Raw genomic sequence first — 144,179 nt, 5'->3', positions numbered from 1 at the left:
AGATGAACACCAACAAAAGCAAAATGAGGATGATGGAATGCAGTAGAATTAATCGGGTGATGCTGAGGGAATTAGATTAGCAAATGAGACACTTCAAGGAGTAAGTGAGTTTTGGTATTTGGGGAGCAAAATAACTGATGATGGTCGAAGTAGAGAGGATATAAAATGTAGACTGGCAATGGAAAGGAAAGCGTTTCTGAACAAGATAAATTTGTTAACATCGAGTATTGATTTAAGTGTCAGGAAGTCGTTTCTGAAAGTATTTGCGTGGAGTGTAGCCATGTATGGAAGTGTAACTTGGACGATAAATAGTTTGGACAAGAAGAGAATAGAAGCTTTGGAAATGTGGTGCTACAGAAGAATGCTGAAGATTACCTGGGTAGATCACATAACTAATGAGGAGGTACTGAACAGAATTGGGGAGAAGAGGAGTTTGTGGCACAAGTTGACTAGAAGAAGGGATCGGTTGGTAGGACATGTTCTGAGGCATCAGGGGATCACCAATTTAGTACTGGAGGGCAGCGTGGAGGGTAAAAATCGTAGAGGGAGACCAAGAGATGAATACAGTAAGCAGATTCAGAAGGATGTAGGCTGCAGTAGGTACTGGGAGGTGAAGAAGCTTGCACAGGATAGAGTAGCATGGAGAGCTGCATCAAACCAGTCTCAGGACTGAAGACCACAACAACAACAATTTAAAGTTGGGGCCATAAGGCTGTTTTTCTTTTAAATTTTTTTGAATTATTCTCATTGCTTTTATACAACGTAATAATCAGTGTAGATCACCACACTGTGCAAATGCTAATTAATCAGTGTGTTGTTACCAGTGCTCTGTTTTAATTAACGTGGTGAAAATAAATTTTGGTATCCTCAAATGGGGTCAGCATTTCACTCCAGCAGCCCATGTGCCCTGCTTACCAATTCTATACCTTACCACTGCACTTTGTGGAAAATAAATATGTGTGCACACGTTGTTACTGCTGGTTAATAAAGCGCGCTGCAGAGGTCGTTATAACTTTGTGAAACACCCTGTAGTTGCTTCTTATGATATAGAAGTGTAGTCAGCGTGGAGAATCACGTGCTCGCTCTTCAGTTTGGAAGGAAGGGCACTAATTAATACTCCTTGTCATCCACTGTGGAACGGAGGAAAGTAAGTAAGCTGGTGGAGATGTACAATATCTGTATCTTATCTGTGGCTTGCCATTATCTCAGGCCGAGGTTAGTAGCTGAAGCAATGGTTTCCATTTTTAGAACTCTACGAACATAATTGCTACCCGAGATGAAAGGCGGAAAGCGTATGAGTCATTACAATGTCACATGGCTTGGATCAATAACTGTCTAGCTGCACATGTCGCAAAGCCCTGCGATGATGAATTTCCCTGAAACCTGTAAAACTAATTATGGGCAGATCAACTCTTTAAGAACTTACTTCTATGTGCCCCTCTTAAAGTGGGGATTTGCAAAATAAACATCTCACTCTCACTAAAACTATCTGACTGGAGTAATATGTTGATAATTTTGAACTGATTGCTAATACCTTCCAGGATATAAATTAGAAGCATACAGCTTAACATATGAGACGGGATCGAACAGAAACAATGATTAAACTCGATACTCACATCCATAGAAAAACACATTTATGAGATCAACATATTAATGAATAATCAAAACCAGTGGTAATTAGCTCTGACCAAATTTACTTAAAGACTAAATGAAAAGTAGTATCATCGAGTTAATAAGGAGAAACATGCAAATTACGCAGCGGACCCTGCTGCCAATCACCGCATTTTATGGTGTCAGTAACAATTTACATACCGAATTTCCTTGTCAGCCACATAATGATAAACTGTGAGCGTACAGGCTGGGGGGGGGGGGGGGGGGAGATTAGAGTGGCAGTTTCCCGCGGCAGAGCACGTGGCTGGCGGTTGCTGTGGCGAGCGGCTAGCTTTTACGCTGCCTTGGAAAAAAACCCGAGCGTTAGCTAGGCAGAGGCGCGTATTGCCGTGTTTGTGCGCTTGGAGAAATTTATATGCCAGAGGAAAACTAACAAGGACAGAACTAAGAATGACAGGGAGGTGCGAGTTGGCACTCATGGACAGGAAAATACGTAAAGCTAAATTATCTAGACGCTCCACAAAAATATATAATACTTTAAATGTCAGAGTTGTCTTAAAAGTTGCAAATTTATTAAAGTTCAAAAGCTAATATCTCGGCAATGCTTTGACCGATTAATATGAACAAAGTGTTTACGGATGCGGCTAGTAGAGCTGTATCGAGCAATAATAGCTGACTTAGATGAATATGTACCATTTTTGAATGAGAGGTCGGAATATAGGATTCGACTGAGAGAAACTATGTTTTTGGTAATAAATAAATTTAAAGAGACGAAACTAGCGGTAGAGGTAGATGAGTAATTAAGTACGTTCTTTTATTTGTTTATTTATGTTTGGTATAAAAAATCCGAGAAAACTGAACTTTAAATTTTTATTGCCCAGATATTTTCCTTATCTTTCAATGTATCATATGTGTTTTTGTTTAGTTTCAGAATAATCGTAATTTTTTTGACAAACATTGTTCTGAGTTAGGCAGTCGTTTCGAGGGTGCATGGGGCGGCCATCTTTGAAGACAGCCGAGTTTGAGGGACGCTAAGAGCCGGACTTGCCGCCCATCTGGGTGGGGACAAGTATGTTTGCAGCGACGTTCGAAAACGATCAAGTTGAGCGCAATATAGTGGATTAGGACAGCAGACAAATTGTATTTTGTGAACTGTGAACAGACTGTCGAGTGTTGTGGTCGCGACATATGAACTTTATAGTGAACTGTTATTAACGGCCACTCTTACGTAAAAGCCCCTCGATCGCATTTTAAGTGTTTAGTGAATATATTGAAGACTTTCGTGGAAAAACAGAAAGAAACTACTTGTTCAAATTATAAATCAACGTGAGTGACTCAATATTTTTTAAATTGCGCCGCAAAACCTGACTGCATTGTTTTCTTATATATTTTATTTCAGTTTGAAAACTGCGTTTACGACAGGTGGGTGTGAACTGGCACCCTATGACGAAAAACGAAGACTATTCTGGGAGGACCTTTGTAACCTCCCCACAAAATTTTGAAAAGCCAATAATTAAATGTTAATGGGAATAGAGCCAAGTGTAACCTCCCCGTAAAAATATTAAAGTGAAAAGGATTGAATAGAATTGCAAATAGTGCCAAATGTTAGCTTCCCACAGTAGTAAAACTCAATGATAATAAAAATGTGCAAAAATGTTAAGTCCCCACAAAATTAACGTTAAGGTGAACCTGATAAATTTTATAAGGGCAGCTGCGCTGACCTTAGGCCCTGTGTAATAATTAATCTGTTAAATTGATTCTGGGAGGAAAAGCATAGGAAATATTGTTTCAATTGGAATGATTATTTTCTTAAAACGATTGCTTTGAAAACAAAATTATTATTGGGGCATTTCTTGAACAAATTAATTACAATTAACATACATTACATTATCAGATGTGCGCAATGCTGCTTCATTACCTTATTTAACAATATACGTCGTCCCGAACCTTGACCAGAGACCCATGTCGACGCCGGCCGACTCCTCACACACAACTCCGACTCGCAACTGCTAACTCGCAACTGAACTACATGCTCTCGCGACTCGCTCCGTACAACTACTGCCCTCACGCGCGGTCAATCGCAGACTAGCAACGATAAAAAACTCTCTGGTCAGAGATTCTGTCATGCCTCGCCATCGCTGCTACTGAATACGTACGCGTTTCGTAACCCTCCACTGGGGGGGCAAAAATTTGGCAGCGATGGTGAGTCACTTGGACTTGCCATGAGCAACAAATTTTTTGAGAATTAATTAACTTTACAATTACAGCATAAATACAGATATAGAACATGAAGTAAATATGGTATACATGCACCAAGTACTAAACATATTAGGCAATGACAAAATGTGAGTACAAAACATATTAACAAATGACATAAGTGCACACGCACTGAAAAACTCTTTAGCATTTTCACAACAAATAAACATAATGGCAAAAAATCATGTCGACAAGTGACATAAGTGTACATTCACTGCAGTTCAGAACATATCAGCAAATCAAAATGTACATACAATGAGTAGTAATCATGTTATAAAATGACAAAAGTGCACACGCACTTAAATTCAGAATATATCAGCAAATCACAAAATGTATATACAATAAGTAGAAATCATGTTAGAAAAATGACAAAAGTGCACACGCACTGTAGTTCAGAATATATCAGCAAATCGAAATGTACATACAATGAGTAGTAATCATGTTAGAAAATAACAAAAGTGCACTCGCACTGTAGTTCGAAAAAAAATGTATAGGCCATGAATACAAATGATGTTAGCAAAAAATGATTTTCACTATGTTACAAGAATTAGGATAGGAAAGGGAAGGATTGCATCATGGTTGTAGCACTTTAGGTTGCACGCAGCTGCACTGAAAGTCCATATCTTTCCACAGAAGTACAACACCAAGTCAGACAATCTGAAGTTCTTTTCCATGAAGTATTTATCAGCGTAGCCAAGACACTGAAATGTCGTAGTAATATTCCATGTTATCATTTTGGCAGTACATCAGGTACACCAAACAGTGTGACCATAATAACGTCTCCATCGCTCACGGTGGTGGACAGCATGTCGTGTTAACACCACGCTCTTACAAGGCACACCAACGTAGAATTAGTGCAAAATCCAAATATAGTGCTCCATGATCAGGAGGATGTACAGGACAAATGGATATTGCAGTAATTCAGGGTAGTTAGGTCAGAAGGTGAAGGACATTTAAGTCACATATTAGTCTTCATTGGGAATTAGATTAGTAGTTTGCGACATTCATTGCCCAGTTATTGAACATTTCTGTACCATGTATGTAGTATTACAGAAAATTGTTCATTAATTGATTTACAGACAACATTGTCATTGGTCATTTCAATACCGTAATCAGAAGCGTTCATTTCCGAGTTACAAAGCATAATCAGTAGCATTCATTTCCTTGTTACAAAGCATAATTAGTAGCATTCATTTCCTAGTTACAAAGCATTATTAATCATTGGTCATTTAAATACGAGGTGTGGCTAGAAAAAAACCGGACTAGCACTGGTGAAACAATAAAACGAATGCAATAAGGCTGAAAGTCGCGTGGCTTGTCAAAGAGCAGTGTCTGAGTTAACAGGAGTTAACGGCGATCTTGTCGAACAAGTTTACCGATTTTTCAATGTTTGCATCAGTTTTTGCTGGCAATGGTCTGCCAGTGCGAGTGTCATCACTGGTGTCTTCGCGGCCGTCTTTAAATCGTTTAAACCACTCAAACACTTGTGTTCGCGATAAACAATCATTGCCGTACACTTGTTGTAACATTACAAACGTTTCACTTGCAGATTTTCCTAGTTTGAAACAAAATTTGATGTTAACACGCTGCTCTTTCTGTACACTCAACATTTTCCGATGCACTGACAAAACGTCAACTACTTAAAACAGACGCCACGGGCAGACTGAGTGCAGGAGGCAGATGAAACTCGAGCAGTAGGCGGAGCGAGAGTCGCGTGACAGGCCACGCGACTTTCAGGCATATTGCATTCGTTTTATTGTTTCACCAGTACTAGTCCGGTTTTTTTCTAGCCACACCTCGTACAGTAATCATCTCAATACAGTAATCAGTAGCATTCTTTTCCCAGTTACAAAGCGTAAACAGTAGCATTCATTTTCTTGTTACAAAGCATAATTAGTAGCATTCATTTCCTAGCTACAAAGCATAATTAATTATTGGTCATTTCAATACAGTAATCATCTCAATACAGTAATCAGTAGCATTATTTTCCCAATTACAAAGCATAATCAGTAGCATTCATTTCCTTGTTACAAAGCATAATTAGTAGCATTCATTTCCTAGTTACAAAGCATAATTAATTATTGGTCATTTCAATACCGTAATCAGTAGCATTCATTATTCAAGTGACATATTATTCATAGCTGATCAGCATTACTCAAAACTCTCTTAAACTGGTGTCATTATTTGGGACTGGTAATACTTTTTTTGTTAGCAATGCATTGCTTTGGGTAATTATAGGGGAAAGCAAGAAAAAAAAAAGAATTTGCTTCTGGGTTGTTGTTGTAAATGAAAATGTGTAACGTCATTCGTCATGAGTCCGCTGTTGCAAGATTATGAAACAAGTAGAGTATATGTAATCACATTCATAAATGACATAAATTTAATGAACAACTGCTTATAGCACATTAATTTCATAAATAATTTCTCCTACAAAAATATACAAAAAATGGATTATTAAGCTGAAAGAAGAAATGCATTTTATGCTGAAAAGTAGTGAACTTCGAATTAACAGGTAGTGAAATGTGTATAAAAATGTGTTCCATAGCTGTCCTTTCCGAAACCTTCTGTCATTATACTATGCAATATAACACCTGCTGTCAAAGCAAACTGCAACAAATACTTAAATAACTACATAGCATAAATACGTAACTTCAACAATATCCTCATCTGTAAAGAAAAAACTTCATTATCCATCACTTCATTATCTATATTATCATAACTCCATTATTATCATCACCTGTAAAGAAAAACTTCATTATCCATAGTAGCATATTCTTCATCATTCTTCATCATCATTCATTATCATCTGCAAAAAGTCACTTCATTATTCATTATACAATTATTCCTTATTCCTAACATATTTCATCACTAAAACTAAGATGTATAGTTCTGTCTGACAGCCTGCATCAATCGCCTTGTATTCTGAAAGAAAAATTAGTTAAGACTGCTATTCTACGATGTGTATAGTATATTCTTGTTAATGCTTGTTAATCCTGATCCATTTACTCTTCCTCACGAGGTTTGCATCTTCTTTCGATCATTCCGAAGGTGAAAATCCCATTTCTGTTTAATTTATTTCTTTCACGCATCATTTCTTTCTGAAATTGATGAACAAAGATTAATGTCTTGCATTTACATCATATACTCACTAAATAATGACTGGTTTATGATAACATAATTAAGCATACAGCATACCATGACAGAAAACGTAATATGAAAAAAAATAGACAGTGTTCAAATGCAAAAATGTACACAGAATATCACAATGCAGCAGCAAAAAATGTAAAACAGTCACGATGTTGAGATATCATAGGGCAAAAATGTCAAAGTCAACTGGTGTGTGTTATATCTTAATTATTTCACAGTGCATATAAACAAAATATGAAAACAATCGTACATACATTAAAAAAATGATGACAAGAAACGTGACCTTCTTTGAGTTCACCTTGTATGTTGTGTAGTTAGTAGAGGCGAGAATTAAAGACTTTAATGGAGAGAGAATTTAATAAAATTAATATGTCACTAGACAAAACTGCATAATTATTCACAAGATACGTAAGTTTCTCTGGAAAAAAATGTGCACAGTCTGATATGTAACGACAAGAAGAGCGACCTGCTAACCTTACCTTGCCGGGCAGTTGCCAAGAAAAAATACGATAATCATCAATAAGTAGTCACATAAATATAATTGCAGAAATAGTCATAAATGTGTAAATTCATCTGGAAAAATATGCACGGTCTGATGTGTAACGACAAGAAGAGCGACCTGCTAACCTTACCTTGCCGGGCACTTGCCAAGAAAAAATACGATAATCATCAATAATTAGTCATGTGAATATAATTGCATAAGTGACCATAAAAATTAGTAAATGGCATCATAGTATGTTAAATCATAAAGTGTCTTCATTCAATAAAGGGTTTAATATTGGAGACATGGTGGTTGCCTTTACTTTTTCTGGTTCTCAGAGTTTCGACGTGTACAACATTGGGGTGAGGAATGCTGCGAATCCGATATGGACCTGCTATAGAAGTTCAAATTTACTGCACTTACCTTTTATTCTGCTGGATAAATAGTGTGTACGAACTAATATCTTCTGTCCAATATGAAAGTCACGGCGTATACGAACTTGTTTTTGCTGTCTTCTCCGGCGCTCTGCGGCACGTTTGATGTTGTTCAGCGCAATGTTAATTGTTTCATGGTATCGTAGTCGACGAGATGTAGGAAAGTTTACTAATTCTGTAATTTTGTTAGGTGGTTCAACATTTTTCAGTATAACAGACGGAGATAGCATAGTAGATTCATTTGGTATGGAATTAATTACATCTTGGAATGAGCATATGTGTATGTCCCAATCAATATGTCTTTTGTGGCAGTATATTCTACACAGTTTGCCAATTTCTTTCATTAATCGTTCACAAGGGTTCGAAGAAGCATGGTACCTGGATATATAGATCGGAGAAATGTTTCTAGTTCGTAACATACGTGTCCATATAGCAGAACGAAATTGTGATCCATTGTCAGAAATTACTTTCAACACATGCCCTACATGAAATAGAAAATGCTTTACAAATGCTTTCGAAACGGTTTTAGCAGTAGCTTTGCGTAACAGAGTGAAAGTAACAAATTTTGAAGTGAGTTCAACAGCGACAAAGATGTAGCAGAAACCTCTATTAGTTCTCGAAATTGGACCAAAAATGTCTACAGCGGCCATATGTCTCAATTTAACAGGTACAATTGGATGTAATGGAGGAATATGTGAAGTTGTGTCTGACTTAGCTTTCTGGCAGATTTTACATGACGCTAAAACTCGTCGTATACGTTTCTCCATGTTGGTAAAATAACAGTTCTGTCTCAGTATAAGAAAGCATTTTCTGGCTCCGTAATGTGCGTAACTTAAATGAGTATACCATACTAATTTGTTAACCAGTTCGTCAGGAATGCATAATAACCAATTGTTGCTGTCAGGATGAGAGCGGCGAAACAGAATGTCATTGCGTACAGTGTAATGGTTTCTAATCGTAACATTATTCCTATCTTGCCAAAGGTGCTTTCTTTCCACACGTTGTCTTTATTTTGCTCTCTTCCTATGTCCTGTAATGACGACCAAATAAAATTTTCAAATACAACTTGTTGAATGTACATAACGCTGAAATTTGCTTTGCAGAAGTTGGTTGCGATGTCTTGCTGATTGTTGCTGAGAGAACGAGATAGTGCGTCTGCTATAACATTTTGTGTGCCGGGAATATGAACAATTGTGAAATTAAATTCCTGTAAATAAAGCTTCCATCTGCTTAATCTGTCGTGAGTAAATTTAGCTGAAAGTAAAAATTGTATAGCTCTATGGTCTGTGTAAACGGTGGTGTGTCTTCCATAAAGAAAGTGCCGAAATCTCGTAAAAGCCCATACAACACATAATGTTTCCAGTTCTGTAACAGAATAATTTCGTTCAGCAGGTGACAGAATGCGACTTGCAAATGCGATGTTTTTGATTATTGTAGAGCCATCTTCTTCAATTTCCTGAAAAATATGTACGCCTAAAGCGGTGTTAGAACTATCGGTGGCAATGGAAAAATTTCTGGTAAGATCTGGGTGCGATAAAAGTGGTGCATTCAACAAAGCATGTTTCAGGTTCATAAATTCAGAATGTGCTTGCTTATCCCAGGACCAAATAGTGTTTTTACCTGTCAATTGGCATAATCTAGGTGTGTCTAAAGCAGAATGATGAATAAATTTACGAAAAAAGTTAATTAATCCCAAAAAGCTGCATAGTTGCTTCTTCGTTGTAGGAACAGTAATGTCACGTAGAGCTTGAAGTTTTTCCGAATCAGGCGCAATGTCTTCTGCTGAAATTACGTGTCCAAGAAATTTTATAGAAGTTTTGCCAAAGTGCGATTTACTGAGGTTAACTGTGAGTCCTTGTGTACAAAAAGTTTGTAACAGTTGTTCTAGAATCAGATTGTGTTCAGTCCAGTTAGCTTCTGCAATAAGAATGTCATCTACGTACGTCGTGATTCTGTCTTTAAGTTCTGTCGGAAGTATTGTGTTCAAACCGCGAATAAAAGCAGCAGAAGAAATTATTAAGCCGAACGGTAATTTACGAAATTGATAACAGTCGCCAAAACAGAGAAAAGCTGTATACTTTCTGCAATTCGGATGGAGCTGAATTTGCCAAAATCCCGATTTTAAATCTAATGTAGAATAAATAGCAGTACCATGAAATTTTTGTAGAAGTTCTTCTAGTGTCTGTGGCAGAACTGTTTCATTAATAATAATGTCATTGATGCGACGTGAATCAAGTACGAGGCGAAGTGAGCCATCTTTTTTCTTAACAATATGTACGGACTAACTGCTGGTTCAATAATTCCTTGGTCAAGCATATCCTGCAATTCTTTCTTAACCTGTTCTCTATGAATATACGGAATGGGATAATGCTTGGCTTTAAATGTGTCGTGCTCTTTGACTTGAAATTCATACATAAATCCGGACGTAGTACCAGGAATGTTGTCAAAAACTGGAGCTTGCTGTAAAAGAATTTTGTGTAGTTGCGTGCGTTCGTCGTCTGTATTTGCACTGCTTTGTTTAACTTTGTCAGAAATCATCTGCATTACGTCGTAGTCAGCTTCGTCTGGAGTATTATAGTTATGTACGTACGTATCTGTAAACAATGTGGAATTACAATCTATGTTACGTGTTGCGGAAATGACCTCTGTGCGATTAATTGTTTGTTCTTCCGCAGATAATGAGTGCTGAAATTCTATAGCCAAGTCTACATTTTCATCCTTTAGCATTAAATAGGAATTCTGAAAATCGATAACTGCGTCGTGTTGTACCAGAAAATTCGTACCTAAAATAATGTCTGTCGTCAATAACGGAATAATCCAAAAATTTGAGTGAAATGTGTGACCTGCAATGCAAAATGATAAATGTGTCTGTAATTTAACGTCTACTCCTTTACTCGATACTGCTCCCTTTACTTTCGTTTTGCCTAATGGCAATGTAGGATAGGTATTATCTTTGCTACACTCGTTGAAAGTTTCTTCATTTATTACTGACATAGGTGATCCAGAATCGATTACTGCTGAAAATTTCGATGAACCAATTTTAATTTCGATGACAGAATGTGAAATGGTTTTCTGAACAACTGGTCTTTCCTGTAAAAGAGTGTCTCGGATGTCGTCGAAAATAATAACATTTTCGTGGACAACATTCTGCGTGTCTAAAGTAGTGCTTGTGTTACTGGAAGATGCGATCTGTACACTATCTAGTCAAATTCTATCTGACGTGTCATTATTGTCAGGACGATTCTGTGGCATTTCGACTATTTGAACTGTTCTATTATTTCTTCCAGACGCATTACGCTCTGGATGATACCTACTGTCTGGTTCATTCACTAGAATATGTTGTTGCTGATCACTTTGTTGCTGGTAAGACCGACTGTTATTAAACGTACGCTGAAAATTGTCCTCATTATTTTTACGTCTGTCGTAATAGTCATTCCTATATGGTGCATTGCGATAGGAATTGAAATACTGTGTTTTCTGTACATAGTTGTTCCTTTGCTGCCGTGCGTTACTATTTGTTGTACCAGGGATTATACGTCCACGCGGCGAAACATTAAAGTTAGGTTGACCTTGTGCATTACATTGTTGGTTGGGTATGCTAACTGGCTGGTTTTGTTGCTGTTGTTGTGAAAAACCTCTATTGTTACTAAAATATGGTTCCTGCTGCTGATAATTTTGACGATACTGATAATTAAAATTTTGTCTGCTATTAAAGTTCTGGTGGTTGTCATTCCTAAAGCGTCTGTTACTTTTACTATTGAAATTACGTGGTTGATCGTAATTACTGTAAGTTTGCTGGCCTTGGTTATTATATGAAAATTTTTTGTTTATAAAGGAATAATCCGATTGCTGTACTTCCAGAAGCTGTAACAGATCTCTGAATGCTGAAATGTTTTCCTTTTGCTGACCCGTTAGAAGTGACACTCTTAATGATCGTGGTAATTTAGAGATACATAATTGAATAAGTGCAGATTCACTGTACGGTTCACTTAGGTATTGGTTTTGTTGCAGCATGTGCTCAAAAAATTGCGTCACACTGGGAAAATTTGAGTTCTCATAATTTGGTAAACTAATTAACTGATCTTTAATTCCGCGCTGTGTCGTCTTCGACCAGTACGCTGACAGAAAAGCGTTCTGAAACTCTTCTACCGAGTAACATTGTCTCGCGATTGGTCTCATACGAGTTGCCGGTTCGCCTTCCAAAAAACTGCAAATAAATTCAAGTTTATGTGTTACTGGCCAAGTCGGTGGAAAAGCAAAGCTAAAGTGTTGTATCCAATCCAGTGGGTGAATCTGTGTTCTGTCATTTTTAAATACTTTAAATTTTCTCACTGATAGGAATTGTTTGTAATCGAAATTATCGTCTCTGTATGACGGAACAGGTTCAGGATTGTATGGGAATCTGTTTGACTGTGACTGTTCTAAATCTAACTCACGTACTCTCTGTACTTTACCTAAATTATACGCGCTGCGTGAGTCTGACAAATGTTCGCAAAGTGGCGTCTGCTGTGATGTGTTATTAACTGAAATATTTTTTATCTCAGTTACCTCTTGCTGTAAACTTGACAATTTTCTACGCAATGTGTTATTAGATGAATCGATCTCATTGATTGTCTGTTGTAGATTTTGAAATTCAGGTGTTTGATTAAATGAAACCGGTGAGGTATCGTCTGATTTGCTGTCATTATTACTTTCAATAACGTCAATACGACTGGCCAATTCATCATATTTTTCAGTCAGTATTTTTACCTGATCATCGGTTTTAGTGTCAGAGGCATTAATCTGTTTTTGCATTTTACGTGTGGTTTCGTTCAGTTTTTTAACGTCAGCTTTGATGTCATCGGAATCCTGTGTTAGTTCTAATTGTTCGAGTCTGTCGGTCACTGTTTGAATATCTACTGTGTATGTATCTGTTTTTGATTTAAGATCAGAAATTTCATCACGTAATTCGGTGTTCAACTGTTCGATGGTATTAATTTTGTCCGATACTGTAGCAATATTGTTGTCTACGTATGTTTTTGCCTTCGCAAACATTTTACGTTTATCTTCTTGTCTCTGTGCAGTGATTGTTTCCATGACTTGATGTTTTACTTTATTTTGATCCTGAATAAATTTGCGGAAACGCGTATCACTGTTTTGTATGTGGTGATTAAAACGTTCGTCAATCTGAGTGTTTTGTTGGTCGAATTTCGCGTCTATCTTTGCATCCATTGTACGCGAAAGTTCTGCTGTCATTAGTTTAAACTCGTCGCGTAATTGTGTAGCTTTTTCAGAGCATTGTTTACCGACTGCGCTAATTTCCTCTCTAAGTGTTTCTGTTGTAGCTGTTTGCATATCCCTTAATTCTTGAGCAACAGATCTAATTTCTTCGCTTCTTTTTCTTGAACAAGCCTCAATTTCCTCGCGTAACTGTTCCTTACTGTCATGACACTGCGCGGCAACGGCTGTAATCTGCTCGCTAAGCTGTCTGGAATTGTTGTCTAATTTTGCATTTAACTGTCTGGAATTGTTGTCTAATTTTTCATTAAAGTGTTGTTTGAGATTTTCGTTATCTTGTTTGTTCTGTTCTCTAAGTTGTTTGAAATTTTCATCATTGTTGTCTAGTTTTTCATTAATTTTATTAAGTTGTTTCAAATTTTCACTAAATTGTTGTTGTAGCAATTTTGCCATAATTTGTTCCAAGTCAAAATTAGCATTTCTATTCTCTGTGCTGTTTAGTGCCGTACCTGCGATTGTCGCGTTTTGTGTGACCATTTGGTCATTCTGTAATTTACAAAATTGTTTGCCAGTCGAATGTACACTATCGGTCACTATTTCGAAATTAAATGAATCCGTCGTACTTTCAGTACACTGTCCATTTTCATTAGAAAAATTTGTCTGTACGTTACTTGAACTTTCCAAACCGTGTGTGTTAAGCTGGGCAGCGCTCGTAACAATAGAACGCCCCGCGTCATCAATTGTCGTCAAATTAACAGAGGACACAATTGAATTCGTCTGTTCATCATTAAGACAAAAATCATCATTAGTGGTTGGAACGCACTGACTGTCAGTAAACGCAGGATTGTCATCATTACACTGCGTATCACAAGTACTATCGGTGAAGTTGTTAAAATCGGTTATTTCACTCATTATACCTCGCGACGCACTATTAATAGTCTTTCGCGGCATTTTTCTCAAAACAAATGACAATTATTGAATAATGAAACAAAGACAACACAAAATCCAACAAATACAAATACAACAAAGAGCAACAAATTGCCGATGATCTGAGGAAAGAAAGTCACAAATTAGTAAAAGCGTTGCGCCAAATGCTAATTATATTAAATAAATAAGAGCAGATATCTGGCTACTTTTCAGAAGATTCTCAAAGAAATACGATCCTGGTCCGGATGTCGCCAAGTGTAACCTCCCCACAGAAATGAAAGAAAATAATTAATTACATGTAAATGGACATCGTGCTAAGTGTAACCTCCCCGTAAAAATATTAAAGTGAAAAGGATTGAATAGAATTGCAAATAGTGCCAAATGTTAGCTTCCCACAGTAGTAAAACTCAATGATAATAAAAATGTGCAAAAATGTTAAGTCCCCACAAAATTAACGTTAAGGTGAACCTGATAAATTTTATAAGGGCAGCTGCGCTGACCTTAGGCCCTGTGTAATACTTAATCTGTTAAATTGATTCTGGGAGGAAAAGCATAGGAAATATTGTTTCAATAGGAATGATTATTTTCTTAAAACGATTGCTTTGAAAACAAAATTATTATTGGGGCATTTCTTGAACAAATTAATTACAATTAACATACATTACATTATCAGATGTGCGCAATGCTGCTTCATTACCTTATTTAACAATATACGTCGTCCCGAACCTTGACCAGAGACCCATGTCGACGCCCGCCGACTCCTCACACACAACTCCGACTCGCAACTGCTAACTCGCAACTGAACTACATGCTCTCGCGACTGGCTACGTACAACAACTGCACTCACGCGCGGTCAATCGCAGACTAGCAACGATAAACAACTCTCTGGTCAGAGATTCTGTCATGCCTCGCCATCGCTGCTACTGAATACGTACGCGTTTCACCTTTTCCTTTAAATTAGATTCTACACAGAAGTTTGGGTTGTGTGAGTGCCGTAAGATCAGTTTATCTTCTGATCTGTTATCCATGGCTACTGAAATTAACGGTATTGATCTCTCCCATCTCCCTTCGTCAGAGGGTCAGCAAATATCTGAATTGTTGGCTGAGTTTCCGAGGTTGTTCAGTGAAAGGTTAGGAGTAACCAACGTGCTGACCTACAATATCCGTCTTACGGATAATGTCCCTGTTAGACAATCCCCCTATCGCCTCTCCCCGCAAAAAATTAAGATCTTACGGGAAAAGATTTCCAAGAAGTTAGAGCAAGGGGTGATTAGACCTTACACCTCTCCCTATGCCTCCCCTATATTTTTAGTACCCAAGGATCAGGGTTGGGGTTTCAGGACAGTTGTGGATTATCGTAGGCTCAATGAGAAGGCTATCCTGGAATCCATCCCCCTTCCCGATTTGGATAACTCATTTACTTGGTTCGCGGGGGCTAGTTGGTTTACGGTCTTGGACCTTAATCAGGCCTACTACCAAATATCCCTGTATGAAGAGTGTAAGCATGTCACCGCGTTCTGCACACATTAGAACTTGTACGAATTTACTTTCGTTCCTTTCGGCCTCGCCACCGGTGCAGCTGTTTTGACGCATCTCTTGGAGAGGATTTTGGGGGATTTAAAGTTGGTTTGCGTCTGTAATTACTTAGACGATTTGGTCATCTATAGCCGCTCATTTCAGGATCACATCAGCCATCTCCGTCAGGTTTTGGGCAGATTGCAGGCTGCCGGATTAACCGTGAAACCTGCCAAGGTTACTATTGCCAGGGCAGATTGCAGGCTGCCGGATTAACCGTGAAACCTGCCAAGGTTACTATTGCCAGGAAGGAAATCTCCTTCTTGGGTCATAACGTATCTGGTGGAGCAGTCCGTATTGATCAGGAACGTACGAAAGTCTTGCGTTCACTCCCTCCACCTAAGGACAAGAGGGGGATAGCTAACTTTATTGGCATGGCCAATTATTTCAGACGTTTCGTGCCAAATTTTTTCCTGCTTGCTGCTCCTTTAAATAGTCTGCGTAAGAAGGGCACCCGATTTGTATGGGGTCCTTGACAGCAGTCGGCATTTGAACAAATTAAGCTTGCGATTGCTAATCCTCCGGTCCTGGGCGTTCCCGATTTTAGTAAACCATTTGTCCCTCGGACCGATGCCTCTAATGCGGGTATTTCGGTCGTGTTATTTCAAGAGTGTGACGGCCATAGGCAACCCCTGGCGTATGCCTCGCATCGCCTTAGTGGGGCGGAATCGAAGTACTCGGTCTACGAGTGTGACGCCCTGGCAGTTCTCTCCGCTTTAGAAAAGTTTTGCTTTTACTTGGAACATAGATCTTTCCTTTTAGGCCTTTACATATGTCTGCTTGTGTCTGCATATGTGCGGATGGATATGTGTGTGTGTGTGTGTGTGTGTGTGTGTGTGTGTGTGTGTGTGTGTGTGTGTGTGTGTGTGAGTGTATACTTGTCCCTTTTTCCCCCTAAGGTAAATCTTTCCGCTCCCGGGATTGGAATGACTCCTTACCCTCTCCCTTAAAACCCACATCCTTTCGTCTTTCCCTCTCCTTCCCTCTTTCCTGATGAAGCAACCGTGGGTTGCGAAAGCTTGAATTTTGTGAGTGTGTTTGTGTTTGTTAGTGTCTCTATCAACATACCAACGCTTTCGTTTGTTAAGTTACATCATCTTTGTTTTTAGATATATTTAGTATATTTGGTCCACCTAACAGTATTTTTAGCGATAATGATCCCGGGCTCGTTTCCGGCAGATTCAGAGGGTTCTGCTTTAGCAACGGGATCGAACATATAACAACGACTCCCTACTACCCCCAGGGTTCTTTAGTTGAACGCGTCAACCAGCAACTTAAAATCCGCCCTGATTGCTTACCATCAAGCTAATCCCAGTAAGTGGGACCTTAGCCTTCCATAGATGAGCTTCGCCTTTAATACGGCTGTTCATGAGGCCCTTAAGGGTACTCCGGCGTCTTTGCTCTTAGCGTATCCTGTGAACTCCCCATTATCCAACTTGTGGGGGATTTGGGACTTGCTCCCGGAGCACGTCAGCCCTCGTCTGGGAACAAGCGAGGCGTAACATTGTTGCGGCTCGTAACCGGCAAGCGCGTCGTTATAATCGATATCGCCTCCCCTTTAATGGAAAACCTGGTGATCAGGTGTACATTAGGAACCTGATGGGGAAAGGAAAACGTTCGGGTTGGCTAAGTAAGTTTACTCCCCGTTTTATCGGCCCGTGTACTATCTTACGGATCTTGGGTCCGGTCAATCTTTTGGCTCGCCATAATGGTTCCGGTAAACAGTACCGAGTGAATCTTAGTCAAGTGAAGAGTGTCTGATTGCGCGCCCTTCGTTCGGGTTTGAGGGGTGAAGGTTGAGACGTGCTTCTGTCCGTCTCGTTTAAACACGCGCCCTGGTTACGCCTTGGCTTACCGCCGGCGCTGTTCCGCGTGGCGGTGTCGTCTTTTCTCCCCGTCTCATGCCCCGCCCTCTAGGTCGGTGGAGAGGCGTGACTGAGTCGTGAAGCGTGGCAGTCCGCCATCGACTCCGGAAGTGCTTGTTTGTCTTACTTGCGGTGGTTTGTGTTGTGTCGGCCGGCTCATTCCACCGTGAGGTTCTACGGCATAGCGTGTCTGACTTGGAGAAGCCGTTACCTCCGATTACGCTTGTTCTTGTCGGAAGAGAATTGAAATAGGGAGATGTGATGTTGCTGTTCCGGAGAATACTGGGAGTCGCCGAGGACGGTTGCTCCGGGAATGTTTTGAGCACTGAGGGCGGCAGGTTCTCCTCCGGGACTGAAGATGAGTATATTTCGCTATTGTCGTTGTGCTTTTGACTTGCTATTGCCTTGTATTAGGGTGGTGTTTGCGACTTCCTTTATGTTGCTGCCGCCGACATTGTGTGTTTTCCGTCCACCAGTTTAGCTCGCCGGTTCTGAAGCTATGAAGGAAAAGGTTGAATGTTAGTTCTGCACTGCGTTTGCGGAGTTTGACTTCGAGTGTGTAGGTTGTTGTTGTACTGCTGGGCTGGTTCCTCGACGTGAGCGTGAATTGCTTGGTTAAAATTTGCTGTAGGCACTCCGGGCATGGTCGATGCTGTACAACGAGGATAGTAGAACATGTTGAATCAAAGGCTGTGAATGTGGACTGTTGCTCTGTCATGTCACACTGGGAGACTGTCTAATTAGGTGCTGATGTATTGGTGGCTATCTATTGATTCTTGTGACCAATTTGGTAGTCAGTTCCAAGCCTACGTGTTATATGTATGTGAGAGAAAGAAAAGAAATTTGTGAAGTACGTGGCTGTGCACAACTTAAAAGTTGTTGGTGCATGTGTTTATCTTCAAGATTGTTTTAATACGGTATATTACTATCAGCCACCTTTTAGATTGAAAATTTTACAGGGTTAGAGAGTTTTATTTGTATGTTTGCCTATATGAAGTGTCATTTGAGCTGGTGGTTTTTACGCCAGTTTGTGAAATGTGGCAGCTTTACGCTGCGGTTTAATGATTTGTAATTGAAGGGCGTCGTTTAATTCCTCTTTGGGGTTCGCCTTGTATTTTTCCTGTTTCGTACTACCTGAAGATTGTAAATCATGATATTGGGGCACGATGACTGATTGACAGCCTTGCAGCTGCTTGTATTTCATACTCAGCAACTGTGGTTAAACTTTTGTAAATTTGCTGGCCATGTTGGTGTGCGATTGTTTGCATTTTAAATTTAGATTTAAGTTTACCTTTTAGAAGTATATGCATGTATTGTTGTCCCTAGGTTTTAAGCTGGATAGTATCAATTGAATTATTTAAGGTTGCTAAGATTTAGGGAATTGCTTCGCTGTATGATAGTTCTTAATGCTTAATGTGGATTCTAAATGTACTGTGGCCCTTAAGGCTCGATTACTGATAAATTTGTTGATTTGCCTTCTATTTTTGAGAACTTGCCTAACCTTAACCATCGGCCAGCCCTTCAGGCTAAGCTGTTTATTAAGTACCTTGATGAATTGGCCCTTCAGGCCCCCCTTTTGGAAGGTCTGCAACGTTTAAGGCTTTGAAATCCAGTTTTAACACTTAACCTCCCTTGTTAGTGTACTGGGACCCTTAAGGCCGGCTTACTGATAAATTCCTGGCCGTTACTTACTTATTGCAGAATTTGTTTGACTAATTTCATTTATTACCTGGCCCTTAAGCTCGAGTTGTTAATAATCACTTGTTATTTTCCAGTTGATAATTTTAAGATTTTCTTATCTTGTTAATTTGGTTGGAGCCGGCCGCGGTGGTCTAGCGGTTCTAGGCGCGCAGTCCGGAACCGCGCGACTGCTACGGTCGCAGGTTCAAATCCTGCCTCGGGCATGGATGTGTGTGATGTCCTTAGGTTAGTTAGGTTTAAGTAGTTCTAAGTTCTAGGGGACTGATGACCACAGATGTGAAGTCCCATAGTGCTCAGAGCCATTTGAACCATTTTTTTTTTTTTTTTTGTTAATTTGGTCCTTCAGGCCCCTTACTTGGAAGTTGCACGGCCCTTCAGGCCTTTTTGTTTGACACTGCCTTGCCTAAACAGTTCGAAAATCTGCTCTTTAACTAAAGTCTAGTTAACTGTTTTGGTGCCCCTTCAGGCTCAAACCTTCTGTTAATACGTTTATATCTGATTATTTTCTTTGTCTGTGGTATTGGCCTTTTATATCTTAAATTTTGAGGTGAAGTGAAGTGAATTTTGGTTTGCAAATTTACTAGCCCTTCAGGCTGAATACGTTACATGTATTCTTGCTAAATTGGCCCTTCAGGCTTTCTTTGCGACTGCAGCCCTTAAGGCATAAGCAGTACTACGTTGCGTGGTACAATGTTAAATTGTTGATGAACTAGTTTCTTAAGGTTTGATTCTCCCTATATTCATTATCTTGGCAGATTGTATTTTAGCTAGTTTTAATAAATGCATTAGAAGTAAGGTGTTGTGTTAAATCTACCAGCACTTGGCCCTGTTTCCTCGCCCGATCCTACTGGCTCCTTACTTCCTTGATTGTTAGAATTTTTGCCCGTTAGCCACTATTATCGGTTTCATAACCCTCTTATATTGTTTGCAGATGATGCTGTCATTTACCGTCTTGTAAAGTCATCAGATCATCCAAACGAGTAACAAAATGCTTTAGATAAGATATCTGTACGGTACAAAAAGTGGCAATCGTCTCAAAATCATGAGTACTTAAAGGAATCTGCTGCATTTTGGTTACACAATAAATCACACAATTCTAAAGGTTGTAAACTCAAATAAAAACTTAGGGATTACAATTATAAATAACTTAAACTTGAACGATCACATATATAATTTTGTGGGGAATGAAAACCAAAGATAGCGATTTATTGGAAGAGCACTTAGAAGTTGTAATAGCTCTACAAAAGAGACTGCTTAAACTTCGCTTGTCCGCCCTCTTCTAGAGTACTGCTGTGCGGTGTGGGATCCACATCAGACGGCATTGGCCGACCACATCGAAAAAGGTCCAAGATGGACAGCTCGGTTTGTGTTATCGTGAAATACGGAGACAATGCCACAAATATGAGACACGAATTATGGTGTCAGTCATGTAAACAAAGGCGTCTTTCACTGTTGCAGTACGTTATCATGAAATTTCACTCACCAACTTTCTTCTCAGAGAGTGAAAACTTTTTGTTGGCGCCGACCCACATAGGAAGAAATGATCATCGTAATAAAATCAATCAGACTCGCAAGGAAAGTTTTAAGTATTCGTTTTTCCGGCGCGCTGTTCGAGAGTGGCTCAGAAGAGAAATAGCTTCAATGTGGTCCGATAAACTCTGCCAGGCACTTAATTGTGAATTGCATAAGAATCAAGTAGACGTAGATGTAGGTGTAGATGATTACCTCAGTTTATACGCATGGAAGTTGGCTATGGTGCAAAAATTCAGTTATCGCGATTTTGTTTCTCGGCAGAATTCATGTGAATTTCTTGAAAACATTACATCATGACACATTGGTGTGGGGAGGCATTTCATCAGCCTGGTCGTGAGAATAAGGAAACGATGCGCAAGTGAAATGATAAACAATCCTGGAGAACTTCATGGGACGCCCCGTCAATGATATCATGTAACTGTTACGTATGCATCATAGAGAGAGAGGATCGTTGGCTCCTTACTTTTTTAAGAAAATAAGCAAGCACCAACTGTGAACTCTCAGCGACTTATCATGAGCGAGGATATTGTTTTTGCTCAGTCTCGAACAAATTGATACTAGAGATTTGGAATTTTAATAACATGGGATCATGGCACATACAACGCGAACTGGAATGCGTGTTTCGCGAGAGAAGTTTTATGGGGATATCTAGAATCCATTGTTTGTACTGGTAGTCTAAACATCAGTGCCCTCTTGGTAGAAGATACAAGCCCAGCAATAGCCTGCATAACTCTTGCTACACTCTAAAGCAGGCAACCTTTGGTAACCAAAGGGCCTGATTCACATACTTAAGTTCGCAGGGTGCCTCTTCATGTGACGCGACAGCAGCGCTCCTATTGCACAAAATGAAATCTGCAGCGTCCGTAACTTTAATGTTTATGGTGTAAAGCACTGATGTGCGTGTGTGGAACCCCTTTCGGGACACGCAACGCCACCAATCATCCCTCAAAACACGCGTTTTTGACAGTACATTCATTTTATGTTCACTTGGAATTTCTTCTGTAGGGCAGATTGAGCGTCCCGCCGGTTGTTCACCCGAGCTTTCAAGAGTCGTCCGAATCTTCAGAATTCGAGTAAATCCTTGTACGAGGGGGCATTTGATAACTAACGCAACACATTTTTTATGAAAGCAATTTGGTTTTATACAGGATTCCTATACATTATATTATTATACAAGCTTTTGGCTACAAAACCCTACTTTTCAAGACAATCTCCGTTCAGTTCGACAGCCCTACACCACCTGTATGCCCACATGGTAACACTCATAGGTATCACTCCACCGTTCGTCGGAGCAAACGTCTTGCAGTGTCAACAACATCCACATCATCCACTTACTGCTTCCCGCGGAGTGAAAACCATCATTGAGCCAAACGGATGGAAGTCGGAAGGTGTGAGATCAGGGCTGTAGGGTGGATGAGGAAATCAGTCCAGTGAAGTGTTATGAGCTTTCCTCGGCTGCGCAGACTTACACGAGCCGTTACGTTGTCAAGGAGAAATACACTACGGGCCATTAAAAATGCTACACCAAGAAGAAATGCAGATAATAAACGGGTGTTCATTGGACAAATATATTATACTAGAACTGACATGTGATTACATTTTCACGCAATTTGGGTGCATAGATCCTGAGAGATCAGTACCCAGAACAACCATCTCTGGCCGTAATAACGGCCTCGATTCGCCTGGGCATTGAGTCAAACAGAGCTTGGATGGCGTGTACAGGTACAGCTGCCCATGCAGCTTCAACACAATACCACAGTTCATCAATAGTAGTGACTGGCGTATTGTGACGAGCCAGTTGCTCGGCCACCATTGACCAGACGTTTTCAGTTGGTGAGAGATCTGGAGAATGTGCTGGGCAGGGCAGCAGTCGAACATTTTCTGTATCCAGAAAGGCCCGTACAGGACCTGCAACATGCGGTCGTGCATTATCCTGCTGAAATGTAGGGTTTCGCCGGGATCGAATAAAGGGTGGAGCTACAGGTCGTAACACATTTGAAATGTAACGTCCACTGTTCAAAGTGCCGTCAATGCGAACAAGAGGTGACCGACACGTGTAACCAATGGCACCCTATACCATCACGCCGGGTGATACGCCAGTATGGCGATGACGAATACACGCTTCCAATGTGCGTTCACCGCGATGACGCCAAACACGAATGCGACCATTATTATGCTGTAAACAGAACCTGGATTCATCCGAAAAAATGACGTTTTGCCATTCGTGCACCCCGGTTCTTCGTTGAGTACACCATCGCAGGCGCTCCTGTCTGTGATGCAGCGTCAAGGGTAAACGTACCCATGGTCTCAGAGCTGATAGTCTATACTGCCGCAAACGTCGTCGAACTGTTCGTGCAGATGGTTGTTGTCTTGCAAACGTCCCCATCTGTTGACTCAGGGACCGAGACGTGGCTGCACGATCCGTTACAGCCATTCGGATAAGATGCCTGTCATCTCGACTGCTAGTGATACGAGGCCGTTGGGATCCAGAACGACGTTCTGTATTACCCTCCTGAACCCACCGATTCCATATTCTGCTAACAGTCATTGGATCTCGACCAAAGCGAGCAGCAATTTCGCGATACGATAAACCGCAATCGCGATAGGCTACAATTCGACCTTTATCAAAGTCGGAATCGTGATGGTAGGCATTTGTCCTCCTTACACGAGGCATCACAGCAATGTTTCACCAGGCAACGCTGGTGAAAATGGCAGTTAGCACTATGGGACTTAACATCTGTGGTCATCAGTCCCCTAGAACGTAGAACTACTTAAACCTAACTAACCTAAGGACATCACACACATCCATGTCCGAGGCAGGATTCGAACCTGCGACGCTAGCGGTCACGCGGTTCCAGACTGAAGCGCCTAGAACCGCACGACCACACCGGCTGGCCACGCTGATCAACTGCTGTTTGTGTATGAGAAATCGGTTGGAAAGTTTCCTCATGTCAACACGTTGTAGGTGTCGCCACCGGCGCCAACCTTGTGTGAATGCTCTGAAAAGCTAATCATTTGCATATCACAGCATCTTCTTCCTGTCGGTTAAATTTCGCGTATGTAGCACGTCATCTTCGTGGTGTAGTAATTTTAATGGCCAGTAGCTTTTGTGACGACGAACACGTTGAAGTCGTTCTCCAATTTCTGAGTATAGCCCAATACAGTTTAGAATTGATTCTCGTAGCATAAGAGAGAAGATCAAACAGAATAACCCACTCAGAGCACCAGATAACTATCGCCATAGCTCTATCGGCTGAGGGTGCGGCTTTCGTACCTTCTCTTCGGAGGTGAATTGGCGTGGTGCCACTCCACGGACTGACGTTTCGTTTCTCGTTCGAATTGATGAACCCATGTTTCATCGGCTGTGGCTATGTTCGACAAAAAACCGTCACGATGAGCCTCGTAACGCTCAAGCAGTTCCACACAGGCGGTCCTTCGTTGCTGCTTATGATCTTGTGTTAGACACCGAGGAACCCAGTGGGGCCGGCTGGAGTGTACGAGCTGTTCTAGGCGCTACAGTCTGGAACCGCGTGACCGCTATGGTCGCAGCTTCGAATCCTGCCTCGGGCATGTATGTATGTGATGTCCTTAGGTTAGTTAGCTTTAAATATTTCTAAGTTCTAGGGGACTGATGACCTCAGAAGTTACGTCCCATAAAGCTCACAAGGGAACATCCCCATCGCACCCCCCTCAGATTTAGTTATAAGTTGGCACAGTGGATAGGCCTTGAAAAACTGAACACAGATCAATCGAGAAAACAGGAAGAAGTTGTGTGGAACTATGAAAAAATAAGCAAAATATACAAACTGGGTCGTCCATGCGTAAGATAGGCAACATTAAGGGCAATGTGAGGCGAGGAGCGCCGTGGTCCCGTGGTTAGCGTGAACAGCTGCAGAACGAGAGGTCCTTGGTTCAGATCTGCCCTCGACTGAAAATTTTGCTTTCTTTATTTTCGCAAAGTTATGATCTGTCCGTTCGTTCATTGACGTCTCTGTTCACTGTAATAAGTTTAGTGTCTTGTGTTTTGCGACCGCACCGCAAAACCGTGTGATTAGTTGACGAAAGGACGTGCCTCTCCAATGGGAACCGAAAACATTTGATCGCAAGGTCATAGGTCAAACGATTCCTCCACAGGAAAACACGTCTCGTATTTTGTATACGACACTGGTAACAGCATGTGCGTCACATGACAGGAATATGTTGTCGACCCACCTAACTAGTACACTTGGCGAATGGGTGAAAATTCTTCTACCTTGCCCGATTTAGGTTTTCTTGTGGACGTAATAATCACTCCAAAAAAAGTGATGAAAACATAAGAGTTTTTCACATAAACTGAAAATAAAAAGTTAAGATTTTCGGTCGAGGGAAGATTTGAACTGAAGACCTCTCGTTCTGCAGCTGTTCACGCTAACCACGGGACCACGGCGCTCCTCGCCTCACATTGCCCTTAATGTTGCCTATCATTCGCATGGACGACCCAGTTTGTATATTTTGCTTACTTTTTCATAGTTCCACACAACTTCTTTCTGTTTTCTCGATCGATCTGTGTTCAGTTTTTCAAGGCCTATCCACTGTGCCAACTTATAACTAAATCTGAGGGGGGTGCGATGGGGATGTTCCCTTGTCAGAGCCATTTGAACCGTTTGAACCCAGCGGGCGCCCACCCCAGTTGGTGAACGAGTGTGTCAGCACCACTAACAGAGCTGTCCAGTTGAGCAGCGAGCTGTTTGTCAGCCGTCTATCACCTCGAATGGGCCGGCCGAAGTGGCCGTGCGGTTAAAGGCGCTGCAGTCTGGAACCGCAAGACCGCTACGGTTGCAGGCTCTAATCCTGCCTCGGGCATGGATGTTTGTGATGTCCTTAGGTTGGTTGGGTTTAACTAGTTCTAAGTTCTAGGGGACTAATGACCTCAGCAGTTGAGTCCCATAGTGCTCAGAGCCATTTGAACCTCGAGTGAGAGTGTCCGCACGTTCCAACACTGCAGGAGTCACAGCTGTGTGCGGCCGGCCGGCACGTGGGAGGTCGGACAGGTTTGCGTGACCTTGATGCGATGATCACAGACGCCTCGCACAACTACTCAGCGTGCTTTCGCTCACTGCCACGTCTCCGTAGACATTCCGCAAGAGCCTACGAATCTGCCATGCTCTGATTTTCCGCCAAAAGGAAATGGCTCTCGGCCTGGGACGCACCTCCGTTACGGACGCATTGTGAGGTCTACTATGGCGCCGCCACCTATCGGAACTTCATTAAACTGTTGAGGCTGATGTGAGAATAATCTCCAAAATAAATTCTGCATTTTTTTTCAACCGAAATTGGCTGAAAAAGAAAAGTGGTACATTAGCTATTGAAAGCATTCCGTCTTCAGGCCACAAGTGGCCCATCGGGACCATCCGACCGCCGTGTCATCCTCAGCTGCGGATGCGGATAGGAGGGGCGTGTGGTCAGCACACCGCTCTCCCGGTCGTTATTATGGTTTTATTTGACCGGAGCCGCTACTATTCGGTCCAGTAGCTCCTTAATTGGCATCACGAGGCTGTGTGCACTCCGAAAAATGGCAACAGCGCATGGCGGCTGGATGGTCACCCATCCAAGTGCCGGCCACGCCCAACAGCGCTTAACTTCGATCTATTGAAAGCACCTCGGATATTGACAGTGCGAGGCGTCACCTGCCGAATATCGTATTTGATGCGTGGAATTTTAAATTTATAACATAAAAAGTAATTAAAACGATAAATATGTAACGTTTGTTTTATTGACCTTTCAAATCAGAAAGTTTTTTTGCCGCATCCTGTATAAAAAAAAGCAAAATACAGTAAATAATTTGCAGTGTGCTACTGAAAGATAGTAGCTCGTCGGATTCCGCAAATCCCTAACAGCTCGCGAAGTTAATTGTACGAACTGCTGTGAGTACAGACATTTCAGACGGCTACGGCGGTGCGTTCCAGTAAAACACGTGGAACTAATTTCCTGTCATCGACACGTGGCGTACGGTGTACAAGCTCTTTCCCAGCCATATATGTCGCTGATAGTGGACAGCTGAGAACCGCTGCGTCACGGTGAGCCGGCTTATCAGCACGCACTCTCTGGTACATAGGGCGAGACCTGCGCCTTCAGCAGATACAGTATCTCATCGCTTCAGTGCACAAACTACAGTCGCAGTCAACAACTGTGAGTGTTTGTGCTCCGTTGCCGGCAGGCGATGCTACAGGGGCGCTACATGTCACACTAGGAAGCGACACAGTATAACTGACCTAATCGTCGCGTCCTTGTGTAGCTGTCTACTGCTTCTTGTTTCCTATCTGGCGTTCCAAAGAACTTCTTTTTTTCCATACAGGTCATCGAGTGCCCTTTATGAATTCTAACGCCGAAGTGTCTTATACGCGAAAACATTTCTTAAAACATGCTTGAAATCACTAAAGCATCACACAGAATGCTACCTTAGTTTTAAATCGCCGAACACGATTTCCTCTTTCCATTCCGTTAAATGCCGGCCGCTGTGGCCGAGTGGTTCTAGGCGCTTCAGTCCGGAACCGCGCTGTTGCTACAATCGCAGGTTCGAATCCTGCCTCGGGCATGGATGTGTGTGATGTCCTTAGGTTAGTTAGGTTTAAGTAGTTCTAAGTTCTAGGGGACTGACGACCTCAGATGTTAAGTCCCATAGTGCTTCGAGCCATTTGAACCTTCCGTTAAATGCATTATGAAAATGTCAGATTACGATAACAAAGTCAACTATTTTTAAATATGTTGTTAAGTCTAACGACTTTCACACATCACAGCAATCACAATTTTCTGGTTAAATGTAATAAATTTTTTGTATCATAAAATGTAATACTTCCTTTAGAAACACTGTGTATGTCATAATTTTATGTACTGTTTATCAGTAATGACTGTGTTAGTCGCACGTTAGATGCATCATTCAGCTGTTACCTGACAGTACCCTAAGAACCTGAAAGCCGATTCCTGATCAAACAAATAACAATTTGCGGAACTTTATGAAAGTGTTTGGTATTTAATCGCTACATCCACTCCACCGTCGACTTTTTTTAAGACTCGAACTCCGTTTCACGCGTCTCATTGTTCGCGTCGTATCTCCTAAGTTATGTGATATGGTTCAAATTGCTCTGAGCACTATGGGACTCAACTTCTGAGGTCATCAGTCCCTTAGAACTACTTAAACCTAACTAACCTAAGGACATCACACACATCCATGCCCGAGGCAGGATTCGAACCTGCGACCGTAACGGTCGCGCGGTTCCAGACTGTAGCACCTAGAACCGCTCGGCCACCCCGGCCGACAAAGTGTTGTAAAATTATATAATTTTGCAGGTAAATTCATTGGTATATGTGGATGCTGTCTACAAAATATGTTGCGGTCTGAATTATTGGTAGAGAAGTAATAAATAAAATCGTCGTGCCCGATACTGAGGTTTTGCTGCATGAACAGCGAAAATTTAAGAAGCTAAAAATATTTTTCTTTTCGTTATTTTGTGTGGAACGTCAGTCGCAGTGTTTCGAAATTGTATGTAAAGTTTGTTGGAAGTCGCTAAAGTTCCCATTCCCATATGGTAAATGGGTGACGTCTGGGTAATTTGCGCGCTGTGAGTTACGCTCCCTGAAGACATACACACAGCTTCTAATTGTAATCCTCGACTTCTTGTATTATAGTTTTAACTTTAATCAGTATATTGTGAAATCATTAAAAATCTTTAAATTCGGTCAATAATAATATGAAATACTGAAAATCAAACCTTTGTTGCCCATGGAAGTTATGAGATAGGTAAACTGTAACTATGACAGTACACCATCTTAGCCATTTAGTAATACAGGTCTTACCAGTAAACCTCCGATTCTTTACGGCGTCGAATTCAATGTATAAAACAGCTTCAAACGTCGGATTAGAAATGAGTTAATGTGTTAAAAGCACACTGAGATGACAAGTCACAGGATATCACCTAATATCGTGTCGAACCTTGTAACCTTCCCGTATAAAATAAATAATATTTTTTTTTAATATCTCAACTGATGAAAACTGATAAATCTTGACGTAAGCAGCGCTACGCCATGGTCCTGTGAAATCAATCTGAATCTGTCGGTGAGGAATAAACTGAAATATTCTTACTTCATGTTGGAGTCGCCGGATAACGCTGTCTATATATCTGCTCGTAAATGGCAAAGCTTAGTACAGTGCTGGCCTATCTACTAATACTGAACAACATTTGCCTGAGATCTGAATTATTAGAAAACTGACTTTGCTTATTGACATAGCTGCACAGCTGGGCGTCTGATCACTAAAGAACACATGACTATGATCTGAGAAAATTTCTGAAATATTTAAATAAATGACTGGATCGGGACTGACAATGACTTAAGGCAAAATTATTCCTACCTTCTTTTGTTGACTGGTAAAAATTATGTACTGAAAATCTTTTACATTATTGATAAAGATCTGCAGTCTATTATATGAAAAATTGAATATTACAAATGTGGGTCAACTGATGCTGACGAATCTCAAAACGATTGAAACAAATTCATATTAATATCTCAGACAAGTAACTCCGCGCATGCCAATAAAAATAATAAAATTTACCTAAAATACATGGCTATGAACTGCGCTGTACCAGCGGAGGACCACAACTGTTCTGTAGCAGCGAGTGATTGCAACTGCCAAGACTGCTCTGACCATAGAGTAAATATCTCTGGAGTGAGCATTCACATGCGCAGAACAGATTTTGTGTTGTCAACATACATTGCCGGCCTGGTCACGTGTTCTCGGGACGTCGTGTGTTTGTCCGTATAGCGCGTTGTATAATTAGAATGTCACTACATCCCTAGTACAGACGGATTCTTTTCGCACGTGTCGTGGATTATTTATATATGTTGCGCACACATTTTAACTGTATCCATTTGATACCGGGAATAAACCAGCTTCGTAGCTTTTAACGGCAAGTGATGTTGCATTCTGCTTCTTTGCGATAGGTGTCACAGTTCAGATGGACTCGATTTTTGGTAGTTTTGGGTATGATACGGCACTTTATAGTATTACAGAACCTGACGTACATTTTTGCAGTGATAGTCCTGCAAAACGACTTGACAGCACGCTAGTACTTTTGCAAGTGTCCGAAAAACACCGCATTTACCACACATTAGCTATTATATCCCTGCTAATTCGTCCTTTTTTCTGCTATTTCTGCGTATTTATTTTCTCGTTTTTGCGACCTAAAGCACAATTTTTCTTACTGGTGACACTTTGAAGTATTTATTTAACGCATTTTACGTACTTGCTCCCAGTTTATTAAATATAGTAGACTGAGGATTCTATATACATAATCGACGACTGATAAATGCATTGAGGATACTATTTGCTGAAACAACTAACCATTCCCTTTCCTGTTCCACTAGCAAATTTACAAGAGGAAGCGATTGTTTGTAAGCTTTTGTACGAGCCGTAATATCTATTATATAGTCATAAAATCGTAGAACAATAGGTTTACAGAATCAAGGCTTAATTATAACGCGTCTCGAAATTTTTAACATATACAGTGTCTCTTACTAATATGATAACTATAATTAGAGTTACATGGTGTGTACCCATGAACAGTTACATATTTTTCTTTGCATCCGTAGCAACAACAGTAATTCACCATCGCTATTAAACTGTCAACAAACGGTGAAACACATCAAAAACTCTTCATATTATAAACTTCAAACGCTGCGGAAAGCACACATGCACAGCGAAGTCCCGAAAACACGTGACAATCCTGGGTTAATGTTGACAACATGCGCAGAACACAATGCTCACTCCATAGATTTTTACTCTATGGCTCTGACCTGTGAATCTTTTGCAGCAAAGATATTATCTGTCGCAGGCAGCGCGTGAGCAATACGTCGAAATTACATTTGCTCCAGCAGGGTGGTGAACCCCTTACAACCATCTTTTCCCTGGCATAGTGGCACCTACTCAACAAGTCGTTGGAAGTCCCCTGCAGAAATACTGAACCCTGCTGCCTCTATAGCCGTCCGTAATTGCGAAAGTTTTACCGATGGAGGACTTTGTGCACGAACGTACCTGTCGATTATATCGCATAAACGATGGGATTCATGTCGGGCGATCTGCGTGGCCAAACCAATCGCTCGAACTGTCCAGAATGATCCTCAAACAAATCGCGAACAATTGTGGCCCAGTGGCAAAGCGCATTGTCATCCATAAAGGTTCCAACTTTGTGTCGGAAAATCTACATCTACATCCATACTCCGCAAGCCACCTGACGGTGTGTGGCAGAGGGTACCTGGAGTACCTCTATCGATTCTCCCTTCTATTCCAGTCTCGTATTGTTCGTGGAAAGAAGGATTGTCGGTATGCCTCTGTGTGGGCTCTAATCTCTCTGATTTTATCCTCATGGTCACTTCGCGAGATATACGTAGCAGGGAGCAATATACTGCTTGACTCCTCGGTGAAGGTATGTTCTCGAAATTTTGACAAAAGCCCGTACCGAGCTACTGAGCGTCTCCCCTGCAGAGTCTTCCACTGGAGTTTATCTATCATCTCCGTAACGCTTTCGCGATTACTAAATGATCCTGTAACGAAGCGCGCTGCTCTCCGTTGGATCTTCTCTATATCTTCTATCAACCCTATCTGGTACGGATCTCACACTGCTGAGCAGTATTCAAGCAGTGGGCGAACAAGCGTACTGTAACCTACTTCCTTTGGTTTCGGATTGCATTTCCTTAGGATTCTTCCAATGAATCTGTCTGGCATCTGCTTTACCGACGATCAACATTATATGATCATTCCATTTTAAATCACTCCTAATGCGTACTCCCAGATAATTTATGGTATTAACTGCTTCCAGTTGCTGACCTGCTATTTTGTAGCTAAATGATAAGGGATCTATCTTTCTGTGTATTCGCAGCATATTGCACTTGTCTACATTGAGATTCAATTGCCATTCCCTGCACCATGCGTCAATTCGCTGCAGATCCTCCTGCATTTCAGTACAATTTTCCATTGTTACAACCTCTCGATACACCACAGCATCATCCGCAAAAAGCCTCAGTGAACTTCCGATGTTATCCACAAGGTCATTTATGTATATTGTGAATAGCAACGCTCCTACGACACTCCCCTGCGGCACACCTGAAATCACTCTTACTTCGGAAGACTTCTCTCCATTGTGAATGACATGCTGCGTCCTGTTATCTAGGAACTCCTCAATCCAATCACACAATTGGTCTGATAGTCCATATGCTCTTACTTTGTCCATTAAACGACTGTGGGGAACTGTATCGAACGCCTTGCGGAAGTCAAGAAACACTGCATGTACCTGTGAACCCGTGTCTATGGCCCTCTGAGTCTCGTGGACGAATAGCGCGAGCTGGGTTTCACAGGACCGTCTTTCTCGAAACCCATGCTGATTCCTACAGAGTAGATTTCTAGTCTCCAGAAAAGTCATTATACTCGAACACAATACGTGTTCCAAAATTCTACAACTGATCGACGTTAGAGATATAGGTTCATGAGTGGCTGCAAATGGACTCCAAGTAGCCGATTATCCAGAGGACCCACTCTGTTCCATGTACATACAGCTCACATCGTTATGGAAGCACGATCAGCTTGCACAGTGCCTTGTTGACAACTTAGGCCTGTGGTTTCGTGGGGGCTGCACCACAGTCGAACCCTGCCATCAGCTCTTACCAACTGAAATCGGCACTCATCTGCCCACTCCGAAGTTTCTCAGTCGTCCGGGGTCCAACCGATATGGTCACCAGCCCAGGAGAGGCGCTGCAGGCGATGTCGCGCTCTTGGCAAACGCACTCGCGTCGGTCGTCTGCTGTCACAGCCCATTAACGCCAAATTTCGCTACACTGCCCTAACGGAGACGTTCGTCGTACTTCCCCACACTGATTTCTGCGATTATTTCACGCGTTGTTGCTTGTCTGTTAGCACTGAAATTTCTGCACTAACTTTGCTGGTGTCGGTCGTTAAGTGAATGTCGTTGGCCACTGCGTTGTCCCCGGTGAGAAGTAATGCCAGAAATTTGGTGATCTCGGCGGACTCTTGGCTCTGTGGGTCTCGGGATGTTGAATTCCCAGCGATTTCCGAAATGGAATCTCCCATGCGTCTAGTCCCAACTACTGTTGCGCGTTCAAACTTGCTCATGTTCGTCGAACGGCCACAATCACGTCGGGAAGCTTTACACATGACTCACCTGAGTGCAACCGATACCTCCGCCTGTACACTGCTGTTTTATACCTTGCGGACGCGATGTCCCCATCTGTGTATTAGCATGCCTCTATCCTACGACTTTTGTCACCTCAGCGTATGATGTTAAACGGTATACGCGAGAAAAATTTCACAAAACGTTTGATATTATTTTTATAGTTTGTTGAAGTCCCTACGTGCTCTCAATATGAAACACTGGATGAATAAGGCGTAAAAAACGAACGTCAGATTTGAAAGGAATACTATCGAAGAAGGGGGGAAGGTTTTTGAACAAAATCTTAACTAAAATCATATCAGTAGACCGCACTATAAACGGCAGACTATGCAAAATGAGACGTGGGGGTACAAGATTTTATTCCTCACTTCGCGTCTGAGACGCTCTGCATGACTGTGTCGTGCGCTGCTGATAAAGCTCTCTTACAAGCATGGTGACGGTGCGCCAGTAACTCTACAGATGTTACGGAGACTCAAGGGTAAGAAAAAAGGCGTTGGTCCGATGTCTGCCAAGGATCTGCAGGAAATGACCGGACGTCAGTACAAAACATGGCCACGGCACCGCAGGAGGGGTCAAGTGGCGGTTCGCAAACAGAGAACTTCAAATGGCTCAAATGGCTCTGAGCACTATGGGACTTAACATCTGAGGTCATCAGTCGCCTAGAACTTAGAACCGCTTAAACCTAACTAACCTAAGGACATCACACACATCCATGCCCGAGGCAGGATTCGAACCTGCGACCGTAGCGGTCGCGCGGTTCCAGATTGTAGCGCCTAGAACCGTTCGGCCATTCATTAATTTTTATTTTATTTTTCTTTTTATTTTTTGTTTCCATAACGTTCCCCCTTTCTTCGATGATATTACTTTCAAATTTGACGTCACTCTGGGCAACGGCTCTTTTTTTTTTTTTTTTTTTTTTTTTTTTTTTTTTTTTTTACAGCATTTTGAAACCGGAATTTTAGTTACAATCACCCTGTACATGGATATTGGCTGCAAGACTGTTCCAAATAAAGTTAGTAACAAAGAAGTAATAAATTAAAACGTTACGCCTGATGTTAAACTTTTAGTGCTCCCTATTTTAAGGAGAAGCTAGTTTTTCACGCAACTAAATATCTATGACGTCATCCTCTAAACTAAGTGTCGCACACTGACATAATTTTACAGGTGCCTTCAGTGGTATATGTGGATATGTTCTGGAAACTACAAGGTACGTTTCAGTAAGTAAAGCAACATTTCATTTGATTTTATTCAGGATTCCAACACACCAAATTATTCCCCACTCTTTTGGCTACAAAATCCTATCTTCCAACATAATCTTTGTTCAATGCGACCGCCTCTCGTCAACTTACTGGGAGGGTGTGTATGCCCGCACGGTACCACTTTACTGGTCGACATCGGAGCCAACGTCTTGCTCCATCAGTAACCTGCCCGTCATGTGCGTACTGTTTCCTGTGGAGAGAATCTTTCACCGGGCCAACAGTTGGAATCTCTGTGTGTTCTTGTTAGGTAGCGAGGAACCCAGTTGCCACACATACGTTTGAGAATCCGGACTGGTAGTCAAGTATGTCAGCATTACCAGCAGAGACGTCCAGTTGGGCAGAGAGGTGTTTGATTGTACTCGAACACATCGAATGAGTGTGACCGGAAGTTCCAACCTTGCAGGAGTCACACCTGTGCGAAGACGGTAGGCACGCGTGAGATCGGAGAAGTCTGCGCAACCTTATTGCGATGACGACGTCTCGCCCAGCGACTCACCCTGCTTTTGTTCACTTCCAGGTCTCTGTACACGTTGTGCAAGCGCCTATGAATATCTGCGATGCTCTTGGTTTCCGCCTATACGAACTCAACGACACTTCTGTGCTCGGAATGCACCTCCATTACAGACGCCATTTTGAAGTCTACGTATTGCGCATCCACCTATCGGAGCTTCATGAAACTACGAGGTCTGAAGCTGAAATATTTCACGATGTATCACGACAATTTCCGCATTTTTTTCAACTGACATTGGCCGAGAAAAAAGTGTTGCATTACTTACTGAACGCCCCTCGTATGTTGCAAGTAGGGTCGGTAGTACAGAAAGATTCGCAAAGGTTGAACCTACGTGTAAAGTACTTTGGAAGTCAGTAGGTGCGTTTGGTAGCCATTAGATAGGCAACCTGCCACTAGTACCGGATCCCGAGTATTGTCTCACTGTTTAAGGGCACAAAACGCGTGTGTGTTTTCAGCTCGTTACTAAATTGTAAATAAGTAGGAGGCCGAGTTGATAGGAGCTGAAGGAGTCCAGGTTGCAATAATATGTAGTACGGCACACTGTTAGAGAGAAGGATTATTATGCAAGAAACACATAGTACAATGAAATTACTTCTCTTCAGTAGTTTGTAGGACTGCAGCTGCGGCTATGAACTGACAATCTCGTAACATGGAACACCATGAACTAATACAACATATTCTCAGAGACTAAGCCTGATGGGCCCTCCTCAGAGAATCGATGCAAACATTACAGAAGTGGTTGAGGGCCGATTATGAAAGTGCGTCTGCCTAGGTCGAAATCTAGCTGAGACGTGCACGAGGCACACTCCAGTTCCGTCGAGCTGCACAGCCCGCTACAGTGCGCTGTGCTCGGCACACGACGGGCTGCCAGCCTTGTGTTGGCGCGGCTTGTAATAGTATCTGTGGCAATGATACTACACCGAGATAGTCGCTTAACGACACAAACTGTCACGTCCTTTGAAGCAAAGACAGAAAATTCAGTTAATGTTCATACAGAAGACTGATGTAAGTCTGCGTCGCGACCTCGAAAACGAGCCTTCCCCCCGCCCGTTTGTTGTGAAATCTTTCACTGTCCTGGTGTAATTTTCTCCTTAGCGTTTTATACTGCCGGAGAATCGGAGCTGATAGCCACCTCCTCTCTGTCAACGGGACATCAACGTCTAATCTTCCTTCCTTTCTTATGCTTACATTAGATTAGATTAGACGTTGACGTCCCATTGACAGAGAGGAGGAGGAGCGGATCACAAGCTCAGATTCGGGAAGCTCGGAGAAGGAAATACGCCTTGCCCTTAAAGGAAGCATACCTGCATTCGCCTTAAGCGATTTAGGGAAATCACGGAAAACCTAAGTCTGCTTTCCTGAACAGAGATTTGAACCGCCGTTCTCCCAAATACACGTCCAGTATCTTACCAGTGCGCAAAATATCTCAGTGTGTATAGACTAGGATTTCTTTATATTTTACCTTTTCTATGTCCGTTTCTGTTAAGGAACCCCTGGTTTGTTTTGTGTTATGTTTTAATATAACATTGTGTAAATGAATCATCCTCAACAAAAATCAAAATTTATTTGCTTCAAAAATTAATTTCGAAAGTAACACCAACGTTGCTAAGGTAACTTAAGCTGGAGCCCGCCCGATTAGCCGTGCGGTCTAACGCACTGCTTTCCAGGTGGGAAGGCGTGCCGGTCCCCGGGACGAATCCGCCCGCCGGATTAGTGTCGAGGTCCGGTGTGCCGGCCAGTCTGTGGATGGTTTTTAAGGCGGTTTTCCATCTGCCTCGGCGAATGCGGGCTGGTTCCCCTTATTCCGCCTCAGTTACTTTCTGTCGGCGATTTCTGCGCTAACACTATCTCCTCGTACATGCACACCATAATTACTCTACCGCGCAAACATTAGGGTTACACTCTTCTGATGTGAGACGTTCCGGTGATGAGCGGGGGGGGGGGGGGGGGGGGGGGTCGAGGGAGACCAGGTTCCAGTTCCAGACAGCCACGTGGCAATACCGAGAGGGAAGACGATCGTGTTCAGCTTGTGGCTCTGGCACATCGTAATGCATCTGCAGCAGCAGCAACCTGAGCACCAGTTGGCACCATAGTGACATTTTATGGAACTGTTAGAAATCGGTTACTTAAAGGACAACACCGAGCCGGACGGCCTGTACCGTGCATCCACTGGCTCCAAGCCATTTGAGGCTTCAGCGGTGTCAAGCGAGAGGTCATTAGAGGGCAGGGTGGAGGTCTGTTTTTTTTTTCCTGATGAACGCCGGTTCTGCCTCGGTGCCAGTGATGGCCGCGTATTGGATAGGAGGCCAGTTGAGGGCCAGCAACCAACCTGTCTCAGGGCTAGATACACTATGTGATCAAAAGTATCCGGACAGCTGGCTGAAAATGACTTACAAGTTCATGGCGCCCTCCATCGGAAATGCTGGAATTCAGTATGGTGTTGGCCCATTCTTAGCCTTGATGACAGCTTCCACTCTCGCTGGCATACGTTCAGTCAGGTGCTGGAAAGTTTTTGGGGAATGGCAGCCTAGTATTCACGGTGCTGCACTGAGGAGAGGTATCGATATCGGTCGGTGAGACCTGGCACGAAGTCGGTGTTCCAAAGCAGGTGTTCTATAGGATTCAGGTCAGGACTCTGTACAGGCCAGTCCATTACAGGGATGTTATTGTTGTGAAACCGCTCCGCCACACGCCATGCATTATGAACAGGTGCACAATACTGTTGAAAGATGCAGTCGCCATCCCTAAATTGCTCTTCATCAGTGGGAAGCAAGAAGGTGCTCAAAAGGTCAATGTAGGCTTGTATTTTTATAGTGCCACGGAAAACAACAAGGGGTACAAGCCCTCTCCATGAAAAACACGACCACACCATAACACCACCGCCTCCGAATTTTACTGTTGCCACGACACACGCTGGCAGATGAAGTTCACTGGCCAATAGCCATACCCACACCCTGCCATCAGACTGCCACATCGTGTACCGTGATACGTCACTCCACACAATGTTTTTCCCCTGTTCAATCGTCCAATCGCTCCTTACACCAAGTGAGGCGTCGTTTGGCACTTACTGGAGTGATGTGTGGCTTATAAGCAGCCACTCGACCATGAAATAAACGTTTTCTCATCTCCCGCCTAACTGTCATAGTACTTGGCAGTGGATCTTGATGCAGTTTGGAATTTTTGTGTGATGGTCTGGATAGATGTCTGCGTATTACACATTACGACCCTCTTCAACTGTCGGCGGTCTCTGTCAGTCAACAGACGAAGTCGGCCTGTACGCTTCTGTGCTGTACGTGTTCCTTCATGTTTCCACTTCACTGCCACATCAGAAACAGTGGACCTAGGGATGTTTAAGAGCGTGGAAATCTCGCGTACAATTTGTAGTGACACCCAATCACCTGATCAAGTTCGAAGTCTCTGAGTTCCGCGGAGCGCCCCATTCCGCTCTCTGATGTCTAATGACTGCAGTAGGTGGCAGCACAATGGACCTAACATGAAAAACATATGCTTTGGGGGTGTCCGGATACTTTTGATCACATAGTGTACACTGGGCCTGTGATCTTCACCGTTAATCACTTACATATGTTACATTGACAAATGTATTCCTGAAATTTCAAACTTTACGTTAATCATTTTCTCCTATTGCGAATTTTTTCCGTTAGTGTGTTTACAAAGCGCAGGTCAGTCCTGGGACCAGCCCTCTGGAATCAACTGCAGCCTGTTTAATTCATGATTTGTCGTTAATGAAATCCATGAGTTCGTTCGGTGGCGTCGAAAATTAATTTTTTATTGACCTCAAGATGCCATAGCATCATCTCGTTGTTGAGATTGCCGTCTATTAAGTTTCCGTCGTCTTCCTGATAGGTACAGCCGTATTCGCTTTACGTGTCGCTTCGTGCCGACTACCCAAATTAGTACGTGGTCGTGACAGTTAGTGTCATTCTCTTTTTTCAGTGTTTCAATGTTAATTTTTTGCTTGGCTCTTAGAAAAGACACGTTTCAAGGAACGCTGAAGTGATCACGAATCCCCATAGTCCCGTGGAACACAGTATGAGGAACATTGCTAATAGTACCACATTAGGAAGTAAAATGTTCTGCAACAACTATGGTCTCACACGATGAGAAAAGTTAACCAAAATCACTCTAGTATTATCCATCTCAAGGGCTCGAGATAGCGTTGAGTCAATAACCGTTATCGTTATTGCCATTTAGCATACAATGCAGAATTGCGAAGAATAGTGTCCATGGCCACGTGTTTTGGCAGCCAAACCCCTGTCATTGGGCTCTCTGCATCAATCCTTCATACACACGCACTTGAAAACCACAAACTAGTCATGAAACAAGTAAAGGTATTCAGACATAAAGTCCTTGTCTTGCTTTAAAACCGGTGACACTTGGTTCTCTGTATTGCTTCTTCATACTACCGCCCGTTCGCGAAAGTGCTGCTTTTCTATAGTTGTAACACTGATCGCATTTGCTTAACATCACTACACGGAGCCACCAACCATTTCACTATATTCCAGAGATAGCACAGAGGCTATGAAGAAACAATGTTACCAGCAAATTGCTCAAATACACTGAGGAGCCAAAGAAACTTGTTCACCTACATAATATCGTGTAGGGCCGCCGTGAGCACGCAGAAGTACCGCAACACGACACGGCATGGACTAGAGTAATGTCTGAAGTAGTGTTGGAGTGAACTGACACCATTAATCTTGCAGGAGTGTCCATAAATCCGTAAGCGTACGACAGTGTGGAGATTTCTTCTGAACAGCAAGTTGCATGGCATCCCAGATAAGCCCATTAATGTTCATGTCTGGGGAATCTGGTGGCCAGCGGAAGTGTTTAAACACAGAAAAGTGTTCCTGGGGACATTCTGTAGCAATTCTGGACATGTGGGATGTCGCATTGTCCTGCTGGAATTGACCAAGTCCGTCGGGGTGCACAATGGACATGAATGGACGCAGGTGATCAGACAGGATGCTTACGTACGTGTCATCTATCAGAGTCCTATCTAGACGTATCAGGGGTCCCGTATCACTCCAACTGCACACGCCCCACATCGTTACAGAGCTTGCACCAGCTTGAACAGTCCCATGCTGACATGCAGGGTCCATGGATTCATGAGGTTGTCTCCATACCCGTACACGTCCATCCACTCGGTACAATTTGAAACGAGACTCATCCGATCAGGCAACATATTTCCAGTCGTCAACAGTCTAATGTCGGTGTTAACGGGTCCTGGCGAGGCGTAAAGCTTTGTGTTGTGCAGTCATAAAGGGTACACGAGTGGACCTTCGGCTCCGAAAGCCCATATCGATGATGTTTCGTTGAATGGTTCGCACGCTGACACTTGTTGATGGCCTAGCATCGAAATCTGCAACAATTTACGGAAGAGTTGCGCTTCTGTCACTTTGCACGATTCTCTTTAGTCGTCGTCGGTCCCGTTCGTGTAGGGTCTTTTTTTCCCGCCTCAGCGATGTCGGAGATTTGATGTTTTACCGGGCTCCTGATATTCACGGTACTTTCGTGAAATTGTCATACTAGATAATCCCCACGTTATCGCTATCTCAGAGATGCTGTGTCCCATCGCTCGTGCGCCGACTATAACACCACGTTCAAAATTACTTAAATCTTGATAACCTGCTATTGTAGCAGCAGTAACCGATCTAACAACTGCGCCACACACTTGTCTTATATTGGCGTTGCCGACCGCAGCGCCTGGTTCTGCCTGTTTGAATATCTCTGTACTTAAATACGCAAGCCTATACCAGTTTCTTCGGCGCTTCAGTGTATATTGCATTACTGTTAAGTTCAAAAGATAATCCATGAACCCCTTGAAAAATCCCTTACCACTCTCTTGATTGACATTAAGCAAATAATTAAATCTATCTTGACGAATTGATATTTACGATTTTTCAAGTAGGTCATGCTTCCTTCTTTTCTTCACTGCATGAACCACCTCTGAATACTCTTTAGCGGCTTTTAGCAGGTGGCCTGTCTCACATATGCATTTAGCTACTACAGATTTATCGTAATTATCCAGTCTGGAAGGGTCTGTGTGTCCTACATATTTCGCACCATATGAAGCACATTGCATTTTATATATTCCCGCTTATATCAGTTTATGTCTCACATTCCCAACGTCATGCCTTAAACTATATCAGACTAAGTATTTCGCTTGCAATGCCAACTACATATTGATGATTCAAATATCTCCATCAATTTCTCTGATTTTTCCCAAAATTTGGCATGGTGACGATGTTTCTAGGCTTAACTAATGTCTCTGAAATATTGTTCTAACGGTATAAAATTAATGTTTATCTTTGAAAAGTGGGTTAAAAACAAATATTAAATGTGTATACCTCACCGAAGTTCAGTAGAGCCGTATTAAGAGCTAAATTGCGTCCTGGAATGTAACAAGGTGTAGGAGGGAGATGTGTAATGCAGAAGCGAGAGGAAAGGTTTATGCACAGTGTAAGAGGTCCATGATTAAGGAATTTGTTGCTAGCGCACTCGAGCAGATGTAATTTTGATGGATTGCTCACGCGCTGCATGCGATATGTAAGCTATAAGAGAATCTGACCCAAGTCCCATGTAAATGTGTCTAAAGAATCTCTTAATAATAATCTTTCTTATAAAAAAGTAACTTTTGACAATCTATCATCTCAATTTAAAGAATTTACTAATTTCTCCAATCCATGGTCATCCCGATTATTGCAAAGAAAAATCAGTTGTTCTTTTTATACATGACAAATCTATCGGTCAGCATTGCACTCGGCTGTGCCAGAAAAATTTCTTATAGGAGCAGATATATATGCGTTATCCGGCGACCTTGTTGAGGTAAGAATTTTCTATCTATTCAGAATGATCTTTCAGGGCCATGACGCAGCACTGCTGACGTCCAAAATTTACCGGTTTACATTCACAGTCAATTATTGAAAGGTTATAAGTGAGCCACAATTTTATTGAGAGATTAGTCACATTGTATTATTGGTAAGTTAGGGAATTCATTTATCTGTTAGTAGGCTACGCAGAATGTGAATGATATAAATAATTATATTTTTTCTGTAGGGAGGTTACGGAATATTTTTGTTGAGAGGTTACAACAGACTACAGCTCGCCAGTAGTATTGTGATCATGCACGTCCCTCGTTCATAGGTCTGCAAACTGATGGATAGGACAGGTGATTTTCCACTCTATCTACCCCAGTACGTCTCAAGAAATAACTACAGAGCGTTTCACGAAGTTTTATGGGCGCTTTCTGTACGAAATTCAATCTAGTTTAAATTTGTACCAGGAAACATTTTCGCTAGAAGCCGCGTTTTTCTAGCTATTCAAAAAAAAAACATTAAAAAGTGGTCTTTAAACCATCCCAACACCCACATCGCACCAGTACTTCCTGTCCCGCCAAGCGGTGTTAACCTGAAGTTTATTATCATCCGAGACGGTCCCTGCCAGAAATTCGAGAAGATTCTGTCATGAATTAGAAGCCTGTAACCAGATTTCACAACAGGAGAAAGTGCCTCCTTGTGGACGCCCGATTTCTTTTTCACTGGATAATATTTGATGTGCTACCTTATAATACGTGGATTCAAAATATGTAAGGGGGATGCTTCAATCAATAACCATGGTTTGGTGAAAGCTCGGTTCCCCTTAGAGGTGCTTTACCTCACCTTGATCTACATTCTCTTCAAATCTCTGCTGCATCACTAGCGCAAGCCACGTAAGCAACAAGAAAAGTAGAAGAGATAACAGACAAAAGCTTCCTGTACTGCGAGAGCCGATGATGATGTTTGGTTTGTGGGGCGCTCAACTAAGAGGTTATCAGCGCCCGTACAAATTCCCAACCTTTGCTCAGTCCAATCTCCCCACCTTCAGGAATGAAGATGAAATGATGAGGACAAAATAAACACCCAGTCATCTCGAGGCAAATGAAAAATCCCTAACTCCACTGGGGATCGAACCCGGGACCCCTTGCTCGGGAAGCGAGAATGCGAGACCACGAGCTGCGTGCTGCTAGAGCCGTAACGGATCAAATGCAGACTTCCTTTGGTTGCTCGAAATGCGAACTTCCTTTGGTGGTTCGCTAAAGCCTCCCCCTTCACCCCGCCCCTACAAGCGCATCAACCAACCGACAGATCGACCGACATGTGTAGGCCATGTGTAGGCCGACCAATGAATCCTCTTTTTCGGGTTGTCGGTCGGGCAGAACCACCCACCCAGCAAACTGTGCCGTATGTCGTGATAACCGCCCGACAAAGTTCGTCTTTTGTCACTGTGCGGAATTAAATGCTGCTGTAATATACACGACAAAGTGCGGGGCGGTCGAAACATTAATGACAGAGTTTCTAGAGAAGTATGAAGACTGTAGATGTTTGTGGAACACGTCGTGCGGGGAGTATAGCAATAGAGACACAAGAAAGGAAACACTTGTTTCGTTTTTTAAAGAATCCATATGTGACGCATACAGAAAATAGACCGAGCGGGGTGGCGCAGTGGTTGAACACTGGACTCTCACTCGGGAGGACGACGGTTCAATCCCGCGTCCGGCCATCCTGATTTAGGTTTTCCGTGATTTCCCTAAATCACTCCAGGCAAATGCCGGGATGGTTCCTCTGAAAGGGCACGGTCGACTTCCTTCCCTAATCTGATGAGACCGATGACCACGCTGTCTGGTCTCCTTCCCCAAACCAACCAACCAGAAAATAGAAGATACAGAAGGTTGACGGACTTTCAATCATAAAATATGTATTTCGGTTTTTAGGTTTTATTTACGATAATTATCGGAAATGAGAGCAAAATACAGAGATATTGGATCTTAGATTTCATTTTCGATACGTATCAGGAGTAAAACCTAAAAACTGAAATACAATCAATGGACATCCGTTCATAAAAAATACTTCTGCAGAATATAGATGTAGATGTAGATCAGTGGCTCCTAACCTTTGTGGGATTACCTCTGAATGCAATCAGATATCAGCTAGTACCCCAATCCCCTTCTCCCCCCCCCCCCCCTCCCCATTCTACCCACCACTCAAATATTAACGTCTGAACAAACTTTAGAGCGAAAAAGAATTTTCTTTGCCCGCTTTCAATTTTAATATGGCGAAAGTAAATTATATTTAGATTTTGCAGGTGTTTTGTTAAACCACGAATTAATGAGTCAATGTGACAGGTCTGCTTAGTTCTAACAACCTTTTTTAATTTTTTTTATAGAATGATGAAGCAATTCTAAGTGCATATCGCAATTACTACCTACAACCCCTACTCAGAAAAGGCATCCAATTATTCACAGTGATGGTAGACACTTGTTACGAAACAGCCCCCTCTGCAACCCTCCTCTCCCTGGCAACTGTGGTGTCACTTTTTAGTTATTGTCCATTTTCATGGCACTAAATACACTCCTTAATATAACTACTATGTTACAAAAAGATGGCTCCGAGCACTATGGGACTTAACATCTGAGGTCATCACTCCTCTAGAACTTAGAACTACTTAAACCTAACTAACCTAAGGACATCACACACGTCCATGCCCGAGGCAGGATTCGAACCTGCGACCGTAGCGGTCGCGCGGTTCCAGACTGAAGCGCCTAGAACCGCTCGGCCACACCGGCCGGCGCTACTATGTTACAGACGTATTCGCACTCATCCGGTATTGTATTCAGAAATTCTCTTGCTGGCCGCTTGGCGCGCTGCTATCGCTGTGGGTTACAAAAACGAGCCGGAGTGTCGCGAGTGTTGTGCAAGACTGCGATGTACGCTGCTGCGCTAATGCTCGCCGGCCGGCCTGCAGAGGTGGAGGGGCAAACGGCCTTGAGATGACGCTGCGCATCGTGACGACTTAAGAGAGCTGACTCACTTCAGTGTTCTCTTGTCCGCAGTAGCAGCCGGACCGCAGGACAACCATGGCGCTGGTGACTGGGAGCTGGGTGCTGGACGGCCTGCTCGTGCTGCTGCCGCTGTTCTACTGGTACACGACGCGCCACTACTCTCTCTGGAGGAAGCTCGGGGTGCCCTACGTGAAGCCGACGCTGGTCGTCGGAAACATGGGCGGCGTCGTGACGGGCCGCCAGCACATGGGGGAGCCCATATACGAGTGCTACCTGCGGGCAGGGGACGAGCCCTTCATGGGAATGTTCGCCTTCGATCAGCCGCTCCTGATGGTCAAGGACCCCGAGCTCGTGGGTCGTGTCTTGGCCTCAGATTTTTCTTCCTTCTACCGGCTGAATTTTGCCATACCGGAAACTGACGACTCCGTGGCCGGGCGGTCAATCTTCGCTGTCAACGGTCCAAGGTAAGAGAAACAATTATTTCAGTTACTTTATACTAGGACTACAAAATTGGACTGTTGGTAAAATATCGATATATTGATAATTTTTCCAAAAATTATCGATGTATACGGCAATAAGTTTCACCCAGCATATTTACATTCTAGAATGAAAGGATATTGCAGAGACACGGCTTAGCCACAGCCTAGGGATGTTTCCAGAGTTAGATTTTCACTCTGCAGCGGAGTGTATGCTGATATGAAACTTCTTGGCAGATTAAAACTGTGTGCTAGACCGAGACTCGAACTAGGGACCTTTGCCTTTCGCAGGCAAGTGCTCTACCAACTGAGCTACCCAACTACGACCCACGCCCCGTCCTCAGTTTTAATTCCGACAGTACCTCGCCTCCTACCTTCCAAACTTCACAGAAGCTCTCTGTGAGGTCGGGGTGTGAGTCGTGCTTGGGTAGCTCAGTTGGTAGAGCACTTTCCCGCGAAAGGCGAAGGTCCCGAGTTCGAGTCTCGGTCCGGCACACAGTTTTAATCTGCCAGGAAGTTTCATATCAACGCACACTCCGCTGTAGAGTGAAAATTTCATTCTAGAAACAACCCCCAGGCTGTGGCTAAGCCATGTATGCGCAATATCCTTTCTTCCAGGAGTGCTAGTTCTCCAAGGTTCGCAGGAGAGCTTCTGTGAAGTTTGGAATGTAGGAGGCGAGGTACTGGCGGAATTACAGCTGTGAGGAGGGTGCGTGAGCCGTGCTTGGGTAGCTCAGTTGGTAGAGCACTTGCCCTCGAAAGGCAAAGGTCCTGAGTTCGAGTCTCGGTCTGGCTCGCAGTTTTAATCTGCAGGAAGTTTCATATTTCACATTATATTTTTTGCGCAATTTTCGGTAAATATTTGAAATTGTTCTTTTGAGAATTTAGTAGAACATAATTTTACTTTCACTGCATAAAAGAAGCCTTACTGCTTTTTGAGATTTCATAGCGTCCACTCTTTTTCTGGGACTGCGTGAAACAGCTATAGGTGGCACAAAGAAATGGTCCTGTTGCACTGGGGACTAGCAATGTGAATGGAATAGATTTCCAAGAATGGAGTAAAGAGATTTCCAGCGTGAAGAAATAGCACGCCTGTTGCGTTAAAAAACAAGTTTTGATGCAACAATTGTGATATTCCACATTGGCATTCTTCAAAAACAATTGCTGAAAATGGTAAACAAAAATGTAAATATCGGTCTTTGCAGCGGGCAGAGACGTCTGAGGGGAAATGCTGACGTAATCGGCGGCCAGCGCTACCAACGGAAACTGCAGCGTTTAACTTCATCATGTAATGTCGACACTGTAACTGCTTGGTCGCTGGCTTTTGCAGAAATGAAAAAACAGGGAAGTCGACATGGAGTGTTCCGGACAAATCCGATATGTGACGAAACCGAATGACGATCGCATCAGACACCTTATATTGTGCCACTTACATGCAGATACCATTATTAGCAAAATGGTTACCGCCAAGCGTGAACGTGCATCCTTTTCCTTTCAATTCTTGCTCCAAGGGGGATCAGTAGGTTGGTAGTCTGTTGGTGTACGGAATATCTGATAATAAATCAATTCTTAAATATAAAGCTCTAAAACCGGCAGTATATTTACAATGTGCATCCGATATTTTTATAGGACAAAAATGGTACAAATGGCTCTGAGCACTATTGGACTTAACTTCTGAGGTCATAAGCCCCCTAGAAACTAGAACTACTTAAACCTAACTAACTCAAGGACATTACACACACCCATGCCCGAGGCAGGATTCGAACCTGCGACCGTAGCTTTATAGGACAGTCCGTCGATACGTTTCTCGGCTATGCATCAATGCTATTCTCCGATAAATCGAGGGCCTATGATGATACTTTTTTAAATATCGATATATTGGATTCCTGATATTTTTAAAAGTATCAACAGTCACAGTTTATAAAAGAAGTCGCACGACGTAGAGCAAAAGTATCCTCCATAATGCATGCTGATTTATAAGCGTACTTTACACCCTACTTTAGTACTTTAAATGGAAGACTTACACATGTAGATGAACAGTTAAAAATAAACAAAGATTATTTATTATCATACTAGATACATGCAAGGTGTCCCAGGAAGAATAGCCAATATTCTGAGATGTGACAGGGACGATCATTCGAAGCAAAGAAGCCTATTAACGAGGGTTCTAAAAGTCATACCTCAACAGCTACCATCACTTCTTCATCTTCAGTACTGTGAAAAACATCTCTTCTACTGAAAAAGTGCTCATAGTTCTTCAGGTATGCACTTTATAGAGCCCTTGTTTACTGAACATTTGTTTCTTGCTTTCACCCATACTGCCGCCTCCAAATACAGTACTGGCCTCTGAAATACTACACCACGAAAATGACGTGCTACAGACGCGAAATTTAACCGACAGGAAGAAGATACTGTGATATGCAAATGATTAGCTTTTCAGAGCATTCACACAAGGTTGGCGCCGGTGGCGACACCTACAACGTGCTGACATGAGGAAAGTTTCCAACCAATTTCTCGTACACAAATAGCAGTTGACCGGCGTTGCCTGGTGAAACGTTTTTGTGATGCCTCGTGTAAGGAGGAGAAATGCGTACCACCACGTTTCCGACTTTGATAAAGGTCGGGTTGTAGCCTATCGCGATTGCGGTTTATCCTATCGCGACATTGCTGCTCGCGTTGGTCGAGATCCAATGACTGTTAGCAGAATATGGAATCGGTGAGTTCGGGAGCGTAATACGGAACGCCATGCTGGATCCCAAAGGTCTCTTATCACTAGCAGTCAAGGTGACAGGCATGGCTGTAATGGATCGTGCAGCCACGTCTCGATCCCTGAGTCAACAGATGGAGAAGTTTGCAAGACAACAACCATCTGCACGAACAGTTCGACGACGTTTGCAGCAGCATGGACTACCAGCTCGGAGACCATGGGTGCGGTTTCCCTTGACGTTGCATCACACACAGGAGTGCCTGCGATGGTGTACTCGACGACGAACCTGGGTGCACAAATGGCAAAACTTCATTTCTTTCGGATGACTCTATGTTCGGTTTACGGCATCATCATAGTCGTATACGTGTTTGGGGACATCGCGGTGAACGCACATTGGAAGCGTGTATTCGTCATCGCCACACTGGCGTATCACCCGGCGTGATGGTATGTGTTGCCGTTGGTTACACGTCTCGGTCACCTCTTGTTCGTATTGACGGCACTTTGAACAGTGGACGTTACATTTCAGATGTGTTACGACCCGTGGCTCTACCCTTCATTCGATCCCTGCGAAACCCGTCATTTCAGCATGCACGACCGCATGTTGCAGGTCCTGTACGGGCCTTTCCGGATAAAGAAAATGTTCGACTGCTGCCCTGGCCAGTACATTCTCGAGATCACTCACCAATTGAAAACGTCTGGTCGATGGTGGCCGAGCAACTGGCTCGTCACAATACGCCAGTCACTACTCTTGATGAACTGTGGTATCGTGTTGAAACTACATGGGCAGCTGTACCTGTACACGCCATCCAAGCTCACTTTGACTCGCATGAAAATGTAATCAGATGTGAGTTCTAGTATAATATATTTTTCCAATGAATACGCGTTTATCATCTGCATTTCTTCTTTGTGTAGCAATTTTAATGGTCAGTAGTGTGTAAGGAAACGAAAGAGCTTGCAGTTGAAGAGATGTTTCAAATATTGAAGATGAAAAAGTGCTCTCAGCTGTTAAGGTATGCAGTTCAGAGCCAATGTTTGCTATACTCTTTTTGCTTCGAATGACTGTCATTATATTTGTCCGTTTTGGTTGCTGTTGTATATTTCGTTAAAAAAAATACATCTTAATGTGTTTCAGCCAAAGCCATCCTTAGAATCACATTCTTTGATGGCTGTGGTCGAAACACATTAAATTCTGTTAAAAAAAAATGAAAGAAAGAAATGGCCAGGTCCGAGTAGGACTGGAGCACTGAAGGTATCGTACAAACTTATAATGAAACAATTCACCCATCCCAGGAATTGAGGATCTCGACAATTTTTACATGTTATCAACAGTGATATTGGCAACAGATCGGTCCTGGGAATTCCGAGACTTTTGAGAATGTTTTAATTTTAAGTCAGCAGTCAGATAACAAATGACAAAAGAATTATTTATTGTCATTTGATACAATTGCAAATTAACAATTTTCTGATTTTCCTCCTTTAATTTTGTATTTTTATTTATTTATGTGTCCAGAACATAACATATTAAATAAAATTTATCATTCATAGCATATCATACATAGCATATCACATGTAGTATATCATACATGTATATTACAAGTATTACAGAGAATATGTGCACATTTATATTCCATGTGCTGCCCAAAATTCCACTCCACAGGCTGCCTTATCATTGGCGATAATCAGATCGTCCATGGACACAGGTTCCGACGTTTTCCTGCAGTTGAGTAGGTGCATTTCTTGAGGTTCACCACACTCACATAGTTCGTCCCCTGAGATGTATCTCCATTTCGTCATGTTCTCCTTACACCGAGACACTCCAGTTCTCAGTCTATTGAGTACGTTCCATGTTGTGTATGGGAGATGATGACCTGTAGCAAGTTCTTCCTTGGGGTTGTCCCAATATTTGTCTGATGATGAGCTACGCCAGAGTTGTATACCATAGTCTGTAGGTGATGTCTGGATTGGTTGCGCTGTCCGGAGAAAAATTTTTCTTGACTAGAGTCTTGGTGTTTGATGTTCGCATCCAAACAGGGGGTATCCCTGATCCGTTTCCTACTTCTTTATTTCCACTTCAGCTGCTGTTCTCCTTCGGATGTCTGGAGGTGCTACGCCCATGAGGTGGTAGATTTTGTCAACAGGGGTTGCCCGTAAGCAGCCGTTTACAATTCGTCCTGTTTCATTTAGGGCAATATTTACCTGTTTGGAATGGCTGGAGTTCTGCCATACAGGTGCTGCATGTTCAGCAGCGGAGAAGCACAAAGCGAGGGCAGGTGTGCGGAGGCCCTGTGGGTGTGCTCCCCAGTTGTTGCCGGTCAGTTTCCTCGCACTGACTTTCATTTTTGTATCTGTACAGTGGTTGGTCCTTGAAGGTGAGGGACCGGTCCAACTTCACTCCGAGGTACTTTGGGGTGTCACAGTGGGTCAGCTGTTGACCTCTCCAGGTTATTCTCAGTTTCCTCCGTGCCTCTCTGTTCCATAAGTGGAACGCACACACTTATGTTTTGGAGGGGTTTAGCTTCAGGTAGTTGCTATCGCAGTAGTTACATAATGCCTCAAGGCTTATTGTGAGTTTTTCTTCCACCTCCTCAAAAGTGTTTCTTGCCAAATTTCACGATTCTGAGTCAAAGATAAGTAACCTTTAGGTTTTAATGATTGAGTTTGCGAGAACCAAAATATATGATATAAATGGCTGTATCTTTTTATTGCATTGACTTTGAATCTTACGTTTATTGCACCGCCAAGGAAGCATAGACCTTAGTATGCAACATACATTTCAAAGTTATATGCCCGCCCGTTCCTGAGAAAAAGGGTCTTAACAGACGGGAAGCCAGACAGTCGGACAACAAATGAAAACAAAAGATTTTGTCGTGTGATATACTTACAAATTAATAATATTTTTTTTTTGCTTTAGTTGTACTGTGAAAGCTTAATTCTCGCCATTTCATGATTCTAGGTCAACGATAAGTACACTGTAGGTTTTCACGAAAGAGTTTCCAATTGTCAAAATATGTGACGTAAATGGCCGTATCTTTTTTTGCGTTGACGTAGAAGCTAACGTTTCTTACGTCGCCAAGAGACCATAGACCTCAGTATGTAACACAGATTTCAACTTGATACGTATACATGTTCCTGAGAAAAGGGGTTATTGACAGATAGACAGACTGACTGACTGACTCACAACAAAGTCATCGTATAAGGGTTTTTTTTTCTTTTTTTGCCAATTGAGGTTGTTGTTGTTGTTGTGGTCTTCAGTCATGAGACTGGTTTGATGCAGCTCTCCATGCTACTCTATCCTGTGCAAGCTTTTTCATCTCCCAGTACCTACTGCAACCTACATCCTTCTGAATCTGCTTAGTGTATTCATCTCTTGGTCTCCCCCTACGATTTTTACCCTCCACGCTGCCCTCCAATACTAAATTGGTGATCCCTTGATGCCTCAGAACATGTCCTACCAACCGATCCCTTCTTCTGGTCAAGTTGTGCCACAAACTTCTCTTCTCCCCAATCCTATTCAATACTTCCTCATTAGTTATGTGATCTACCCATCTAATCTTCAGCATTCTTCTGTAGCACCACATTTCGAAAGCTTCTATTCTCTTCTTGTCCAAACTATTTATCGTCCATGTTTCACTTCCATACATGGCTACACTCCATAAGAATACTTTCAGAAATGACTTCCTGACACTTAAATCAATACTGGATGTTAACAAATTTCTCTTCTTCAGAAACGCTTTCCTTGCCATTGCTAGTCTACATTTTATATCCTCTCTACTTCGACCATCATCAGTTATTTTGCTCCCCAAATAGCAAAACTCCTTTACTACTTTAAGTGTCTCATTTCCTAATCTAATTCCCTCAGCATCACCCGACTTAATTAGACTACATTCCATTATCCTTGTTTTGCTTTTGTTGATGTTCATCTTATATCCTCCTTTCAAGACACTGTCCATTCCATTCAACTGCTCTTCCAAGTCCTTTGCTGTCTCTGACAGAATTACAATGTCATCGGCGAACCTCAAAGTTTTTATTTCTTCTCCATGAATTTTAATACCTACTCCGAAATTTTCTTATGTTTCTTTTACTGCTTGCTCAATATACAGATTGAACAACATCGGGGACGGGCTACAACCCTATCTTACTCCCTTCCCAACCACTGCTTCCCTTTCATGTCCCTCGACTCTTATAACTGCCATCTGGTTTCTGTACAAATTGTAAATAGCCTTTCGCTCCCTGTATTTTGCCCCTGCCACCTTTAGAATTTGAAAGAGAGTATTCCAGTCAACATTGTCAAAAGCTTTCTCTAAGTCTACAAATGCTAGAAATTGAGGTATGAAACACTAAAAAATTTAACAGCGATCAAGATGGTCAATTACAATAACTAGTGATAATGACTGCAGACTCCTACAATGATTTTACATAATTTACATACAAAATCGAATCATCGTTCCTGTCATAGCCCTGAATATAGGGCTTTCCTCCTGGGGCACCCTGTATAATCGTGTACCACATAACACTTCCACTTCTAATATCTTTTAGTACGTTAAACGTGGTGATGGAGTGCTTTCACCAGATAAATAGTCACAGGTAACCCGTAAAGTAGTGGCCAACAGGTTTTTATGTTGATAAACACTGACATGAAACATCAAACAATTTTGTAGAGAAAAACACGTAAATTTGTAAGTTCCTGCTCTTGTGCCGAGTTGAACAGTAATAATCCATCACACAAACGCTACTGCTACTGTCGCAGGTTCGAATCCTGTCTCAGGCATGGATGTGTGTGGTTTCCTTAGGTTAGTTAGGTTTAAGTAGTACCAAGTCTAGGGGACTGATGACCTCAGATGTTAAGTCCCATAGTGTTTAGAGCCATTTTTATACAGTGTGCGGAAAGACCTGAGATTACAAAAATAATTGGACGGAAAAGTATTACAGGCACATCCAGGAAAGGTATGTGTCTCGTTCCACTTTTAGAGGTGCACATATTTTAGAAACATTTGTGTATTTTGTGTGGCATACAGTTTAATCAGGTTTTGGTGGAACTAGCGCAGCGAAATAAGTAATTCTGAATAACAAGGAATGCAGGAATAAGGCAAGCTATATTTTAAGATCCGTATATATTAGGCTGGGGCATAAGTTTGTAGCATTTTCGTTTTTCACGTTGGAATTCCGATTTTGCTATGGGTTAATTTATCGATTCATTTTTTATTTGTAGTTCACTGATGTTCTTTGAGTTTACGTATTGTCATTTTGTCGTTTGGATGCAGTGAGTGGAGCTGTGGACGCTAGAAAATGGAGTGACAAATGGAGAAATCGGAACATTTCCAACTCATTTTTCAGTTTGAGTTCAATAGAGGGGTGACATTAGTGGAGGCAGTTAGGAACGGCGTGAATGGGGATAATGCCATTGGATAGAGCACGGCAAGAAAATAGTTGTCTAGTTTTAAAAAGGATAGTTTTGACATTAATGACTCTCCACGCTCAGCAAGCACTTTGGGGTTTGATGAAGATCGCCAAAACGCATTAATCCACAATGATCCATGTTACTGTACTCGAGAACTGGCAAATGTGATGAGCTGTGATCATTCGACCTTTGTGCGACATTTGCATGCAATGAGGAAGATTCAAAACCCGGGTGAATGGGTACCGTAGGCGCTAAGCTAAAATCTCAGAAATCAGTGGGTGCCCATATGTGCATCTCTGCTTGCTCATCATGAGTTGGCTCATGAACACCACCAACCATTCGTATACTGTCTCGTAACTGGTGACGAGAAATGGTGTCTATGTTAACATAAGGCAAAGAAAGGAATGGTTGAGCTCAAAAAGAAAGGAATGGCTGAGCCCAAACAAAGTATAAACTAAGACTTGCGCGCGTGCACAAAAGAGTATGTTACGCATCTGGTGGAACAACGATGGTCTGATGTACTGCGAACTGCTTCCTCGAGGTGCAAACACCACTCTGGCATTCACTGTCAACAACTAAGACGTTTCGCAGGTGCAGTCCAAGAACAACGACTAGGAACATGGCGTGAAGTGATGCTACTCCATATTAACGCCCGCCCGCATTCTGCTAGACTGGCGAAATGCACTATACAGGAGTTGGGTTGGGAAGTCATTCCTCAGCCACCTTGTTCACCTGATCTTGCGCCCTCAGATTTTCATCTTTTCCGCTCTCTGTCGAACAGCCTTCAAGTAACTTCCTTTCCTGATGAAACTGCACTACGAATATGGCTCGACGAGTTGTTCTCCTCATTACATGATTTCTACAGTCGCTGGAAGTGGAAAGTTACCCCAGCGTTGGCAGACTGTTGCAAATAGTGAAAGAGAATACATTATTGATGACTTAAGTCTCTACTGTTTGCATCTGTTGTGTTTACTTCTTCTTCTTCTTCTTCTTCTTCTTCTTCTTAGCTATCACAGGCCCTGTAGACCACGCGCTGCATCAACGATCTGCTTCCAACGCCTTCTATCTCTCGCAGCCTCTCTCCACCTAGCGGAAATTCCTAATGCTGCGAAGTCCTTCTCTACGTCATCTTTCCAACTTGTACGAGGTCGGCCCAATGGTCTTGTTGCCTGGAAAGTTCCTTCAAATGCTTTCTTGGTGGTTGTTGTTTTCCATTCGGGCAACATGTCCAGCCCATTGCAGTCTCCTACATTTTAATTTCTGGATGATAGGGGGTTACTTCATTAACTGATAAATTTCATTGTTCTTTCGAATTCTCCATACGTCGTTCTCCAAAACAGGCCCCCAGATTTTTCTCATTACTTTTCTTTCGAAAACATCCAGTTTTTCTCTTTCATTCTTTGTAAGCGTCCAGCTTTCTGAACCGTACAGTACTATGGGGCAAATGAGAGTGCTGTATATCTTCATCTTTGTGGTGATTGACTAAGCTTTACTTTCTAGGGGGTTGCTTAGTGAGTACAGACATCTTGACCCTGAGGCTATTCTTTCATTTATGTCCATTGTTATGATATTTTTACTGTTAAAATGTGATCCAAGGTATTTAAACTGGAGAACTTTTGTAAATTTAGAATGTTGGTCAATTTCAAAGTAAGGATTTGGGTTTATGACTCGACCTATTTCCATGCATTCGGTTTTCTCTTGGTTAATCAGAAGCCCCGTTTGCTGGCACTGTGCCTGAGAGATCTGTACATGTATGTCAGTTCTTCTTCAGTTTGTCAGCAACACTATATCATCCGCATAAGCCAGGAGTTTTATTTCACTGTGTTCGAATTGGAGATCATTTTATAGATGTAAATTACTCTCCCGAACTTCTTCCTCTAGGACACATGAAAGAGCGTCTCCCTGTCGTTAGCCTGTTCTAATTGGAAAGGTGGGGTACATGGATCCTCTGAACTTCACTGCCGCCAGGGAGCCATCCATGCACAGTTGTATCATCCTAATGATTTTACTGGCTATACTAAATTCTCGTAATGGGTTGTAGAGGCTACTTCTGTGGATGCTGTCGTAGGCTCGCTTGAAGTCAATGAAAAGACAGTGGATGTTTTTGTTAAGTTCCCAGTATTTCTCAAAGATCTGTCGTATAGTAAACAAATTATCAGTCATGGAGCGGTTTGTTCGAAATCCAGCCAGGTAGTCTTGAATAATATTTTCTGCGTAAGATTTAAGTTTTTCCAGAATGATCATTGACAGGATTTTGTATGTTATGTTCAGCAAACTGATTCCTCTGTAATTTCCACATTCCATTCTGTTTCCTTTCTTGTGTATCGAACAAATTATTGCCGTTTTCCAATCTTCAGGCAGTGTTTCAGTTTTCCAGATCATTGTGATAACGTTATAAATTTCTTTGTGTAGTTTGCTCCCGCCCTCTTTTAACATCTCTGCTGATATCTGGTCTTCGCCTGCTGCCTTTTTGTTTTTGAGCTTTTGAATGGTGTGCATCACTTCCTGTTCTGTGATTCCACATTCGTCATTATTAATGCTGTCACTCTCAGACAATGCGTAATTAAGGTTATGTGTGGATCAGAGCAATTTAACATTTCTGAGAAATATTACACTTATCGGAAAACACTATGGACTTATACACAATCCTAATATTTTGGTATCACACACTCAGGATTTTTACGGTAAACGCCCGTCGTGCTTTTATCGGTCTTTTTCCTTTGTGGCATTTCACCACATTTGAAAGTTTCATTTTGATAAGATGACTCCAGCTCTCTTTCCATAAAGTCTCTCCATTGTTAAATATTTAGATCGCTCATAGCCTTTTCAACTGTTGTAGGGTCACATTAAAATGTTCGGCTGCATTGCATAATCATTCTGGTCTTTAGGTTTACGTACAAGAGAGGAAGGCCTGAAAATATTTTCCTCCTCTTCTTCATCCTCTACAACTTCATCTTCATAGAATGCGTCTGTGTGTTCATTGTCATCTTCTTCTTCCTCTCCTTCAATTTCTTTTCCAGAACTAGTTCTCATATATTTAAACCTGAGGACGTTAATGAAGTACTCTCTTGATGATCCTCTTTTATTTCACATTTGTTATTCTCAAGAAATACATCATCTCTACGTATCACTACCTTTATATTCGTAGGTTTCATGAGTCAGTAGTCTTTTGAGTCCTTACAACTGCCTACCAAAATACATTTCCTAGACTTTGGGTCCCGTTTTCCCCTCGATTGTTTCAGGAGCTACACCACAGCCTCACATTCAAAAACTTTTTAAGTGGCCTATATTTGGCTTCTTCTCTGTCCACAATTCGTATGGAGTTCTATTCTTCGCTTTGATAGGTGCTCAATTGATCAAACATACAGCTGCCGACACCGCCTCTGCCCAAAAACATTTACGTAACCCAGCATCAGTTAAGATTCTTCTTTCTTTTCGAGCAATAGTCCAATTTGCTCTCTCAACAACTCCATACTGCGATACACTATTGTCAAAGATTTCTTGAATTTTCGGTTGGTATACTCAGTTCCATTATCACATCTGACAATTTGTACCTTCTTTCCCCATTTCTTTCTACCAGATTGTGAAAGTTCTCAAAGACATCACTGATTTGATTATTAGTAGAAAATTAAAAATTTATTTATCTCGAGTAGTTGTCTATAAAGCTAAAAAATAATGGCTTCCTCCTATATGCTCACACTCCACCTGCCCACAAACATCCGTGTGTATTAACTGCGAGACGTTTGTAGTTCTGCTTTTTCTAAGTTTAAAGGGTAATCTAGTCTGTTTCCATTATATACAGATTTCACAGAATTCGTTGCATTTATCACAATCTTCCATTCCTGTTTCCGTATCCTTCAGTAATGACATGTCTTTTCTGTTTAGGTGCCCAAGCCTTCTATGCCAAAAACAGTGTTTTGCAGAGTACACACAACGGTTTACATCTTCAGCTTTGACTTTAGCAGTATCTAATTTGAAAATTTCCCTTTCATTTGTCGCTGTAGCTATAATTTCCCCATATTGATAACGATTTTTGTTCCATTTTGTCGAATGTAACTCGGTTGCCCTTCTTGACTATTTCACTTACAGATAATACAGATAAATTAGTTCAACATTTTTTACATACTATACATCAGGTGCGGTAATACTTTCTGGTTCTCCATTTACAATTACATTAAGATCAACTTTCCTAGCAAGATTACGTTGTAACTTGGAACCATCCACTGTAGATATATTTTCGTGGCTGTTAACATTCACATGTGGAACGATTTCAATAATATTATACGGTCGATACTGTAGTCATGTAGGATTGGCTCCCATGCACCTAAAAGGAATACCAATAGACCATTTACAATGCCCCAGATATAGACGAAATCTAATATCGTTATGTGCTTTTGCTAGTAATGTCATTGATGTATGATTTTAATATTATATACACTACTGGCCATTAAATTGCTACACCACGAAGATGACGTGCTACAGACGCTAAGTTTAACTGACAGGAAGAAGATGCTGTGATATGCAAATGATTAGCTTTTCATAGCATTCACACAAGGTTGGCGCCAGTGGCGACACCTACAACGTGTTGACATGAGGAAAGTTTCCAACCGATTTTTCATACACAAACGGCAGTTGACCGGCGTTGCCTGGTGAAACGTTGCTGTGATGCCTCGTGTAAGGAGGAGAAATGCGTACCATCACGTTTCCTACTTTGATAACGGTCGGGTTGTAGCCTATCGCGATTGCGGTTTATCGTATCGCGAAATTGCTGCTCGATTTGGTCAAGATCCAATGACTGTTAGCAGAATATGGAATCGGTGGGTTCAGGAGGGTAATACGGAACGCCGTGCTGGATCTCAACGGCCTCGTATCACTAGCAGTCGAGATGACAGGCATCTTATCCGCATGGTTGTAACGGATCGTGCAGCCACGTCTCGATCCCTGAGTCAACAGATGGAGACGTTTGCAAGACAACAACCATCTGTACTAACAGTTCGACGACGTTTGCAGCAGCACAGACTATCAGCTCGGAGACCATGGCTGCGGTTACCCTGGACACTGCATCACAGACAGGAGCGGCTGCGATGGTGTACTCAGCGACGAATCTGGGTGCACGAATGGCAAAACGTCAAATTTTCGGATGAATCCAGGTTCTGTTTACAGCATCATGATGGTCGCATCCGTGTTTGGCGACATCGCGGTGAACGCACATTGGAAGCGTGTATTCGCCATCGCCATACTGGCGTATCACTTGGCGTGATGGTATGGGGTGCCATTCGTTACACGTCTCGGTCACCTCTTGTTCGCATTGACGGCACTTTGAACAGTGGACGTTACATTTCAGATGTGTTAAGACCCGTGGCTCTACCCTTCATTCGATCCCTGCGAAACCCTACATTTCAGCAGGATAATGCACGACCCCATGATGCTGGTGCTGTACAGGCCTTTCTGGATACAGAAAATGTTCGACTGCTGCCCTGGCCAGCACATTCTCCAGACCTCTCACCAATTGAAAACGTCTGGTCAATGGTGGCCGAGCAACTGGCTCGTCACAATACGCCAGTCACTACTCTTGATGAACTGTGGTATCGTGTTGAAGCTGCTTGGGCAGCTGTACCTGTACACGCCATCCAAGCTCTGTTTGACTTAATGCCCAGGCGTATCAAGGCCGTTATTACGGGCAGAGGTGGTTGTTCTGGATACTGATTTCTCAGGCTCTATGCACCCAAACTGCGTGAAAATTTAATCATGTCAGTTCTAGTATAATATATTTGTCCAATGAATACCCGTTTATCATCTGCATTTCTTCTTAGTGTAGCAATTTTAATGGCCAGTAGTGTATTAATAAATAAAATATAGCTTTTCTTCCTCTGAGAACCTAAAGGTTAAAGGGGATACATTTCCTAGAGTACCCCAGAAAACTCAGCACTTGGCAGTGGAAATGTGTGGCCAGGGCCTCTCGTCTGATAGACCGGTCGCCTGGTGCAAGTCTTTTGAGTTGATGCCACTTCGGCGACTTGCGCGTCGATGGGGATGAGATGACGAAGACAACACAACACCCAATTCCTGAGCGGAGAAAATCCTCGACACAGCATGGAATCGAACCCAGGCCCCTTGGCATGACAGTTCGTCGCATTGACCACTCAACTATCGGGACAGAGGTGTACACACATATGCTTCGTTAGTAACATCATAAAGATCTGTGTTGCCTCTAATAACATGCACTGATGCTGCTGAAACTAATATCCATTCTGGTTCTCTATCACTCGTTTCTCCAAAAGAGTAATAAATGGAGAGTGCATTACGTTGATTAAACGTTCTTCTCCCTGAACTATTGGAATTATTCCTTTTTTCCTTTGTACTTAACCTGTGGCGGATTGGCATGCGGTGTGACCCGTTTTCTGGCAGTTGTAGCACTTGACTAGTTGCTCGTTTCTTCTTGCTAATGTGCTGCAGTTGTTTCCTTTTCCGAAGTAAGGGACGCTGACATATTTTTCTGCAGGATCTTCACTTTCACGCTGTCTCCTGTAATCGTTATGCCTGAGCTTTCTAACCCCATACCCATGGGTACATATTTTTCAGGCAGTCCTGTTAGTAATAATGTCTCTCCAGTCATTGGAGTCTCAAACCCAATGTTCTTATTCGATTCGATATAGAAATTACTTTGTTGATGCACCCGTCCACGTTCTTGCACTTACCCAGCACGGTGCTTGTAAGTTTACAGTGTAATCTGACTTTTTTTGTAAGGCCACCATCTTCAAAGGGGCTCCGTAATTTGTCCCAAACTTCTGTGGCCGCCACAACTTCCTCCATGTAAACATAGTTCACTGTATCAATCAATAAAGTCAGCTTTGATCTCGCCTACCGATCCGTATTTGCGTAATTTTGCTCAGTGGGCTTCATTGTGCCATTCACTATGCCCTGTAAATCGTTCAAGTGTAAGTATGCTTCCACTACACATTTCTATGTAGCATAGTTCTCGCGACCTACAAGTCGCTGTATTTGCGGCATTTGTGCCGCACACATTTTCACAGTTAGTTTTACTGGTAGTAAAGACAGTATTAAATTACGCTGCAACGTGCTCGTCCCGATAACTTTCACTGCACACTTTGAGGAAAATTCATATAGTTCTTTCCCTCTGTATATCGGAATGCGAATGGATTTACTGGTACCTGGGCCCTCAACTGTTGGAACTAGTGCAGCAAAATAAGCAGTTCTAAATACGAAAAAGCAAGAATAAGGCGGCCTATGTTTAATACCCGCAGTTACATACAGCAGCACTTTACAATACGTCGTTAACACCACAGAGTATACAGAAAGAACCGCCATACTCGTAGACGTCTGTTGCACGCACGCGCACACACACACACACACACACACACACACACACATTCTAAATACACTCATGTTCAGAAAAAACCGAACATCTTGAACAACTAAAGATAGGATGTTCATATTCACAGGACATGTATATTAGTATGTTCCCAAGAAATGATCAGATTTCAATAACCTCAGTTCAGTATATGTCCTGCTGCCCAGTAGGCACAGGGTCCGCCTTGGGCCCTGATAACTTCTACCATGCGTGATGGCGTCGACACATATAAGGCGCGAATGACGTCCTGTGGTATAGCCATCCACGCTGCATTCACCTGGTCCGAAAGTTCACCGGTGGTGGTAGGCATTAGGTCTCAGCGCTACACCCATCGTTTTACCATATCTCACAGATTTTCTATTGGCGACAAGTCTGGTGTTCTGGCGGGCCAGGGAAAAAGGCTGACAACCTGTGACGCCAAAAAGGAATGTGTTCATGGAGCAACATGTGGTCATGCATTGTCTTGCTGAAAAATGGCATCTGGGGCGTTGTGCAGAAAAGGTATGGCTACGGGTCGCAGGATGTCATTCACGTTGGTCACGCTGGTACCAGCTGTGAATTGTGTGGTTGTGCCCAATAGCAACCCACACTATAAGCTGGTACCAGCTGTGAATTGTGTGGTTGTGCCCTAACTGGCGCTGTACGTCTTGTGCGAATGCAGTCACTGTGACGCCACTCCCCTGTCTGCGGCGAACCAAAATGCGGCAATCATTTTCAAACAAACAGAACCTGGATTCGTCGGAAAACACTATCTGATGCCATTCCTGCCCCCAGTGACGTCGTCCCATACGCCATTGCCGTCTAACATATTTCTGCGCACTCGTCAAAGGTAGACGGAAAAGTGGACGATGCTCACGCATCCCTTGATGTAATAACCGGCGACGGACTGTCATCCCTGATGGTGTACGATGTGCTACACTGTTCCACTGATGCGCCAGAGTCGAGGAGGACGCAGATCTGTCCTGCAATACCATTCTGAAGAGGTCGATCATCTCCGGGGACAGTCTGGGTGGTGCGACTTGACCCATCTCGTCGTGTTCTACGGCCTTCCGTGAACCATTCTTCATGCACCCGTCGCAATGTCGAAACGTATCGTCTCATACGAGCAGCAATTTCCCGGATGGATGCATCACATTCTATCATGCCAATAATGCGCCCTCTTTCAAACTCACTAATATGACAGTACGCTCCGCGCATGCATCTTTGATGCCTCCTGCACGTCTCCTCAAGTAACACTTACCCATTACCTTCGGTTTCATCTACATCTACATCTACGTGATTACTCTGCTATTCACAATAAAGTGCCTGGCAGAGGGTTCAATGAACCACCTTCATGCTGTCTCTCTACCGTTCCACTCTCGAACGGCACCCGGGAAAAACGAGCACTTAAATTTTTCTGTGCGAGCTGTGATTTCTCTTATTTTAGCGTGATGATCATTTCTCCCTATATAGGTGGGTGCCGACAGCATGTTTTCGCAATCGGAGGAGGAAACTGGTGATTGAAATTTCATGAGAAGATCCCGTCGCAACGAAAAACGCCTTTGTTTTAATGATTGCCACTTCAATTCACGTATCATGTCTGTAACACTATCTCCCCTATTTCGCGATAGTTCAGAACGAGCTGCCCTTCTTTGTACTTTTTCGATGTCATCCGTCAGTCCCACCTGATGCGGATCCCACACCGCACAGCAATACTCCAGAATAGGGCGGACAAGCGTGGTGTAAGCAGTCTCTTTAGGAGACCTGTTGCACCTTCCAAGTGTTCTGCCAATGAATCGCAGTATTTGGTTTGCTCTACCCACAATGTTATCTATGTGATCGTTCCAATTTCTGTTATTTGTAATTGTAATCCCTAAGTATTTAGTTGAATTTACAGCCCTCAGATTTGTGTGACTTATCGAGTAATCGAAATTTAGCTGATGTCTTTTAGTAATCATGTGAATAACTTCACACTTTTCTTTATTCAGGGTCAATTGCCACTTTTCGCCCCATACAGATAGATATCTTATCTAAATCATTTTGTAATTTGTTTTGGTCATCTGATGACTTTACAAGACTATAAATGAAGCATCATCTGCAAACAATCTAAGACGGCTACTCAGATTGTCTCCTATGTCGTTAATATAGATCAGGAACAATAGAGGGCCTGTAACATTTCCTTGGGGAACGCTGGATATTACTTCTGTTTTACTCGATGACTTTCCGCCTGTTACTACGAACTGTGACCTTTCTGACAGGAAATCACGAATCCAGTCGCACGACTGAGGCGATAATCTGTAGGCACGCAGTTTGGTTAGAAGACGCTTGAGAGGAACGGTGTCGTAAACCTTCTGGAAATCTAAAAATATAGAATCAATTTGACATCCCCTGTCGATAGCACTTATTACTTCATGAGTATAAAGAGCTAGTTGTGTTTCACAAGAACAATATTTTCCAAATCCGTGCTGACTATATGTCAATAAACCGTTTTCTTCGAGGTGCTTCATGATGTTCGAATACAGTATATGTTCTAAAACCCTACTGAAAATCTACGTTAGCGATATAGGCCTCTAATTCACCGGATTAGTCCTACTTCCCTTTTTGGGTATTGGTGTGACCTGAGCAATTTCCCAGTCTTTAGGTACGGATCTTCCTGTGAGCAAGCTGTTGTATATAATTGGTAACTATGGAACCATTTTATCAGCATACTCTGAGAGGAACCTGACTGGTGTTCAAGCTGGACCGGAGGCCTTGCCTCTTTATTAAGCGATTTAAGCTGCTTTGTTGCACCGAGGATATCTACTTCTATGTTTCTCATCTTGGCAGTTGTTCTTGATTGGAATTCACGAATATTTACTTCGTCTTCTTTGGTGAAGGAGTTTCGGAAAACCGTGTTTAATAACTCTGCTTTAGTGGCACTGTCACCGTTGTTATCGCGCAGTGAAGGTATTGATTGCGTCTTGCCACTGGTGTGCTTCATGTATGACCAGAATCTCTTTGGGTTTATAGCGACAACGAGAGCCGCAGGCACACTTCACCGGTAAAAGTTGTCGCACCGCGATATAGGTGTTGACCTTGAACCCGCAGGCCGACATGTTCCAAATGATAACCATTTCTGCTACGTACATGTCCTATGAATATGAACGTCCTGTCTGTAGCCATCCAAGGTGTTATGATTTTTTCTGAACAAGTGTATTTTATTCATATATCCCCAACAGATTTTTAATTTCATGTGTCGCGTAGGAAACATATATAAATCAGAGCATAATTGTAGCAATAAAATAAACTGTCCGCTGTCTGTTCTTTCGGCCATTGCTAAGATATGCTGTTTTGGTCACTAAGCGTAGAGACAGGATGTTTCGATCGCGACAGAACAGACTGGATCGCATTTTTCAAGGAACTCAGTGACTGTATGTAGCGGACTGAATGAAACATAACTTATCGTAAAAGAACTGGATCGTATTACACAAGGTGTTTCAAAAAGAATGACCAGGTTTCAAAACTCCATACTTACTGATAAAAACATACTATAAACATTGGACAAATCGTAAAATACGCACAAAATCTTATAGTTTTAGCTATGCAATTACAAATGCTCTATGTATCTACTAGCAGCAGCACGAGCAACATCTAGACGATAGTTAAATTCGTCATAAACTTTACACAACGGGTCTCCCTTTACAGGAGTTATGGAAGCTGTTATCCTGTTCTTCACTTCTATGTCATGAAGTAAAGGTGTGGGAGGGGGGACGAACACGCTTTCCTTCACACATCCCGACAAGAAAAAATCGCAATGGGGTCATGTCTGGCGATCTCGGAGGCCAAGAATGCAGGGCAGAGTCTCGGAGTCCCAGCGTTGAGGCAGAGTGCCATTGAGAAACTGACGTACGTTGTTGTGCCTGCGTAGTGGATCTCCACCCTGTTGGAAAATGAAGTTATCGGAGTACTCCTGAAGTTGTGGGAAAAGCCAATTTTGCAGCATTCCAGTCACTATATTTTCCTCAAACAAGAAGGGCCGTACACTTTTTCGCGAGAACTAGCACAAAAAATGCCCACTTTAGGTGAGTCTCTTTCGAGCTCAATGATGTCAAGAGGTTTCTGGAGTCTCTACATGCGCTCGTTATGTAAGTTTACTTTACCGCTAACATAAATGTTGCTTCATCACTGAAAATTAATCATGGTAAAAATGTATCGCCTTCCATGTCCTCTAGCAGAGCAATGCTGAAGTCCTTATATCACCAACCCGAAGAACTTGCACGAATTATAGTCTATACGGTTTACAGACCAAACGACGCCGTAACATACGACAGGCGGTCGTGTGAGGTATTGCCAGTTCTCAGCTTGCGCGGCGAGTAGACTTTCGTGGACTGCGTATCCTGTCTCTTCAAACTGGGCCGGCCGGGGTGGCCGAGCGGTTTTAGGTGCTACAGTCTGGAACCGCGCGACCGCTACGGTCGCAGGTTCGAATCCTGCCTCGGGCATGGATGTGTGTGATGTCCTTAGTTAGGTTTAAGCAGTTCTAAGTTCTAGGGGACTGGTGACCTCAGAAGTTAAGTCCCATAGTGCTCAGAGCCATTTGAACCGTTTTCTTCAAACTGGCTATACCAACGACGATTATTTTTGTGTACAGGCAGATCAGTGCCAAACCGCCAACGAAAAGCACGCTGGACCTAAATAATTGAGTCACTCTTTGCAAACCGCAGCACACAACATGTCTTCTGATGAGTGGACACCATCTTACTTCTGGCTGACTGGAAACTGAGAAGACAGACGCATTGAGTGACATCTAACGATGATTTTCTGAAACTCTAGGCCACGTCCAATCAAACAACACACGTTTCCTTGTCGTCATATTTCGTAATAATTACCGTTCAAAATCAAGTCATTCTTTCTGAAACTCCCTGTACTTCAGGTGCCACATGGCATTTCGTTGTATGCTATCGTTGAGGGCATTATGTACTTGAAAGTAAGGGCTTAAGCCATATGAAAGCGCAAGGGTGTAATAATATAGACTACGTGTCTGTTCTATCAGCAAGGAAGTGACCAAGACCGGAGATTGTAGCTGCAAAATCAACATGTGACTACTCATGTGGGTCATCAGAATGTTGGAAGTCATTAAGGCATGACGAAAACAGAAAGAAATATCAACAGAGTTCAGCTCCATGCAGTAACGACAAAGTAAGACACTTCTCTTACTTCTAAGTTAGAGAGAATCCATCCGGTAGCAAAAACGGCTTATGTAACATGGAGCACCACAACAATTCACGTTGAGATGTCACGAGACGTAAAGGAGAAGGTATCAATACTAGCGATAACCTCTGTGTGCTATTTTACAAGCTACAAGATGTAAGCAGCCTAAGGCATCACTCCCCACAAAAGAAGACTTTGTTCTCTTTGTTACGAACAGTTCTCAAGCCGAAATGCTGAAAAAGAATCGCAGTGACTGTATCCGTGTTGATGGAACCAATGGTTACGGTTTTGAATTACGAGGTGCGTTCAGTAAGTAATGCAACACTTTTTTCTGAAAGCAGGTGGGTTTTATTCGGGATAACAGTACACTATATTATTCCCCACTCTTTTGGCTACAATACCCTATTTTTAAACATAATATCTGTTCAGTGCGACGGCCTTCCGCCACGTTACTGGGAGGGCGTGTATGCCCGCATGGTCCCACTCTACTGGTCGACGTTGGAGCCAATGTCTTACTGCATCATTGTCCTCTCCGCCAACATACTGTTTCCCGCAGAGCGCATCCTTCATTGCGTCAAACAGACGGAAGTCGGAGGTGCGAGATCAGGGCTGCAATGTGGATGAGGAAGAACAAGCACGCGAGCTCCTCTCTGGTCGCAGACTTGTATGAGGCCTTGCGACGTCATGGAGAAGTTCGTTTGCCTCACCTCGAACTAGTTTCCGTACGTCCAAACATTGCAGGAGCCAAGGCTGTGTGCGGCCGGACGGCGCGAAGGGCATGGACAGTTCTGCACGATCTCGTTGCTATGTTGACAGACTCCTCGCCCAACGACTCACCGTGCTTTTGTTTACTGCCAGCTCTCCGTAGACATTCCGCAAGAGCCTATGAATATCTGCGATGGTCTGTTTTTCCGCCAAACGCCATTTTTAAGGCTACGTACATCGTCGCCGCCTATCGCAACTTCATCGAACGGGTATAGTTACTGAAGCGGGAACATTCCACGATGTCCCGCAACAAGATCCTCATTTTTTCCACCCAAATTGGTCGAGGAAAAAAATGTGTTGCATTACTTGCTGAACACCTCTCGCGCGGGATTAGCCGAGCTGCAGCCATGGACTGTGCGGCTGGTCCCGGCGGAGGTTAGAGTCCTCCCTCGGGCATGGGTGTGTCTGTTTGTCCTTAGGATAATTTAGGTTAAGTAGTGTGTAAGCTTAGGGACTGCTGACCTTAGCAGTTAAGTCCCATACGATTTCACACACATTCGAACATTTTTTTGAACACCTCTCATAATTACGATTCATGTGCTTGACAACGCCAGACAACGTTTTTTGTGCGCTTTCTTCGCCGCAAACAGACCTGATCTAGAGATGCCAAAACTGTTTTTCGACGAAATCAGGGCTCGAGTAGGTAAAATAAAGCCTCAGACATATATATATATATATATATATATATATATATATATATATATATATGTGTGTGTGTGTGTGTGTGTGTGTGTGTGTGTGTGTGTGTGTGTGTGTAGGATCTGGCTGAATCGTTTTACAGTGTATGGCTTTCGCAGATGGAAGAAACTTTGAGAAGACTGTATTGTCCATGGCACATTGACAAAGAGTAGAGAACGAAAATACACTACTGGCCATTATAATTGTTACACCAAGAAGAAATGCAGATGATAAACGGGTATTCATTGGAAAAATATATTATACTAAAACTGACATGTGATTAAGTTTTTACGCAATTTGGGTGCACAGATCCTGAGAAATCAGTACCCAGAACAACCACCTCTGGCCGTAATAACAACCTTGATACGCCTGGGCATTGAGTCAAACAGATACAGATGGCATGTACAGGTACAGCTGCCCATGCAGCTTCGACACGATACCACAGTTCATCAAGATAGTGACTGGCGTATTGTGACGAGCCAGTTGCTCGGCCACCATCGACCAGACGTTTTCAGTTGGTGAGAGATCTGGAGAATGTGCTGGCCAGGACAGCAGTCGAACATTTTCTGTATCCAGAGACGTGTAACCAATGGCACCCCATACCATCACGCCGGGTGATACGCCAGTATGGCGATGACGAATACACGCTTCCAATGTGCGTTCACCGCGATGTCGCCAAACACGGATGCGACCATCATGATTCTGTAAACAGAATCTGGATTCATCCAAAAAAATGTCGTTTTGCCATTCGTGCACCCAGGTTCGTCGTCGAGTACACCATCGCAGGCGCTCCTGTGTGTGATGCAGCGTCAAGGGTAACCTCAGCCACGGTCTCCGAGCTGATAGACCATGATGCTGCAAACATCGTCGACCTGTTCGTGCAGATGGTTGTTGTCTTGCTAACGTCCTCATCTGTTGACTCAGGGATCGAGACGTGGCTGCACGATCCGTTACAGCCATGCGGATAAGATGCATGTCATCTCGACTGCTAGTGATCCGAGGCCTTTGGGATCCAGCACGGCGTTCCGTATTACCCTCCTGAACCCACCGATTCCACATTCTGCTAACAGTCATTGGATCTCGACCAACGCCAGCAGCAATGTCGCGATACGATAAACCGCAATTGCGATAGGCTACAACCCGACCTTAATCAAAGTCGGAAACGTGATGGTACGCATTTGTCCTCCTTACACGAGTCATCACAGCAACGTTTCACCACGCAACGCCGGTCAACTGCTGTTTGTGTATGAGAAATCGGTTGCAAACTTTTCTCATGTCAGCACGTTGTAGGTGTCACCACCGGCGCCAACCTTGTGTGGATGCTCTGAAAAGCTAATCATTTGCATATCACAGCATCTTCTTCCTGTCGGTTAAATTTCGCGTGTGTAGCACGTCATCTTCGTGGTGTAGCAATTTTAATGGCCAGAAGTGTATATGTACGAAAATAAAATCAGAGAAACGAGGATCTGAAATGTACATAGGATAGACAAAATAATGTGAACACCTATGCTCACGTGGGAATGATTTATTAAGAAGGAATTGGATCCCCATTTGCCCGTAATACAGATGTGATTCTTCTTGTAATACTGGCATTGTATAGTCTCCAGTGGAACGTTATGCCACTCTTCGATCAGAACCTTTTCAAACTCCTGTAGTGATGAGGGAGGCGGAAATCTGCTCTGGAGTTTGTGTTTCAATGCTGCCAACAAGGGTTCGATGATGTTAAAGTCTGGGGACTGTGCTGGCCTGGGAAGGCGCTGCAGGTCAATTGCATGCTCATCATTCCACGATTTTACTGTTCTGGCTATGTGACTGGGTGCATTACCGACCTTAAATATGGCATCACTGTTGGGGAACAACATTTGAATCATGGGACGCACCTGATCACCTTAAATGTTCGCGTAATCGTTGGTTATAACACGGCCTTTGAGAGTAATGATGAGACCACCAGAATACCATGATATGGCTGCCCACACCGTCACACTTCCACCTCCATGCTTAACCGCTGGAATCAAGCAATCAGGATTGTAGGCTTCTTTTGGCGTTCTCCAGACGTAAATGCGGCCCGGTGTTGGAAATAACGAAAACTTGTTTTCACTGATCAGCCGTCCAGCATTTATGTTCCTGACGCCATGTTTTACGCTTCTTTGCGCTGGTTGTCGTCACTAATGGTTTCGGTATAGCAGCTCGTCCAGGAATATACGCTTCATGGAGTTCTCGGCACACAGTGTCAATAGATACGGGGTCTCAAAGATGGCTATTCAGCTCTGCAGTCACTTTAGCCGCCCTAGTTTTGTATTGTTTTGATACAATTCGTGTTAGCGTACGACCTCCTCTGTCATTTAGTTTTGATTTGCGCCCACTACTACGTTTACAAGATGATGTCTTTCCATGTTTTGGGTAGGCTGTCACGGCTGTTGAAACAGTTGCTCTTGAAACATTCAATAAGTTGGCTTTCTTGCCGGCCGCGGTGGTCTAGCGGTTCAGGCGCTCAGTCCGGAACCGCGGGACTGCTACGGTCGCAGGTTCGAATCCTGCCTCGGGCATGGATGTGTGTGATGTCCTTAGGTTAGTTAGGTTTAAGTGGTCATCAGTCCCCTAGAACTTAGATGACCACAGATGTTCAGTCCCATAGTGCTCAGAGCCATTTGAACCAGCCAAACAATGAAATACAAGAAGTAGATGTTAAATTTCTTGGATTACATGTGGATAATTATCTTAAATAGAAGACACACATCGGAGAATTAATGAAGTGTCTCTCTAATCTTTCCACATCTTATGCATCTTTTCCTGTGGCCCACATTTCAGCATCTGCATTAAGTGCAGCTTGTGTGTAGACTACTTGTTCTTTGCGAGTTCTGATAATGTGATTTAGCGTGACACTCTGTTCCTGATATAGTCTCTGTTCTTGCCACATCTTCTGAACTGTTGCCAGCTTCTTCGTGCATTCTCTCCCTCCTATCCTTCTTCCACATAGCCACACTGCTTTCGGAGGAGAGGGGGACACCTAAGATAGTGCAAATAGTGCACTTATCCTAAGTAAAAATAACGATAAGTATGTGCTCCATGTTTCTGAATGCCTAGATCGTTTCCTATAATTTGTTACGCAAAGTAAACAAAAGACACGAGCTCGTGAAGTGTTCCACGTCAATGCTTGAAGCTACACATGGCAATATAGAAGAGTGAAATGAATATAAGGCAAAAGGGGTCAAATGGTGGTGAGTGTCTTTGACACCTCCTCCTCGTTATTTGTTCAGAAGTGCATGGTGTTTGAAAATCAAAATACCGGTTTTGAGGCTTTGTAGTATGTATCACATTCAACTTACAATTATAAATGATACATCAAATGAAAGGGCAACTCAGTTTCGTATGTATACCTGTACGCAAAAGAAAGATCATGGAACGACCAAGAGTGACTGAAGAACGTGTTGAACGAGTGAGTTTTTCATGCGTAGTCCCAATAAATCTGTTCGGAGGGCTAGTCGTAAGATAGCAGTTCCAGTGATGTCTGTGTGCAGACTTTTAAGGAGATGCTTACAGCTATGTCCTTATGGTTTGCAGTTGCTACAATCTCTAAAGCCGAAAGACTACAATTTTATGTGCCAACTTCACAAAAGAAATATTGCTGCGCGGCGATATATATATATATATATATATATATATATATATATATATATATATATACGTGGGAAAAATATATCTAAAACAAAGATGCTGTAACTTACCAAACGAAAGCGTTGGTATGTTGATAGGAGACAATAAAAAACACACAAACATGCACACAAATTTCAAGCTTTCGCAACCCGAGGTTGCTTCATCACGAAAGAGGGAAGAAGAGGGAAAGACGAAAGGATGTGGGTTTTAAGGGAGAGGGTAAGGATTCATTCCAATCCCGGGAGTGGAAACACTTACCTTAGGGGGATTGGAATGACTCCTTACCCTCTCACTTAAAACCCTCATCCTTTCGTCTTCCCCTCTCCTTCCCTCTTTCCTGATGAAGCAACCTTAGGTTGCGAAAGCTTGAAATTTGTGTGGGCGTTTGTGTGTTTTTTATTGTCTCCTATCAACATACCGACGCTTTCGTTTGGTAAGTCTGAGAGTCAGCAAATCGCCATGAGACGGTAGGCCTACAACTGCAAAGAGACCTTCCTATCTAAATTGAATGCATTTCCGGCCATGTCCCGGCGGAAAATTTCAAACGTGTGTTAATTTCTAAGAAACCAAACTGCTGAGGTAATCTTCTCTAGACTAACACCCTACTTAAACTAAGTTGCGCTAAGAACAACACGCACCCCCACGCCCGAAGGAGGACTCGAACCTCCGGCGGGAGGGGCCGGGCAGTCCGTGACATGGCGCCTCAAACCGCGCGGCCAATCTGCGCGGCCCGGAAAATTTATGGACCTTTCTTTTGCGGTGAAGCAACTGTAACTGGTGTTTTTTATCTTGATGCGATAGAACTATGGTTCTCTCCTCATCTGAAAGAAGGTGAAACACAGAACTTAATTTGGGAGCAAGTGGTGCGCCGCCTCACTGGCATAACTCAGTATGCGTTTGGTTTAACGACTTTGTGCCCGACTGCTGTATTGGACATAAGGGGCCGGATGACCTCCACGTTCATACACGATGGTTTTTATCTTTGAGGATTCATAAAGAACCATGTGTATGTGCCTCCGCCACCAGTTGATCTACCAGACTCTAGAAATAGCATTGTCGCAACAATAATCCAGACACACTGCTCACGGCTTGGGAAGAACTGGCTTGTCGATTCGATGTGTGACAAATGGTGGTCACATTGACCACTTGTAAGAAAAACTGTTTGAGTTGATCTTTCATTTGACATATTATTTAACATTATAAATTGAAAGTAACGATTGCTGCAAAGCCCTAAAACTTGTACAGGGCTATTACAAATGATTGAAACGATTTCATAAATTCACTGTAGCTCCATTCATTGACATATGGTCACGACACACTACAGATACGTAGAAAAACTCATAAAGTTTTGTTCGGCTGGAGCTGCACTTCAGGTTTCTGCCGCCAGAGCGCTCGAGAGCGCACGGAGACAAAATGGCGACAGGAGCCGAGAAAGCGTATGTCGTGCTTGAAATGCACTCACATCAGTCAGTCATAACAGTGCAACGACACTTCAGGACAAAGTTCAACAAAGATCCACCATCTGCTAACTCCATTCGGCGATGGTATGCGCAGTTTAAAGCTTCTGGATGCCTCTATAAGGGGAAATCAAGGGGTCGGCTGCAGTGAGCGAAGAAACGGTTGAACGCGTGCGGGCAAGTTTCACGCGTAGCTCGCGGAAGTCGACGAATAAAGCAAGCAGGGAGCTAAACGTACCACAGCCGACGGTTTGGAAAATCTTACGGTAAAGGCTAAAGCAGAAGCCTTACCGTTTACAATTGCTGCAAGCCCTGACACCCGATGACAAAGTCAAACGCTTTGAATTTTCGGCGCGGTTGCAACAGCTCATGGAAGAGGATGCGTTCAGTGCGAAACTTGTTTTCAGTGATGAAGCAACATTTTTTCTTAATGCTGAAGTGAACAGACACAATGTGCGAATCTGGGCGGTAGAGAATCATCACGCATTCGTGCGGCAAATTCGCAATTCACCAAAAGTTAACGTGTTTTGTGCAATCTCACGGTTTAAAGTTTACGGCCCCTTTTTCTTCTGCGAAAAAAACGTTACAGGACACGTGTATCTGGACATGCTGGAAAATTGGCTCATGCCACAACTGGAGACCGACAGCGCCGACTTCATCTTTCAACAGGATGGTGCTCCAGCGCACTTCCATCATGATGTTCGGCATTTCTTAAACAGGAGATTGGAAAACTGATGGATCGGTCGTGGTGGAGATCATGATCAGCAATTCATGTCATGGCCTCCACGCTCTCCCGACTTAACCCCACGCGATTTCTTTCTGTGGGGTTATGTGAAAGATTCAGTGTTTAAACCTCCTCTACCAAGAAACGTGCCAGAACTGCGAGCTCGCATCAACGATGCTTTCGAACTCATTGATGGGGACATGCTGTGCCGAGTGTGGGAGGAACTTGATTATCGGCTTGATGTCTGCCGAATCACTAAAGGGGCACATATCGAACATTTGTGAATGCCTAAAAAAACTTTTTGAGTTTTTGTATGTGTGTGCAAAGCATTGTGAAAATATCTCAAATAATAAAGTTATTGTAGAGCTGTGAAATCGCTTCAATCATTTGTAATAACCCTGTATACCACTTTGAAACACTCTGTACAATCTGGTGAGGCACATATGGAAGTAGAGTAAAGATGAGTCTCCTTCGACAGGTGGAAGACATTACGTAGTGTCATGACACCAGGTTTCACCTCCGGTAAGATGAAGCGCATGTTCCAGTTGGTCGAAGAGTGTGGACGGGACCTGGTTGAACATCTGACAGCAGCTACGAAAGAAGGTATGGCAGCTTTTTTCAATGTTATCACTATTGTCGTTTGTATTATATTACCGTATTTGAAGATTGCTATGATATGAGTGAATAAACAGAAAAATATGGAATTTAATGTGCATTGTCCAAAACGAACAATATCAACATTCAACAGCTATTTTGAGATGCACTGTTGAATGAAGGACTCTTGCATGACTTAACAATTTTCAGCTGCAGGTATCCATATTTCTCCAGCTTATTTTATAATGTTGTCCCTCTGTGTTTGCCTGTTGTCGACATACCTGAGTTCTTTCAATTCTGAATTTCACAATGTTTGTACGAAGTTTAAGATTAGCCGTAGGACCGACGTGTACACTACACAAAACGTCGCATGATCGTTCAGGCAATAGTACATAGCGGTCAAAACTAGAAAAAAGTCCTGAAACGTATGTATAGAAAAAGCAATAGTTTTTGAGCGATGGCCCCTTTTGTCGTACGCTCTGTCCTAGCCAAAGGTCTGTTTGCACCATAAGAGGTAGGCCTACTCAATGTAGGTACATCTCAGTTTTACATTTCCATCAGCCCTCATTTGTATCCCGCAAGGTACAGTCACTTACTCTGGAACGCTTCAGCACTTCATTAGAAACTTCAGCACTTCATTAGAAAATGTCTTTCAAAATGATGCAAAGTGGTAGTTGTCCGTACCTAGGAGAGAGGATGAATCTACGAGGGTAAGTCAATTATTATCCGCAAAGTAGTTATAAAATTTTATTGTAATCAAATAGGAAACTTACAATAACATCACTTTTGGACATAGTCTCCTTGCATTTCAACGCACTTGGTCCATCGTTGTACAAGCTTCCTGATGCCCTCATAAAAGAAGGTTCTCAGTTGAGCCCTGAGCCAGGAATGTACCGCTTCTTTCACTGCTTCGTCCGAGGCAAATCGACGGCCCCTTAATGCCTGTTTGAGTGGACCAAACAAGTGAAAGTCAGAAGGGTAAGATCAGGACTATATGGAGAATGATCCAGTACTTCAAATTTGAGTTTCTGGAGCGTTTCAGCAGTGTGGGCAGCAGTATGCGGATGGGCATTGTCGTGCAACAACACAACACCTTTTGACAGCAATCCTCAGTGTTTGCTTCGAATTGCAGGCTTTGGCCTGGCAGTAAGCATCTCGCTGTAACGTACACTGTTTATTGTTGTGCACCTTTCCCCATAATGTTCCAGTACTGGACCTTGTGCGCCCCATAAAACCGTAAGCATCAGTTTTCCCGCGGACGGTTGGGTCTTGAACTTTTTATTGCACGGCGAATTTGGATGTTTACACTCCATACTCTGCCATTTACTCTCCGGCTCGTAACGATGGATCCATGTTTCGTCACCAGTAATGATCCTGTCTAAGAAGTTGTCCCCTTCATTACCATAGCGATCCGAATGTGTTTTGCAAATGTCCAAGCACGTTTGTTTATGCAACTGTGTGAGTTGTTTTGGGACCCATCTTGCACAAACTTTATGAAACCCAAGTCTGTTGTGGATGATTTTGAAGGCAGAACCGTGACTAATTTGCAGATGATGTGCCACTTTGTCAATAGTTAATCGCCTGTCTAAGAGAATCATTTCACGTGAACGCTCAATGGTTTCTTCATTTGTGGCGGTAAACGGTCGTCCAGCTCCTTCATCGTGTGTAACACTTGTACGACCATTTTGGAATTTTTCAATCCATTCATAGACACTCCGTTGTGGCAAAACGCTGTTCCCGTACTGTCCTAAAGTCTTCGACGAATTTCGACCCCTGATACACCTTCCGACCACAAAAAACCGATCACTGAACGTTGCTCTTCTTTGGTGCAAATAGACAGCGGAGCAGCCATGACTAACAGGCCGGCAGCGATAACGAAACTAACCTAGCAGCTTGAAAATTGCAAAGATATAACAACAAATAAACAAAGCATGCGTCATCAATGTAAAACGACAGTATTATCAGAATATAACTAAACTGCAGATAATTGACTTACCCTCGTGTTGTTGAAGTATTCATTCAAATATTGACAGAACTACTTTTGCACTGACGTTTTGAGAAAATTTGTCTCCCGAAACGCACTGTTTATATTGCTGGTGGAATGCAACAGATTTTAGCCGTATTCCACTGAAGATAGACACAGCACATCACAATTCACACAGATTCAACAGCCTTTGATGCTTCACTGCTGCTATTCATCTACAATGTCTGATAAAAAAAAACTGAATCACCCAGATAACATGGTGACTAAGTGTAATTTCATACACGTACACTTTATCAGCAGGTATGTAAACGATTAAAGCTACAATTCTGTGACATGTGGAACAGCAACCAGAGTGCATCAATGTTGTTTGTGTTTAGTGTTGTTACCAGGCCTGGTTGATATATAAGTTGCGCGAACAGCGTCGGACGTTGAGTGATTACTGTGAAGGACATGGAGTCAGTGTTGTCAGCTCCTGGAAGAGTTTGAAAGGGAAACTCATTCTGGGTATACTTTTGGTTGGACGGTCAATTCGTGCAATATTCAGATTTGTGGAGATGAGAGTGGCACGATGTTGGACTTCATGGAAATTTGAGGCCACGTATACTCGTCCTCGAGGTTCCAGTCGACCAAGTCTGAACACAGGAGAGATTTGCTGTATTGTGCACCAAGCAAGTCGTTATCCCTTCACATCTGCGCCTACCACTCAGAAACAAGCAATGGACTCCCTGGAGCATTCTGTGTCGTCCCACAACAATGGTCTCACACTAGCAGCTTCCGGAATATGGTATTACCATTCCAGTGTAGCGTACATTTGGAATGATGCTGTGACTGGGAAACATGGACTGCTGATGAATAACTTTGCAATGTGTCCAGCGATGAATCATGGTTCTGCAGTACCACAGATGACTATCATTGGTGAGTATGGTGGCGACCAGGAGAGGGGTCACATTCTTCCTATGTTTTGGAGAGGCACAACAGTTTTACTCCTGGTGTCAGGGTGTGGGGAGCCATGGGGCAGATCATGGGTGATAGTAATTGAGGGATCTCTGATGATAATGGTACATATCGGACATCCTCCGTGTTCTTGTATTACCTCTCATACGACAGTATGGTGACGCCATTTTTCAACAGGACAATGCTTGTCCACACGTGACAAGGATTCCTGTGAAGCGTCTGCGTGATACTGAGGTATTCGTATGGCCAACAAGATCAACAGCCCCGGTTGAAAATGTGTGGAATCAGCTTGGATGTAAACTCCAAACCATTGCAAATATCGAGGATATCAAGGACCAGTTACAACAGTCTTGGGCCAGGTTGACTCAGGAAACGATACAACTGTTTTATGACAACCTTCCTAACCCAATTAGTGCAGGGAGCCGTGTCATGGAGGGTGCAAAGTCATACTGATAAACTGGGCCGTTTGGCCAAGTTCTTTGTAAATATGACTGGGTATTGTAATCACTGAAATAACATCACATACGCTTTCAACCCGCTATGTTTCATTTCGTTTCCGCCTCCTCTCATGGGTGCTTAACATTTTTATCAGGCAGTGGAGACGTGTAGCCCATGCAGTATTTGTTCGCAGAAACCCGTGTCGAAACTCTGTCTCAGTCTCAATTCGTTCACTTCATGCGCCGGACTCTGACAACAGCTTATCAAAGAGTTTAACTGTTAGAAAAAATGCATTTGCAAACATTTTCATATTTGTCTGTTTTAAATTATTTTTGTCATATTTAAAATGTATTGTACCAACATTCAGTAGGGCACGTATCCCTTCCCTGCCACACCTTTTTGTTCTGTCACCTGCTCACGAAGTGAAAGTACCTGCCAGGAGAGCAAAATGGCCAGATTGAGATTGGTTATCCTAATGACAGACACACGCATATTTGTGCCCATTTATACTTTCATTAATCTCTTTTGCTAGAGCGAACTGAAAAGCCGCTTGCGGTCAGACATGCCACAAAGTGCACATCACTACTGCATATGCAGAGAACAGACTGTCGCGGTGGTGAGTGCTAAAAGGAAATCAGCGTTTCTTGCTTTCTCTGTGGCTACACCACGGCAATGAACGGTACGGAAAGAGTAAAACATTTAGAGAGGAAATTGGATTCGCTGGCGGAGCAGCGAGGACGCTTGACATTTCTTCGAAAAGCTTTAGTGACGAATATTCGTATCGGAGTTATCTGAGGAAGAGCAGAGATGCTTCAATTTCTTATTGGGCCTTTATGCAAAATGAATTAACGAAGCACGACACAGTGACGGGAAAAGCAATTACACTTCCCGAAATGTTAACGGCCACTTCAAAAGTCCTTGCCGCCGGTGCATTTGGAAATCCAAATTTATTTGTAGATTAGACACACTAGTCCTATCTGTCCAGCATGGGTCAGGGAAGGATACGTAAGATTGTGAGTGTGCTCCATGCGTATATCGACAGTACTTGAGCAATGCGTGGCTCTATTTAGAAATGTAGCTTGACATAGTCGTAAGGTCAGGCCATACATGTCTGCTTTCATGCCCAGTAGCTAAACTCGCAGAAAAAGACTTATACCTGTGATCCTGACGTTTAAATATCTAAGCATTATCAGGTAATCCAGTCTGCTAAGTGAAACAAGATGCAATGAAACTCAGTAATAGAAAATATAAAAACGTTTTATTCTAATGTATAATTGTCAGCAAAAGGTTTAAATCGAATGAACTATTTTATTCAGTCAGTCAAACATAGAAACTGTTAAAAATGGTGGACCTACAATAAACCATTAAAATGTGAAATAAGATGATTCTCAAATGCAGTGAAGCTTGCTTATATGCGTAAATACACGGAAGCGCCAAAGAAACTGGTATATCCATGAGGATTCAAATACTGATGTATGTAAACAGGCAGAATACGGCGCTGTGGTTGGCAATGCCTATAGAAGACAACAAATGCCTGGCGCAGCTGTTAGATCGGTTGCTGTTGCTACAATGGCAGGTTATAAAGATTTAAGTGAGTTTGAACGTGGTGTTCAAGTCGGCGCACGAGTGATGGGACACAGCATCTACAAGGTACCGATGAAGTTGGGAGTTTCCAGTACGATTATTTCACGAGTGTACCGTGAATATCAAGAATCCCGTAAAACATCAAATCCCTGACATCGCTACCGTCGGAAAACTATACTGCAAGAGCTGGACCAACGACGACTGAAGAGAAGCATTCGACATGGCAGAAGTACTACCCTTCCGAAAATTGCTGCAGACTCCAGGGTCGGGCCATCAACAAATGTCAGCGTGCGAACCATTCAACGAAACATCATCAATATGGGCTTTCGGAGCCGAAGGCCCACTCGTGTATCCTTGATAACTGCACGACACAAAGCTTTACGCCTCGCCTGGGCCTGTCAACATCGACATTGGACTGTTGATGACTGGAAACATGTTGCCTGGTTGGACAAGTCTCGTTTCAAATTGTATCGAGCGGATGGAAGTGTATGGGTATGGAGACGACCTCAAAAATCCATGGACCCTGCATGTCAGCACGGGACTGTTGAAGTTGGTGGAGGCTCTGTAATGGTGTGGGGTGTGTGCAGTTGGAGTGATAGGGGACCCCTGATACGACTCTGACGGGTGACACATACATAAGCATTCTGTCTGACGACCTGCATCTGTTGATGTCCGTTGTGCATTCCGACAGGCCTGGGCAATTCCAGCAGGACAGTGCGACACCCCACACAACAATAATTGCAACAGAATGGTTCTAGGAACACTCTTCTGAGTTGAACCTCTTCCGCTGGCCACCAAACACCCCAGACATGAACATTATTGAGCATATGTGGGATGCCTTGCAACTTGCTGTTCAGAAGAGATCTCAGCCTCCTCGTATTCTTACGGATTTATGGACAGCCCTGTAAGATTCATGGTGTCATTTCCCTCCAGCACTACTCCAGAAATTAGTTAGGTCCATGCCACATCATGTTACAACACTTCTGCATGATTGCGGGGGCCCAACACGATATTAGGCACGTTGCTTTGGCTCTTCAGTGTAGAATGGTAGCATAATCCCCAGGTGCTATCCATACATCGCCAGTGCACAAAAAACAAAGCCTCAGTTCATTAACTAAACACAACTTGCACGCCAAGTCATAAAGCCCACTTAAGGCACTCAACATATCAATATGTGTGAATTCATGAGTAGATCCTCGCATTCTATTTGGTTTGAATTCCAAGAGTGCAATCGAAATAAGTTATGAAGTTCAATCCTGTATATCGTCTAATACTCACAATAATGTCAAAGGTCCAGTCAGCTCTCAAAATTTGACCCACTGGCTCGGAAGTTTTACAAGTACGAACGAATCTTAAAGTATTCACGTGGTCACTTTCCACCCAAAAAAAAAAAAAGCTTTTACTGCTTTTTCAGGTAAACCAAGTGTTACCTGAAGACTGTCCTGCACAAATCTTGACTACTGAACCCATATGCCAGCTCGACACAGTCTGCAAACTCAGCTTCCCCTGAGTCCTTCCTTGCTCCCAGCCGGCCGCGGTGGCCGTGCGGTTCTGGCGGAACCGCGGGATTGCTACGGTCGCAGGTTCGAATTCTGCCTCGGGCATGGGTGTGTGTGATGTCCTTAGGTTAGTTAGGTTTAAGTAGTTCTAAGTTCTAGGGGACTTATGACCTAAGATGTTGAGTCCCATAGTGCTCAGAGCCATTTGAACCAAACTTGCTCCCAAGAGACACTCCGTGAGCCAGAATGCCCAATCACCTCGCCGTTCTCGCCAGTCAGAACTAGTGTTTTCCTACCAAGAACATGCACAGTTTACTTAAATTTAGAAAATGGAAAACCATTTGAGTAATAACAAAGATACAAATTAGGCACATGATTTAAATAAATGTTCACTTTCTTCTGGTTCTGTAGAGTCCAAACACAATATTCTGTACTAAAACTGTAGTCATAAATAATCACAGATCTGGTGCATATACATTTACGACAAATAACAAAGAATATACGTTAAAACTTATCCAATGGTATCAAATTTTGTGGACAATACCCCATTTTTAAGTTGCAACTACCTTTAATACTGGCCAAACTAACTTTTAGTCAAATAAATCAGCAAACAGTTAATGATCAAGACATGTGTAATAAGGTAATGTAATGGCGAGATATGAGAATTGCCATACTGCATTCATTTTTTGTTTTAACTTTGGAGAATACGATGGTCTGAAATCTTCACATACGGTATTAAGAAATATATAAAAACGAAAAAAATCCATAAATAAAATATGTATAAATGTGTGGCATTCAGGAATGATAGCTAAAGCCCTAAGCTATCGTCCAGTACTATGAAAAGTTCAGCAGTTACTAATTTACCGACATTTGTAAGAACACTCAAATTTGTTTACGGTGATCACTTAACATGTATAGTTTGTATGATAATTATAATAGTAATGTCTCTAAAGGTGGGACTCAGTGTCGTGAGTACTCTGTCATCTTTGTAACTGTTCTATGATGAACCATCGAATTATTACAGAGTTAAGAAATATTTAAATATCGCCATCTTCCAAAATGAAGAAAACACCGCCATTGCCCACGTCTTACACATTGAACCATACTTTCTATTGACCAGAAGCTCACTCTGGCCATAAACTTCCTCAAGAAAAACCATCGTTTATCGGCGGTTAAGTTGTAAAAATATAATTGCTGTATAATTGCTTGCATGTTGAATCAGTTTCAGGCTTTTAGAATGTTGCTAATGCTGTCTTTCGCCGTTCTCAACACTGGCTCTCTATTTACTCTTTAGCACCCAGAAAGTGATTTAACAAAATGTGAAGCCTGTAATTAGAGTTCCTAGTGCCCACTTCATCTGAGAATACCATTATAGCTGCAGCTTATAGCTCTGAGGAATTAGGAGATTGTCCGGGATTTCTAATCAAAAACGATTTTCCAAAATAGTTGAGTATATTCTGAAATTCACTGATAAAAAACACAAGTATCCCTACAACCTAACTAACAGAGCAGTTTAGAGTCTAATGCGCTGATGCAACTATAAATGTCCGAATTAAATGTTAAAAAGAATGCTCGCCATAATTTGATGAGAGTATTTCATCAAACGCCACGCTAAATAATTGGTAGAATGTCTGTCCCGCGACGGCACGTAAAAATACAATACGCAAACTGAAGCTAGATAATGAAAATCATCCCAGAATTAACACTTCACTTGAAATGATTTCATGGTTCCGCGTATCTCTGGTAACTTAATACGGCACCCGAGGCTGTTTGTAGCAGTGATACCGATGCGACGCGACTCCCGACACAGATGGCGTGTTATTCAGCGTCTGGAGAGAACTGGGGCCTTGCTTCCTCGCGCAACGTTCTTATATATAAAGCCGCGGTGCGGACGGATAAGGGAACGCCTGATCAGATCGGCTCTCCCGACTAGCCGCTGGGCTAGTAACGCACCACTTCAAGTTACATAATAATTTATAGCTTCTTTTGCTGATGGCCGATGAAGCTCTTAATTTAAACGTGCATTCAGCACGCAGGTAAGTATTGATAATAAAATTTTGACGTGGCTAAGTTAAATATTTTGGGCGAGAGAATTAATTTAATTACACTGCACGCAGTAGATGAGCTCTGAACTGGCCCTTTTGAGATCCGCTATCGCTATAATTTTATAGATGTTCAAAAGAAACTTTTCACATCTTCATAGTCATAGCGGACCTCCAACCTATTTAAATCTAAACATCCTAGCCTTATTTATTAGCCTACTTAATCTATCTTGCTTCCTTCAGTTTTGAGACGAAAACCAGAAAATCATGAATTTCCACTAAAGTCTTAATTTGTGAAATCCAAAGTACTGTTTTTATTAAATCATTATGAAAGATGAATCTAAATATAAATTTTGAAGTCTCTAGCTCTTTTCTGTTGCGCCAATGATTTTTTCAGAAAAACGTCCAAATTTCGAAAATGGCTGAAGTTATCGAACTGATATTTAACACACATTAATTTAGTATTACTTCTGACATGCTAGAAAAGTTTTAGGTCATTTGCTTGATTTTTAAGGTATTGTGCAACATTTCTGACGTCAGAGCTAGTTACAGCAGACTGGCTGGCACACAATGGAAACTGATGTGAATTTACTACAGCGTGAGTAGGCTGCTTCCCTACAACTGGTCGTTCCTTTGTAGGCGAGCGCGTGAATGACAGTGAAAGCCCCTTCTGTCATATGCCTCAACGGCATGCTTCAGCCAAACCAACTCTTACATCCCCCCTGCGGGTCCGGGGATTAGAATAGGCCCGAGGTATTCCTGCCTGTCGTAAGAGGCGACTAAAAGGAGTCCATCCCCCTCACGGGGGTAGTTAGCGCCTGCGTCCGGAGACGGACGGTTTCACGACCTATAATCATGGTCTTTTTGGTTTTTCACTTCTCGTTTCTTCCTTCCTTTTGTTGGTTCCTTTCTTTGCTCTTCTCCACCCTACTGTCTTCCTTACTCTTTCCCTTGACTTCTCCTTGCCTTCTCATTGCCTTTTTCTCCTTGCCTTCTCATTGCCTTCTCATTGCCTCCTTCTCCTTGCTTTCTCATTGCCTTCTTCTCCTTGCCTTCTCTGGTCTCCGCCTCGGCGTTTGAGACAGTCTGTCCTCTTTCTCCCTCTCTCTTCTTTTTCCTCTTCTTCCTTCCTCCCTGTGCGTGTCTGAAGGCCGACCCACGCGTTCGCACGCGTAGCCGGTGACGGGGTAACGCGTAAGTCCCCGCCCTGGGTAGACATGTAAGGCACGCGCGTACCCCCGGGTAAAGGCCAGGCCCGGGGAGGGGTGATTGCCTGAGCTGATACCTTCTGACCATGCCGATTGGTCCCTCCGTCTGTTTCTCGGGAGGTGTGACCTGAGGTGTAAACATTCACCTAAGGCGGGAGTGCCCTCTGAGAGGGTCCCCACAAGGAAGGAGCGCGCCATCGGAGACGCTGGCAATCATGGGGGATTCCTCCGCAATGGATTCTACTCCATCGCTTTCGACTTCGACCCACAAACGGAAACGTGACCAGCCAACAGTGACAAAAGTACTACCGCCTGCCCCACAGTTCCTCGTAGTTTCTCGATCTGAGGACGGAAAGGATTTTTCCTCTGTCAACCCTTTCGTTATTCAGAAGGGCGTAGATGCCATAGCCGGATCTGTCAAATCTTGTACCAGGTTGCGTAACGGTACCTTATTACTAGAAACTGAGAGTGCCTTTCAGGCACAAAAACTGCTTCGGGCCACACCCTTGTACACGTTCCCTGTCCGGGTGGAGGCCCACCGCACTTTGAATTCGTCTCGTGGTGTAGTCTATAGTAGCTCTCTCGACGGATTGACTGACGAGGAGCTTCAATCTTTCCTCGCTGAGCAGGGCGTGACGGCTGTCCATCGGGTCATGAAAAAGGTCAACAATGACCTTGTACCGACCCGGACACTTTTCTTAACCTTCGATAGTGTTAAGCTGCCATCGCGCATCAAGGCGGGCTACGAGGTTATTTCTGTCGCCCCTATGTCCCGACACCTACGCGCTGCTACCAGTGTCAGCGTTTCAATCACACTCGACAGTCTTGCTCCAATGCGGCTAAATGTGTCACTTGTGGCAGGGATGCCCATGAGGGTGACTGTCCACCTCTGTCTCCTCGTTGTGTGAACTGTCAGGGTGACCATGCCGCATCCTCCCGCGACTGTCCTGTCTATAAGGAAGAACGCTGTATCCAGGAAATTCGAGTCAAAGAGAAAGTGTCCACCTCGGCTGCTCGCAAGCTATTGGCTAGTAGGAAGCCCACGCTGCTCCCAGCGGGGAAATACAGCACTGTCCTCGCCTCTCCTCGGACTACCCGGGAGGTAGCAACCCAGGCATGCGATCTGACCTTCAGCACCACGGTCGTCCGTTCGCCCAGTGCTAAGATCGCGCGGTCGACGTCTCCTCTTCCTCCCATCGCCCCACAGACACCAGCCACTTCCTCAGCTTCTGCTCAGTCGAAGACCCCGAAGTCAGATGCAAGGGGCCTTCAAGAAGGAACCATCCCGTGCAGACTTCCTCCGTCCCTCGACCTCCCAGCCTTCGACCGGTACTTCCACCAAACGTCCTTCTAAAAAGGCGCATAGGAAGCACAGTTCTCCTTCTCCACTGCGGCGCCTTTCTTCTCCTGCGCCACCCAGCGGTTGCCGCCCCAGGCCGTCATCCGTTTCGCCTGGCCGCACCGCTGGTAGCCGAACACCTGGCCGTTCACCGACGGAGGACGCTCCCCCTCCCGGCCATCCTCCCGAGATGGCCGATGAACCTATAGACCCCATGGACGATGACTGTCCGCCTCCTGCTAGCGGCGGCAGTGCTCGCTTGAAGCCAGGCCCTAAGCGGCCTTCGAGGTGACCCCTTCTCTCAACTTCCTTTTCTTACGATGGCACTTATTAACTGGAATATTCGCAGCATTCGCTCCAACCGAGAGGACTTGAAGTTGCTGCTCCGCTTGCATCGTCCGCTCGTCGTAGCCCTCCAGGAAACGAAGCTACGCCCATGCGATCAAATTGCCTTGGCACACTACACCTCTGTGCGTTTTGACCTACCCCCTGTGGTAGGTATCCCAGCTCATGGAGGGGTTATGTTGCTGGTCCGGGATGATATTTACTACGATCCCATCACGTTGCACACCGGCCTGCAGGCAGTTGCCATCCGCATTACTCTCCCCACTTTTACTTTTTCCTTTTGTACCGTTTACGCTCCATCGTCATCTGCCGTTACCAGGGCAGACATGACGCAACTTATTGCTCAGCTACCTGCACCATTTTTGTTAACTGGAGACTTCAATGCCCACCATCCTCTTTGGGGCTCTCCAGCATCCTGCCCGAGAGGCTCCTTGCTAGCAGACCTTTTCAACCAGCTCAATCTTGTCTGCCTCAATACTGGCGCCCCTACTTTTCTTTCGGACACATCTCATACCTATTCCCATTTAGACCTCTCTATATGTACTCCCCAACTTGCACGCCGGTTTGAGTGGTATGCACTTGCTGATACATATTCGAGCGACCACTTCCCGTGTGTTATCCATCTCCTGCAGCATACTCCCTCTCCGTGCTCCTCTCGTTGGACCATCTCCAAGGCAGACTGGGGGCTCTTCTCTTCCAGGGCGACCTTTCAGGATAAAACCTTCACAAGCTGCGATCGTCAGGTCGCACACCTCACGGAAGTCATTCTCGCTGCTGCTGAATATTCCGTCCCTCACCCTACTTCTTCTCCTCGTCGCGTACCAGTCCCCTGGTGGACCGCAGCATGTAGAGACGCTTTACGTGCTCGTCGACGTGCTTTACGCACCTTTAAACGCCACCCTACAGTGGCGAATTGTATTAATTATAAACGATTACGTGCTCAGTGTCGTCGTATTATTAAAGAAAGCAAGAAAGCCAGCTGGGCTGCTTTCACAAGCACCTTCAACAGTTCTACTCCTTCTTCTGTTGTCTGGGGTAGCCTGCGCCGGCTATCTGGCACTAAGGTCCACTCCCCTGTTTCTGGCTTGAAGGTCGCGAATGAAGTCCTTGTGGCCCCTGAGGCTGTCTCCAATGCCTTCGGCCGCTTTTTCGCCGAGGTTTCGAGCTCCGCTCATTACCACCCTGCCTTCCTCCCCCGCAAACAGGCAGAGGAGGCTAGGCCACCTGACTTCCGCTCCTCGAATTGTGAAAGTTATAATGCCCCATTCACCATGCGGGAACTCGAAACCGCACTTGGCCGATCACGGTCCTCCGCTCCAGGGCCTGATTCTATTCATATTCAGATGCTGAAGAACCTTTCTCCTGCGGCCAAAGGTTTTCTTCTTCGTACATACAATCGCATCTGGATTGAGGGACATGTTCCCGCATGCTGGCGCGAGTCTATTGTTGTCCCGATTCCTAAGCCGGGGAAGGACAAGCACTTGCCTTCCAGTTATCGACCTATCTCGCTTACCAGCTGTGTCTGTAAAGTGATGGAGCGAATGGTTAACTCTCGATTGGTTTGGCTGCTCGAGTCTCGACGCCTACTTACCAATGTACAATGTGGATTTCGAAGGCGCCGCTCTGCTGTTGACCGTCTGGTTACCTTGTCGACCTTCATTATGAATAACTTCTTGCGGAAGCGCCCGACCGCGGCTGTGTTCTTTGATTTGGAGAAGGCTTACGACACCTGTTGGAGGGCGGGCATTCTCCGCACCATGCATACATGGGGCTTTCGCGGTCGCCTCCCTCTTTTTATTCGTTCCTTTTTAATGGATCGACAGTTTCGGGTACGTGTGGGTTCTGTCCTGTCTGACACCTTTCGCCAGGAGAATGGGGTGCCACAGGGCTCAGTTTTGAGCGTCGCTCTCTTCGCCATCGCGATCAATCCAATAATGGATTGCCTCCCAGCTGATGTATCAGGCTCCCTTTTCGTGGACGATTTTACCATCTATTGCAGCGCGCAGTGTACACGTGTCCTGGAGCTCTGTCTTCAGCGTTCTCTTGACCGTCTTTACTCCTGGAGTGTCGCCAATGGCTTCCGTTTTTCTGCCGAGAAGACGGTCTGTATTAACTTCTGGCGCTACAAAGAGTTTCTCCCACCGTCCTTACGACTCGGTCCCGTTGCTCTCCCAATCGTGGAGACAACCAAATTTTTAGGCCTTACATTTGACAGGAAACTTAGCTGGTCTCCACATGTGTCATATTTGGCCGCCCGTTGTACCCGTTCTTTAAATGTCCTCCGTGTTCTCAGTGGTATGTCGTGGGGAGCGGATCGAACCGTCCTACTTCGTCTATATCGGTCGATCGTCCGCTCCAAGCTGGATTATGGGAGCTTCGTATACTCCTCTGCACGGCCATCCATCTTACGCCGCCTCAACTCCATACAACATCGGGGTTTACGACTTGCGATCGGAGCATTTTATACCAGTCCCGTAGAGAGTCTTCATGCTGACGCTGGCGAATTGCCACTCACCTACTGGCGCGATGTACTGCTTTGTCGGTATGCCTGTCGGCTACTGTCAATGCCCGACCATCCGTCTTATCGTTCCTTTTTTGACGACTCTCTTGACCTTCAATACGGGTTGTATGTCTCTGCCTTGCTACCCCCTGGAGTTCGCTTTCGTCGCCTCCTTCAACACCTTAATTTTTCACTCCCTGCAACCTTTCGAGTGGGCGCGAGCCGCACGCCACCTTGGCTCCTGGCTCAGGTCCGCGTTCACCTCGACCTCAGCTCACTCCCAAAAGAGGTCACCTCCGGTTCGGTCTACCACTCCCGTTTTTTGGAACTTCGTTCGAAGTTCATTAATATGACCTTCATTTATACAGATGGCTCTAAGACCAATGACGAGGTTGGGTGTTCCTTTATTGTCGGGGCACAAAGTTTCCAATACCGGCTCCATGGCCATTGTTCGGTCTTCACAGCTGAGCTCTTTGCCCTCTACCAGGCTGTTCTTTACATCTGCCGCCACCGACATTCTGCTTATGTCATCTACTCAGATTCCCTGAGCGCCATCCAGAGCCTCAGTGATCCGTACCCGGTTCACCCTTTCGTACACCAGATCCAACGCTCTCTTCAGCAGCTGGTGGACGTCGGTACGCCGGTTAGCTTTATGTGGGTTCCTGGCCATGTCGGTATCCCTGGGAACGAAGCTGCAGATGCCGCGGCCAAGGCTGCGGTCCTCCAGCCTCGGACAGCTTCTTGTTGTGTCCCTTCGTCCGATTTTAGCAGGGTCATTTGTCGGCGCGTTGAGTTGCTGTGGCATGCCGATTGGGCTGCACTTACCGACAACAAGCTTCGGGCCTTAAAACCTCTTCCCGTGGCTTGGACGTCCTCCTCACGCTCTTCTCGGCGGGAGGAGGTCGTTTTAGCAAGGTTGAGAATTGGACACTGCCGGTTCAGCCATCGCCATCTGCTGACGGCTGCGCCGGCGCCGTTCTGCCCATGTGGGCACTTGCTGACGGTTAGACACATTTTAATGTCCTGTCCAGATCTTAACACACTGCGCCTCGATCTTAACCTGCCTAATACTTTAGATGCCATTTTAGCGGATGACCCACGAGCAGCTGCTCGTGTTCTTTGTTTTATCAATTCGACAAACCTCGCTAAGGACATTTGATGATGTTTTTTAATCCTATGCCTGTCAGTCTGTCTTTTATTGTGTTTTCCCTTTTAGTTGTTGTTGTCAACTTATGCCTGGCGGTGCATTCTTAGAGTAGTCAGGGCGCTAATGACCATTGAAGTTGTGCGCCCGAAAACCACAAAAAAAAAAAAAAAAAAAACAACTCTTACATTGCACCTCTCAAACTTTAATCTGGCCGAATTCTCAGCAGCATACGGGCTATGTTACAACTACTAGCACCAATTTCTTTTGAGGCTTCGATGGCACGAGTTTCTCTGCAGTACTGCAATGGCAGAGTTTTTATTTTCTTTAATTTCATCTGCTGTTGTCTAAGTTCTATGCTCTAATATTCAGCATCTCTTGCGTTATACTGTACCACATTTTTTCTGTTGTGCTAATCTTTACTCCTGTTATCGAAAAGGCACAACTTCAGTTCATATTGTTTATTTGAAAGAGTCAGCTATTTTTTTCACCAAGTTGCCATATGCTGACTTCTTTCTTACCTAAAGCACTTTGTCAGTGAGACACAACAGCTATGAATCTGGTGAATTCTTTGGTTCAGGAACGTTATCACATCAGTAGGGATAAAACACTTCCCCCATACCAGTGATTTAGAAATTTTATGGAAAAGAGTTATCTGCTCATCATTTACGTCTTTAGTTTTTACAGTGCACTTTAGTACCCGGTCAATGTTATATGCATTAATGAGCTAGCAGTATAGTAATTGCAGTAGAACCTGTTTTTACGTCCTCATATTGTATGTTTTCTCGCAATTTTTGTTATTTTTTGTTAATACCGTCGTAAGCCCTATTCTTTCAACTAACTGTTTCCTTGCTGTTAAACATTTTGTATGGATAACATTTTCACATTTTTTTCTTTTAAACCAATACCACATGCCTTAACATCGATGTTCAGCCCAATTTATATGGGAACTAGACCATGTTCCCACCCATGCACAACCTGTAGGATCATGATTAACATAAAACGGTATAGTTTTAAGATTGTATTTAATTTTTACATGTTTGTGTTTAACGTCCATTCTTGAAACAGTTCATTCTTTTAATGTTGGCAAAAACCAACAATGCACACATCTCTAGGAAAAACGTATCTGTTCAGAAACCTATTCGTAAATGTAGTAAATAAATTGGTGACGTATCTGCTTATTGACATTGTCGCGTTGCTTGCTGTTGTAAACTTGTACTATGTAAAGGTATCAAAACAAAAATATCTACCTTGTACCAAACATTATACCCATTTCTGAAAAATCAGTATTCGTGGGCGTATTTTTGAGATTCGTTTACAAAACGAAAGGAAAATATCAAAGTGCAAGCTCCACTTGTTTCAGCAAATATAATTGGTGTATAATTGCTTGCATGTTGAATCAGTTTCAGGCTTTTAGAATGTTGCTAATGCTGTCTTTCGCCGTTCTCAACACTGGCTCTCTATTTACTCTTTAGCACCCAGAAAGTGATTTAACAAAACGTGAAGCCTGTAATTAGAGTTCCTAGTGCCCACTTCATCTGAGAATACCATTATAGCTGCAGCTTATAGCTCTGAGGAATTAGGAGATTGTCCGGGATTTCTAATCAAAAACGATTTTCCAAAATAGTTGAGTATATTCTGAAATTCACTGATAAAAAACACAAGTATCCCTACAACCTAACTAACAGAGCAGTTTAGAGTCTAATGCGCTGATGCAACTATAAATGTCCGAATTAAATGTTAAAAAGAATGCTCGCCATAATTTGATGAGAGTATTTCATCAAACGCCACGCTAAATAATTGGTAGAATGTCTGTCCCGCGACGGCACGTAAAAATACAATACGCAAACTGAAGCTAGATAATGAAAATCATCCCAGAATTAACACTTCACTTGAAATGATTTCATGGTTCCGCGTATCTCTAGTAACTTAATACGGCACCCGAGGCTGTTTGTAGCAGTGATACCGATGCGACGCGACTCCCGACACAGATGGCGTGTTATTCAGCGTCTGGAGAGAACTGGGGCCTTGCTTCCTCGCGCAACGTTCTTATATATAAAGCCGCGGTGCGGACGGATAAGGGAACGTCTGATCAGATCGGCTCTCCCGACTAGCCGCTGGGCTAGTAACGCACCACTTCAAGTTACATAATAATTTATAGCTTCTTTTGCTGATGGCCGATGAAGCTCTTAATTTAAACGTGCATTCAGCACACAGGTAAGTATTGATAATAAAATTTTGACGTGGCTAAGTTAAATATTTTGGGCGAGAGAATTAATTTAATTACACTGCACGCAGTAGATGAGCTCTGAACTGGCCCTTTTGAGATCCGCTATCGCTATAATTTTATAGATGTTCAAAAGAAACTTTTCACATCTTCATAGTCATAGCGGACCTCCAACCTATTTAAATCTAAACATCCTAGCCTTATTTATTAGCCTACTTAATCTATCTTTGCTTCCTTCAGTTTTGAGACGAAAACCAGAAAATCATGAATTTCCACTAAAGTCTTAATTTGTGAAATCCAAAGTACTGTTTTTATTAAATCATTATGAAAGATGAATCTAAATATAAATTTTGAAGTCTCTAGCTCTTTTCTGTTGCGCCAATGATTTTTTCAGAAAAACGTCCAAATTTCGAAAATGGCTGAAGTTATCGAACTGATATTTAACACACATTAATTTAGTATTACTTCTGACATGCTAGAAAAGTTTTAGGTCATTTGCTTGATTTTTAAGGTATTGTGCAACATTTCTGACGTCAGAGCTAGTTACAGCAGACTGGCTGGCACACAATGGAAACTGATGTGAATTTACTACAGCGTGAGTAGGCTGCTTCCCTACAACTGGTCGTTCCTTTGTAGGCGAGCGCGTGAATGACAGTGAAAGCCCCTTCTGTCATATGCCTCAACGGCATGCTTCAGCCAAACCAACTCTTACATTGCACCTCTCAAACTTTAATCTGGCCGAATTCTCAGCAGCATACGGGTTATGTTACAACTACTAGCACCAATTTCTTTTGAGGCTTCGATGGCACGAGTTTCTCTGCAGTACTGCAATGGCAGAGTTTTTATTTTCTTTAATTTCATCTGCTGTTGTCTAAGTTCTATGCTCTAATATTCAGCATCTCTTGCTTTATACTGTACCACATTTTTTTCTGTTGTGCTAATCTTTACTCCTGTTATCGAAAAGGCACAACTTCAGTTCATATTGTTTATTTGAAAGAGTCAACTATTTTTTTCACCAAGTTGCCATATGTTGACTTCTTTCTTACCTAAAGCACTTTGTCAGTGAGACACAACAGCTATGAATCTGGTGAATTCTTTGGTTCAGGAACGTTATCACATCAGTAGGGATAAAACACTTCCCCCATACCAGTGATTTAGAAATTTTATGGAAAAGAGTTATCTGCTCATCATTTACGTCTTTAGTTTTTACAGTGCACTTTAGTACCCGGTCAATGTTATATGCATTAATGAGCTAGCAGTATAGTAATTGCAGTAGAACCTGTTTTTACGTCCTCATATTGTATGTTTTCTCGCAATTTTTGTTATTTTTTGTTAATACCGTCGTAAGCCCTATTCTTTCAACTAATTGTTTCCTTGCTGTTAAACATTTTGTATGGATAACATTTTCACATTTTTTTCTTTTAAACCAATACCACATGCCTTAACATCGATGTTCAGCCCAATTTATATGGGAACTAGACCATGTTCCCACCCATGCACAACCTGTAGGATCATGATTAACATAAAACGGTATAGTTTTAAGATTGTATTTAATTTTTACATGTTTGTGTTTAACGTCCATTCTTGAAACAGTTCATTCTTTTAATGTTGGCAAAAACCAACAATGCACACATCTCTAGGAAAAACGTATCTGTTCAGGAACCTATTCGTAAATGTAGTAAATAAATTGGTGACGTATCTGCTTATTGACATTGTCGCGTTGCTTGCTGTTGTAAACTTGTACTATGTAAAGGTATCAAAACAAAAATATCTACCTTGTACCAAACATTATACCCATTTCTGAAAAATCAGTATTCGTGTGCGTATTTTTGAGATTCGTTTACAAAACAAAAGGAAAATATCAAAGTGCAAGCTCCACTTGTTTCAGCAAATGTACAAAGATTTTCTACCTACAAGCATGTATTGTCCGACAACAGACGTGCCCTCACTTTTGAGACCACCTCAGCACACTCAGATAGGATAGTAATACGAACACATACAAATGGCGGTAGTATCGCGTACAGAAGGTATAAAAGGGCAGTGCATCTGTGGAGCTGTCATTTGTACTCAAGGCGATTCATGTGAAAAGGCTTCCGACGTGATTATGGCTGTGCGGCGGGAATTAACAGACAATGAACGTGGAATGGTAATTCGAGCTATGTGCATGGGACATTCCATATCGGAAATCGTTAGGGAATTCAATATTTCGAGATCCACAGTAGCAAGAGTATGCCGAGAATACCATGGACAACTCAGTGGCCGACGGCCTTCGCTTAACGAGCGAGAGCAGTGGCGTTTGTGTAAGGTTGTCAGTGCTAACAGACAATCAACATTGCGTGAAATAATTGCAGAAATCAATACGAGATGTGCGACGAACGTGTCCGTTGGGACAGCGGGGACAAATTTGACGTTAATGGGCTATGGCAGCAGAAAGCTGACGCGATTGCCTTTGCTATCACACTAAAAGGTATCAGATTGATTATACAATGGTAAGACAGAGATTTAGGAACCAGGTTTTAAATTGTAAGACATTTCCAGGGGCAGATGTGAACTCTGACCACAATCTATTGGATTAAAACTGAAGAAACTGCAAAAAGGTGGGAATTTAAGGAGATAGGATCTGGACAAACTGAAAGAACCAGAGGTTGTACAAAGTTTCAGGGAGAGCATAAGGGAACAATTGACATGAATGGGGGAAAGAAATACAGTAGAAGAAGAATGGGTAACTTTGAGGGATGAAATAGTGAAGGCAGCAGAGGATCAAATAGTAAAAAGACGAGGGCTAGTAGAAACCCTTCGGTAACTGAAGAAATATTGAATTTAATTGATGAAAGGAGAAAATATAAAAATGCAGTAAATGAAGCAGGCAAAAAGGAATACAAACGTTTCAAAAATGATATTGACAGGAAGTGCAAAATGGCTAAGCAGGGATGGCTAGAGGACAAATGTAAGGATGTAGAGGCTTATCTCACTAGGGGTAAGATAGATACTGCCTACAGGAAAATTAAAGAGACCTTTGGAGAAAGGAGAACCACTTGCATGAATATCAAGAGCTTTGATGGAAACCCAGTTCTAAGCAAAGAAGGGAAAGCAGAAAGGTGGTAAGAGTATATAGAGGGCCTATACAAGGGCGATGTACTTGAGGACAATATTATGGAAATGGAAGAGGATGTAGATGAAGGTGAAATGGGAGATATGATATTGCGTGAAGAGTTTGACAGAGCACTGAAAGACCTGAGTCGAAACAAGGCCCCCGGAGTAGACAACATTCCATTAGAACTACTGACAATCTTGGGAGAGCCAGTCCTGACAAAACTCTACCATCTGGTAAGCAAGATGTATGAGACAGGCGAAATATCCTCAGACTTAAAGAATAATATAATAATCCCAATCTCAAAGAAAGCAAGTGTTGACAGATGTGAAAATTACCGAACTATCAGTTCAATAAGTCACAGCTGCAAAATACTGACGCGAATTATTTACAGACGAATGGAAAAACTGATAGAAGCCGACCTCAGGGAAGATCAGTTTGGATTTCGTAGAAATGTTGGAACACGTGAGGCAATACTGACCCCACGACTTATCTTAGAAGAAAGATTAAGGAAAGGCAAACCTACGTTTCCAGCATTTGTAGACTTAGAGAAAGCTTTTGACAATATTGATTGGAATACTCTCTTTCAAATTCTGAAGATGGCAGGGATAAAATACAGAGAGCGAAAGGCTATTTACAATTTGTACAGAAAGCAGATGGCAGTTATAAGAGTCGAGGGATATGAAAGGGAAGCAGTGGTTGGGAAGGGAGTGAGACAGGGCTGTAGCCTATCCCCGATGTTATTCATTCTGTATATTGAGCAAGCAATAAAGGAAACAAAAGAAAAATTCGGAGTAGGTATTAAAATTCATGGAGAAGAAATAAAAACTTTGAGGTTCGCCAGTGACATTGTAATTCTGTCAGAGACAGCAAAGGACTTGGAAGAGCAGTTGAACGGAATGGACAGTGTCTTGAAAGGAGGGTATAAGGTGAACATCAACAAAAGCAAAATGAGGATAATGGAATGTAGTCGAATTAAGTCGGGTGATGCTGAGGGAATTAGATTAGGAAATGAGACACTTAAAGTAGTAAAGGAGTTTTGCTATTTGGGGAGCAAAATAACTGATGATGGTCGAAGTAGAGAGGATATAAAATGTAGACTGGCAATGGCAAGGACAGCGTTTCTTAAGAAGAGAAATTTGTTAACATCGAGTATAGATTTAAGTGTCAGGAAGTCGTTTCTGAAAGTATTTGCATGGAGTGTAGCCATGTATGGAAGTGAAACATGGACGATAAATAGTTTGGACAAGAAGAGAATAGAAGCTTTCGAAATGTGGTGCTACGGAAGAATGCTGAAGATTAGATGGGTTGATCACATAACTAATGAGGAGGTATTGAATAGAATTGGGGAGAAGAGGAGCTTGTGGCACAACTTGACTAGAAGAAGGGATCGGTTGGTAGGACATGTTCTGAGGCATTAAGGGATCACCAATTTAGTATTGGAGGGCAGCGTGGAGGGTAAAAGTCGTAGAGGGAGACCAAGAGATGAATACACTAAGCATATTCGGAAGGATGTAGGTTGCAGCAGGTACTGGGAGATGAAGAAGCTTGCACAGGATAGAGTAGCATGGAGAGCTGCATCAAACCAGTCTCAGGACTGAAGACCACAACAACAACAATCAGCACGACATCGCGTGCAGCGTCTCTCCACGGCTTGTGGCCATATCGGTTGGACCCTAGACGACTGGAAAACAGTGGCCTGATCAGCTGAGTCCCGATGTCAGTTGTGTTTACATGGAAGAGACTAAAGTGCGCGTCATTTATGACGGCGGTCGAGTTTAGGTAGGTTCTGCGCATCTGACGTCACAAAACATAGTCGGCCAATGAACAGAGAACGACATTGACAGAGCTCGACTGCAGTGCAGAGCACGGACGAGTGTCTTCAGTTTTAGAAACGTTCAGTCATAAATAAAGTAATTGAACAAAAGCAATGTCTTCATAGCAGACTTTCTTTTATAGAAAGTTTGGAAAAAGCATTCTTTATACCAGTTGCTTCATATTCTATTAATTAATTAAACCAAACAAGCAATAATCCTCCTAATTCAGTGCTTTTTCGCAATAAAGAACAGCGGCAATTGTACTTTGACGAAACGTGAGTCATACCAACAGTGTTTGTCGGTATTTTGCGTGATATTTTAAAGTCCTCCGGGAGTAGCAGTGAATGACAAGCTACGTTAGTGTAGTGGTTAAAGTTTGTGGCTGCTCGGCGAAAGGTTCAGAGTTCAAACCTTGTTCGGTGTTTAATATTTTCTTTATTTAAAAACAATTACGAAGTGTCTTACTTCATGAATTTTATTCGTTTGAATGTAATTTTTTGAAATTTCTAGTGGCAACTAAAGTCGACCATATGGAAAGTATACGCAGAGGTCAACTCTGCAAACCCTTCAAAATTTCGTGCAATTGTTTACTACATCTAATGCTGCATAATAACTGCGTTGAACATAGAAACAAAATTAAGTCATTTATGGGGGAAGGTACCAGTCAAGAAGATGTGTAAAAATCAAATTTTTGGGCCAAATAGTTTTTATGAAATTGAATGATAAAGTATGTCAAAGCAATCGAAACACCATGTATCTGCACAGGCGAGCAATGCAATGATGACAAAACCGCGCACATCGCGGAATACGGGGAGCACGTCTCTGTAGCAGCGAAAGGGTTAATGCGGCCGTGGTGTCTTTACTTCATAAACTGCGCACTCCCACCTAAACGTAAGTTTGCGAACTATACTATGGCGCTGCTTCTCTTGGCGGGTACAACTGGCAACGCAGCAATCTCCCGCGTCTGGGCGGGCATTCGCGAACTATAGGTCCTTTTGGTGCAACTGAACCGATCATTAACTGGAAATGGCTGTGTTTGGATACTTGGAGACCATTTGCAGCCATTCATGGACTTTTTATGTTCCCAAACGACGATGGAATTCTTATGGATGAGCCGCAATTCCTCGTGGTTGGTTTGAAGAATATTCTGGCCAGTTCGTGAGAATGGTTTAGTCACCCACATCAGACGACATGAATGCCGTCGAACATTTATGGGACATAATCGAAAGGTCAACTCGTGTACAAAATCCTGCACCGGCAACACTTTCGCTATTGTGGGCGGCTGTAAGGCAGCGTGGCTCAGTACTTCTACAGAGGATTTCCAATGACTTGTTGAGTCCATGTGAAATCTAGTTGTTGCGCTGGGAAAAAGGATATGCGACACGATATTGGGAAGTTTCGCATGACTTTTGTCACCTCAGTATACACTGGAATATACGGTTATACACCAATTTTCGTGTATCTTCAAAGAATGAGTTACAGAAAACATTCCGATTTTAAATTTTTTGTGATTTCAGTTCTAACCTCTAGGCTCTAATATAGTTTTTCATTGTTGAAGCTCATTTCTTGGTCAAGTGCTTGGGATGAGGGAAAACTAGATGCCCCATAAATGACAAAACGAATTTTTGTGCAGAGTTTCATAGCTGAACTAAGAGCTGGAAACGGAGAAATAGGATACCAAATTGACTGTCTTGAGATCTAATTTTTTAAGAAAGTGTTTACTTGTTTGAAAATAATCAGGGCAAGTAAGAAAAACTTAGTGATTTGAAGGAAAACTGAAATATTTCACGAACAGCTGCCACGTAAATGAAGTGTCAAAAAGTTCATCTCTTCAGGAACTGTCTGTTTGCTTCGAAAAAGTTGCATTGGTGACATACTGGATTTTTTAAATGACTTCTTTCGAAACAAGTACTAAATTTTGCGACATTTCGAGAATAACAGAAACTAGGAAGACGAATGAGGTGTTAATCTTCTATTTTGCGCATAAGAAATTACATTGGTGTGATACTTAACTGTCAAAATGATTTCATTCAAATGAAATTTAGGACATTTCGAGACCAGAAGATGCAGGCGGAGAAAATATGGCGTCAATAAGATCGCGCTTCCCAAACAAAATTGGAAAATTAAGAAATAAATTTTAAAAAGTAGATCAAAAGTTTTGTGAAATGATTTACGTAACAGTAGGGAAAATAATTGGAGAAACATTTGGCGCACCTTTGAATGATATCCAAAATCATGTACAGCAAATGAAATGCGTCAAATGTTTCTTTGATCTATTTTATTTCTTAATTTAAGACATATTGTATCACAAAACATTTGAGCGATACTTTTCAAACTATTTTTATATTTATAAATCACGTTACCAGTGTATCATTTTTACGACGTTTTATCTATATTTTCAGGTCGTTTTAGTGATAATTTTCAAACTCCATGTCCTTCTTCATGTTCGTAAACTAAATGAGTTTAAGTATGGATGAGTGCCACCACTAGCCCCCTTCTACAGGTGCCCCTGCTTTGGTTTCTACGGTATCTGAAAGGAACCTGTAAATGGACACTTAGAAGCGGACTTGCGTGATCTTGCTTTGTTATATAGCTGCAACAAAAAAAAGTTCAAATACGAAGAGAATATGAACTTTTGAAATGTTGTGCAACATAAGAAACTTGAAGATTAGATGCATAGATTGGATAAATAATGGAAAGGTACTGAGTTGAATGAGGAGAAATATCACAAACCTAAAACAAGGAATCAGGTGACCATCCTGCTGCATAAAAATGCAGTTATTTGAGTAATGAAGGGAAATGGTGGAGTGAGGGGTGGGTTTTGTGTAGGGGGACCAAAGTTTAAATACAGTAAGCAGGTTCAAATGGTTGTCGGTTGCAGTAGTTATGCAGAGATGATAGTGGTGTGTAGAACTGCATCAGACCAGTGTTTGGACTGAAGATTAAAAAGCCGGCCGAAGTGGCCGTGCGGTTAAAGGCGCTGCAGTCTGGAACCGCAAGACCGCTACGGTCGCAGGTTCGAATCCTGCCTCGGGCATGGATGTTTGTGATGTCCTTAGGTTAGTTAGGTTTAACTAGTTCTAAGTTCTAGGGGACTAATGACCTCAGCAGTTGAGTCCCATAGTGCTCAGAGCCATTTGAACCATTAAAACTTGCTGTTGCAGATAGCAACGTGGAAGTGCAGGAGCTGATGGCGTGCTACACGACCGACGCGGTGTGTTCGGCATTTGTGGGCACAAAGGGTGGCGCCCTGCAGGACCCTAAGGCCCCCATGCGGGAGAGCCTGAAAAGGATCATGCGCGACGATTTGGTGGGGCAGCTGGCTCAGGCCATGAGCTTCCTGGCACCCAAGCTGTTCGAGAAGCTCAACATCAGCGTCGTCAGGAAGGAGTTTGAGGAATTCCTTTATAAGACTACTGAAGAGGTATGACCACCTAAAAAAGCTCTAGTTTTCAAGTGCGCAGCACCTGAAGTTTTTTTCCGATATGTTATGCACAAATCTCAAGCACTGGGTTCCAGAGGAAAAATGGTCCTCTTAGAACAAAACAAATATTGACTATGTTCCTGTTTATTTATAAGACTCAGACAGAAAAACTGGGTACCATCTGCCTCATTCTTCCTTCCTCAGCATGTTTAAAAATTTTCCCAAAAATTTTGGCATTCAAACATATTCACACTCTTTTTTACATGCTACTCACCTCAAACTCTCAAGTTCCTCTAACTGTGGCTCACTCACACCCATCAATTCACTGCTGTAAGTCGCTCATACCTATCCACTCCCAGCTGCCCTTTCTCACTCACTCACTCACTCACTCACTAATTCAGCTCAACTCACTCTCATAATCTGTCATTATCTCCTGTGTCACAGCCATAGTCCCCTTCATTTTGTCCTACTACAACTGTCACCTCTCACTGTCACTGTCTCCCTCTTGCTCTCTCTCACTCCTAATATCTCATTCTTTCCTTCCTGTTGCTGCTGTCTGTTCTCACTGTCACTATCTCTCTCTTCCTTGTTGTCATTGTCATATACTCTCTCATTATCATTGGCTCCCTCCCATCCATTTCACTTTCTCTTTAATCCTCCCCCCCCCCCTCCTCCGGTAATGTCTCCTTCACTCTTTTCTCAGCACTGTTCTTTCACTGCCAACCACGTTCCACTGCCACTGTGTCCCTGTGTTTCTTTCAGACTGCACTGTTTCCTTCACTCTCTCTACAACACAATCACTGCCTACTATCTCTCAGTATTTATTATTTTCCCATCTCTTTGCCTCTACCCACATATTCCCACCTCAGAAAAAAAGTGGTGCAAATATGTTTGAATGCCAAAATTATTGGGAAAATTTTTAAAGGTGCTGAGGAAGATAGAATGAGGCACCTGGTACCTCACTTTCCAGTCATTCTCTTAAATAAAAAGGAACATATTTGCATTTTTTGTGCTCTGATAGGAGCATTTTTCTGCTCATTCTCTACTTTTCCCTGCTGGAGCAGGGCATGTAACTCATATGAAAAGAAATGTATTGGTCAGTAAAATTTAGGTAGTTTACTTACGTGAAACTTAAATACTGCAAAGTAAATTTTACACCTCAGACCGAATTTCATCTGCAAAAAAATTTGTGTGCTTCAGTACTACAACATGGAGTTCTGTGATGATAATGGAGATACTTTTCAGCGTGTTTCTCCAAGAAACATCACTTTATAAACTGTGTTTTCGTCCCATACCAGATTTCAAATGCCTATTTTATGTGTACAAATAGGATAACTTTCAACTGTATCTCGGAAATGGATAAAGATATCAAGAAAGTTTTCAAAACTGGTCAAGGATGGGAATCTGAGAAATAAATTGTAAAAATTTCAGCCATTTTGTATGCATAGCCATTTTGTATGCATAGCCGTTTTTGAATGCTCAGCTGGGTTTTGGTCTGCTGGTGACGGTGACAATATAGTAAAAAACCTTTTTGTTGAGTTTTCCAGGTAACTGCCCATGAACTAATGCCTCTATAAGTCCCATCAAGCCCACCATAGACTAAATTAAATGCAAAAAGAACCAGCCAATTTGCTCCATTTGCCTAAGAAGGAGAAGTACATAATATTCATTCTTTGACCGTGTATTGTAGGATAGTGGGTATACAAATGGTGCCTAGCCCAAGGGCTATAAAAATGCTTTTATCACCAATAAAACCTAAGGTATGAGCACCAGATAATCCCATTTTTGTGTGCAGTGTTTTGGAATGTATTAGGTACACATGCTGTCACAAGTGTGCTTGTTTTACTGAAGTGCTTTAAAAATTTTCTCAGTGTGTTTATCGTGCAACTACATTCCATAAACTTCTTCTTGAGGAAACCACTCTCCAGTTATGAACTCCTAAAAGTTAGTCTGCTCTATGATGGCTTTCGTTGTTTACAGACAATGGCTTACCGCAAGAAAAATGGCATAGTGCGAGAGGACTCCATCGACATGCTGATGCGTGTCCGTGATGGACAGACAGATGAGTCAAAGCGCCTGCGAGATGAGACTGGCCAGGAATTTAGTACGTACTGTAGTTACATTCTACACTCTGCCACTACTCCTATTATGTAGAAGTAAGTTGGAATTCACATTTAGTGCCTTGGATAACTACTTATGCACTGACTTTGTCATTTGAGATGGTCGGATGACATATCATTTTGCTGATACACAAGGTGTTTGTAAATTAGTTATACAAAAGTAATCTTTAATTGTGGAAAAGGTACATAACTTAAAGAAATGTATGGTAGAGCACTGACTTAAGTATATCTTCAAGTTTTATTTACCAATATTCGGTGTGGCCACCTCTTGTAACACTGTAGAGCGTTTTTAATAGCATCATCCGAGACTGCTGGCCGACCCTGACCCAGCATCCTATGTGATGTGCAGACAATTTTGGTGAAATGATTGCACCAATTACTAACCATTTGCCTTTGAGGCAGTGACTTGCGATATTTCGTCCTGAATTGTGTCTCAACTGTAGTAGCTTACTTGGATTCATGAAACATAAACAACACTGTGCATGCTCTGACCATTATATGACCCTATGATGATGGGCAGTAACTCATCTGTGCATGCTATCTAGTGGGAAATTTGGGAACTAATGGTGTTAGGCAGGAATAAAACTTGTAGATATACATTCAGCACTGTATCAAACATTTCTATAAGTTATTTACCCTTTCCACAGTTGAAGGTTACTTTTGTATAATTAATTTATAAATACCTTATACACCTTTGAACATTTTTCAGCTCCACACTGGGAAGTTATTTAATGTGGCAACCTTCATTAACAGCACTATAGGCAAATCATTTGTGGTGATAGATTTATTTTGCTTTCAGACTCGAAGAGCTTATTTACAGTAATTAAATTAAAATCCTTTATGTGTCGAGTTGTAATTAGGTATGGTTATTAAAATAATTTTACTTAGTATGATGTTTGCAATCAATTGAAAAACAGGCTTAGGTGAGCTAGCAACAAGATCATAATTTAGGTACTTCAACAATTGCTTGTATGTCCACGTGAATAATTGTTTTTGGATTGTGATGGTCGTTACCCTTTAAAAATGACTTTATATTTTATTGTGAAGCATCTGAACATAGCAATATCTCTCATCAACAAACTAAACTTTAAAAAAGCAGTATTTCTCTTGAATTTATGGTAATCTGTGTCTCCATTCTGAGTGTTACTTTTACAGTGAGATGAATAGAGTGTGGGCAGGTTGACATTTACTCAGATATTTTAGTGCATTTGTTACCAAGTGGTGTGTGTTGATGGTAAAGCATCTTGTTGCTTTCTAACTGAGTGCATGATGGCAGGAAGCACGGGTTACATGTATGGTTGCAACCCATCTGGGCGGAACCACACGTCTAACAGCAATGATTCACTCATCGTCATCACTTTCTACTCCTCACGAGGCAGTCTCCTAGGAGACATAAAAGTGACTCATATCAGATGTGGCAGTAAGTCCCCCACAGGAGGACTGCCTCTAAATGTCTTCTGTTCCCTGGCAATCTGCAAAATTCACCACTGATTGGTCAGCAAAGGTTCTTTGTCCCACCACTCCAATTATACTATCTACGCAAAAGTATCTGGACAGCTATTAGAAGGACATTAATATGGTGCGTGTCCAGCTTTTGCCTTTGTAACTGCTTGAACTCTGCTCAGTACACTTTCAGTGAGGTGACTGAATGTTTGTGGAGGAATGGTAGAGAGTTGAAACCAGGGCAATAATGGATATTGGACACTGGGGTCTGGAACAAAGTTGATGTGTCTAACTTATCCCAAATGTTTTCATTGGGTTCAGGTCAAGACTCTGGGCAGACCAGTCAACTTCAGGAATATTATTATCAACAAACCATTGCCTCAGACATGCTGCTTTACTATGCTCATGCAATCATCGTTTCCAAACTGTTCCTCTACTGTACACAGTACTCAATGCTGTAAAATGTGTTCATGTCCTTAAGTAGTTAGCATTTTCTGTTGGACAAGGAGAGGACTACAGCACAATGATGAAAAACACCTCCAGACCATAATGCCACCACCTCTGTATTTCAGTGCTGGCACTACACACGATAGCATGTAAAGTTCTACATCTACATCCATACTCCGCAAGCCACCTGACGGTGTGTGGTGGAGGGTACTTTGAGTACCTCTATCAGTTCTCCCTTCTATTCCAGTCTCGTATTGTTTGTGGAAAGAAAGATTGCTGGTATGCCTCTGTGTGGGCTCTAATCTCTCTGATTTTATCCTCATGGTCTCTTCGTGAGATATACGTAGGAGGGAGCAATATACTGCTTGACTCCTCAGTGAAGGTATCTTCTTGAAATTTCAACAAAAGCCCGCACCGAGCTACTGAGCATCTCTCTTGCAGAGTTTATCTATCATCTCCATAATGCTTTTGAGATTACTAAATGATCCTGTAACGAAGTCCACTGCCCTCTGTTGGATCTTCTCAAGCTCTTCTGTCAACCCTATCTGGTACGGATCCCACACTGGTAAGCAGTATTCAAGCAGTGGGTGAACAAGTGTACTGTAACCTACTTCCTTTGTTTTTGGATTGCAGTTCCTTAGAATTCTTCCAATGAATCAGTCTGGCATCTGCTTTAACAACAATTAATTTTATATGGTCATTCCATTTTAAATCACTTCTAATGCCTACTCCCAGATAATTTAAGGAATTAACTGCTTCCAGTTGCTGACCTGCTATATTGTAGCTAAAAGATAAAGGATCTTTCTTTCTATGTATTCGCAGCACATTACACTTGTCTACATTGAGATTCAATTGCAATTCCCTGCACCATGCGTCAATTCGTTGCAGATCCTCCTGCATTTCAGTACAATTTCCCATTGTTACAACCTCTCAGTATACTACATCATGATCCGCAAAAAGCTTCAGTGAACTTCCGATGTTATCCACTAGGTCATTTATGTACATTGTGAATAGCAACAGTCCTACGACACTCCCCTGCGGCACACCTGGAATCACTCTTACTTTGTAGGACTTCTCTCCATTGAGAATGTCATGGTGTGTTCTGTTATCTAGGAACTCTTCAATCCAATCACACAATTGGTCTGATAGTCCATATGCTCTTACTTTGTTCATTAAACGACTGTGGGGAACTTTATCAAGTGCCTTGCGGAAGTCAAGAAACACGGCATCTATCTGGGAACCCATGTCTAAGGCCCTCTGAGTCTCATGGACGAATAGCACAAACTGGGTTTCACACGGTCGTCTTTTTCAAAACCCTTGCTGATTGCTACAGAGTAGATTTCTAGTCTCCAGAAAAGTCATTATACTCTAACATAATAAGTGTTCCAAAATTCTACAAGTGATCAATGTTAGAGATATAGTTCTATTGTTCTGCACATCTGTTCTACGTCCCTTCTTGAAAACGGGGATGACCTGTGCCCTTTTCCAATCCTTTGGAATGCTGTGTTCTTCTAGAGATCTACGGTACACCGCTGCAAGAAGGGGGGGCAAGTTCCTTCACGTACTCTGTGTAAAATCGAACTGGTATCCCATCAGGTCCAGCGGCCTTTCCTCTTTTGAGCAATTTTAATTGTTTTTCCATCCCTCCGTTATCTATTTTGATATCTACCATTTTGTCATTTGTGAGACAATCTAGAGAAGGAACTACAGTGCAGTCATCCTCTGTGAAACAGCTTTGGAAAAAGACATTTAGTATTTCAGCCTTTAGTCTGTCATCCTCTGTTTCAGTTCCATTTTGGTCACAGAGTGTCTGGACATTTTGTTTTGATCCACCTACAACTTTGACATAAGACCAAAATTTCTTAGGAAGTTCTTTAGGCATTTGCCAAACCCAAACTGTTACATCAGATTGCCACAGTGTATAGTGCCTCGTTACCTCAAATCACTGATTTCCAGTCACTGACTGTCCAATGGCATTGCTTTTTACAAGAATGGAAGCATCACGTAGCATTGACTACAGAAATGTGTGGGTTATGAGGAGCTGTCTAACCATTGTACCTCATCTTTTTAACTACGTACACACAGTCATTGTGCTAGCTGGACTGGTGGCAGCACTTTGGATGTCATGAGTGATTTCTTCCACTAATTTGATGCAATTTTGTACAACCATCCGCTGTAATGCTTGACAGTCCCTTTCCAGCTGTACATAATATTTACCTGGTCTTGGTTTAGCTGTGGTTGTTCCACTTCATAATCACATCATCAATAGGCAGCGAGATTTAGAAAGGTTGAAATGTCCCTGATGGACTTATGCAATATCCAATTACTAGACCATGTTCAAAGTGTGAGCTCTTCTGACCTACCCTTTCTGCTGTTATTGTTTCTCTACTGACAACACAATACTCCCCACCTCCCTTTGTAATTGCCTCTCATGACAGCTACTGGCCAATTCCACTTTACATGGGGGTGTCTGGTTACTTCATTTCCTTTTTTTAGTAATGGTTTTTTCGCCTCTGAAGAACACTAGAAAAAATTAGGTCCATCTAAAACTATTTCAGATTTCTCATCTCTCTCTCTCTCTCTCTCTCTCTCTCTCTCTCTCTCTCTCTCTCTCTCTCTCTCTCTCCCCCCCCCCCCCCCCCCCTCTGTGTGCACACTCCAGACACAAATGTGATGCCACCTCACTCTCTTTCTTTACTGTCCTAACTTCCTATGTATGAATGAGAGCTATTCAGAAAGTAAAGTCCAATCGATCATGAAATGGAAATCACAGTGAGAATCAAAAATGTTTTATTTGCAACCTGTCAGCTACTTTTCTATATAGTCACTGCTCTGACTTAGACATCTGTCATAGCATTGTACCAGCTTTCCAGTACGCTTGCCACAGAAGGCAGCCACCTGTGCTTTCTGCCTCTGCAGTTCGTCGTCTGTGCCAGAATGTTGTCTTCATATACAGCGGTTCATGTGAGCAGAGGTGAACATCAGAGGGAGCCATGTCTGTGCTGTATGTTGGATGATCAAACCTATCCATCAAAAATGCTGCAGGGGCATCCTTATTGCCCCTGGAGTGTGCAACCAAGAATTATCATACGAAGAAAGTGCATGATAGGTATGTTACATGGGGTTGCATATCAGGTGTAACCTCTCAACAGACACCCATTCTTGGCGGGAGACACTGTCATGCTCAGAACTGAAAAGAGCAACTTAATGCAATTGACAGGCATACTACAGACACTGCCCAACACATCTGTGCAAAACTTCATTAGATTTTCACTGTTGTTTCCATTTCGTGACCTATCGGACCTTATTTTCTGAATAGCCCTCGTAGTTAATATGCCTAATATCTCGACAGTCGATGTGACTTATGCTATGCACAAGTGTCTTGGTGGATATCCGAATAACATGCCAACCTTTAATAAGGTCTATGTTTCACTTTCTTACATATCTGCATTCAGGAAGCAACTTACTCGTTTTAGCATTTGATAGATCGTTTGTTCCAGTGAGCTGTCTTCAACCGCCAAATTCAAATGGTCTACATCTACATCTACATACATACTCTGAAAGCAACAATACGTTGCATGGTAGAGATTACCGTGCACCACTGCTGTCATTCTTTCTCCTATCACACTCACAAATGGAGTGAGGGCCAAAGGACTGTTTATACATTTCCATACAAGCCCTATCTCTCATTTTGTCATTGCCATCCTTATGCATGATGATTGTTGATGACAGTAAGGGTGTTCTTCAGTATGTTCCTAATGCTGGTGCTCTAAATCTCGTCAATAGTAAAAATTGTGAAAAGAACATTTTCTCACATCCTAGGATTCCCATTTGAGTTCACAGAACATTTCCAGAATATTCATATGTAGAGCAAATCTGCTGGCAACAAATCTAGCAGCATATATCTGAAATGTTTTGATACCTTCCTTTAACCTGGCCTGGTGTGAATTTTTTACAATGTTGACTGGAATACTCTCTTTCAAATTTTAAAGGTGTCAGGGGTAAAATACAGGGAGCGAAAGGCTATTTACAATTTGTACAGAAAACAGATGGCAGTTATAAGAGTCGAGGGGCATGAAAGGGAAGCAGTGGTTGGGAAGGGAGTGAGACAGGGTTGTAGTCTCTCCCCGATGTTATTCATTCTGTATATTGAGCAAGCAGTAAAGGAAACAAAAGAAAAATTTGGAGTAGATATTAAAATCCATGGAGAAGAAATAAAAACTTTGAGGTTCACCGATGACATTGTAATTCTCTCAGAGATGGCAAAGGACTTGGAAGAGCAGTTGAACGGAATGTACAGTGTCTTGAAAGGAGAATATAAGATGGACATCAACAAAAGCAAAACGAGGATAATGGAATGTAGTCGAATTAAATCGGGTGATGCTGAGGGAATTAGATTAGGAAGTGAGACACTTAAAGTAGTAAAGGAGTTTTGCTATTTGGGGAGCAAAATAACTGATGATGGTCGAAGTAGAGAGGATATAAAATGTAGACTGGCATTGGCAAGGAAAGCATTTCTGAAGAAGAGAAATTTGTTAACATCGAGTATAGATTTAAGTGTTAGGAAGTCGTTTCTGAAAGTATTTGTATGGAGTGTAGCCATGTATGGAAGTGAAACATGGACGATAAATAGTTTGGACAAGAAGAGAATAGAAGCTTTCGAAATGTGGTGCTACAGCAGAATGTTGAAGATTAGGTGGGTAGATTGCGTAACTAATAAGGAGGTATTGAGTAGGATTGGGGAGAAGAGAAGTTTGTGGCACAACTTGACTAGAAGAAGGGATCAGTCGGTAGGACATGTTCTGAGGCATCAAGGGATCACAAATTTAGCAGTGGAGGGCAACGTGGAGGGTAGAAATTGTAGAGGGAGACAAAGAGATGGATACACTAAGCAGATTCAGAAGGATGTAGGCTGCAGTAGGTACTGGAAGATGAAGGAGCTTGCACAGGATAGAGTAGCATGGAGAGCTGCATCAAACCAGTCTTAGGACTGAAGACCACAACAACAACAACAACGGTGTGAATTCTAAAGATTTGAGCAGTATTCGAGAATGAGTTTTACTTGGTCTCATTTATAGATGAGCCACACTTTCCTAGAATTGTCCATAAACTGAAGTTGATCATTAACCTTCCTTACAGATGGCCTTATGTACTCATTGCATTTGACGTCCCTTTGTAACATTACAAGTTACGTGGCATTACTTGTAGTAGTTGTTGCATGAATCCAGAAGAAATTCAGAAGATAAAATAATTTGTAGCTCCCCATTTGTGAGACAGTGGCAAAATTTTATGTGCCTTTAAATGCAGGTACACATTTTGATGTTTATGTAGATGTAAAACAAAATATTTGTTTTGGCCATTAGTTCCCTAGCTTTAAGAAAAAAAAAAAAAAACCACACACCACGAAGGAATTATCTGAATGATACTGGAACAGGTAGATATGACATACATGTACAAACAAACAAATGGGTATAATTTCAGAAAACTGGATGATTTATTCAAAGAGCAAGAGCTTCACATATTGAGCAAGTCAATAATGTGTTGGTGCACCTCTGGCCCATATGCAAACAGTTATTTTACTCACCATTGATTCACAGAGTTGCTGAATGTCTCCTGAGGGATATCATGCCAAATTTTATCCAATTGGTGGGTCCAACTGTCAAAATCCCAAGCTGATTGGAGAGCCCAGCCTATAATTCTTCAGACATTCTCGATTGAGGAGAGATCCAGTGACATTCTGGCCAAGGCAGAGTTTTGTAAGCATGAAGACAAGCAGTAGATACTCTTGCTGTGTGCAGGCAAGCATTATGTTGCTGAAATGTAAGCCCAAGATGGTTTGCCATGAAGAGCAACAATAGAATATCATCAATATATGGCTGGGCTGTAAGAGTGCCACAGATGTAATGAAATGAAATGACAACCCAGACCATCACTCCTAGTAGTTGGGTCGTATGGTGAGTGACAGTTTGGTATCCCCTGTTGCCTCGGGTGTCTCTAGACGTGTCTTTACTGGTGATCAGGGCCTAGAATCCTATTGACTGTAGTAGAATTGTCTTCATTGATGAGTCTTGTTTCGATGACCAGCAAAGGTGTGTCTGGAGATCTGCAAATGCAGCAGGACACCAACCTACCTGTTACCTGCCGTACAGTCTTACAAAGAGGAGCAATGGTCAGGGGTGCCATTTCATTTTGTAGCAGGAAGCCTTTGTCATGCACGGCACACTTATAGCACAGTGGTGTGTCAACAATATTCAAGCCTCATTTTGTTGCACTTCTCGGCAAGCCATCCTGAACTTGCATTTCAGTAAGATAATGCCCAAACACAGATGGCAAGAGTTTCTACTTCTTGTCTTCATGCTTGCCAAATCCTACCTTGACCAGCAAGGTCACCAGATTTCTACCCAATTGAGAATGTTCAAAGCATTATGGGCACAGCCCTCCAATCAGCTTGGCATTTCGATGAGTTAATTCATCAACTGGACAGAATTTGGCACAATATTTGGTGCCAAGCCAAATAACTGGTTGCATAAAGACAAGATGTAGACAAACATATTATTGGCTTGTTCAATTTGTGGAGCTCTTTCTATTGAATAAATCATCCAGTTTTTCTAAAATTGAAATCATTTGCTTGTCAGTACATCTATGTCACATCTACAAATTTCTGTCCCTTCAGATAATTCCTTCATGGTGCATTGTTTTGTTTTCTCTTAGAATGTATTATGATTAGTTTCTAGGTTTTATTGTAAATGTTGTGTAAAATTTGCACATAAGGAAGGTTAGGGTTCAACCTCCAGTCAACTGTGACGTCGTCAGAGATAGTGCACAAACTCAGTTTGCGGTATGATGGGGAAGAAAAGCAGCTGACCTTTCAAAGAAACCACCCTAGCAGTTTCCTTGTTTAGGTTGTAGGAAACACAGAAAAAAATAAATATGTGTAACTGGACAAGAACTTTAACTGCCATCCATCCAGACATGATTTCAGTGTTCTACCATTTCACCTACTCTCTCAGTATGTCATCTGTGTCTGTGATGTTCAAGATAGACAATTATTGGCCATTTTGATGGGTCACAACTACACTTAATCAAATCCAATATTTTTAACCCATGTTTCTTTTTGTGGCCAGGATTTGACCAGAAAGATGTGGTGGCACAGGTGCTGACTTTCCTAATGGCTGGCTTTGAGACCTCTGCCTCAACCATGGTGTTCACACTGTACGAGCTGGCTCTGAACCAGGAGCTGCAGCAACGCATCCGCCAGCAGGTGAAGGAGGTGGCCGCCAAGCACGGTGGCATCACATATGAAGCAGTTGCAGAGATGACCGACCTAAACAATGCCGTCAGTGGTCAGTTTCTCGTCATTTGTCCTTCTATCATGTAGACGATAGATGGAAACACACAAATTTTTAGCTGCAAACACATACTTGCACGTGAATATATGACTTCAACACCTACTTTTGCACTACACCATCCACCATACAATGTTGGGGTAGGATACATAGCATCCTTGATGGATTTTCTTTTATGGGCATTAGGTCATGGTCCAAGGCATGTATCTGTCCCAAGATTTCTACCAGTTACTGTGGGTGACCTCATAGGGGGTTGTAAAAAATCTGGGATCAGTTTCAAACATAAGCAAACTAAGCAAGCTGAACTGCAGTGGTCATTTCATGACATCATCAGGATGCTGCCTAAGATGTGTAATTTCAGTTGTTGTTCTGTTTTATTTAACACTTTGGAGACAACCCACTTAGAAGCATGTAGAGCCTAGAAATCTGGACATTTATGACATTATTTAAAGCAATACTGACACATATGAAATTAAAATATTTTCAGGAGTAATACAGATCAAAAAAGACCAAGCTTAAAGATTTATTTTTCAGATAACAAATTTTAAAGCAATGATGACAAAGTATAACTAGCCTTCCAAAAATGTACAAGGTGAGTTATTGAGCAATTTATTCCACTTGAGCTTCCGAAATCTCTTGCTCACTCAACAAACATGACGTATTTGTAGCAGAATGACAGCAAACTGCGAGCGCATTTATGAGATTACATCAGTGTGATCTCATATTAAATGAGTCCAGAATTCAAATGACAGATGGCTTGCACATTGAGAAAATCACAGCCCGAGCTATATGCGGGTGTGGTCTTTTGAACTCAGAATTGTGGCCTGATCTATTTTCGGGCTTTGTTTTCAAAATGTTGGGGATTGCTTTTGTATTTCTGTGCCCTCTCTGTGCATCCTAGCATAGTAATGATCAAATACTGATAATCATAGTGTCATAGTAATTAATTTGGTGGTCCCCATGCATGATCTGCTACTGATGTTTCACTGATGACAGTTGTTCTTGTTGTGAGCCTTAGTGCTAAATAAGGCAAACAGAACCAACTCTTCCTCACTATAGCCTCCATAACACCAGTTGGCATAACTGCGATCTCAGCCAGCGGTCTGGTGATCCACCTATTGCATGGTTATGTATAAACAATCTTGCTTACTGAGCTTGTTTAAGTTTGAAACTCCTATCTGAGTCTTTATAGCCTCTGATGATGACTACAGCATTAGGAGATGAAACATCAGCCACAGAAATATGCTTTGGACCATGCCCATAAAACAAAAGCCACCAAGGACACTAGACCAGCCGTAAAAGCCTGCATTGTAGTTTATATCATGCAGCAGTGTCGTGTTCCAGGTTTCATGTTCATAGTCAATAACCCTCCACATGGACTCAAATTTCTCTATATTTAGCATTGTGATCACGGTAATTCGGCAATCAGGTTGAGAGGAACATGCAATGCTAACTGATCTCGTCATCCTGTATAAGGCCTCGTGTGGATGTTGTGCGGAGAGGCATGAGGTTAGCACACAACTCTCCTGGCTGTTGTTGGCTTCCCAAACCTTGCAGCCACTACTTCTCATCCAAGTAGCTCCTCAGCAGGCATCACGAGAATGAGCGGATCCCATTCTAGTCCTCCCACCAAGGGAAAATCCCTTGCAGTTCCAGAAACTGACCTTGGGTCCTATGCATGGCACTCAGCCACACTGGCCACTCAGTTATGGAAGAGGGTTGTTATCATGGAGACAGTTATTTCTTGGTAAAGAGGTATATTGTTTGATTCATTTTGATACATGTTCACTATGAAGTTTTCGAGGAAAGATCTCTGAGAAGGCATAGTATTTCTTTTAGCATCTCCATCTGCAGTTTGTTAAGCACTCCCATGACATCCTAGTGCTGACTAAACAGAAACATGGGGGTGAATCGAGCATATCTTCATGGAATTTCTTCCATTAATTCAAACTTGGTAAGGGTCCCAGACTGATGAACAACACTTGGGAATTGGTCGCGAGAGGGTATTGTAACCGACCTATTTTGTATTGGAATTACACTTCCTCAGGATTTCTCCAAGTGGATCTGAGGCTGAAATCTGCATTTCCCACTGCTAGGTTTATGTTGTCATTTCACCTTAAATTGCTTCAAACAGGAGTGCCTAGACACTTAAAATAGTGACTGGTTCCAGCAACTGATTGCTTATCATGTAGCCACAAGAAATGAAACCTTTTCATCTATTTACAAGCATTACATCAGATTCATTTATGTTCAGAGTTAGTTGCTAATCTTTGCTCCTGGTGGTGATCGTCAGCAGATCTCTGTGTATTTCATAAAAGGTTTCAGATGGTGTCACCACACTCTTAACATATACAGTCACGACAGCCACTGCTGTGAAAGTTGTTACCATCTTGATAGATGAAACACCATTAGCACCCCTAATGGTGAGAGAGCAACCTGCAAGATTAATGTTGCTGCTGTCTGTTCTTATTGTGATGTGCACATTGTTTGAAACTTAACAGTTTTCTGTGATGTCTAATGATGCACATTTTCTTACATGTCACTCAACTTGCCATCATACAACTCTTGCCATTTGTGGCTCAGATGTAGCAGCAATTGTGGAATGGGTTTCTTCTGTGTGGGGAAAAAGTTTTCTAGCTTTTGAAATTTTATCATCACATTTGTGTGGTTTTCCCTTCAGCTACAGTTGTTGTGGCTTGTTTGGCACGTTAAATAATGTGAGTTCCACATTCCACACAAGTTTCCTATGTTCTAAATTCACTGATTTGACTGGAAGTGTAGTGAACAAAACTTCATTTGTTGAGTAGATGTATGATGTCTTTCAGCAAAAGGTCAGATCTTCAGGTGCTTACAAGCCATTTTCTATTCTGAAAGGGAAATGACAATACTGAGTAAATATCAATAGGTTATAAGAGAATTGTAAATAAACTGCCATGTAATATACTGTTTTGTACCTTCCCAGGGTCATTAGGAAATAGACAAATATTGTGTCTTCTTTTTTCTGTTTCTGCATTTTTTGTGATGGACGATACACTCATTTGTAAAACCATTCTATGAACCTATATAAACAATTATGGTTCACTTTTGCTGAACTGAACAGTATAACTTGCTGGATGCTTAGCGTGCTGCTATCACAGTGGTTAACAAAAATAAATTGCAGTGTCGCAACTGTTATGTTAGACTTATAGAGTATAAATATGTACGGAGTAGCATTGAGATGTGCAGAATGAGAATTCTGTCTCACTGTCAGAAGTACTGTGAAACATTGTATAAATGTTTTACAGACCTCTTAGCAATTTGATACCAGAAACTGAAGTTGACTTAAAGATGTAAAGAGCAATGGCATTGTGGTTTCTCACAACAGCATCATAGCTGAGAGTCCATTTTATTACAATTTTTTGATAACAGGATAAGAATTGACAGCCAACAATTTTTTTTTTATATTTTCTATTCCACTGATTCACATTGTTGAATTTGTTCTTCTTAATTATGTTTCAATGATGCGGTATGGGAAACTGTCTTGTGCAGGAATAGATACATTCAAAGTTTTGAAACCCTGCATAAATTGGAGGATATCAACCAGACTGTCATGAACAAATTCTGTCTGCATATTAACATAGCACCATTATGTGTACACTGACTGGTAGTTTACCCAAACACACTTGCAAATTTATCTAGTATTTGTCTCATAAACACATGGCCATAAAATTGCAGAATTATCTCTACAAGACTTCCTAATATTGTGTCTCAGTATTTTTCAACATATAAAGTGCCTCATCTCAATATGACATTTACAGTAATATATTTGTTATACATACCTACGGAAAGTAATTGGTCCTACATTCACATACTTCTCTTTATATCTGTAATGACGACAGTACTGCACCACAGCTGTTACTAAAACTCAAATGTGCAGAAACATATATAAAACAAGGTGAATATGTGTAATATTAAAGTTTTGCTATTACTGCAAATTGCAGACAACAAGTGTTGTACTAAAATCACATGACCAGACCAGTTTGACATTGAGAACATGCACAGTGGCCTATGCTCACTCCATACATATAAGGTAGACTTTGATGTCACCTATGTGTACACAATAGCCTCATCTGTGGACAGTCTCGAAGGCTACAGATGCTGCCTGCCAAATATCTTTTCCTCGGTTGTGCAAATGATTAGCATGTCAGTGCAACTGCACAATGTAGGAGGGAACAATGGCATCTGCATTCTATATATAAGGAAAAATTGTACAGTGGGTTGTTTATTCAGCAATCACATCTGGATGTTGTTTGTTTATGTCTTGCATTACACCTCATTTCAGGAGCAGTAACATCTACAAGCACTTATCAGATTTCAACAGCAGTGAGTTGTGGTTTATTGAGACGTGGTTCATTGGTCTGTGATATTGCTGATCACATTGGTCAGGATGTGAATAGCGACTCTATGGGTTTGGGAGGGCCATACTCAATGACAATAAGAGCTCAGTGGCACTGCACAACTAATGCCCAAAAGTTGCTTTTTGCTCAGCTGTGCAGTATCAAATGGCCAAGTCACTTAACTTGAATAAGGTTCAAATGGCTCTGAGCACTATGGGACTTAACTTCTGAGGTCATCGGTCGCTTGAATAAGGAACTGGGTCTGTTTGCATCAAGGTAAGTATCAACATGCCAACCATTATTGAGGCTTCCCTTGATGCAGCAGCAGAGAGAGGTGTGCTAAAAGACAATACTGAACACAGAAGTGGTGCAATGTTGTATTTTCAGAAAATTCCCAGTTCTGCATGCAGCATCATGATGGCTGTATCCATGTATTGAGGCTCAGAGGAAAATGAGTATAACCAAATTGGACACATCATCATACAGGCCCTGGCTAAATATTGGGTGCCACTGAGTACTGAACAAAATTACCTCTGACTCACATAGCCAGTAATTTGGAAAGCAGGTGTCACATTTCTGACATGTTAAGGCCTGTGTCTGTGCCCTGTCTTCAAGGTCTCCATCGTGTTAACCTTCAATGTCATGTTAACTTCCAACAAGATAACTTAAGGCTGCATGCACCCTGTGCTGTCCTCATCTGCCTTGGTACAGAGGGCATTGAACCACAGCACATTATCCAAATCTCTCAGCTGCTGTAAACATCTGGTCATAACTGATGAATCACCAACAGACCAGCACAGCACCTCTCACCAGTAGCTATGGTTGGTGAACTATGGCAAAGAGTTGAATCAGCATGGAATGACAATGTGCTTGATGTAGGCTTATCAGGCTTTCAGTTACTTGAATGGCCACCTACTGACTTTTTGGGCTCAAGACTAGCTGATGAATACAAAGTGCCTCATACATGAGTAACTGAGCAGTACACGAAAGATTACATTTAAAATAATGACTCCAAAAGACTGTTTGGATCTTTGAACATCCCTTAAAGCCCAATCTCAGATGTTTCAAGTTCCTTCATCCAGAATTACTCTTTTGTTTTATGGAAGTTTCTTAGCAAACACTACTAATCCTCCCTGCAGTGAACATATGTAAGTTGATTTGTAAACAGGGGCATTCCTTTGTACAGTCTGAGGCAGATCACGAGACGTCAGTCTTTAGGCTGTCAAGGGAAATCAGCTGCCAATGTTGATGCTGCTATTCCAGATTATGGGGACCAAAGTTCAAACTCTGAACCAACACCTTTGGCAAAGTTGTTCATTTCAAAACTATCAGAGCTGGAGATGCAAGTTCATTGGAGTTTCTGACCGTTCTTAGTAAGAGATGAAGCCAGGGTACATCTTTTATCCTGGAAGTGCTGTTACCCCCACTGGTAGCTTCTTAAACGCACAATCCCTTGAATATACACTGCCGGAAAAAAAATTAATACATTCTTTTAAAGATTTCTGATTCACTGAAGATCTACTGTTGCAATAGTGAATACGGAGTACATAAAATTACTATGTTAATAGATCAATAACACAAGCAGTTCTGAGGTACCCAGTATTGAACCGTGCTGAAACACCCATATTAGAACATGGTGTAGCCTCCGTGGGTTGCAATGCAGGTGCTGCCTATCCAATCGATCATACAGATTGTGAATTCCTGGGATTGTTATACCATGCCTGCTTGACCTGTAAGAGTTGTTAGTTGATGAGTCACCCAAGTCACTTCTCATTCCATCATATCCCACACATGCTTATTTGGAAACAAGTCCAGAGATTGTGCTGGCCAGAGATGTTTATGCATGTCTTCCAGAGCACATTGAGTTTCACAGGCAGTGTGTGGGTGAGCATTATCCTGCTGGAACAACATATCACCTTCCTGTTGCAAGAATGGCAAAAGAATGGGTCTAATAACATTCTGCACGTACTGAGCTTTGGTTAGCACTCCCTCCAGAAAGACAAAGGTGAAAGAGTGTCATAGCTTATCGCATCCCAGTCCATAAGATGTAGGGTGGAGCCAATGTGTCTTGGAGGACTGCACTCTGTGAGACAGCTCTCACCAGGTCTACAGCATACACACAAACAACCATCATGTGCATGCAGACAGAATCTGCTTTCATTGCTGAAGGTCACGGTGCACCATTCCATCTTCCAAGTGATCCTTTGACAGCACCAGTCAAGCCATGCACATCAATTTCATAGCATGAAAAGATGAGCTAGAGATCTGTGTGTCTGTAGACGCACTGCTAATAACTGGTTTGCAACAGTTCGTGTTGAGACATCTGGGCTCACAAACCCGTTTATCTATGATTTGGTAGATGTACAATTTGCCACTGCTGCCCTTACAACACAACAATTCTTGTTGTCATCTGTGCTGCATGGATGTCCAGAACTTCATCTATGGGTGTGAGAATGTTCATGCATCCACTGATGTCAGAATCATTGCACAGGTAATGCAGCACATCAAGCTTGTGAGACAATTCTCCAAAATAACAATCCCACCACCATTTGGAAGGCCACAGTTTAACATCTCTCAGATGTGCTCAGTTGGCTGTAGAAAGCACAAGTGCAACTCTGTGGCATGGATGCCTGCTTGCTTCATACATTTGCACTACACTGAGCTTTCTGGCTATCAGCATTTCCTATTAAAAGGTAGACACAGATGGCAGTCAGGTAGCTATGCCACCATGTTATCTGTTGGCAGACAAAGTTGAAACCATTATCAATACATCTACTATCCCACCGGTGGCATATGTTGTCATCGGATCAAAATTGGTGTCATCTTTCCAGGTGCACTAATTTTTTCTAGCAATGTTCTTATCTTGTGGTTATCATTTCATACAGGGTTTCGGGTCAACAGCTTCATATGTCTGATGTGATCTTAGAGGTTTAATAACAGACAAACTTCATGTAATCAATATGAATTTTCACTTTGCAGCAGGGTATGCATTGATTTGAAACTTCCTGGGAGATTAAAACTTTATGCCAGAATGAGACTCAAACATGGGTCCTTTGCCTTTCGCTGGCAAGTGCTCTACGTGTCCCAGGTTCTGGTCCAGTTGCAGCACACAGTTTTAATCTGCCAGGAAGATTCATATGAGCATACATTGCACTGCAAAGTAGATATTAATTCTGGAAACACTTCCCTAGGCAGTGCCTAAGCCAAGTACTCCCAGTATTCTTTCTTCCAGGAGTGCTACTGTCGCAAGGTATAGAGGGAACTTGTGTAAGTTTGGATGGTAGGAGATGAGGTACTGGCAAAAGTGAAGCTGTGAGGGCAGGTCATGAGTCATGCTTGGATAGCCCACTCAGTAGAGCACTTGCCTGCAAAAGGCAAAGGTCTCAGACTCAAGTCCAGGTTCAGCACACAGTTTTAGTCTGCCAGGAATTTTCAAAACTTTCTGCAATTTTTTTATTTATTTATTTATTTTTATTATTGGTAGCTTCCACCATAAGTAAAAACATGGCTTTCAATATGGCCACCAACACTGTTGCCACCATACCATTGTTTGTTGATAAAGGTATATACATATCTTTCACCAATTAAAGCTGTCAGGCCAACACCTGCCACTCTGCCAGTAACTGTTAAAAAAACTGTCCACCCTAAGTGGAGGCAGCTGATTTTGTAATTGTAGCATGTGTCAGCATTGTCTCAGCAACCAAGCCATCCAACGGAATCACACAATAACATTATTATTTATACGATTTCAAACAACACCAAAGGCCAATTTTAAGCATGTCACAGTGGATAAACATAGAATTCAGGGACCTTCACAGACTGTGGGTCTGTGTTTTATGCTAAATGTGTTTACAGTATACTGGCTGAACTGGATTGATGGTCTAAAACCAGACAAAAGAAAGTTACTGAAAACAGCTAAAATAAGAATTTAACAGAACAGGGGTTTAAATATAAAGAAAATGATTGCATTTGTTTAATAGATTACAAATCTGGAATTAGACTTTGCCAAGGCAAGATATTTCAAAAGTTTTAATGGAATTTATTGGTGTAAGAATGCAGAGTGATGGTGGTAACATTGAATAAAATGATCTCAAGATTCCTGCTGCATCAAATGGTTAAAATGCCACTGAGCTTTCAGGCAAGCTGTCCTTGGCCATTGCCATTGACTGCTGATGGGCTACTGTTGCGCCCTTATTTTACGCTCTTCTGTGAGTATGGTGAACTTCAAACTATAGAACATATTTTAAATTCTGTAATTTATGGCTTCAAAGTGGGAGGAATTAGACATCCACAATATTGCTGGAGAAATCGTCCAGTGGCTGAGTAATCTTCAGTGTGCTATTTGACTGTAGTGTGTATAGTGTATATGTTACCTCATTAATAGACTTCTGTTATTTTTAAATGGGGTTTGTGTTTTTTTTTACTAATTACCAAATTTTTTGTTGGAAACATGACTATCGATTTGATTTTGTGACTTCTCAGCAGGTGGTGTATCTGTGTATCTTGCCTGACAATGAGCCACAGAATGGCAAAAAAGCAAGTTTCTTTCCCAGTACCTCGTCAGTGATCTCATAGTGATTCTTGCTTGAGGTCATTTCATTTATTTGCTAAATGTTGCAACTGTTGTCCCTGTAGACTCTGTGTAGTTAGCTCAGCACATGGGGCAAGTTATCAGCATCTGACAGCATTCTTGCCTGATGCGCCAATGTTTGTAACACAGCGTGCTTCTGTGTTGGGTGATGATGCCTGATAGCATGAAAGTATGGATTGGTATGCATAAGTTTTCTGTAGATGCTGTGGCCAAGACAACCATTTCATTTGCAGTGGATGAGGGTATCAAAGAAGCTTTTTCTACTTCCACAGAAAACTGGACATCAATGCTGTTGATATGTTTCAAGAACATGCCAAGTTTTTCATGTTCATGGGGCCATATGATACATGTGTCATCAGTGTTTTGGAAGAAACAACTAGGCCTCAGATGGACGTTGTCTAAGGCAATATCCTTAAAATTCTCCATAAAGAGGGTTCCAATCACAATGCTGACCATCTGATCATAATACGGCCTCTGTACAGAAAATAAGACAATGTAAGAGTGTGAAAAAAAGCTGGACCATGTCACTTACAAATAACTGGATTTCTAGGTGGTATTTTGAACACTTGATGTGGCTGGAAGCCCAAAACATTTAAAATACTGTCTTTAGAAGACACAAATTACTTGCATCACTGTGTTTTCACCTTGTACTTTGACTGAGCTACCTCAGTTGCTCCAGAATGCTTTATAATGGAAAAGTTAAAAAGTGAGTTAAGCAGTGCTCTCATAACAGGTTTGGTGTGACTGGTTCAGGGAAGCTGTATCTCATAAAAGCCATTATGTCACTGTGGGTCTGCCTACCAATGCATGATACTAATGTTGGGGATAACTGCTAAAAAGAAAAAACCAAATACAAAAACATGAATTGCAGGACAAGATCTGGTAAAGTAAATATGTGTAAAATGGTTGACGTAAGGGGAGACAGATAATTTCAAGCACTTTATTTTGTAACTGAAAGTGGCAGTTATCTTGGAACAGAATAAACTTTTACCACATCAAGATTTAGGTTATGAGTACCATAGTCTGCCATCTGAAGCAGTCAATGAGATACAGATTGAGAGCTTCCAGTCAAACTTAACAGGGCCAGTTTAAGGCCCAAGTGACACGCAGTCATTTGTAGTGCTGTGCTGAGAAAGGCGCCAGAGATACCAAGCACAAAATTTGTGTACAATTGCATCATAATCAATAGTGAAAACAGACACTTCTGAAAGTAGAGAATAATAGAAGTAAATACTTTCTAAGAAACATGGATCCACAAATGACACATTCATGAAATGACTGCATATCAAATATTGTGCTAGTTAGAACTGAAGCTGTGTTAGAGAGGGACCAAGTAGGATAGTCTAAAAATACATAAAGTTTCTTGTGGATGACTTTGTGCTTCTTTTATAGTATACTTTATCACAAGATCTTCATCATTTACCAGTTATGATTGGACAGACTGCATGAATAATACAGACACACAAGTTGTTTACAATTTTTGAATAACGTATAAAGAAGGTTGTTCACAGTGATGACATACATGCCAGATGAAAACATTATTATTTTATCTGTTCACTTTGTTCACTGTTGAAAAATTCTCCAATAAAGTACAATGGAACTTGTTTCAAATTCTGTGAAATTTTCCTTTTGAATAATTCTGATGCCAGTCGTTGCATTTCTCAAGGCAGTGTGATGAACATTTTTAGAGCAATCATTGGAAAACTTCGTTGTGCTCCAGGCAATTAAATTTTCCTCTTCTTGTATGTGTAATAATTATGTATTTTTCGCCTCATGCTGAAAGCCCCTTTGGATTTTTACACTGACGAGGCATAAAAACACATACTGGCTGAAAATGGTCATTATTCTTAACTGGGTGAATGTAGATTTATAGTGCACCAGCCTTTTGCTTGATGTGATGATCCTGACATCTTTTTTGTATCATTTACATGCCCTTGCAAGCTGAAGAATGTCCCCATAACAGCAAGCCATAATATGGCTATTAAATAGTACATAACACTCTGTTATGAGGTACTGGCCACTTAACAATGAGAGAGCCTGGAGTACACATACACTGTGGGGCTCATTCACAGACAGTTTGCTATCAAACATGAAGTCCACCAGTTTGACAGCCTCCTTATTATCCTGGCAACCAACCTGGCTCAGGCTGCACATGAAATTAGTGTGTTTTTTCTTTGTTCATTTTCATTTTATTTTTGATAAACCACTATTTGAAGCTTCCAAAGAGTACATTTGTTCTTAGTAGAGATTGTGCAGCAGTTTTTCCTTTGCCACAAAAGGGTGGTTCATCATGAGATCATTGACATAAATAAGAAAGAGGAGAGGTTCACAATGCTTGAATTTTTGTTCTTTGGAGGCTGCTCCATGGATTTACTTTGCCTGCCCCCAGTTTTCAAGATAAGATTGAAGAGTTGCCAGTACAACACCTTCAGTAATATAACACTTCAGCTTATTAGGCAGTATCTTGTGTGAGATGCAGTCAGATGCCTTGCTTAGGACACTAAGTGTTAGTGCCACAAGCTGGAATTATTGAAATTAATCAAAAACTGGACAATTCACATTCGTCACCTTTTTTTGGTGAATGGTACTGTCTCTGGCAGTTTCAGGAATTGTGGGAGGACACCAAATATTTGTTGATTACTATGTCTACTTTGCCATGAGACTTTTTGCTTCTTTATAATAAAAGTCACACATGTGACTTTTCGTTATAAGTTGTGACCCATCCTGCACATATAACAACAAAATCTTTATTATGATAAATCTCTTGTGCTCAGATCTAGGTGCAAATATTCGCAGTCACTGCGATTTGAGTGAAAAGCATGTCACTTTAAATTGGTGCTGTCATCAGTAGTCAAATCCAGGTCCTCCCATTGATTTCGGTTTCATACCACACACACAAATTTGTGTTATCTTTTCCGGTTGCATATGTAATAAATTTTGCCATGTTTGTCAATTTTCTACTATTTTTGTGAAAAATTCCCTAACACTTAACTGCTTACTGGTAAGTTTTCCCCAGTTAAATAGTGCCTTATGTTTAACATCTCAGTATAAGTACATGTTCTGACTGAAAGTGAAATAATGTGCAAGTTAGAGAATTGCAAACCTCAGTTATCGAACTAAAAATGATAACAAATTTTATGTTTCCATTCTTTCTAGCCATACTGGTAGCACATTAATACTGAAGCTAGAACAGTACTGTAGGTCTAATTTTTTTGCTTTCACTAAAAGCTTTTAAAACTCTCAAGATTTACATTAAATAAATATGAATTGTTTTTTTCTTGTAACATTTAGCACTGGAATAAAATGTAGAAATTTATTCCCATTACAGAGGAATGTATCTATAGTACTCGTTTTAAGAGAAAATAACCAATTTCTACTAAGTCTAGCTTTATATTTATTTTTAAAGTTCTTACCAGGAGTCCAAGGGAATACAGCCATGTAATGTCTGAGGGAGCAGGAGAGGGAGGGAGGGGTGGTTGGGGAGCAAATGATATGTCACTTATGTCAAAAAATTTTCTCGAACCCAGATCTTAACTGACATAAAAAGTGGAGGATTAAACAGAATTGTGTCACAGCCCTACCGATCCTTAACTTTACCTGCTCACAGAGGCCCTTCGCATGTATCCCGTGGTCAACTTCCTGGACAGGCGCTCAACACGGGACTACAAGATCCCCGGCACATCTGTGGTGCTGCCCAAAGACACAGGGGTGGTGATCTCGGTGCTGGGTCTGCACTATGACCCGAGGTACTGGCAGCGGCCGCATCACTTCATACCCGACAGGTTCAGTGAGGAGAACTCAAAGGGGCAGCCTAACTACATCTACTTGCCCTTTGGTGATGGGCCCAGACAGTGCATTGGTAAGTACTGTACTTCAGTCACCTTCACAAAAAATTGCATGCATTATATGAACTGTTCCCAGAAACTTTGAGTCATTACATAAAATCATTAATAGGTGGTTGCAACTAAATAAGTTACCAAAGCCCAAGGTATTTAATTAAGAACCTTTCAAAAATAGTTGGAAATACCATTTTATAGCAAATTATAGCAATTAGAATTAACACTGTGCATAAATTGATGAATCTGTCAAGAGAAGAGGCAGCTCTGTTGTAGTTTTAAATAACCTCTTCCCCTGATGCACAATATTTTTCCTGCAAAGACTGTAATTACTGTTGAAAAAAATTTCAGCATCTAGTGTGTTATAGCCACCTCAAGAGAAGCTACAAAACATCTTGTTAATGAAGTTTAGTATCTAGTGGATGTTGAAAGATGTAAAAACCATGATTTGCAGATTTATTATGCAGAAGAGGGTTAAATCAGTTTTGCGATGCAGCACTCAATTAGTAGTCTGTATATGTTCAACAGACATGGGAATCACTACAGCTGATCATCATCATCATCATCATCTTGGACAGTTTCCAGCCTCTGGCCTGTATGGAACACAGGCCTCTCCATCATCTTCTGTCTTGCCACCATCTCTCCGTCTTCACCTTGGTCCAGTCTTCTCCTTTCTTCTGGACGCATACCTCTACTCCTTTCAGCCATCTGTCTCTCGGTCTTCTGCTTTTCTCCCCCACTCAGTTATTTCTCTGTTGTTTTTTTTCCATCTGCCTGCATAAGGCTTCCTAGATACTTATACTCTCCACTCTCTTCAATCGTTCCCCACCAATTCTTATTCCGGTTGTTCCTCTCTCCTTCTTTCTTGTTGTGATAAACATCTCAATCTTACTTATACTAAATTTCATCCCATATTCTTGTACTGTTCATTCCCATACATCCAACTGCTCTTGTACTTCCTCCTCCTTATTCCCCCAAATCCTCAGATCATCTGCAAACACCATAGCTTTCATCTTCTTTTCACCAATTACTTGTGCTACTGTACCCAGTATATCATTCATCGCTACAATGAAGAGTGATGGTGAAAGTGCACTTCCCCGCCTCAAGCCATTCTTCTGTTAAAACCAAGCTGATCTCTCTCCTCCCACTTTCACGCAGCTCACACTATCATGGTACATTTCCCTTATCCTCCAAATAATTTGTTTTGCTACTCTGTTCTCCAAGGCTTTCCACACTTTGCTTCTACATACACTATCATACTCTTTTTCAATGTCCAGGAAGGTCATTAGTAGATCTATTCCATATTCATAGTGCTGTTCCCGCAGCTGTCTTTCAGCAAAAATTAGATCCACTGTGGACCTTCCTGTTCTGAAGCCATGTTGCTCTTCTCTCATTCTTCCTTGTAATTATGCCCAAATTCATGCTTCCAAAATTTTCTCAAAATCTTTGCACAGTGACTCATCAGCGTTATCCCCCCATAGTTCTTGTACTCTTTTCTATTTCCCTTCTTAAAGATCAGAACAATTATTCCCTTTTTCCGGTTTTCTGGGATCATCTTCTTTTCATTACCCGATGTAGCCATTGTATCCCCACCACAGTCAAACTGTGCCCAAAAAACAAGTGGACCACCCTGTTTCTGAACATGCTGCCAAACATGATATCCCTCATCTCAATGACTGCTTCACAGCCTGTGCCATATGGATCCTTCCCACCAACACCAGCTTTTCTGAAGTGCGCAGGTGGGAACTTTCCCTGCAATACATCCTATGTTCCCGTAACCCTCCTGGCCTCAACCTTCGTTAGTCACTGTCCTCACCCATCCAGCCCCCTCCCTGTTCCCATTCCAGCACTACACAGCCATCATTTCACCTCTGCACCCAGTCTTTTAATTTCTTTTTATTTCTCGCCTTTCTGCTACTTACCCCTCCACCCCCCCCCCCCCCCCTCCCCACCTTCTCTCCTGCCCTCCGAAAACTGCAGCTCTTCACTGTCCGCCACCCCCACCATACTATCCCTCCCCCTCCCCACCCCAGCCTCCATCATGCACTGGTGCTGCTGCTCGCAGTGTGGTTTCAGTTGTCTGAGACTGCAGACGTGTGTGCAAGTTGCATTTACGTGTGTGTGTGTGTGTGTGTGTGTGTGTGTGTGTGTGTGTGTGTGTGTCTATTGCTGACAAAGGCTTTAATGGTCGAAAGCTATAATTGTGTGAATCTTTTTGCTGTGCCTATCACGACTCAGCATCTCTGCTATATGTTGAGTAGCAACTTTCCTTCTCTAATATTGTTAATTCCATCCTGGATTTTCCATTGTTTGAATTTATTATTTATTATTTTAAAAATACTATATCAATGTAAGAAAAGAACAAGCTAGAATTCAATTAAAATATTGGTAACAACCTTATTTTGCTCTGTCCATTTGTATCTGAGAAATTATGCTTTAGAACTTTAAAAAGTGGAGTTGCATATGTATGGTTTCTGGAACTACAAACTTACTCTCTGGCTATGAACAGTAGGTCCATAACAAGAACTGTCTATGTCACCTCATAAACTGCAAAAATGGGCACCACTGCAAAGGATCATAGTTTTGCTGTAACCTCAGTAAGAGGTGGGATAGCTAAGACAGGCCAACTCAAATGCAATCATAATGAGTAAACGTTTTGAGCTGCAGATTTTGCTGACAATGTGGTAAATTCCCTGATGTAGGAAAGTGATTTTTAAGTTTTATAGCTGCCAAAATATGACACCAATATTTCATGTTTTAAAATGGTAATGTATGCCTTTTGTGTCATTGAGAAGACCCTTTAAAGAGGGTTTTAAAGACTTAATATGTTTGGATGTTGGTGAAACAGTAACAGCACTGCTAAACAAACCCCTCTGCCTTCAAGAGAAGAGGTCCTACAAATGTCTCTCCTACTGTACCAAATGCAAACAAGCATGTAACTTGGGTACAGTTCATGTGTGACTGTGTTCAAAATGTTGAGTCTTTGCAATTTTTTTCATCTGACCAGGATCAGATGTCATCATACATATAAGGTTCAACACATCAAACATTTGATTTAATACATTATACATCAATATAACCATAAAATTACAGTAGAATCATCTTAGAAGTTGACCTGTTCCTCCAACAAAAAGGCATGAAGAGTGACACATTGTCAAGCCTTTCAAGCAACGAGACAATGTAGGAGGTAACTTGTAGACAGTATCCGTTTGCGTAGCCAAAAATGATGTGAATGCACAATAGTGATGTCACCAGCCCAATATGGTGTAGGCACTTCCTGTAATAGCTGTGGTTCAATGTGAGGTGTCTTGTAGTGCTCGTCAGTCTTTGGGAGCACTGATTTTTCTTGTGCCAGAAACTTGGAATCACCAGAAACTTGGAATCAGCAGTGGGTTCACTTTGGCATGATTTCTGTGCCTTTGTATTTAAAGGTCTGTTGCCATTCAGAATTAAATTTCTCCCAGATTGCTGATTTAATTATGTTTAAGAGATCTGTGGCTGATTATTCCATGTATCCTTTTACTCCATCATAGACAGCTGCTTTGGCTAGCCTATCTACTCTTTCATTGCCAGGTATGCAACAGTGTACTTTTACCCAGCACATTTTAACTTCCTGGTTCCTGCTTATCATCTGTAACCTCAGATTCATGACATCTATGCTATTGGCTGGTTGGACTGTCCACAGTGCAGATGCCTTGGAATAGCTCCAGTGCTGATCTGGAATCAGAAAGTGCAAAGAACTCAGAGCCCAAGTGCTTCTCGGCATATTGAAGAGCTTGAAGAATAACCAAAAGCTTAGCTGTCATAATCATGAGCTGCTTAGGTAACGTGAATTTCATTCCAGTATGGCAGCTGGTATCACAGTATGCATAACTACATCCATCTTTGTGCTTAATTACAACTGGACTTACCATAGTACAGGCCCTTGTTGCATCACATTTTAACGATTCTTCAGTATTTGTTTGTAGAACTCTTGTTTTAATTTAATGCACAGATGAAAATTCCAAGCTGTAAAGTCTGATGAGAATATGAATCATTTTGTATTTCCAGAACAGTCAGTGCAACCAATATCCAAATATTCTGTTAAGAAGCTCTGTTGCAACTATCTGTGTGAGTAAGTGTGATGCACATCATGTTAGAACCACAGTGGGACGTCCTCTAATATTTGTGGCAGCATATCTGTTAACTGTAGATACTTGTGGTTATTTTAAGTTGCACCAATAATACAGGGACCACTTATGTGATTCCTGAAAAGCCTGCCCCTGAACTGTAACAGGTTTTCGAAATTACTGACATGGAGCTGTTGATGAAGCAGAATGTGAAAAGGATGAAATGCATTGGAATATAGTATTCATGGAACACTCCTCTGGCTGATTGCACTTGCACATTCAAGCTGCCTCTTAGTGATGTGTATACTGCATATTACCACTGTCAAATTTTAGTGGCATTTTTCTCATCAGTTGCTGTTCTTTACTGTTAGTGTATTTTATTACTCAGTTCCAGTTTCTTGATTTTTTTTAAAATTATATTTGCAAGGATTAGTTGCAAAGGTCTGGCATGATCAGGATACCTTTCAGCATACAACTTCACCACTAACTGAGAGTTCTACAATTTCATCAAAAATAAAAACCATTTCCACTTTTTCACAAAATAATGCAATTGGATAGATAAAAAAACTGCTCACCAAGTGGTGCCAGAACACACACACTTTGTTGGATGTCGTATAATTGTTAAAGTCTATACAGCTTCAAGGGCAAGTTGTCTGATTGCTACAACAGATGAGCACAGACCGTTAGGCTTCTAACATGAATGTAAACACATGAACTGTGCTGTTACAAACATGTGCTTTTGTTACAGGAATGAGGATGGGTCTGATGCAGGTGCGTCTTGGCCTTGCGCACATCCTCAGCAACTTCGTCGTTGGCCCCACAGTGCATACGCCAGTTCCTCTGCCTCTGGACCCCAAAACCTTCCTCCGGAGGCCACAAGGGCCACTGCTGCTCAGCTTTCAGAAGCTGGTAACACAGTGATGAGTCCAGGCACAACACTCACAGAAATGGACTGCCATAGTGTGTCAGTGAATGTATCACAGCATAATTACATTCTTTTAATTCTATTGACAGTTGTCATAGAACAGTGGAGTGAAAGTACTGCTAACAAAGTGGAAACAAAATCCAAAAATCCAGCACACTGAAGCCAGGAAGTAAGTTACATAGTGTTACTGAAGTCTCGGATGCTGCTTCATCAGTAACTATTTAAATTATTGTCATGGTAATGTTCCCGAACTCAAGATATTAACCATGCATGAGTGTTATATTACATCTTCTGAAAGAGGTAGGCTAAGTGTGTCTAGGAACTATGCCAGAGTAGCATAATTTCAGTAGATCTACACTCTCTTTGAATGGGCTTGATGGTCTTGTGTGTTTGCATCTGTAAGAAGTTTACTAAAGTTGCTAGATTTGTTTCTTTATTAAACAAGATGTCTTAGTTCATAATTAGTTTTGGCTTCTAGCGCAGCATAGTCACACTGCCATTGCTAAGTAAAAAATCACATCATAATGTGGAAAAGACACTAGACTGGGAGTCTAGATTTTAAGTTAAACATGATTCTGACCTTGTGCTGCAAACTGTTTCACTGGTAAAATCTAACATGCACTGTATCACTCTTCAGGAGCTACCATATGCTCTCAAGAGTACAGCTTTCTGTTTATAAAACAGACTGTAAGGGTATTAATGACATAGAGATAAGCATCTCTTTGTATGTATCACTTGCCAAAAACTTTGTGTTGATAATGTGATCTGTTCATGAAGATATTAGAGCTCATATTGACTGAGCGTTCTTTATATGAGAGACCATTTAAAATTAAATTCCTGCCTATGTTTATTTCTCTGCAGAGTTCATGTAAAATTGTAGATTGTACATTGCAAAATATATTTGATGAGCCAACTACTATAAATAATTCGTGGAGAAATGTTTTCCTGTGAGACTACTTTTCAGTGTGTTTATGACAGTAAATAATACTGGAGACATTCTTCTAATATTTTTTGTCGGAGACTCCGCTTAGAAAACAGAACATTTTTATCTGCTGTACATGCAACATTCAGTTGCAGCACATTGAGTAAAACTACCTGTTTCAGTATGAGAGGATTAAAAAAAAAAAACAAAAAAAAAGCAATGTTAACAAATAAATGTTACACTTTTTTGTAAACAAACTATGTTAAGAGTAATGGAAAAAACTTAAAAATGGAAATAAAATGGTTTTTCCTAAGAATTATATGCACTTTTTCTCCTCGCAAGTTTTGAAAATTCATGTAGTGTAAAGTTTAGGTGATTTAATTCTATTTTTAAGCATGTAATCTGTGTTACAATGTGTGAGAAGAGTGACTGTCACCAAAGGAGAGTCGCAGGGAGAGTGGTATGTATAGAATGTGGGTTGGAATTTCACTGGGGTGACTGTAGTGGGAACTGAATGAGAAACTCAATGAGGCTCTCACAGGTAACTGTACACTTTGCAAAAAACACAAGATAAATGATGAGCAGAAGGCATACATTTGTGCTCCTCAGGCTGAATTATATCATGTGAAATTTGTACTAGATAGGTTGAAAGGGGAAAGAGGTTTTGGGAACTTGGCGAAGATAACAACCAATGGGTGAAAGAAGAACAGCTCTTTAACTAACTTCATCTACATTTCAACGAACAGTATCAAACAAATTTGGCTTGTTACCTGAATAAGGAGGGGAAGAGCCTCACCAGTTGTAAGCCACAGTAGGATGCAGCAGACTTCTAGCAAAGAAATTCAATGTAGGCCAGTACTGAAAGAGAGTAGGAAGAAAAGAGTCTTGCTTCTAAGTAGTAGTCATGAGAGTGCTGTAGGCCAGATGGTACAGGAAAAATTGGGCACAGAGTACCAGGTCACAAGTATTGTGAAGCCAAATGTTAGCCTTAATCAGGAGGTGGAGGACATAGGGAATTTGTGCAAAGGTTTTGTCAAAGAGGATCAGGCTATTATAGTTGGTGCACCAGGGAAAAGCCTGGATAGGGACAGTAAGTACAGCATTAGCAGTGACCTCAATGAAATATAAATAGCAACTACACCCACAAATGTAGGATTTGTGTAGGTCTTGCAGCATCATGACCAGCCCTTAGTAAATACTGCTGTGAACTGTTTGAACACTGAGTTGAGCAGGCTGCTGCTGGTTGTGGCAAACACCTGAACAGGAGAGGGAAAGATAGGTTGCATATAATATATGCGGGGCCACCACCACACATAACAAGATCCCTGTGGTTACTGCTGTCAGAGGGGCACCTTTTTTAGGTTAGAACCAGGATTCAAGCACAAAATGCTTGATAAAGCACCAAAAAGTAAGCTTAGCTAATTTCATCAAAATATTAGAGGACCGAGTAATAAGGTAGAAGAGCTTCATGTCTGTTTGGAAAATTTAGAGAGCTCTGGAAAGATAGACATCCTGTGCCTGTCTGATCAGGGTTAGATAAGTTACATATAACATATTACACTATTGGAGCTTACTCATGCAGAAATAACATAGGAAAAAGGAGTTATTATGTACATTAAGTCAGAACACAAGTTCAAAAACATTGAGACAAGTAGATTTTGTAGTGATCAGCAAACAGAGGTGTGTGCTTGTGAATTAATGCTGAAAATTGTTCACTTTTAATTGTAATTGTACACGGATTCACAGTGGGAAATTTTGAACTATTTATGAGGAATCTGGATGCCATACTATGCTGTCTATCAGACAGCAGCAAGCACTTAATAGTCTGTGATGACGTCAGTGTAGGTTTTCTAAAGGATTCTGATAGGAAAAATGATCTGGAAACCTTATTTGTATCCTACAATTTGGTCCCAGTAATTAACTTTCCAACAAGGGTGGTCAAAAACAGTAGGACACTAATTGATAGTGTTTTCTTTGATGAAGATCAATGCACAAAAATACTGTTCACCCACTAACAAATGCTCTCTCTGATAATGACACAGTTATGTTAAATAACATACCACCTTACAGTATGGATGGTCCTCAGTGGAAATCAATTAGAATAATTAATGACCCCAGGACAAATGTTCTTAAGAATAGTTTACAGGAGATGACATGGGTTGTAATATATAATGAACCAAATGGTAACATAAAATTCAATCTATTCTATTACTATGTGGTGACTATCGACCAAGTCACATATAATATCTTTGTTTTGGGAAGCACTCTGTGGCCGCGCACGAAAGAGTACACATGTGGACAGAGAATCAAGAATATATATAACTTTATATGTGTGCTTCCGAGTAATAAAAACGTGCTTATTACATGTGGTATAGTGTGCATCATTGTATTCGGCAATCCTACAACACTAAAACACATACTGGTGGCCCCAAATTTTGTATGCGAATGCTACAGCGAACTGTCGTACTGTCGAGCCATACACAATGGATCGCTTGCTGCCCGCTACACCGTACATGTGCCAACTAAGTTTCCCAACAGACACTTCGGCATGGTTTTCCAATTATCCACCTAGTGTTCACAATAGTTCAACGCAGTTCCTGAACACACCTACTAGCTGTACTCAACAGGACAGTACTTCTGCATTCCCACAGCCACATGTGACGGCATCAGGTACGAACAATAACTTTCCATTACCATACATGAGCCAGCAGTCATGTAGCAGTGTTCTGTAGCAACAGAAAGTTTTTCACACACAAAACTTTGAATGCGAACGTTTTACGTCAAATATGAACTTTCCATGTATTCCGAGTGCTCAACAACAGGCAACACAATGAGCCCAAACCCCAGTGACTATGTTTATAGGTCTCCCAAGTGCCAGAGTGAACTTTAGACCCGAATCAGTGGCAGTACAAATCAAGCCAGATGCTAAAGTTGGGAAATTTTATGTTTATCCCGGAATCCAGATTTTGCACCATCCCACCCCTTCCGCCCTCCCCACACACACACTACCAGCGTATGCGTTATGAGGAGGGTTTCTGATGGCACATGCCATCCCTGCCATGCCTATCGCATGTGTTCCACAAACATTAGGTGATTTTAACAATTTTAATGCACTTGTATGGAAGGGACCCAGAAACAGTACTCGGTCATTCTCCACACATCAATCAACTACGGTCTGCTCTACCATGAGAGTCCATCCTATGCCTGTTGCATTACTCTGTTGAACACATGATTCATTGATTTCTCGACCAAGGTCGAGCCAGCTGCGTCTACCGTGCCACGTGCCACTGATAGTGCCAGAAGCTGGTGCACCGCTACTGCACCCGAGCCAATTATGCCGACCTGGGACACACAAGCGTGTGCCTTACAGGTTAGTTCAAAAATGGTTCAAATGTCTCTGAGCACTATGGGACTTAACATCTGAGGGCATCAGTCCCCTAGAATTTAGAACTACTTAAACCTAACTAACCTAAGGACATCACACACATCCTTGCCTGAGGCAGGATTCGAACCTGTGACCATATCAGTCATGTGGTTCCAAACTAAAGCACCTAGAACCGCATGGCCACTCCGGCCGGCACAGGTTAGTCATAGTACATCAGGTGCAGGTCCATCATCCCCATCGGTATTCGCGGTCAACAACGGTACTGTCCACAGAATCAATACCACAGAAGGCCCACCAGTACGTGCAAAGGCTAGGCATTTAAATCCTGAAAAACTTAAACACGCCACAGCTATTATTCAGGAACTTTTAGATAATAAGACTATTTGCCCTTTTTCTAGTAGTTGGTTGTCACCCATTCATTTGATGCCCCCTGAAAGATGACACTTTCCGCCTCTGCGGTGACTATCAGATGCTTAACACCAGAATAATTCTAGATAATTATCTCATTACAAATATTCAAGACTTTGCTTCCCAACTGCACGGGGCACAAATTTTCCATGTAATCGACTGTCACAAGTTGTATCACCAACTGCCAATGGCAACGGAGGATGTTGGAAAAACCGCTGTCATCACCCCATTCAGGTGGTTTGAGTATTTGTTTATGCCGTTCAGCCTTAAAAATGCTGCACAGATGTGGTAACGGTTCATCGACTTGTTGGTCAGAAAACTGGACTTTGCATATGCCTACCTGGATGACTTTGTTAATTTTTTCTTCCTCCCTTGAGGAACATGAACTCCATTTAAATACAGTGTTCCAACTATTAAAAGCAAATGGTGTCACAGTGAACAATGCTAAGTCACAAATCCGCCACACTAGTGCCACTTTTCTGGGCCATGGGGTTTCTGCCGACGACATCCGCCTCCTACCCGAATGGGTCGAGGCCATTAGTGTGGTGCCTTTGCCCAGGGATTTTCAGGGCCCCCATTACTACTGCAAGCACATCCTCAACACCGCCGTCATACAAGCCCCACTGTTGGATGCTCTCGCAGGGAAAAACACTTCAGGGTCTCGGGCAGTCACGTGGACTCCGGATATGCATTGCGCATTTAATAACCTAAAGTCAGCCCTACAGACAGCCGTTACACTCGCTCACCCCATTCCTGATGCTCCCATCTTGCTTACTACAGACACGAGCGATACAGCAGTGGGGGTGGTACTTCAGCAATCCGTGGGTTCTGTTGTACAGCTGCTCAGATTTTTCTCCCACGAACTGTCTGCTTCCCAACATAAATAGTCGACCTTCGAACAGGAACTGTTTGTGATTTATGCCGCTATCAAATATTTTCAAGACGATATTGAAGGTCGCCATCTCATGGTATTTACCAACCACAAGCCATTGGTATATGCTTTCTGTAACCCAGGCAAGGAATCATCCTCGAGACATTTTTGGCATATGGACCTCATATGTCAGTTTATGAACAACATATGTTGTGTCAGAGGGGCAGACAATGTTGTCGCTGATATTCTATCTCATGTGTCAGTTTTATCTTCACAACTGGACCTCAGTGAACTCCTTAAATTGTGGACAGAGGATACTGAACTCACCACATTGCGCTCCGATGTTAAAACAGGACGCAAACTAGGGTTACGGGCACTTCCTGGGTTTTCATCACCCATCTGGTGTGACATTTCAACAGGACGCATATGTCCGGTGATTCCTGCACCTCTCTGCCAGGACATTTTTAATAGTATCCACAACTTGGCACACCCTGGCATTTGCACCACCACACATCTGGTATATGAACGTTTCATTTGGTCTGGGGTGATAAAACAGTTGGTTGCGAGCATGTGTGGCTCAACAGCGTGCAAAAGTAGGATGTCATGCACAGCCCCCCCATGGGTACGTTCAATGTGGCAAAAAGCTGATTCTAGCACATACACATCGATATCGTCGGGCCCTTAACCCCCTCGGGCCCCTTCCATTACATACTGTCCGCCATTGACAGGTTTACCCTCTAGGTAGAGGTATTTCCTCTCATTACTATCACAGCTGACGCACTGGGCTGAGCCCTTTTATTAATTTGGATCTCGCGTTTCGGCTGCCCAGTTTCTATCACCACTGACCAGGGCCACCAGTTTGAATCTGCCTCCTCCAATAGCTTTGTGAACTGTGTGGGGTGAAACGATTTAGGACTACAGCATACTACCCCCAGAGCAATGAGCTTGTCAGACACTGGCACCAAACGCTTAAAGCTTCCCTGATGTGCCACAGAGGTGAGTGGGCCAACACCTTACCATGGGTAATGTTAGGCGATCGGGCCGTGTACAAAGAGGACCTGGGTGCATCCCTGACAGAAGTTCTGTACGGAGAACCCCTCACACTCCCAGCAGAGCTAGTCGAGCCTTCACTTCCTCCAAATCAAATCTGTGACTTGACATTCATCGGGCATGTTAAGGAGCTAACCGCTAACATTTGCATGTCTCCACCTCAACTGCACTCGCTCCCTTCAGTATTTCTGCTTAAGGACTTAGTGTCGTGCACTCATGTCATGGTGCACAATGACACTGTCTGACCAGCACTCAGACCTCCATACTCAGGCCCACACAGAGTCATGTCATGGCGTACCAACACGTTCAAAGTGATCATTAATGGCACACCTCAAATGGTATCTGTCTGCCGCCTCAAACCGGCGTAGACTCTGGGAGAACTGCCGAATACTCCACCCAGTCAGCCCCAACCCCCTGCTACACATGCTATAGGTGCGTGTGACATTCCCATACAGAGTGATGTATGTGACGGCTCCCCCTCCTACAGGCAGCCCCCCACCTTCCCCTGTTAGGATTCAGTGACATATCAGGAGCCAGCCTCGGAACCTGTGATGTCAGCGATGACAACTCATGTGTAGATTCTATCAACCTGTATACGGAAGTGGCAGTGAATGTCAATACAGATTTTATTTGCAGCTCTAAAGTATTTTTTGTTATGCAGCCAGATAATGTGTGTATCTTCTACAAATGAGCCAGCTCCCCCAATGGCAACTTAACCCGCATTAATCTTCTCCAGTCTGTCCCCTTGCCTGTTGGTACTGATCCATGAACAGTAAAAGTACTACATACCGCAACAGGCATTCAGGTCCGCTACCCTGGCTCCCCACAACCCACTGTCCCCTCCCTGGATCCCTCGACTGCTGTACGAGGATTAACCCGGGCAGGCAGGACCATCTGGCCCCCTCGCTGGCTCGAAGACTTCGGTTACTAATGTAATGTAATGTACGAGGGGCGTTTGAAAAGTCCATGCAGAATCCGAGAGATGGCACCACTGACATGTATCGAGGTCATGTTTAGTTAGTAGCATCTTTGTAAAGAATGAACACCAAGTTTCACCCATATTGGTCTATTTCTTTGTGTTTGGCATTCGTGTGAATCAAGGAAGTCAAGTGATTGTCAAAAAATGGACGAAAAAGAATTTCATGTGATGATTAAAGATTACTTTACAACAGGTAAAACTCCTCAGGAGACTAAAGAGAAGCTTGATAAACATTACGGTGATTCTGCACCTTCAATTAGAACAGTTTATAAGTGGTTTCAATATTTTTGGAGTGGCCATATGGGCACAAGTGGTGATGAACATTCTGGATGCCCTGTGGAGGTAACAACTCCAGAAATCATTGATAAAATCCGTGATATGGTGATGAATGACAGAAGACTTAAGGTGCATGAGATTGCTAGTGCTGAGGACATTTCAAATGAATGGGTACATAGTATTTTGCATAAACATTTGGACATGAGAAAGCTGTCTGCAAGATGGGTTCTGCGATTGCTCACGCTTGACCAAAAATGGAATCGTGTGAAGTGTTGCAAGGATGGTTCAGCAGTTCAGCAGTTCACCGGTGTTTTTCTTGTAGCTCGGTTTTCAAATGGTCCAATAAAGATGAATAATATGCACCTGTAATAGTTTTACCCTTATTCAAATAGTTGATGAGGATTATCCTTTGCAAATTCCAAAAGACAGTCACCATAACCTTTCTGGATGCAGGAATGGTGGCCTTTTCTGGTGTAGATTCTTCCTTGGTAACCCATTTTTTAGATTGTTGTTTGGTCTCAGAAGTATGGTAATGTACCCATGTTTCATCCACAGTGATGGAATGTTGCTTAAAGTCCTGCGGATTCTTCCTGATTCAGCAGTCCTACAACACTAAAACCCATAACTAATTCACATCATTTTAAAAAAGCTTTCCACATAAGCTAACGAGAAAGGACACTAAACAACCATATAAAAACCTTGGAACACTGGAGGGATTAAAGTATCTTGTGAAGGGAAAAGGGAAATGTATCTTTTGGCAAGAATAGGTAGGGGTCATGCAGTAGCTGCACATTACACAAACTATTCAACATTATTAAGAAAGGTTATTAAAAAATCAAAGAACATGCACATGTCAGAAATCAGTACTTCTAACAACAGGCTTAAGTCTATATGGAATGTAGTGAAATGAGAGGCAAGACAATCTGTCATAGAACAAGACATCACTATTGAACTGAATGGAAGGGCACAGGTAGCAATGCGTTCAATAATCACTTCTTAAATATAGTAGAAAGCATTCGAGAGCAAAATCACAGCAGTATGCTGAAAATGTAACTTACATTCATATGACTGAATTTTATGAATCACCAACTTCTTCTTCTTCTGAAATTAAGAAAATAATACATTCTCTTAAAAATAAAAATTCATCTGGTTTTGACGGTGTTTCCAATAGAGTACTACAAATTTGGGAAATATGGAAAGATCCGATCCCGCCCGTCTGCTTTGACCCATGATGTGACAAATATGGTGGAAATGACCATAAACCACAATTCCAATATGGAGCATATAAAGTCGGTACGTGCACATTATGAGGACGAAAATACATCGAAAAACAAACACACACACTTTCCACAAAAAGCCTAATAAAACTAACGGGACAAGCATGGGAAATGGGGTGTTTTTAGGTGGGGGAAAACTAAATATAAACAAATTTAGACACCCACCCCCATACAAAACCACACAAAACAACGAAAAAAAAACGACATCACAAAACTCCCCAAATACCACTAAACACAATATCATCTGGAATTGGACACTTCCCTTGACCTATATAGCTCAACGGCAGCTGCTGATCTCATAAATTAGGATCAAACACTTTCCTTGGCCTATATGGCTCAAAAACATTTCCCAATACCAATACACAGCCACACATTGGAATCGAACACTTCCCTTGAACTGCGCACTGTTAATTTTATCCGTCATATCCATTCCTGAACAAAAACAACAACCAATTAATTTTACTAAAATTACCACACAGTGTACAGCAAACAACACTAAATTAACCTTCACAGAAAATCATTAACTCACTGAAACGAATTCCACTACAAACGCAGCCGACACTCAAACAATTCTGGATAATGAGCAAAAGCAAACTGAGCCCATTACACCACACAAACGAAAACCCTGAACATACCACCAGAGAGCACAACAAACCACAACACAACATCTACAAACACACCACACTCACAAACCAAACTCAGTGCCGTCATGACATCACACACGACAACACCTTTACGTCACGGGTCAAAGCCGACGTGTGTGATCGAACGCTTCTGTAGACCCCAAATTTGTTACCAGCAATAAGGTCAGTCTTATGTGCAACATGTAATACATCACTAACTCAAGGCATTATTCCAGAGAGACTAAAATATGCTGTTCTTAAACCCCTCTATAAGCAAACTGATAAGAGAGATGTCAATAACTACTAACCTGTTTCACTGCTGACATTATTCTCTAAAATGTTTGAGAAGATGATGTACTGTAGAATAGTATCTCACCTTAGCAACAACAGTAACCTTATCAATCAGTTTGGGTTTCAGAGGAGTTATTCTATTTTCCAAGCATTAAATAATAAGACAGTATCAGTTGATATTTTCTGCAAGAGCTCTATGCCATTTGACTGTGTGAATACAGTATTCTCCTAGGTAAATTGACATTTTATGGCCCTGCTGGTATAGCAAACCGATGGATAATGTCATATGTGACCAAAATAATGCAGAAAGTTGAACTTAGTTAATTCAGGCAGGATGTTGACGTTTTTAAAGTATCAGAAATACGATATATTGATATTAAAAAAAAACATTATTATTGGCCCTTGAATATCAAAATAAAATATCGATATATCATTTTATTGGCAGAAAAATATCAATGTACCAGTCTAAAGGTATGTCAGCTGCAGATTGTAAATATACTGCCAGTTCTAGAGCAGTATACTTAATTATTATACTTAATGATTTTAGTCTCTCTATCAACATACCAATGCTTTCATTTGCTAAGTTACATCATCTTTGTTTTTAGATATATTTTTCCCACGTGGAATGTTTCCCTCTATTATATTCATATAATTATTGATATATTATATATAAAAACAAAGATGAGGTGACTTACTGAACGAAAGCGCTGGCAGGTCGATAGACACACAAACAAACACAAACATACACACAAAATTCAAGCTTTCGCAACAAACTGTTGCCTCATCAGGAAAGAGGGAAGGAGAGGGGAAGACGAAAGGAAGTGGGTTTTAAGGGAGAGGGTAAGGAGTCATTCCAATCCCGGGAGCGGAAAGACTTACCTTAGGGGGAAAAAAGGACAGGTATACACTCGCACACACGCACATATCCATCCACACATACAGACACAGCAGACACAGATGCATAAGTGTTGCCCTGCATTTTGAACCATCCTGTAAGTGTCTCAAGAGAGTCTGCCAATATCTCAGGCCAATATCTCAGGCAAAATATGGATGGGCAAATGCAACATAAAATGAAAGGTATACGTAAATTCCCATCCTGTCAGCTTTCAGAACCACAAACATGGCTTTGCATAATAGAATTAATTCTACAAAACTACAGTATCACTGAAGACAATAAGTTCATGACAGCGTTAAATGGTTTAGCATAACACCCACATAAAGTTAGTGACATATTAGCAGCACCCCTGTCATCAACCAAGATGAATGGGCTAAAAAAATTCATATTACTTCATTTATAAAAGTCAGCAGAACTACAGATGTATCAGATACATTACAAAAACACGCTCGACAATAAGGCATCGTCAAAGTTACGGTGGTACCTTCGGCTATCTATGGAAACTTATATGTTGTCCAATGCCGCTTTATGGAGGATCTGGTTTCTGGAGTTGCCATTGACTCTGTAAACACCATTAGTAATCAGTCAGGGGAATTCTATCAACAGCAAACTTGGTTTAGCAGACAGGATGTTTGCCGTTCAGCAGAGACAAGACTAAGGTAGTCATGTTATTACATGTAACTCCAATATGGTGCAAGCATCAAGGCATGGAGTAGGTGTGGCCCAAGAGTTCCCCAACCACTTACAAATACACACAAAGCTGGATCGGTTCACTGGACCCAGGCTACACAAGTACTGCCAGAGGCAGACAAAGCTTTATGAGTATGAGACCTAGAATGCAGGGTGTTGGCTGCAGGGACCACTCAGCAGTACAATAAGGAACATCACTCAGCATGCTTCTGTTGGTTACGTGTATTGTTTATGGCATCTGCACACAAATGCAACCCAATCTGCATTTTTTTTGCACCAGATGCAACCACCACTGGACAATGTGACAGCATGGGACTCAAAATTACCAGGATATGATGCTAAAATCACCCATGATGCTTAGTCACCTAAAGACCCTGAGAATTTATGTGTGAACCTGTTGGCAGAAGAGCACGAGAAACATTCAAATACTACTTTACACCCTAGGCTCACATGGAGTTTTAGTAAATAAAGAAAAATGTAATTTATTTAAGGAGCAGGTAACATTTTTATGCCACTCCATTAGTAGTAAGGGAATCAGACCAAGTACAGAGAGGATGAAAACTATCTGTAAAATACCATTCCTCATGAATTTCTAGTAATTATGCTATTTTCTCAGTGCAATAAATTTTACAGAAAACGCATACCCCTAGCAGCACAGGCACAAGTTCTCCTAAGAGATACATTGGCTGGTAAGGATACAGAAGGAAAGAGGATTTTAAAATGGATGGAAGAAATGCAACAGTCATTGACCCTCACAGCTGACACAAGCAACAAGGCAATAGGCAGAATTCTTCATAAGAGTATACAGGGACAACATTGCCCCTTTAGCTTTTTCCGAGAATTTGAAGCTTCCCAGAAAAACCTGTCATCATTTAACCAAGATTTGTTAACCATGTATGAATCAATTTGGTACGGTACTTCAAACTAGACATAGAGGAATGGGAGTTCAGGATCTATACGGATCGCTGGCCACTGGCAGAGGCAGTTAGAAACCCAAGGAGAGACTACCCTCCCTGCCATTTCAGACAACTCATTTTACTGTACAATTTTCAACAATTATGAAACAAATTAAGGGGAGTGACAATATAGTCACTTTATCCTGTCAAGGATTAATGCCCTGTCAAACCCTATTGACATGGCGTAAATCACGGAAGCTCGGGACAATCATGTTGAACTAAGACAATTGTTAACAGACAATGCAAGTATTCTTAAGTTTCAATATTTCCAAGTACCTACTATGAATTGTAAATTCTGTTGTGACACATCGCAGGACTGTGCAGGGCCATTTATTTCTAAGCCATAGAGTTTGACTATATTCAGATGTTCGCACAGCCTGGCACATCCCTGATTGCTGACAGTGGTCTCAAGCTGTGTGTAGACTGTCAGAGGAGTAGGATGGGAAGACATGTGAGCCCACCATTAGGCAAGTTTGATATCCCAATTAGGAGGCTACAACACATTCATTTGGACCTCATGGGACTGCTATCAGTGTCTGTTGGCTTCCATTACCTTATTACAGCAATTGACAGGGTCTCGATCGGTAGAGGCAACCCCATTTGCAGATATTAATGCAGAACTGGTGGCAAAAGCCTTTATGGCGTTGTGGACTCTTCGTTTTGGGTACCCTATAGTCATAACAGACCAGGAAAGACAGTTTGAATCTGCGCAGTTTGCCAACCTTCACAAAATGTTCGGTGCAAAATGAATTTTCACTACCACCACCTACCACCCTCAAAGTAACGAGTTGGTAAAGCGGTGGTACCACAGTACAGATGATGTGCCACGGTGGATAACGGCAAGATACCCATACATGGGTATTGCTAAGAGTACATTTCACTTTCAAAGAGAATCTTGAGGCAACACTTGCACAAATCTTATATGAGCAGCAGTTGATTGTACCTGTGGAAGTCGTGGGGCCGACAGATGTTCCTCAAATTCCAGCATTCCCAGATCTAGGACACAAGGTTAAAAAGCATATTGCTCACATTTGTGTATCCTCCTCCACCTCTGACTACTACTCACTCACTCATTCACAAGGCTCACTTTTGGCCTTCATATGCAAAGACCTCAAATGTTGCAAGTTTTTAAGTTTGTGTGCGTCCATCACTACATTTACATCCAACCCATCTTCTGAAAGACGAAAACCTAATTTCAGAAACCGTTTTTTGGTGTCGTGTTTACATGTTAAGGTCTGAAGCAGATTTGCTAGCCCATTTTAATATGGCGCCTGGAGAACAACTATCACAGTTTATAATTTAGTCAGCACAATCGCTGTTTCTCTTGAATTAGACGAGTTGTAAAAAGCTTCAGTCCAAATATCTACTAATCCTTCATTGGACAAAAAGCCACTAAGTCCATATCAGCCGATTTTTTTTAATAAGACGAAACCTGACAGCTCAAGCATGTTTCAAAACAGGTTGCATTTACAAGGGAGCGAAAATCGATTGCGGAACTGGAAAAACGGCAATCAGAAGCGGATTACCAGAATAGGTTTTGAAGTGTTTGCATAACCACACAGTTGCGGTATTGGGAAATCGGTTTACGATATCCGATTTTGGGAGCCGCATGTAAACGGATTGCATCAGTACAAGTCCAATGGAGGGGGATGTCTATCACCTCGTTTACACGTGGCTCCCAAAACCGGATTTCGTAAACCGATTTCCCAATACCGCTTTCTGGGTGGTAGTGTAAACACTTCAAAATCTGTTCTGGAAATCCGCTTCTGGTTGCCGGTTTTCGAATTCCGCAACCGATTTTCGCTCCCATGTAAACTGCCAGCCAGTGTGCCCGAGCGATTCTAGGCACGTCAGTCTGGAACCTCGCGGCCGCTACGGTCGCAGGTCCGAATCCTGCCTCGGGCATGGATGTGTGTGATGTTCTTAGGTTGGTTAGGTTTAAGTAATTCTAAGTTCTGGGGGACTGATGACCTCAGATGTTAAGTCCCATAGTGCTCAGAGCCATTTTGAACCCATGTAAACGCAACCGGTTTTGAAATGTGCTTGGGCTGTCAGATTTCGTGTTGATTTTAAAAATTTTCAGGTAATATGGACTTTGTGGCTTTTTGTCCAGTTAAGGATAAGTAGATAGTTGGACTGAACCTTTTTACACCTCGTCTAATTGGAGAGAAATTGCGATTGTGCTGCCTAAATTACAAACAGTAAGTGCTCTTTGCCTGGCGACATGTTTAACTGGGTTAGCAAATCCGCTTCAAACCTTAACATGTAAACGCGACAGTGAAAAATGGTTTACGAAATTCGGTTTTTGTCTTCAGGATGAAGTGTCGCACGAAAAGATAGAGTATGTAGCAAGTCCTCCAGATCGACCTAAGTATGGTAGATAGCGGGAAAGATTCCAGCGGAATCAAAAAGTTTGGCCTCTTGTATTTACATGACCTTTGTAGGATACAGAGATAACAAGTACTTCAGTCTGGAACCGAACGACCGCTACGGTCTCAGGTTCGAATCCTGCCTCGGGGCATGGATGTGTGTGATGTCCTTAGGTTAGTTAGGTTTAATTGGTTCTAAGTTCTAGGCGACTGATGACCTCAGAAGTTAAGTCACATTGTGCTCAGAGCCATTTTTGTGCAAGTACTTCAGTTTTCGAGACCTTACTATACCTACTGCACACATGTTATGTCGTGTCACTTATTATGAATAAATTAGTTCTCTTGAGTATAACAGTGTGTTATATTTACCAACAGAAATATCTAGTCAAACTCAGGAACTATAAGCTTTTAGTCTCAAAATGAGCTAAATTATTTTGAGAATATAATTACAGAAACACACAAGTCCATAAACCTATGACTTATCGTAGAAGATACGTTAAAGAATAGCAAACCTATATTTATAACATTATAGATTTAGAGAAAATTTTGACGGTGTTGACTTAAGTACACTCTTTGAAATGTTCAATGTAGCAGTGATAAAATATACAGAACAAAATGTTATTCCCAGCGTACACAGGAATCAGACTAAAGTTATAAAGATTGAAAGACATTAAAGAGGAGCAGTAGTTATGAAGGGAATGTTTAAGGAATGTAGTCCATCCAAAGTGTCACACAGAAAGAGATGTGTCAGAAACTGAGAAGACGTTTGGAAAAAAACATAAAGTGCAGGGAGAAGGAATAAATGCCTTGAGATTTGCAGGTGACACTGGTATAAGT

At 42.2% G+C, this 144,179-nt stretch overlaps 1 protein-coding gene and 1 non-coding gene across 2 annotated transcripts; both read left to right on the top strand.

The window, feature by feature from the left end:
- The first annotated feature begins 26,896 nt into the window (after positions 1-26,896).
- LOC124711482 (cytochrome P450 6j1-like) lies at positions 26,897-129,532 on the top strand. The gene is made up of 8 exons (XM_047241590.1): positions 26,897-26,915; positions 44,619-45,031; positions 73,446-73,570; positions 98,898-99,157; positions 101,138-101,261; positions 110,292-110,510; positions 123,088-123,339; positions 128,174-129,532. The coding sequence occupies exons 2-8, from the start codon at positions 44,643-44,645 to the stop codon at positions 128,344-128,346; spliced, it is 1,542 nt and encodes a 513-aa protein (XP_047097546.1). The 5' UTR covers positions 26,897-26,915; positions 44,619-44,642; the 3' UTR covers positions 128,347-129,532.
- On the top strand, positions 45,766-45,842 carry Trnas-cga. The gene has a single exon. It is a non-coding gene; the product is annotated as a tRNA-Ser (tRNA).
- Positions 129,533-144,179: the final 14,647 nt, after the last annotated feature.

Source organism: Schistocerca piceifrons, chromosome 8 (genome assembly GCF_021461385.2).
Source record: "Schistocerca piceifrons isolate TAMUIC-IGC-003096 chromosome 8, iqSchPice1.1, whole genome shotgun sequence".
NCBI lineage: Eukaryota > Metazoa > Arthropoda > Insecta > Orthoptera > Acrididae > Schistocerca > Schistocerca piceifrons.
Note: the sequence above shows the minus strand (reverse complement) of the source record. Positions and strands in the feature narration are given on the sequence as shown.

Excerpts from the sequence above, each read along its gene's own strand:
- LOC124711482 (XM_047241590.1), top strand. The coding sequence starts at position 44,643 with ATGGCGCTGGTGACTGGGAGCTGGGTGCTGGACGGCCTGCTCGTGCTG. Across the intron at positions 101,262-110,291 it reads TGAGACTGGCCAGGAATTTA|GATTTGACCAGAAAGATGTG; the intron begins GTACGTACTGTA and ends TTTTGTGGCCAG. Across the intron at positions 110,511-123,087 it reads CCTAAACAATGCCGTCAGTG|AGGCCCTTCGCATGTATCCC; the intron begins GTCAGTTTCTCG and ends ACCTGCTCACAG.